The sequence below is a fragment of the Bos mutus genome, chromosome 24, assembly GCF_027580195.1.
Source record: "Bos mutus isolate GX-2022 chromosome 24, NWIPB_WYAK_1.1, whole genome shotgun sequence".
NCBI lineage: Eukaryota > Metazoa > Chordata > Mammalia > Artiodactyla > Bovidae > Bos > Bos mutus.
Genome location: NC_091640.1, coordinates 12,268,939 through 12,413,117, shown reverse-complemented (window position 1 = coordinate 12,413,117; position 144,179 = coordinate 12,268,939). Strand labels below are relative to the sequence as shown.

The 144,179-nt window shown below is 40.6% G+C and overlaps 1 long non-coding RNA gene across 1 annotated transcript; it reads right to left on the bottom strand.

Moving 5' to 3' along the window:
• Window positions 1-48,345: 48,345 nt before the first annotated feature.
• On the bottom strand, window positions 48,346-97,110 carry LOC138985353 (uncharacterized). The gene is made up of 3 exons (XR_011462427.1): window positions 97,049-97,110; window positions 71,894-71,973; window positions 48,346-48,459 (listed from the first exon to the last, which is right to left on the bottom strand). It is a non-coding gene; the product is annotated as an uncharacterized lncRNA (long non-coding RNA).
• Window positions 97,111-144,179: the final 47,069 nt, after the last annotated feature.

The window sequence follows — 144,179 nt, the reverse complement described above, 5'->3', positions numbered from 1 at the left end:
TATTGGGCTTTCCCTGAAAAAAAAAAAATGCTGTCAGGGAAGCAGTTTGCAGATCAAGTATAAAACAGAAACTAGGAGGCTATTATTAGCGATGGAGAAGGCAATGACTTGCTGGTTATATAAGTGAGAGGACTGGTAGCATTCTGGGAATGAGGAGAGAAATGGAAAATTGATCAGTAAGGAAGATCTGGGCTGTATTCTCATTATCTCTGTTTTTCCACCAAAAGAGAAAAAAAGAAAGAAAAAACCCACAAAAAAACCAGCCCAGAATTGTGCTCTGGCCATTCTGCCTGTCTTCTGTCATTTGAATCCAATCCACCAAAGAATCATATTTGAAACGTTTCAAGGTTGATTGTAAAATCCCAAGCTCAGGTCAGCGGACACAAGTGAGAAATAAGAAGTCCAGCACCTCTGTATGGAAATGTATTTATATCACACCCTGCTTTTGCTGTGTTACGGTTTATAAAATCACAGACAGCCCTTTCTCAAGTTTTTGTGTATTTCTTCACAGTTCATAACAATCTGAATATTGGTTACGATTTCTTTTCTAATTAGATTTTTTGGCGTGTGAAAATGCAGGACTGCTTTAGTTCTGGCCCAGGGTTTTGTTTTTGCTTTCCTCCACCATTTTTTTTTCTTCTTCTTTTGTTTATTTTTTATTCAGCAGTGCTTTGGTGCTTCTGTGGTCATTTTCTTACCCTTGGCCATGACATACTTAGTTAATTTCTGGCAGACTCTTGCCTAATGCTTGTCAAGTTCCATTTCTCTCTGTGTGTTTTCTTAGTATATAAAGCTCAACCATCACTCATTGTTTTTTGAAGATAATGTTGGTTGTGAGCCTGGAACGACTTGAATAAACTTGCAATAAATGACCCAATCCGAATGCAGAGAACAGCATGCACGGGCACAAGCGATAACCAGGGCATGCAGACAGTATCAGTAAAAGCTGTCAGCACCCCAGCAGAAGCACTGAGAACTGCCACAGGCAACTCCTCATAATAGAACTTTTGCGGGAAACGGTTTCTTTTCGGTGACATTGTCCCTAATAGCCTCCAAACACTCTCCCTCTGAAGGTAATCCACCTTCAATCAAAAATTGAAATTCTAAATGGGCAGATTGAAACACTTTTCAGCAAACCACTCAATTTTTAATCTCCTGAAAATTAAGGAACCAAATCTCCAGCTGGGAGAGATTCATAGCAGCAGCTTCCAAACAAGGTCATCTTCCCGTTCTCTTTCCTCAAACACGGTCCTGTGTGCTTGCTCATATAATTAAGGACAAAAGGATGCTAGGCGCCAGCTTCCCAGGTGGCTCCAGGTGGTAAAGAACCTGCCTGCCACCACAGGGTTGTAAGAGATGTGCGTTCTATCCCTGGGTTGGGAAGATCCCCTGGAGAAGGAAATGGCAACCCATTCTAGCATCCTTGCCTGGAAAATCTATGAATAGAGGAGCCTGGTGGGCTACAGTCCATGAGGATGCAAAGAGTTGGACATGACTGAAGCGACTTAGCACACATGGATGCTAGGTGAGTGGTACATGGAAATGAAGTCATATGTGTCATCTGATTGTACGGAAACGATAATAAGTGAAACCTGATAAAAATCCTAGGACTGTAACTTTGGTTCTACTGGTTTACCACTAGATATGACAGAGGAACCTAGGAATGAGTTGTTTTTATTCTGAGAAGTGCGCTTGCCTAGTTTTCCTAATCAGTCCAGCATTTTCTGGAGCGCATACAATGTCTTGAACTGGGAAAGTTCAAGAATTTGCTTCTAATAATTGTTTAAAAATTGTATATATATGTTTTAATCTTGAAATGTTTAGATGACTAGGGGAATAAAAATAAACTCTATCAAATAAGTAATAAATGGTACAGTTTGCTGTTGTGTTTTAATTGCTAAGCCGTGTCTGACTGTGACCCCAGGGACTGTAGCCCGCCAGATTCCTCTGTCCATGGAATTTTCCAGGCAAGAATACTGGAGTGGGTTGCCATTTCCTCCTCCAGGGGATCATCCCGATATAAGGATCAAATCTGCATTTCTTGCAACTCCTGCATTGGCAGGCAGATTCTTTACTACTGAGCCACCTGGGAAGCCAAATGGTACAGTTACTCAAAAATAAATGAAGTAAGTGATAGGATGCCCTGTTCCTGGCCTGTGAATCTAAGCAGAGACATGACTGAGCTCACCAGACTCCTGACCAATGAAAACCACAGGTTATAAATTTGTGTTGTTTTAAGCCACTGAGTTTGGGAGAATATGTTAAAGCAGCAACAATAAACTGATGCAATAGGCAGTCAGTGAGTAGTGTTTTCTGGCTGAGTTGGTGACCTGATCTGAGCTGGTCTGTTTCTGGGGTGGCTTGTGCACCTGTGACTCACTCACAGGGGACAGGATGTTCTAATGGGTCAGGCCTGACTTTGACCTATTAGATGTCTATTTCTGGAACCACATGGATGGAGGGTTGGGGAGGAATGATTTGTCAGAGCATGCTCAGAGCAACTTTATAGAGGAAAAGACGGTGAATGTTGGGCAGAAAAATAGCATATGATTCCCATGGGAGCACCAGGATTCATCTTGAGAACAGATGGGCAGCCTCCTGACCACTACAGTCAAAACCTCCATCTGTCCTATGGCTCAGGAAACACCAGAGTTGAGTTACAGTGAAGAATCCCCTGTGGATCAGAGAACCTAGGGTGTACCTTCTGCAGTTGAAGACCTTCACTGGGAGTGTGCATCACCATCTCCTCTGGAACTTGGTAAAAGTTCAGGTATCTAGAGCCTGCCCCAGGCTTAATACAGTATGTCTGGGTGTGAGGCCTGAGCACCTGTATTTTAAAATTATTTCACAGATGAATCTGATGCAAGCATTAGTCTGGAGTAGAGGGTGGGGTGGTAAACTTTTCCTGTGAAGGGGTCAAATAGTAAATATTTTAGGCTTTATGGGCTATGTGGTCTCTGTAGCAAAAACTCAGGCCTGTCATTATAGAGGGAAGGTAGCCACAGACAGTTTGCATACAAATGGATGTGCTGACCATGCTTCAATGAAGTTTTATTGGCAAAGGCAGATGGTGGGTTGGATTTGGCCCTGGGGCTGTAATTTGTGACTCCTGGTCTAGAGCATGAGGATCTATACAGAGAAGCAGACCCGGAGGGAAAGCAGAATGCCTAGGAAGTCAGAGGCTGGTAAGAGAGATCCCAGCACCTGGTTGGGTGGGACAAGAAGGATAAACCCATAATTTGCTCAGAGAAAAGAAAAATGCGCAATTAAAAGCACACATTTCTAAGAAAACACAAGTATACAGTTCACAGTCCTGTGCACTTGACCTTATATTTTCTTTCTCCAGTTAAATTCATGCTGCTGCTGTTGAAACTAAGTCATGTCCGACTCTTTCGTGACCCCATAGACTGTATCCCGCCAGGCTCCTCTGTTCATGGAAGATAACTTTACCGTAATTGATGGAGGTAATAGAGGTGCCCAAAAGTTTCTTTGTTACCCTTTGGTTCTTAGTTCTCCAGGCAAGAATACTGGAGTGGGTTGCAGGTTCCTTTTCCACAGGATCTTCGTGATCCAGGAATCAAACCCGTATCTCTTGCTCTGTAGGCGGATTCTTTACTACTGAACCACTTGGGAAGCCCAGTTAAATTCATAGTTTGGAGTTAAAAACCAAACCAAACAAAATGCTGCATTTAAAAATAAAAAGAAGTGAAACTTATCATTTGCAACACACATGGATGAACCTGGAGGACATAATGCTAAGTGAAATAAGCCAGACAGGGACAAATACGGCATGATTGCACTTACATGTGGCATTTAAAACAGTCAAACTCATAGAAACATAAAATACAGTAATGGATGCCGGGGGGGTTGGGGAAATTGGGAATTGTTTAATGAGTATAAAGTTAAACATTATACCCATGTTTAACTAGCGAGGCAAGATGAATCAATTCTAGAAACATAGCACCTACAGTAAACAACACAGCATCCAGGCATTTCGAAATTTAAGAGAGTAGACTTCTTGTGCTCTCACTGTAAAAAAAATAAAGAAAGAAAGAAACTTTGGAAGGTGAAAGGCACCTCTATTACTTTGATCCATCATGGTAAAGTTATCACAGGTGTTTGCATATGGACAAAATCATCCAATTGCATATATTAAATATATGCATTTATTTGCTTATCAACTATACTTAATAAAGTGGGTTAAAATTTAAAAATGAAATTATGTTGTCAGATTGTTTTAATCACTTATCTATACCTGGGTGTTCTTTGGAAGGAATGATGCTAAAGCTGAAACTCCAGTACTTTGGCCACCTCATGCGAAGAGTTGACTCATTGGAAAAGACTCTGATGCTGGGAGGGATTGGGGGCAGGAGGAGAAGGGGACGACAGAGGATGAGATGGCTGGATGGCATCACCGACTTGATGGACGTGAGTTTGAGTGAACTTCAGCAGTTGGTGATGGACAGGGAGGCCTGGAGTGCTGCGATTCATGGGGTTGCAAAGAGTCGGACACGACTGAGTGACTGAACTGAACTGAACTGATACCTGTTTTGTCCTTCACAAGTTTAGAGGAGTAAAAACTTGAACCAAGTGGATTTGAAAAAACTGAAGAATAAAGATAAAATTAGAGAAACAAAATATATTGTTTCTTTGTATTTGGAATTTAATATTCCAAGAAGAAAGAATTAAATGGTTACTTAAATTATCTGTTACAGCATGGAAGAATCACAAAGTCTATATAAGGTATAGACTTGTATGTCTTTATGACCCCATGGACTGTAGCCTACCAGACTCCCTTGTTTATGGAATTTTCCAGGCAAGAATACTGGAGTGGTTTGCCATTTTCTTCTCCAGGGGATCTTCCTGATCCAGGGATTGAACCCAGGTCTCCTGCACTGCAGGCAGATTCTTTACTGTCTGAGCCAACATGTAAGCTCAAAGGTATAGACTTAAATGTTAGAAAAATCGAACAGGTTTTAAGTAGGTTGCCACTGAAAACAGGTGTGGATTCTCTTTTATTTATTTTTTAAAAAATAATTAATTTATTTTAATTGGAGGCTAATTACTTTACAATATTGTAGTGGTTTTTGCCATACATTGACATGAATCAGCCATGGGTGTACATCTGTTCCCCATCCTGAACCCCTCTCCCACCTCCCTCCTATCCCATCCCTCAGGGCCATCTCAGTGCACCAGCCCTGAGCTCCCTGTCTCATGCATCAAACCTGGGATGGCGATCTATTTCACATATGGTAATATACATGTTTCAATGATATTCTCTCAAATCATCCCACCCTCGCTTTCTCCCATAGAATCCAAAAGTCTGTTCTTTACATCTGTATCTTTTGCTGTCTCTCATATAGGGCCATCATTACCAGCTTTCCAAATTCCATATATATACTGTATTGGTGTTTTTCTTTCTGACTTACTTCACTCTGTATAATAGGCTCCAGTTTCATCCACCTCATTAGAACTGATTCAAATGCATTCTTTTTAATGGCTGAGTAATATTCCATTATGTATGTGTACCACAGCTTTCTTATCCATTCATCTGCTGATGGACATCTAGGTTGCTTCCATGTCCTGGCTATTATAAACAGTGCTGCGATGGACATTGGGGTACACGTGTCTCTTTCCCTTCTGGTTTCCTCAGTGTGTATGCCCAGCAGTGGGATTGCTAGTTGTTTAAGGAATCTCCACACTGTTCTCCATAGTGGCTGTACTAGTTTGCATTCCCACCAACAGTGTAAGAGGGTTCCTTTTTCTCTACACCCTCTCCAGCATTTATTGTTTGTAGATTTTTTGATAGCAGCCATTCTGACTGGCAGGAGATGGTACCTCATTGTGGTTTTGATTTGCATTTCTCTAGTAATGAGTGATGTTGAGCATCTTTTCATGTGTTTGTTAGCCAACTGTATGTCTTCTTTGGAGAAATGTCTGTTTAGTTCTTTGGCCCATTTTTTGATTGGGTTGTTTATTTTTCTGGAATTGATCTGCAGGAGGAGCTGCTTGTATATTTTTGAGATTAATTCTTTGTCAATTGCTTCATTTGCTATTATTTTCTCCCATTCTGAAAGATGTCTTTTCACCTTGCTTATAGTGGATTCTCTTTTATTTAGAAGTTGTTGGTTAGTATTTGTGTCTTAATTTCATCATTCTAGGCCAGTGACCTTGGGCAAGTCACTTAACTTTAAATAATGATGATCTTAATGGTATGTATTATGGATAATGATTTTACCTACTCACAAGTGGGTTGTGAAAAACCAGAGACCATGTTTAAATAAAAATGTTTTGTAAATGGTAAAAAAAAAAATTCTAAAATATGGGTTGTTAAAATATGATAACTAAACTCTCTTAGATGTACTGGAACTGTTATCCTTGGAAGAGTTCTATTCTATTCTGGTAATTCTGGGATTCATTTATTTTCAGAAATGCATTTTTTTCTAAGCTTTGAAATGATGCTCACGCATATAAAACAATGTGCTGTAGCATTATCTGCATACTTAAAATGGGAATATTCTCACTTCACGATGAATGTGAGGGTGAGAAGCTAGCTCAAAATATTTATGGCATGTTTAAGGCTGATTAATCTTACAAATCTTGCAAACCTGATCCGTTTCACAGTTTCTAAGCTAAAATAGGATGTATGTTATTAAGCTATAAAGGTCCTGGAATGGAATTTTCTCAGGTTTTCATATTTGTATATGAACAAAAATAAGAAATGGCATTTTGCTGGCAGGACTTCAGCTTATACTTTGCTTTCTGTAAGCACTGGTGGGAACTGTACTTCGCACCAGAGTTGGGTCCGTATGTAGGTCAGTGGTTTAACATTTTCCCAAATAATTTGGACACGTTTCATGTTCAGTGTGGGGTTTTCAGTTTATAATTGGTAGAAGAGATTGTACTTTGCTTGGGTATAGAGATGAGGTGGGAAGAGTACATTAATAGATTCTGTGGAGTGGGTTTATAGCAGCTCATTCTGGTCTGGCCCCTGGATTCAAGATTCAGGCTGATCACAGGAGTGAGGGTCCAAGGCCGTTGGAATTGTATTTAGGAGAGGATCAAGATGCCTCTGACAAAAACAAGTGGAACTGTGGTACAAAATTGAGGAGATGGTTATTCCCATCACTTCTGAATGGGAAGGGCTCAGCTGTTTGATGAGTCTCTAGACACCAAGTGTAAACTATTGTAGAATATGGATCACGGGGAACCCCATGTGCTGCTGGTGAGAGCGTATTCCAGAGTAACCCTTTCTGTGCATGCATGCTCAGTCAGCCGTGTCTCACTCTTTGTGACCCTATGGACTGTAACCTGCCAGGCTCCTCTGTCCATGGGATTTCCCAGGCAAGAATACTGTGGGTTGCCTATGAGTTTCTGCTTTCTTCTCCAGGGGATCTTCTTGGGTCAGGGATCAAACCCACATCTCCTGCACTGGCAAGTGAATTTTTCCCACAGAATCACCAGTGCACCTCATGAATGTGCTACCTTACACACACAAAAAAGCAAAACTCAGGTATCAAGAAGATGGACTTGAGGTTGCTAATCAGCCAAATTTAAGATAGGAAGATTATCCTGGACTAACCAGGTAAGTCCAATATAATCATAAGGGTCCTTAAAAGTGGAAGAGGGGCAGAGTTTAGAATCAGAGGAGAGTGACTATGAAAGAATGGTCACGGAGATGCAACGCCACTGGTTTGGAGGGTGGAGAGTGGGGGCCATGAGCCAAGGAGTGCACACCGCCTCCAGAAGCTGGAAAATGCAAATGAATTCTTCTCTCAAACCTCAATGCAATCCTACATTCTTGATTTTTTTCCCAGTGAGACCTGTGTCAAACATCTAATTTACAAAACTGTAAGATAAGAAAATTGTGTTGTTCTAAGCCACTGAACTGTGGTCATCTGTTATGGTAGCAACAGAAACAAAGGTACTCTCTGTGTATTGTTATTATGCAATCATACACCTATATAATGATACACCCTCAAATTTAACCTGATTGCAGCTGTTGAGTGTCTTGTGTCTCTTTTTGTAGTGCCCACTGGGTTTTAAAAGCCATTGATTTTTGAACTCAAAAGAGAGGTTTCAGAGTTAACTATTTGAAAAATATAGAGTACTTATTAGTCATTCCAAAATGAGGGAAAAAGTCAATGCAAAATATTAATATTTCATGGAAAGAACAAACCTCAGGCTATTCTCAATAATTAGGAAAAAGTTCTAAAAAAGAATTAACTTTTTATTTTAAGTTAATATTAGAAAGTTTTAGTCAGCACTGTGTTAATTTTGTTCACGTTACATGGTAACCCAAACAAATTCTTTTTGGTCTTGATCGAGAAAGTTTTGGGAATAATGTTATTAGACAAATTTGTCAATAATAGCACTGATTGGTTATAAAGAAAGTTTTCTTTTTCCTTTAGTATGGAATGTCTGAAAGTAACAATGTAAGTTTTCCAAGAAATTGCTCACATTATGATTTTTTCCTAAATTATGTTGCTGTTCAGTTGCTAAGTTGTGTCTGACTCTGAGACCCCATGGTTTGCAGCAGGACAGGCTCCTTTGTCCTTCACGATCTCTCAAAGTTTGCTCAGATTCATGTCCATTGAGCTGATAATGCTATCCAACCATCTCATCCTCTGTTACCCCTTTCTCCTCCTGCCCTCAATTTTTCCCAGCATCAGGGTCTTTTCCAATGAATGGACTCTTTGCATCAGGTGGCCAAAGTATGGTCAGTCCTTCCAATGAATATTCAGGGTTGATTTCCTTTAGGATTGACTGGTTTGATTTCCTTGCAGTCCAAGGGACTCTCAAGAGTCTTCTCCAACACCACAAGTTGAAAGCCTCAATTCTTCGGCATTCATGTGTGTAAATATGTGATGAGAATTTCTGGCCAGTGAATGTGGCCTTATGAAGCATCTTACGTGACTGGAGAAGGCAATGGCACCCCACTCCAGTACTCTTGCCTGGCAAATCCCACGGATGGAGGAGCCTGGTAGGCTGTAGTCCATGGGGTCGCTAGGAGTTGGACACGACTGAGCATGTCCAACTGAGACTGAGCAACTTCATTTTCACTTTTCACTTTCATGCATTGGAGAAGGAAATGGCAACCCACTCCAGTGTTCTTGCCTGGAGAATCCCAGGGATGGGGGAGCCTGGTGGGCTGCCGTCTATGGGGTCGCACAGAGTTGGACACAACTGAAGCGACTTAGCAGCAGCAGCAGCAAGTGACTGGTACACATCCTAGGTTGAATGCTGAGGTACTGTGCCAACAAAATGACATAGATATGAGGGGTTTGAAGTGATCCACCCCCAAGCTCTGACAACTCTCTGAAGAGAAGCAACATGACATAACCAGTTAACATCAAAGAACAGACTTGAAGAGTCGCAACCAGGTGGGATTTCACAGGCAAACACAGGTTAACTGTCTTCTGCTGCTGTTGGAGTATCCATTAATGGATGAACCACTAGACAACATTGCTTAAATCTTTTGAGAGATTCAAAAATAGAACCTGATATTTAAGTAGAGTCATGCTTTAACACATGCTATGGGGGAATAGAGCAACTGAAGTGCTGAAAATTTTTCTGGCAGACTTGGACCTATTTTGAGAGGGGAGGTTTAAGTGCATGTGTGTTTATAATATTGAACGGCTGTTAAATTAATAATTAGTGACCCTCCTGCTGAAAACTTTTAGTTTTCATCTCTTTTAGAGATGCTTTCGGTTCAGCTTCACATATTAGCAAGTCAATTTGTATGCTTTTCAGATTTCTTAACAGAATGATTTTATCACACTGTGTTTCCAAGTTTTTTCTTCTTCAAAAATTATACCTACAACTTGCACAATGGAGAGCTGTGTATCTGGTGCAAAGGAATCCTAGCGCTCACATGGGTTCAATAATTCTGAGTATTCCTCAGTGTCGCATGTAATCCTTTGGAGTATTATTAGTGGTTAAGATGGCACCTAGATATTTAGCACCAGTCATTCAATTCAGGAAATGAAAATTCATGGATACTTTCAAACTAACTGGGTATCTTGTAAGGAGTTATACCAAATGGGTGTGGTGGTATTATATGGTAATATAAGAATTTTAACCATTGAGCCAAATTTCTATGTTGGTGTTACCGGTGGAAATCTATTGAAAGGGTTTTTGTGAGCGGAAGTATTGGGTATATTTACATATATTTGCATATATGCACCATTTATCCCAAGTTACTCCACACAGCTATATCTGTCTTCTGTTTTTAACATTGCAAGCAAATTGCACACAAAATATACTTATTTGTACAAATTACATACAAATATGTAACTTCATTTTTTGTGACTAATCTCGTCCTCAAGTTCCATTCTTGCTGAAAATGTCTGATCCTACCTACTACACAGGTTAACTGTCACAGCGATTGCAATTTCTCTTGTTTTAAAAGTTAATTATTTTGGATTCTTTACTCAGTTCTTCAAGGGCTTCCCCAATTGCTCAGCAGGTAAAGAATTTGCCTGCAATGCAAGAGACACAAGAGACATGGATTCAATCTCTGGGTGGGGAAGATCCCCTGGAGAAGGAAATGGCAACCCACTCCAATATTCTTGCCTGAAAAATCCCAGGGACTGAAGATCCTGGTGGGCAAAAGGCCAAAGGGTCACAAAGAGACAGACACAACTGAGTGACTAAGCATCACACATGCATTCGGTTCTTTCAGGTGTTTTCCTGTCTCTACTCTTCCCACAGTGCATCTGGTTGCAGAAGGAAGAACATATACAATATGATGGATGGGTGGAGGATGATGGGGAGTGGGCTGCCAGAGCGCCCAGAGCTGTTATCATTCCTAGTTGGCTTCACCCTCTCAGTCAGGGCCCTGCTGTTCTGTGCTGACTCACATCGCATCTGTCTCAGGTTAACTGCCTTTGGCTCCACGGCTGACCAAGGACTGCCATGTTGGATGCTATGGCCATGTGCCTCTGGGGAGGCAAGGGATCTTCCAGGCTCTGTCCTGAGTGTAATAAATATTTTACCCAGGGTCTATATCCACCCTCAAAGTATCTCTTTCAATCTCTCTTTTGTGATTCAGTTCAGAGGAGTTGGGGGAGAGAAGATGATAAAGTCTCACCTCGTGCCCTCTCCTCTTCCCTGCCCCCCATGCTCCAGCCCCAGAACCTATAGTGGCCAGAAGAAATTTCTCCCTGTGAGCTGTAGGCTTCCCTCATCTCCCCCTTGGCTGATATTCTTATGTCTTTTCACAAGGACTAAATGTAAAACTGGGCTTCCCAGGTGTCACGGTGGGTAAAGAATCTGCCTGCAATGCAAGAGACATGGGTTTGATACCCACTCTCCTAGAGGAGGAAATGGCAACCCACTCCAGTATTCTTGCCTGGAGAATCCCCAAGGACAGAGGAGCTTGGAGGGACTACAGTCCAGAGGGTTGCAGAGAGTCAGACATGACTGAAGCGATTGAATATATACACATGCAAACATAAAATTATGCTCAGATTTGTAAGTTTTGCTCATATTGTGAAAAATAGTTTTGGTTTTTTTTTTAGGGGTGGGCTTTTTATATAATATCTGCCTGCATACCTGCAACCAAGCCAGACTTTCAACTCACTGTCTCATAAAGGAAAACAAGGATGCCTAAGGAGTTCAAGGAGAACTAGGTCCCTTTGTTCTAAGCTGTCTCCAAAGATGTGAAGGATCTAAAGGGATCCAAATTTATGCTTCTTCTAACAGTTGGAAGGAAAAGAATGTCTCCATCCCTCTGGGCATATTCTACTTCTTGGAGTCAAAGTTGGGATTTTCTATATATAGTGGCCACAATGTGGCTGTTGGTTGGTGTGTTTTATTCGACTTTATTTTTACCTTCAACATCCTAGCAGAGAAGACAAAGAGTACTTTTTGCAAGGACCCGGTGAAGGGCAGATTGCTCCCTCTTGTGTGGTGAACCTCTGGTTTCCAGGACGCCAAGGTCACAGCTGGTTCCTGGATTCCTGGAACCTGGCTTGGACACGGGGCAGGTTGGCCCTTGTCGTGTGTGTCACTGGGAGAATCTGAGTCATAAGAAAGAGACCTGGAAGGATGCACTAGAGACAGGTTCACGGGAGGAAGAGAAGAAGGAAGTCAGAGCTGGGTCTTTCCCTGAGCTAGTTTGCAGATAGTGTTGCTGGGACTGGAGAGATGATGATCCAATGGGGTGGAAATGCTCTGAGAAATTAAGGGGAGAAACTTGGAGCAGATAGCTGTATCAGCTTACAAGACAAATTAATCATATCCGTCTTCATGACCACCAGAGGAAGGAATCCATGGGTTGAGTGCCTTGTGAAATATTGCCACTTCCCTTGGGAGTGCTGGAAATGAATTTCTCACCATTAGATGGATGAGCAGGCTTCCCTGGTAGCTCAGAGATAAAGAATCCGCCTGCAGTGCAGGAGTTGCAGGAGATACAGGTTCGATCCCTAGGTCCCTATGTTGGGAAAATTCCCTGGAGGAGGGCATGGCAACTCAAGTATTCTTGCCTGGAGAATCCCAAGGATGGAGGGCCTGGTGGTTACAGTCCATGGGGTCACAAAGAATTGGAAATGACTGATGGGACTGAGCATGCACATGTGCACAGATGGATGAGCACGGAAGACACCACCTATAAATAAGGGAGCACCAGACTCGCCCTTTACAGGAGGAGATGTTTCCCTGAGGTCTCTGAACTGCTAGGAAACCCACTGATTGTAGTAAGGGGTAAGTTTACCCTTGACATGGCTCACAAACTTGTGTACATGTGCCTTGGTGCATTTTTGTCTCAAGAGATATCCTGGTGCTTTCAGAAGATTCTCAACAGAGTCCCTGTTTCTAAACTACACAGGGCCATTACATTACAGAAAATGTTACACAAACAGGCAACTTCTAACTTAGTACATGAAAACTCTTTCCTGTTTCCCAGAAATTCCAATGAAGAAAGCAATGTCACTGCTCACAGAATTCATTTTCTAGTTTCATGAACCCCTTTAATGATAAAACTCAAGCAAAAATGTAATGCCCACTTCAAAGAGAAAAAACAACAAAAACAATCAGAAAAGAGGACAAAAGCCTGCCTTGGGCCTCCTGTGAACATGCTTGCAGGACCTTTTACTATTAATATAAATAAGTGAGGAATTAAGACAGCTTATTAAAAAGCAGAGACATCACTTTGCTGACAAAAGTTCATATAGTCAAAGCTATGGTTTTTCCAGTAGTCATGTATGGATGTAAGTATTGAACTATAAACAAGGCTGAGTACTGAAGAATTGATGCTTTCGAACTGTGATGTTGGAGAAGACTCTTGAGAGTCCCTTGAACAGCAAGGAAATCAAACAAGTCAGTCCTAAAGGAAATCAACCCTGAATATTCATTGTAAGGACTGATGCTGAAGCTGAAGCTCCAATACTTTGGCCACCTGATGTCAAGAACAGTCTCACTGGAAAAGACCTTGATGCTGGGAAAGATTGAGGATAGAAAAAGGAGGAAACAGAGGATGAGATGGTTGGATGGCATTACTGACTCGATGGACATGAGTTTGAGCAAACTCTGGGAGATGGTGAAGGACAGGGAGGCCTGGTGTGCTGCAGTCCATGGGGTCACTAAGAGTTGGACACGACTTAGCAATTGAACAACAAGCAATATCTTTAAGTCACTGGGATTCCTTACAGCGATGCAGCTTTGGAAAATTCATTTGTGAGTTGAGGAGCATGTGTGAGGACAAGCAGTAGCATACAATAAATAACCAACTGTAGAGGGCAAGTTTCTGTAAGGAATTAACGATTCGTCCTCAGGAGGCCTTTACTTACTATAAAAACCAGAGTGCCTTTTGCTATTATCAGGCTGATAGTTACAGGGAAATTGATTCCCTTCACAGAATTTCCTGATGGTCTCCATAAACCATTAGACGCTCCTGGCCTTCCCCTCCTTGTTTCAGTAGCTGCTCTGCACTGGTCAGCATCATGCTCTCGGCAGCAATTAGCGGTAATAAGTAGGAGCTCCCACAATTGATGGTGTAATTCGCCTGGACGGTGTGCAAGCAGCAGTTATGAAATGCTTCACCAAGCAGAGCTCTTTTCCTCAGTGCCTCCCTCCCATCAATTATCCAGGTAGCAGAGCCTAATGAAGGCACAAGGTGGGGGCTGTGGGGATAACAGGAGCGCAGATGCAGAGCTTGCTGTCCTGGTCAAAAGGACTAGACTTCACTTAGTATGATTGTTGTGAATCGTTTCTTCCACAGCCCTAACTGATGCTTCTTCTAAACCAATCTTGCAAAGGTTTTGAGGAACAGGGGGCGTCCAGAGGGAAGGAGGATTCTGTGCATTCCCTTTGCCTTACACCTGTCTTTCTGCAACAGTGTTTCTGATCTCTAGCACAGCCTTCTGATTCTTTTTTAGAATTTCCCATCTCTCTGCTTACATTGGGGGCTTCCCAGGTGGCTCAGTGGGAAAGAATCCACCTGCCAATGCAGGAGACGTAAGAGATGTGAGTTTGATCCCTGCGTCTAGAAGATTCCCTGGAGAAGGGAATGGCAATCCACTCCAGTATTCTTGCTTGAAATACTCCAAGGACAGAGGAACCTTGCAGGCTAAAGCCTAAAGGGTATCAAAGAGTTGGACACGGCTGAGTGACTGAGCGTGCATGCTGCTTACCCAATTATACCCATGTTGCCTAATTGTTGCCTACTTGGATCATGAGAGCTCCTAGCACATTAATCATAATCATTTTAAATTCCTGCTATGTTAATCTCGGCCCTTTGTGAGCCTGGTTCTGATGCTTGTTCAGTCTCTTCGAACTGTGTTTTTAGATTTTAGTATGCCTTGTGATGTGCTTTTGTGGTGAATTCCAGACAGGATGTGCTGGTCAAAAGGAACTCTGGTAAGTGTTGGTATATGGCATCGTTAACTACTTGTGGTCAGATTTTTCTCTGTTGAACAGCCTTTCCTAACTTTCTTCTGATCTGCCTCCCCATCTTTGTTCCATGGTTTGAGTACATCTAAGATTTGTTGCTCTACTCTGTCTTATAGGCTTAAGGGAACAGAATGAAATCCTTCAACTTTCCTATTTCCATTTTTCAACATCTCCCCATGTTGCATAGAATAGGAAAAGTGTAAGGCTGAATAAAAAATTAGATACAAAGTTCCTCAGAGTATTGTCAGAAGTTATAGTTGATTAAAATTTGAGAATATTACTTGTAAAAGATTGTCTACCCTATGGAGGGAAAGGCCCAGAATATGAATTCATAAATAAATAAAATGAATAATCCCATTTCCCATAAGAGAAAGATAAAAAATGTTTTTTTTTTCCCTTAAAAGAAGTCAAACTGCAAAGGAGGAGAGTAGGACCAATTGTGAATTTAAATGAATGCCCAAATATTGCAATTATAATTGCATTTCTTATAGAGTGAAATATTTCTTAAGGATTATAGATTAAATTTAATTTCAAACCTCTGTAAGGATAATTTATTAAGTAGAAGGTACCATTTTAAAAGGAATTACTTCAGTACATATATGTTTTTTCTCTTTTAGATTCTCATATTATGCACAAGTTGTTTCTGGACTGAACTTTCAGAAGAACCTAAACGCAAACTCTTTAAAAACAATGTGTAAAAATATGGTTTGGGAGACTGAGGCAGGAGAGTAGATAACACCAGTTACCAAGTTGAAATTTTAAGATTCTCAAGTGTAAGATAACATTTATAAACCAACTGAGAGTTAACATTAACAGCTCTTAATAGTAGCAGCTAAAGCTGAAACTCCAATACTTTGGCCATCTGATGCGAAGAACTGACTCATTGGAAAAGACCCTGATGCTGGGAAAGATTGAGGATAGGAGGAGAAGGGGGCGACAGAGGATGAGATGGTTGGATGGCATCACTGACTCGATGGACACGAGTCTGAGCAATCTCCAGGAGTTGGTGATGGACAGGGAGGCCTGTTGTGCTGCAGTCCATGGGGGTCACAAAGAGTCAGACATGACGGATTGACTGAACTAAATAGTATCAGCATGAGGGTGGAGCTGAGCATATTTACTCTTAATCAATGTTCAAAAATACAATTGTAAGGGATGGAATGCTATTTAGATGTAATGAAATGGAATAATAATTGGCAAAGTACTGGTACCTGTCCATTTACTTAACAGTAATCTACTTACCTCTAGAGCCATCTTCCTGTCTCAAAGTTTGAAGAAATTGTTCTAGAATTCATTTTGTTGAAACTCTGTAATATGAGTAATCGTTGCTGCTGTGGCTGTTTAGTCTCTAAGTCTTGTCCGACTCTTTGCAACCCCATGACATTAACCCGCCAGGCTTCTCCATCCATGGGATTTCCCAAGCAAGAATACTGGAGTGGATTGCCTTCTCCTTCTCCAGGGAATCTTCCCAACTCAGGGATCGAACCTGTGTCTCCTGCATTGCAGGCGGATTCTTTACCACTGAGCCACCAGTGAGCCCATATGAGTAATTATGTCTGTCAAAATTTGTGCATATTTTTCCTGTAATGAAACTTTTATTTCTGGGATTGAGAGCAAAAAGACTCGAACCTGTATGAACTGAGCATGATCTGCTATGAACCTCCTCACAAATAGACTACTTCTTGAATCCTAATTATCAGTTGGTTCGTTTGTGTGACTCTGTTGAACAACACGATGTTGACAGTACATGAGATAAATGACACTCTTAATTTTCAGAAAATCCGGGTGTTTGAACTTTACGTTACTAAAGAGTCAAATTGGGCTTTTTCTTTGTAATCATGTATCCCTGCATGCCTCTTCTAGATTCTAGATCTCAAGTCATTGAGTTTTTTTGTGCTTCTTCTTTTCAGCTCTGTTTTTGGGAAAATGCCACTGGTGTTCACTATTCTACTGCAATTTGGGGATGATTAATAATTCTGGGAAAGGAGATGTCAAAGCCCAGAGAGCAGGTTGGGAGCTTTCTCAAAGATCCTAGGATCGACAACAGAGAAGCATTTTTAATTAATTAATTAAATTTTTGCCACACTGTGTGGCATATGAGCTCTTAGTTTCCTAACCAGGGATCTAACCCTTGCAGTAGAAGGGTGGAGCCTTAACCACTGGACTACCAAAGAAGTCCTAAAGAAGTTTTAAATAAGGAAATTCTAAGGATAGCACAGTTTTATACCTCTGGATATTTTAAAAACTTCTTCTTTTGGAACTTCTTTGGGAAGAGGAATTGTTTTACCTAAGGGTAATATTTTACATATTTATTAGAAAGTAGTCTTCACTTACTGAAGTGACATGAAGTCTTAACTCACTTGCTTTTAACTTTGATAAATCATAGTTCTCTTTCCAGGGTTAACTCTCATGTAAACCATGTTGGGCCAAGTTGGTGAAATTCAGGAGGGAATTTTGATTTTGTTTTTGCCCTGAGTTCTTCTTACCATCAGGTTATGACCTCATGGGCTTCCCTGGAGGCTCAGAGGGTAAAAAATATGCCTGCAATGCAGGAGACCCAGGTTCAGTCCCTGGGTTGGGAAGATCTTCTGGTGAAGGGAATGGCTACCCACTGCAGTATTCTTGCCTGGAGAATTCCATGGACAGAGGAGCCTGGCAGGCTACAGTCCATGGGGTCACAAAGAGTTGGACATGACTGAGCGACTAATACTTCATTTCACTTGTGACCTCATAGACAGAAGATACATTAATGAAAGGTGTCTTGAAGTTTCTATGAGTTACCTTGTGGCTCTGGATTTGTTGCTCGTGGTTCTATTAAGTCATTTTACAAACACTTTGAGTTGCAATATGTTGGTCTCAAGTTCCAGATGAAAGTGAGCCTCAGAAAGTAAAATATGAAGTCAGAGGGCTATTTGATGGCTCCATCGGGCCTTGGACTCTGACCTGGAATTACCCAGTGTTCACCTCAGGCATGGCATGTCCTGTGTTTATGACCTTTCCCAACTCCTTTTTGTCAAAACTTCTGTCCAAGAAGCATTCCCTCAGGGTTAATTCTGCTGGTGGATAGTATGCTAAACTTTAGTATCATATTGAGGGCTGATCAGATCATCCACAACATTTTGGGATAATGTAATTGCATTTTAACATAGATATTCTTCAGGTAATTATCAATATAAATGAGTGGATCTGAGGCTTGATATTAGAGTCACCTGGCTAACTGGTGAGGAAGACATTTGGGAGGACAATTTGGGACAGTCAGTGCCCTTCAAATTGAAGTATGTGGTAGGGAGTCCTTTGGAAATTCAAGAGGACTGGTCTCAATAAGGGTGTTTCTACCCTTATGCATGAATATTATTCAGAAGATATACATAGGAACATCTGTCTCTTCCAGTACAATGTTACCATTTTGTCCCATTCCACTGGAATTAAAGGTGTGCTTATACCTCCTGTGTATTTGGATAACTAACCAAAATAATCCCATTATTTCACTTAGGGCTCCTGTCCCAGTGGCCTCAACACTTTCACTGGCCATACCAGGACTTTCAAGTGCAGAACACGTCACCGTGCATCTGGGTCTCTGGTCTCACCTGTAAGGTAAAGATGGTGGCATTCAATGGTCTTCATGTTTCCTTTCAGTTCTAATACTCAGTGTTTCAAAGTTTGCCTGGCTTCAACTGATTTATAATCCATCCCATTTCTGGGTGGTGGAATGAATGATCTCTGTGTGTAGATTCAAGATTGAGAAAATCTGATGCTAAGAACTTGAAACTCTCAGTTGCAGTAATCCTAGCTCATCTCTGACCTTGAAAAGCCATTCCTTGGGGGCCGTGAAACTCATTACTTGAAAGAGGTTGGCTGAAGCTCTAGTTTCTCTGCCTTTGGAAGAAATAAAGTTCTCTTGCCTCATTTCTAATCTTCTCTTCATGATAGCACCAGAAATCTTGCTTTCATTTACTCCTCAGAAAAGATCTTTCCTGTCTCCAAATATTCAGTCACTTCTGGGTCTGATGGATGAAGAATCAAGTTCTTGTGCCTTTTGCGCTTCCAGAGGTAGTAAATGTAGTTTACTGTGTCCACATGCCATAGATACAGGCACCAGCGGACAGAGAAGGAAGTGCGACATGAAGCACGGAGAGTTCATTCACTCTTTTTCATGATAATGTGTTTTTTACTGCCAAGGGTAATCTTAACGCCTCTTTCACTGGACTTTTTTTCTCTTCCCCAGATCTCTATTCTATATTTTAAGCTGTTATATATTCATATAAATCCTCAGTTTTTCTTTTTTGAGCTTAGTGCACTGAACACTTTTACTCATGCATAAAAGATGGCCTGAAAATTCCCATCCTGGCGGCATAAGTGTTTATTTAGAGGTGGTGCCTTCAAGAGAGACGCAGTTAGTTTTGCTATATGATTTGGTTCAGTTATTTTTCCTTCCATCATCTTTGTTTTTCAGGAATTAAAAAAGGAATTAAAGATATTACAGAAAGAGTCTTCCTTGGTAGTTAATTTTAGATATTTTGTGAATAAATGGAATATATGGGTTTTAAAAAGAAATAGAACTATGGGGTATGTATTGTATACAAATCATGTGTTATGAGAAAAATCATTGCAAAATTTATCTGAATAATGCTGAATGACTAATTTTAAATTCCATGCAATCTAGATATGAAACAAGCAATTTAATCACAATTTTCTATATTTTGATTTGGGATTCCTGTATAATCCTTTAGAGTAAAAATCAGTCATTTTAAATTATTTTTGTAAATTGCCTAGTTACATATGTGTGTGTGTTTGTGTGTGTGTATAGCAAAAGAGGAATATTTTTGCCTTATTTTGTAGCTTTAAAAGTTTTCATTTCTTTTATACTTCCAATGTTCTGATTTCTAAAGACAAGGTAAATAAATGAAGATGTTTTATATTAACATGATACATTTTAAAATATTTTTTGTTCAAAATATAAGACACTTTAAGCTGAAGCTTTGTTTCTTTAATAATGAATAATTTTTGAGTTACTATTAGGTGAAGTGAACATGTTAGTCAATCAGTTGTCTCATCTGACCCTTTCAGACCCCATGGATGTAGCCCACCAGGCTCCTCTGTCCATGGAATTCTCCAGGCAAGAATACTGGGGTGGGTAGTCATTCCCCTCTCCAGGGGATCTTTCCAACCCAGGGATTGAACCCTGGTCCCCTGCACTGCAGGCATTTTCTTTACAGTCTGAGCCACTAGAGAAGACCCTGTTAAGGTGGACACCATCCTTGGTGTATGTCATCATACACCATTGATGACTGAAGTATACCTTTAAAGACCAGACTAGAAGTTTCCCCTATAGAGTTCCTTTTATAGATGAAAATAAACATTCAGTTGTTTCCAACTGCAATTATATGATAACCTATATGTAGCTTTAATCAGATGAGCTTTCAGCATGGTTAGAAGTGAAGTGCTCAGGAAAGAGGCTGGGAAATGCCCACAGAAACCATGGGCTGACTCAGACCAGCTTATTTATAGCTTAGGAGGCTGAAACACTGCCTCTGGGGTTTACTTCATATAGCTCTGCCGATGTTTCACATTGGTAACCCCAGACCAAGCCAAGAGCCACAGTCACGCAAGATCTCACTGCGGGAAGAATGTGTATTTCCCATTCTGCCCCCAGACTGTCTCAAAAGGATAGGGTTTTTCCTTCCTGGTTTACAAGAATTAATATCCCAGTCCATACACACATGCACACACACAAAGCCAAATTATTAATGTGTCCCTTTTCTGTTTTCACTTATTTGTCAGGCCATATTCTTTTTACTTATATCTATTATTGAGAGGAAAAAAGTTTGAATGATTATTTTAGATGGTGCAAAAATCCCATTTTGACACCTGAAGATTACCTAGAGTAACTGAAAATCTTTCAAATGGACTGAAATATATATATCTTTCAAATATATATAGGCTCTTAAATTGGACCAAAAAAAAAAAATATATATATAGGCTTTTAAAGATATATATGGCACCCAACTCCAGTACTTTTGCCTGGAAAATCCCATGGACTGAGGAGCCTGGTAGGCTGCAGTCCATGAGGTCGCTAGAGTCGGACACGACTGAGCGTCTTCACTTTCACTTTTCACTTTCATGCATTGGAGAAGGAAATGGCAACCTACTCCAGTGTTCTTGCCTGTAGAATCCCAGGGGCGGGGGAGCATGGTGGGCTGCCGTTTATGGGGTTGCACAGAGTCAGACACGACTGAAGCGACTTAGCAGCAGTAGCAGCAGCAGCAAAGATATATATAATCTTTCAAATATATATAGGCTGTATATAGGCCCTTAAATTGGACCAAAATACGATAGTATCATACAAGCATATAGGTCCTATATAGACATTTCTGGTGCATTTAAGCATCTCAGTACAGAAAAAAGTATACAACATTTAGCAGAGATGTGCTTAACCTTGCAACAGACTTCTCAATGACTTTGAAGCTGTTGAAATAACTTTGGAAATTCCTGGTTTAGAAATAGAAGGATACACTATCATAGAGTCATCTGTCAATAGAAATCTAATATTGATCAGATACACTGTATTTTATAGAGACTGACAGCTTATAACAAAGCAATTCCATCAATTAATTTATATATAATCACAGGGATGCTGAGAGTAAGGATTTTCAAAAGTCTGTGGGTGTGCTAGACTGCGTATTATTATAGATGCTGCTGGGAGTAAATAGTCATGAGCTGAAAGATTCTTTTAGGCAAATGATTCACTGCCTGATGGATTCTTATGATCAGTGCTGTATTTTCGGTAGTGAAGTGTTACTTTCAATATGTCTCCTATAGCTTGAGACACACTTTAGCTCATTCTTTTCCTATACTTTGGAAAAGAAGCAGCCACAATAGCAGTTAATCATGATCTAGCTATAGACTTAATCAGGAAAAAAAAAAAAGTCCTCTCCTGATACAGTTTGCGCACAAACCTTTCAAAGCAGGCAGCCCAGAGTTGCCTACAGTGAATGATATCAGAATCCAATGCAATGTAGATGCAATAATTCTTTATTTCAGCACACCTATGCACCAGGTTAATATAGCTATCATTTGTCACAAACAGCTTTTGGAAAACTATTTGCAAGTTTCTCCCTTTAGCTAGAAACTTACTTGGCTAGAAGGAAAATTTCTGGGGAGGGTGAGGAGTAACTAATCTCCATTGTTCCTTCAGAAATGTGCTCACCCTGCATTCTCTTGCATTAAAATAGAAGAAAAGAGAGCTGAGTAATTCAGGTGATCTGCCTGGTCCTTAGGGGTTGGAAACCTATTAGAGAAGCCTTTACAGTTTTTCATAACTGCAGCCCTCTCAGGAGTTCTCCAGAGAGTTCCTTTTGACCATTGCTCCCCTCAATCTCCAGTCCCCACAACACACTTATAAAGTGATTTTTTTAATGTCCTTAAATTTCTCAGTCCTCATTTGTAATGCACTGATCAATGTGTTTTTGAAGAATTAATGCGATATTTTATTCCTAGGAGAAAATAGCCTAGTCAATTAAAGTAGTTAAAACAAAAACTTGTTAAAGAAATCTGGTTTGCTTTTCTGAATTAAGAACTGAACTTAGATGGTGCTGATGAACTGATTTTCAGGGCAGCAATCAAGACACACACAGAGAATAGAGTTGTGACTGCAGTGTGGGAATGGGAGGCTGGGGGAATTGAGAGAGTAGCAATGAAACCCATACATGACCGTATGTAAAACAGATAGCCAGCGGGAAGCTGTTGTGTGAGACAGGGAACTCAGCCCAGTGCTCTGGAACAACCTAGAGGGGTGGGATGGGGTAGGAGATCGGAGGGAGGTTCAAGAAGAAGGGGACATATATATATATATACCTATGGCTGGTTCACGCTGATGTATAGCAGAAAACAGCACAATATTGTAAAGCAATTATCCTCCAACTAAGAATAAATTTTTTAAAAAAGAACTGAACTTACAGTGCTATGGCATTTTTCAATATCTTATAATTTCTTGCCCATTTTCTAGTTCCTCTACTAGATTCTAAGTTCCATGAGGTAGTATATATCCTATTCATCTTGCATCTCTAGATGCATATAAAATTAGTTGATACTTATGCCTTTGTTAAATAATTGGAATAATAAATGGAACCAAGAAATAGGACACATGGGGAAAATATTGTGAGAGCATAATCCATAATTCTGTCCCTGATCTAGAAGCTTCTTGGAATTTGGACAACCAAATCTAAAATACGGAAAATTGCTCACTCAGATTAAGGATGACTTTTTTCCCTGAGCCAGGCTTATTTTTAAATTATTTTTAAATAGGCAATTATGCAAACAGTTCAACATGAAAAAAGACCTGAAAACAAGTCAAAGGTTGTTTTACTGCTACCTTCAACTTTACTTACAGCAATATTGCAAAACATTAATTCAATTAAAATGAATAAATTAAAAAAAATGAAGAGAGCCCCGTGGTGACCTCAGCCACTTATTTGTGTAGTTTCAACCCTTGCCTTATGAAATGTAAGCTTTGGGAACCCTCATTGTACAAGTTTTTGAAGGATAGATGGGGAATATTAAAAAAAAAAAACAAAACAAAACTAGACATCTGTTACAAATTTCAAACCATCTATCACTTTGGGATCTTATGTTGCAAAGATTGCCCTGATGACACCAAATCATAACTCCATCATGTTACTTCTGCTAGATTTTCTAGCCTCTTTCTTGTTAAGTGTTACATTAAAAAAAAGTTAATGCAAATTTTTTTCATCAGATATTTTATTTGAGAACTTCCCAAGCATTGTATGCTCAGTCTGATGTAATGATGTGAAATCTGTTATTCTGCAAAGATGCACACATGTGGTAGTGTGACTTACTTGAAAACACCATCATTTCATCTTTTTTTCCCCAAGGGAAAGGGAGAAATAACTGAATACTATATGCTAGATATTAAGGGTACTTCATGCCCGTAAAACTTGATGTTGTCCTGGAATAATACATCAGAATAGCAAGAAGGATGCTGTGCTCATCTCAGACATTAGGAGAAATTGCTGCTGAATAGAGATTTTGGGGATGTGTTGAAGGAGCCATTATGATAACTACTGTAAGTAGAGTCAATGTACCTGGACAGCAGTGTCGGGTTCCTGCCAAGTCCCTGCGAACCTTTGTAACTGGGATGAAGTAAGGGCAGATCGGAGGCATAGAGGACAGGTACAGGCACAGAGCTTCCAGATGGGCCAGGTCTGGGGGACAGCAGAGTTGAATAAAACTCTATGGCCCAGAGGCATTCATAGGTAGGGAGTGGGAGGAGAAAAGCATCTATATCGGTGTGTACATATGTCATGTAGATTTTCCAGCTTTTAGAAATCGGGCTTCTTTCAAAAACTCAACTTGATTCAGCTCCACTCAACTAACAGAAACTTCTCACGATACAGCACCCCTGGTTTTCTGATACACAATTCGAGGGGTGTGTGATCTCACCTCTCCTGAAGAACCAAACACTGATATGAACCAATGATTCCAACACAGTCAAGCAGGCTCTAACTGATGTGTGAGCAGAGGGCGGCGGAGGGTATCAACAAGTGAGAACTGGGACGTGCCGGTCCCTGCTGAGCAAAGCCGACATGGTGGTGATCACAGCGGGATTCACTGCTCCACACTAAGTCCTCTTTTTTAAAAAATTTAAGTTTATTTTTAATTGGAGGATAATTGCTTTACAATATTGTATTGGTTTCTGCCATACATCAACATGAACAAGCCATAGGAATACATATGTCCCTTCCCTCTTGAGCCTACCTCCCATCTCCCACCCCACACTAAGTTCTTCTGCACTTTGAGCTGGAGAAGCAAGGCTGAGGAAAGCAAGATGTACCCTGGAGGGGACACAGTCATACCCACCGAGCAGCCGAATAATCCGGTAAATGCTACAACTGCGGTAACCGCCACACTGTAAGCTTCGTGGCCATAGTTCCAGGAACATCCAGAGATGATTGGTAATGAAAATACCCACTAGGCTGTCAGCTACAGCAGACAGGACCTTCACTGGTTTGCTCAGTTTTGTGGCCAGTTTCCCACACAGTGCTTGCTGTTGCTGTTTAGTTGTTTAGTCACATCTGACTCTTGCGACTCCATGGACTGTAGCCTGGCAGGCTCCTCTGTCCCTAGGATGTCCCAGACAAGGATGCTGGATTGGGTTGCCATTTCCTTCTTCAGGGGACCTTCCTGACCCACTGATTGAAGCTTCTTCTCCTGCACTGTCAGGCGGATTCTTTACCACTGAGTCACCTGGGGAACCCCCACACAGTGCTAGGTTCACTATAAACTCAATATTTGCTGAATGTGTTAATGAGTGAAGGCTCCGTGGGGATACAAAAAGAACTACTGAATTATGCTGAGGTGTTTTATTTTTGACCAATATCAGCATCAGCATATATTTGGAAAAAAATATGAGTCACTTAAATTTTTTTCTTTTAACCACTAGGGAAATATAGCTGTCTTCTGCCTGATATTACTCCAATGTGTAATTGCTATATTCTTGAAGCTTAAAAAATTACATCCAATGGGAAAAAATATATATAAATACTGAAATAAGTTTTGTGTAAGAGATTATTAGAGCTCTTCCACAAAAAAATATGTATTTTGTAATTTTTTCCTTCTAAAGAAATTTTCTGCTTAACATATGATTGGTGTCTAGATGTAGATTTAAATCACTTGATATTCCCCAAATATTTTGAGTTTATCCCATTAGTAATAATGAGAGTTCAATGGTTGTAGAAGCCTATTCTCTAAATTCAGAATGTTCTCTTTTGAGGAGTTTTGATTAGATTTTAATAAGAATGGTGAATTAAACATGATTATTAAGAGACCCTTTATGTTGTACATTAATATGCCTCAAGATAGTCAGGTGTATTTTGAGTATTTTAAACATAGATAAAATTAGGGAGCAGATGTAGTCTCAACTCGGCTATTACCAAAACTGATGAATTTCTATTTACTGGTTTGAAAATACATTTCTTCATTGCTTACATACTTCATAATTATCAGCAGATGTGTTTTAATAAGAATGGATTATTTCAACCAGAGTAAATAATTCATTGAGTTATAAATGAAATATATATTCGGCAAGCCAAAGTGAAAAGATTAACAAATCTGGGTCCCTCCCAAACCCTGATGCTCCAAACTGTTTACAGATTGCCTCAACATTCAAATCTATAAACCATTTAGTGCTCGACAACTCCTGCTGAGGCAAAGCTTTGCTGATGCTGAGTAATAGATTGTTCAGCCACACAGGAAAATACATCAGAGTTAAGGAAAAAGGATGGTTTAGTTTGGTGTTAACAAAAATTCCCCTTCCCCTGATCTCATCTGTAGCCTTTAAACACTGCAAGCTCTTCCTTTTTAGTCCTGGGAAAGAACCTGGTCTGCCTTGAAGAATTATATCTGTAATACACAAGAGTTAAAGAGCTAAAAAATTCATGAAGGACAAAGAAATATTTGAAAATAAGAGCAACTCTTTACTAGAGACTATCACACTAAGTGAAGTAAGTCAGAAAGAGAAAGACAAATACCATATGATACCACTTATATGTAGAATCCAAAATATGGCACAAGTGATGCTAAGATGCTAAGTCGCTTCAGTCGTGTCTGACTCTGCGATCCCATAGACGGCAGCCCACCAGGCTCCGCCGTCCCTGGGATTCTCCAGGCAAGAACACTGGAGTGGGTTGCCATTTCCTTCTCCAATGCATGAAAGTGAAAACTGAAAGTGAAGTTGCTCAGTCGTGTCCGACTCTTAGCGACCCCATGGACTGCAGCCCACCAGGCTCCTCCGTCCATGGGATTTTCCAGGCAAGAGTACTGGAGTGGGATGCCATTGAACCTCTCTACAAAACAGAAACAGACTCACAGACATAAAGAAAAGACCTGTGGTTGCCAATGGGGAGTCGGTGGGGGAGGGATGGATTAGGAGTTGGGATTAGCAAATGCAAACTATTGAATTTATAATGGGTAAACAATAAATTCCTACTGCATAGCACAGGGAACTGTATCGATGTCCTGGGATAAACCATAATGGAAAAGAATATAAACGAGGAGTGGATATATGTATATAACTGAGTCACTTTGCTATACAACAGAAATTAGCATGACATTGTAAATCATCTATAATAAAAATTGTTAATAAAAAATAAGATAAACTTCTTTCTTGAGTTAAGATAATTCTGATATTTTTGATAGTGAAATATATTTGCCTTCGTTTAAATTTATAATACTTTAAATATCAAACCTGAACTTTGCAAATCTGATGGTTTGTGGGACGGTGCAGTTGATATTATGGATTATAAATGAAATTATATATTTCTTTCAGCAAATTTTACTTTAATCCTTGTACAATAACACTGCTTTACTATTTTACTTAATCGCATTTATAGTTCTGATTTTGGATTGGATAGATGTTGTGATTAATTCTCTTTCAAATATACCAACTACTGTCTGGTATGTAATTGAAAAGTAATACTGTTATATAAATAATTATAATATATAAATTTCAACACATGGTACATCATGTTCTAGCAGAGAGAACCAAATTGATTTAATGGTCAATTAAGTTGGTTGGGAGTGGGGGTGGTATAAACAAAATAGAAGGTGACAAATACTTGGTTTAGGTTATAAAGTCCAAATCAGGCTCAAGAATATAACTTTAGCTTTCTGATTCCTTGCATATGTCTCTATCCTTAAAGAATACTGACCACACAGTGAAAATGCCTTCTACTATCACATTCAAAAGCCTACATATTCACCAGTAGGTTAATGAGAGGAGCCCAGCTAGTGGTGTGAATGCAAAGGGAACAGGCTCACTGGTGCCCATTTTCACTGAATCAATGAAACAAGGAAATTTGGGGACTGCCCATTCCTTACCCATTAATCTGTTGTGTATGTGTTTTTTGCCTTTGTTCCCTGATGGCACAGCGGTAAAGAATCCACCTGCTAATGCAGGAGATGCAAGAGACACAGGTTTGATCTCTGGATTGGGAAGATCACCAGGAGTAGGAAATGGCAACCCACTCCAGTATTTTTGCCTGGAAAATCCCACGGAGAGAGGAGCCTGGTGGGCTATACAGTCCGTGGGCTCTCAAAGAGTCAGACATGACTGAGCACACATGCACGCACACACACACACACACACACACACACAAACGGTCCAGGGAAGTTGAGTCAAGCCAGTGTATAAAGTTTTCCTTATGGTGAATTTTGCTTTGTTCTGTGTATGAAGCAAAAGTGTGTTTCACCCACTTCAGGGAAGAATAGAAACAATAAGAAATGAGCAAACTCACCTTGTTCTATTTCTCTTACCATGATAACAAAGTAGATGTTTATAACTTGTTTTTTGTGTTTTTTTTTTTAATACTGCAATTGTTACTATGAAGAGTGAAAGTGTTAGTTGCTCAGTCATGTGTGACTCTCTGATACTCCCCTGGACTGTAGCCTGCCAGGCTCCTCTGTCTATGGAATTCTCCAGGCAAGAATACTTGAGTGGGTAGCCATTCCCTTCTCCAAGGGATGAAACCCAGGTCTCCTACATTGCAGGTGGATTCTTTACTGTCTGAACCACTAGGGAAGCCCAACTGCTATTATACTGTCATTTAATTTAGGGCCTCTGTGGCCTCTCACAGTTAGCAAATGAGATATCTTGGTTAATGAGCTAGCATAGTTGACATAAGTGGTGACATTCTTTCATCTTTCATTGTTGACTATTCTTCTAGAGGCTCTTTCACTGGTCTCTGCAACTACTGGGGCAGCCTCTTAACTCGTGTCCCTGTTCCCAGTCTTGATTTCCTCCAATTCCTTATCTTCAAAACATCCAGAGTGATTTTTAAGTGCAAGTTCAAAGTGACAGTGAAAGTGTTAGTCACTCAGTAATGTCTGACTCTTTGTGACCGAATGGACTGTAGCACACCAGGCTCCTCTATCCACTGGATTTTCTGGGCAAGAATACTGGAGTAGGTTGCCATTCCCTTCTCCAGGGGATCTTTCTGACCCAGGGATTGGACCCATGTCTCCTGCACTACAGGTGCTTTCCTTACCATCTGAGTGACCAGGGAAGTCATAAGTGCAAGTTCAGTTCAGTTCAGTTCAGTTTCTCAGTCGTGTCCGACTCTTTGCAGCCCCATGAATCACAGCACCCCAGGCCTCCCTGTCCATCACTAACTCCTGGAGTTCACTCAAACTCATGTCCATCAAGTCGGTGATGCCATCCAGCCATCTCATCCTCTGTTGTCCCCTTCTCCTCCTGCCCTCAATCTTTCCCAGCATCAGGGTCTTTTCCAATGAGTCAACTTTGCATGAGGTGGCCAAAGTATTGGAGTTTCAGCTTCAGCATCAGTCCTTCCAATGAACACCCAGGACTGATCTCCTTTAGGATGGACCAGTTGGATCTCCTTGCAGTCCAAGGGACTCTCAAGAGTCTTCTCCAACACCACAGTTCAAAAGCATCAATTCTTCAGCGCTCAGCTTTCTTCACAGTCCAACTCTTGCATCCATACGTGACCACTGGAAAAACCATAGCCTTGACTAGACAGACCTTTGTTGGCAAAGTAATGTCTCTGCTTTTCAGTATGCTATCTAGGTTGGTCATAACTTTCCTTCCAAGGAGTAAGCGTCTTTTAATTTCATGGCTGCAATCACCATCTGCAGTGATTTTAGAGCCCACAAAAATAAAGTCTGACACTGTTTCCACTGTTTCCCCATCTGTTTCCCATGAAGTGATGGGACCAGATGCTATGATCTTCGTTTTCTGAATGTCGAGCTTTAAGCCAACTTTTTCACTCTCCACTTTCACTTTCATCAAGAGGATTTTTAGCTCCTCTTCACTTTCTGCCATAAGGGTGGTGTCATCTGCATATCTGAGGTTATTGATATTTCTCCTGGCAATCTTGATTCCAGCTTGTACTTCTTCCAGCCCAGCGTTTCTCATGATGTACTCTGCATATAAGTTAAATAAGCAGGGTGACAATATACAGCCTTGACGAACTCCTTTTCCCATTTGGAACCAGTCTGTTGTTCCATGTCCAGTTCTAACTGTTGCTTCCTGACCTGTATACAGGTTTCTCCAGAGGCAGGTCAGGTGGTCTGGTATTCCCACCTCTTTCAGAATTTTCCACAGTTTATTGTGATCAACACAGTCAAAGGCTTTGGTATAGTCAATAAAGCAGAAATAGACGTTTTTTCTGGAACTCTCTTGCTTTTTCGATGATCCAGCATATGTTGGCAATTTGATCTCTGGTTCCTCTGCCTTTTCTAAAACCAGCTTGAACATCTGGAAGTTCACAGTTCACGTACTGCTGAAGCCTGGCTTGGAGGTCAGGGGCGGCAGCTGAGAGGAGCTACCACACATCCAAGGAGTGGCGGCTGTGTGGGCGCAGGAGGGCCAAAAGGAGCTACTCCATGTTCAAGGTCAGGAGGGGAGGCCGTGAGGAGATACCTCTCATCTAAGGTAAGGAGCAGCAACTGCATTTTGCTGGAGCAGCCATGAAGCGATACCCCACATCCAAGGTAAGAGAAACCCAAGTAAGACTGTAGGTGTTGTGAGAGGGCATCAGAGGGCAGACACACTGAAATCAAGGAACTAGCCAATCTGATCACACAGACCACAGCCTGGTCTAACTCAATGAAACTAAGCCATGCCGTGTGGGGCCACCGAAGACGGGAGGGTCATGGTGGAGAGGTCTGACAGAATGTGGTCCACTGGAGAAGGGAATGGCAAACGACTTCAGTATTCTTGCCCTGAGTACCCCATGAACAGTATGAAAAGTGCAAGTTAGATCACACCAAACCTCTGCTCAAAACCCGCCAATTGTTTCCACTGCACGTAAAAATATCTTGGTGAAACTGAAACCCCAATACTTTGGCCACCTGATGTGAAGAACTGACTCATTGGGAAAGACCTTGATACTGGGAAAGACTGAAGGCAGGAGAAGGGGACGACAGAAGATTAGACGGTTGGTTGGCATCGCCGACTCGATGGACATAAGTTTGAGCAAGCTCTGTGAGTTGGTGATGGACAGGAAAGCCTGGTATGCTGCAATCCACGGGATTGCAAAGAATTGGACATGACTGAGTAACTGAACTGAACTGACATTTCTTTCCAAGGCCTCTATATCCCTTTAAAACCCAACTGCTAGGTGGTCCCATTGCTCTCATTTGAGTCCACTCTATTCCACTAACAACCTCAGTCACATGGTCTTCTGAATATTCCTTCAACATGCAAATTTCTTCCTTATTCAAGTCTTTTGTACCATAGGACAACAGGGCTTTCTCTTGTTTGGGTTCATTCAGGTGGAAGGAGAGTGCAGATTAACAGCAAAATCCACTACGTTACACTCAGAGCTTGCTTTTTTCCAACTTTAATTATTATATGAGGAAGCCATTCCCAAAATTATTTTGTCCACTTAAATGAAATTGCTAGAGTCACTGGAGTTTTATGCCTTCAAGCGTTCACAACTTAATAATAGGAATGCTATTTGTATTTTTTTTATTTTTATTTTTTTTAAATTTTATTTAATTTTTAAACTTTACATAATTGTATTAGTTTTGCCAAATATCAAAATGAATCCACCACAGGTATACATGTGTTCCCCATCCTGAACCCTCCTCCCTCCTCCCTCCCCATACCCTCCCTCTGGGTCGTCCCAGTGCACTAGCCCCAAGCGTCCAGTATCGTGCATTGAACCTGGACTGGCATCTCGTTTCATACATGATATTTTACATGTTTCAATGCCATTCAATGCCATACAAAATACAACACTATTTGTATTTTTTTTTAATTCAAATTATTATTTCTATCATTTCCTCTATGCCTACCTCCACAGTGCTTTGGATTAGCTTTTGGAAATGAAGTCCATCAGAATTTCAGAAAAGGTACTCAATTTAGAGCCTTCATCTTTTATTTCATCAGCAGCAGTTGGCATGTGGTACCATGATACTGTAATTACCAACACGTTCAGGTTAAGAGTGAAATTCTTGGTTTGCAACCATTTTATTTCTCTCTGTCTCTTATGGTCTGTCTGTTTATCTATCAAACTATTTATTTATGTACTATCTACTTTAGTATCAAATAAATAACAACTGTTGTTCAGTCACTAAGTTGTGTCTGGCTGTTTGCGACCCCAGGGACTGTAGCCTGCCAGGCTCTCCTCTGTCCATGGGATTCTCCATGCAAGAGTACTGGAATGGATTGCCATTTCCTTCTCCATAGGATCTTCCTGACCCAGGGATGGAGCCTGCATCTCCTGCATTGGCAGGCAGATTCTTTACTGCTGAGCCACCAGGGTGGAGAAGGCAATGGCAACCCACTCCTGTACTCTTGCCTGGAAAATCCCATGGACTGAGGAGCCTGGTAGGCTGCAATCCATGGGGTCACAAAGAGTCAGACACGACTGAGTGACTTCACTTTCACTTTTCACTTTCATGCATTGGAGAAGGAAATGGCAACCCTTGCCTGGAGAATCCCAGAGACAGGGGAGCCTGGTGGGCTCCTGTCTGTGGGGTCACACAGAGTTGGACACAACTGAAGCGACTTAGCAGCAGCAGCATCAGAGCCACCAGGGAAGCCCTAGATAACAATAATCAAGTTTTTAGAACACAAAGTACATACTAAGGAGAAAAAAATAATTCCTTGGACTATGTCCTCATCAGTAAAGTTGATTACATATACGGCTTCATTTTCCACATTCAACAGAAGAAAACTGATGTTTGCCTGGTGCCAATCTCTTAGGAAGATCAGTCAACTCATTTGATAGCATCTGCGAAATGTTCTCAACACCCCAGCACAGGATGTTCTCCAAACACGATATATTATTTTAATCACCATTGCTATCTCTTCTCCACCTAGTAGAGCATACTGTTTGCCATCCATCTCACACTGATGTTGTAGGGATTAATGAGATAATATCTATAAGGTACTTAAAGCTCCTTGGAATCAGGGGGTTATGTATGTACAAGGGAATCTGATTATTATTAACCCAATACATTATGTTGCCACTTCACTCTCCCTTTGCATCAAGAATAAATGTAAATGATTTATCAAATTCACAGTGATACAGCAACATAACAGTAACTTGCTTTGGAAATTGGAGTGTGTGTGTGTGTGTGTGCGTGCGTGCGCATGCTTGAAATGTCATTTAAATCCAGTCTCTCGGGCAAACACATTTGCATTCTGAACTATTTTGGTTAAGCTTTAACTTAAGGAGATGTAATTAGAAGTTTCAGATCTCTGTTTATGAAGCTAAATGTTTTGAACCACACACTCCATTAGGAAGAAAATGTAATAAAGTGAGATGCAAAATTATTTTAGTAATCTTGTGGTAAGAGTTAATTTAAATGTTTTCAGTCAGTTTTACTAAATCTATTCACATGTTAGCAATAAAAGCCTGGGCGGATGTTTCATCAACCTTATCAATATTACCTTTCTCCCTTCTCATAAAACATTTCCTCTTTTAAAGATATTTAGTATTCTTCAAATTAAAACCTGGATTTTGAGTCAGAAACAGGATGTGGGGGTACTAGCATCAATCAGAAGCAACTTGTGTATAATGAAGAATTAGAGTTAAGTGCCATCATCGCTGTGCTTTGAGAAATACACAAGGAGGGTTCTGTGTAACAGACAAGAGCATTCTATCACAGCTTTCGTACCAGTGCACTCTGCCATCAGCCTCTGCCTCTCTGTCATTCTGTCTTTTAATCCCTCTGTTGTCTCCATCCACCCCTTTATCTATATCTCTTCTTTTTTGTTGGCTGCCCCATGTGCTTGAGAGATCTTAGTTCCCTGACCAGGGATTCAGTCCTGAGTGTTCATTGCAAGGACTGATGGTGAAGCTGAAACTCCAATACTCTGGCCACCTGATGTGAAGAACTGACTCGTTGAAAAAGATTCTGATGCTGGGAAAGATTGAGGGCAGGAGGAGAAGGGGACGACAGAGGATGAGATGGTTGGATGGCATCACCAACTCAATGGACATGGGTTTGAGCAGGCTCTGGGAGCTGGTGATGGACAGGGAAGCCTGGTATGCTGCAGTCCATGGCATGGCAAGAATTGGACATGACTGAGAGACTGAACTGAACCAATACTTTCTCTACTTTCTTAAATTATTTGGAACATAATAATTTAATATTTTCTTGAGAAGTCAGAATTGACATTTTGGATATTGATATTTTATTACTTGTGTAATATGTTGATACCTTCTCTTGACAGATGTAGGGCCTGTTTCCTGTTCACTAAATGGTCCCAGGCACCTGTACTTTTAAAGTTTGTACTTCTCTTACTGTCATGTTCAGACATGTTCCTAGAGGAAAGGGGTGGATCTATAGTTTTCTTTGCACACCTCTAAGTACAGAGACAGAGCTTGTCCAAATAAGTTGTAGATTTCTTTTGATGGTAAAATGTTTTTTAAAAGTAATGTTATCTGTTAATTCCATGTTTGAACAAAAGGGGAATGCTATTAAAATTAATATAAGTTAATAATTTCATATTACTTTTTCCTTGTATATAATTAAGCCTTCAGTGGCATGTTTTTCTTTTTAAATTTTTTTTTTAAACATTTTTGGCTGCACCTGAGGCATGTGAGGAGAAGGCAATGGCACCCCACTCCAGTACTCTTGCCTGGAAAATCCCATGGACAGAGGAGCCTGGTGGGCTGCAGTCCATGGGGTCGCTAAGAGTTGGACACGACTGAGCGACTTTACTTTCACTTTTCACTTTCATGCATTGGAGGAGGAAATGGCAACCCACTCCAGTGTTCTTGCCTGGAGAATCCCAGGGATGGGGGAGCCTGGTGGGCTGCCATCTATGGGGTCACACAGAGTTGGACGCGACTGAAGCAACTTAGCAGCAGCAGCAGCAGCAGAGGCATGTGAGATCTTATTTTCCTGACCAGGGGTTGAACGTGTGCCACCTATATTGGAAGTATGGAGTCCTACCCAAACACTTGACCGCTAGCGAAGACTTCTTCAGTGGCACGTTTTAATCCACAGCGTATTTGTATCAATGGAAAAACAATCTGAAGGAATACATTTGCAAGTTACAGGTAATCTGAGGAAACCTCTGCTACTGATGAGAAAGCTCATATTATTGCCTCAACTGTATTTGGCTGTTGAATCTCCTCCCATCTTGAGTCCCCTTTCACATGCTATCTGCAGCTATGGAGAAACACCAGGTGTGATATTGTCATATGGAGAAATTGCCAGGTTTGGCAAGGTCCCATTCAAACAAGGCTGCCATGCATTTTGATCTAGGGGAAAATGGGGGATTTTGGCTGGAAATAGGATGGATTTCTGGGAATTACAGCCTTTTAGCCCATCGTTTCCTTTGATTTCGCAGAAGAAAAATGTGTTCACTCAGGATGGCTTGATGTCCCCAGGGGAAATCTAAACTAACATACCTTCCCTTCTTCCCCATCTGCTTGCTCCTCCGGCTTCACAGGAATTAGGATGGGGGGGGCCCTGGGGACAGTCTGGTCTCAAGCTGAACACGGGTCTGTTTCCTCAAGGGGGCCCTGACCCTAAACATGTCAGATGTGATGGTGCTTTAACACGAGACTATGTTTCTTGGGATGTGAAGAGCCCTACAACAGTTCTCTAAGGAGATATTAGCTTGGGGATCAAATTTTGCTGATTACCCAGTGTTGGTCATCCAGATATCCAGCCTACGGGACTTGAGCATGTAAGGCTGATAGAGCCCCCTGCCGACACGCCGCAGTTCCCAGCAGAAGCAGGGCAGGTTCTGAAGGACTGCAGGAATGCAGGGCTCACTGCGTCAAATTCTGTTCACTCCTGCCATCCTTCCCCTTCCTCCACCAAATCCATTCCATCTTCTTTGTTTTCATTTTTAAAATACAGTTATGACGTAAGGGGTGTCAAGCAGAAATAACAGGAATTTGAACAAAGAAACATGACAAAAGCTGCCCAGGGACAAGTTTGCCTGAAATATAAATTGTTTGGGGGGCCTCTATCAGTTTTCCTGCTGCTCTCAAGCTGTCACTTTGGGTAATTTTCACTCTAGTCATAAGGAGTTTAGCTAAACAGCCAGCAACTAAGGATGAACGAAGCGGAGAATGAGAGAGGCAGGCGAGGTCCCTATGAGCTCTGAGCCCCTCCACACACAGGGAAGGGGTTCTGCAGCTCCCCTATGCGCACACATACACACACCCCGACACCACACACATGCACACACCACACATTCCTCCTCACACCACAGACACTTCACACACATACACACACATCACACACTTCTCCTCACACCACAGATACACACACACACAGTCATAGCACCATATACCACAGACACACACACACACACACAGACACATAATACACACATACACACACACCACACATTCCTCCTCACAACACACACACACACTACCACACCCCCATATACATTATACTCCTGTCATACCACAGATACACACACACACAACCACAGCCGCCCCCCACATATACACAAAGCACAGTTGCTCAGAATTCGCCTTTTCTTTCCTTAAGTACACAAAGTGATGAGACCCTTTCCAAGAGTTCTCAGCTGTGAGCAAAGAGAGAAATCAAAATCCTTTTCTCTACAGTTTTAGAGTCTGAGTTAAAAGAGATGGATGGTTTTCAGCTCTTCACCTAAATATCACCGCCCTCCCCTTCCCACCATCTTTCTCCACCTATTGGTCATCATTAGCGTGCGTTACCTTTGCCTGTGGGGCACAGTGGTGCCAAACTTCCTCCATTAATCAAGCAACAGATGGAGAATCAGGGTCCATGAATTTGGAGAGCTGGAAATCCTTTCTTTCTATCCCATGAGATGGATGTACATTACCCAGAGGCGAGGCTTATTGAGAGGTGATCTTGTACTAATAAGCTTTACAAATGGTGGCTCTTCTGGCATACGTGTGTGTGTGTGTGTGTGTAGTAAGGAGTATTTAAGCAGTTGAGCAGAATGTTGACTTTGTACTTCCAAAATTGTGTCTTAAATATAAGCTTTGCTTAGCATACCGTGTATTCTAATACCAGGGCTTAGCTAGCGAACATTCTTCTTCCCCTCGTGTATTTTTGAGGCTAACTTGGAGGCTGAACTGGGAGTGCCATCTTAATCCTTATGGAGACTTACAATGCGATAAACACCAAATGGAATTGTAGAAGTAAATGCTCAGGGATGGTTTCATTTGGTTTAACTCCTGGGAAGCAGGGGTGCAACATGTGTTTCTCTGGGTAGGAACAGACATCATGCAAGTACTCTTCAGTAAAGACAGCTGACTGAGTCTGAGTTCTTCAGAGAAACAGAGCCAATAAGATGTGTGTGTGTGTGCGTGTGTGTGTCTATATGTGTGTATACTAAGCTGCTTCAGTTGTGTCCAACTGTTTTTAACTGTATGGACTGTAGCTTGCCAGGCTCCTCATGTACATGGGATTCTCCAGACAGGAATACTGGAGTAGGTTGCCATGCCCTCCTCCATATATGTCTCTCTCTAAAGAGAGAGATTTATTTTAAGGAATTGTCTCACATGATCATGGGCTCTGTCAAGTCTGAAATCTATTGGGTGGCCCAGTAGGCTGGAAACCCAGCAGACAGCTGATTCTATGGCTCAAATCTGAAGGCCATCATGCTGAAGTCTCAGGAAAGAAGGCATGTTACAGTTCAAGTTTGAAGTCTATCTGGGGTAGAATTCCCTTTTGCTCAGGGAAGTCAGTTTTTTGCTCTAGTTTAGACCTTAAACTAACTGGGTGATATCCACTCAGATTATGAAGGGCTTTTCTCAAAGTCCACTGATTTAAACACCTATGTCATTCAAAATCAGCCTCACAGAAACATCTAGACTAAGTCTGACCATGATATGGGCACTGTGGCAGAGCCAAGTTGATGCCTAAAATCAGCCCACACTTACTCTGACCCACGTGATGGTGGGATCCATCAAGGTCATATTTCCTTCTTAAATCCACAGACTTTAGGTATACATCCAAATGGGTTTTACATGCATATATACACCCGTGTGTAACCATATCCTCTCATAAAGTTCTCCTGTGCCCCTTTCCAATTAATCCTTTCACTCCCGAACCTAACCACTTTCTAAACTTCATCCCTATGGATCAGTTTTGTTGACTCATGAACTTCATAGAAATAGGACTACATTTAGTTATTTGTGTGTCCTTCATTTCACTCAATATGTTTCTGGACTTATCCAAAGGGCTCTCATAACTTCGATCTTTTGATAACAACAATAATAAGAATATGGCGATGTCTTTGTCCTGGTTGCTATGAGTTTTGCTTTTGTTTCTTATTTTGTGTCTGCCTGTTCAACCAATTCTTTTCCCTGTCAATGCTGTTCTGTGTCTCCATACCCTATCAGATCAGATCAGATCAGTCGCTCAGTCCTGTCCGACTCTTTGCAACCCCATGAATCACAGCATGCCAGGCTTCCCTGTCCATCACCAACTCCCAGAGTTCACTGAGACTCACGTCCATTGAGTCAGTGATGTCATCCAGCCATCTCATCCTCTGTCGTCCCCTTCTCCTCTTGCCCCCAATCCCTCCCAGCATCAGAGTCTTTTCCAATGAGCCAGCTCTTCACATGAGGTGGCCAAAGTACTGGAGTTTCAGCTTTAGCATCATTCCTTCCAAAGAAATCCCAGGGCTGATCTCCTTCAGAATGGACTGGTTGGATCTCCTTGCAGTCCAAGGGACTCTCAAGAGTCTTCTCCAACACCACAGTTCAAAAGCATCAATTCTTCGGTGCTCAGCCTTCTTCACAGTCCAACTCTCACATCCATACATGACCACAGGAAAAACCATAGCCTTGACTAGACGAACCTTTGTTGGCAAAGTAATGTCTCTGCTTTTTAATATGCTGTCTAGGTTGGTCATAACTTTCCTTCCAAGGAGTAAGCGTCTTTTAATTTCATGGCTGCAGTAAGCATCTGCAGTGATTTTGGAGCCCACAAAAATAAAGTCTGACACTGTCTCCACTGTTTCCCCATCTATTTGCTATGAAGTGGTGGGACCGGATGCCATGATCTTAGTTTTCTGAATGTTCAGCTTGAAGCCAACTTTTTCACTCTCTACTTTCACTTTCATCAAGAGGCTTTTTAGTTCCTCTTCACTTTCTGCCATAAGGGTGGTGTCATCTGCATATCTGAGGTTATTGATATTTCTCCTGGCAATCTTGATTCCAGCTTGTGTTTCTTCCAGTCCAGCATTTCTCATGATGTACTCTGCATATAAGTTAAATAAACAGGGTGACAATATACAGCCTTGATGAACTCCTTTTCCTATTCGGAACCAGTCTGTTGTTCCATGTCCAGTTGTAACTGTTGCTTCCTGACCTGCATACAAATTTCTCAAGAGGCAGATCAGTGGTCTGGTATTCCCATCTCTTTCAGAATTTTCCACAGTTTATTGTGATCCACACAGTCAAAGGCTTTGGCATAGTCAATAAAGCAGAAGTAGATGTTTTTCTGGAACTCTCTTGCTTTTTCCATGATCCAGAAGATGTTGGCAATTTGATCTCTGGTTCCTCTGCCTTTTCTAAAACCAGCTTGAACATCAGGAAGTTCACGGTTCACATATTGCTTAAGCCTGGATTGGAGAATTTTGAGCATTACTTTACTAACGTGTGAGATGAGTGCAATTGTGTGGTAGTTTGAGCATTCTTTGGCATTGTCTTTCTTTGGGATTGGAATGAAAACCTACCTTTTCCAGTCCTGTGGCCACTGCTGAGTTTTCCAAATTTGCTGGCATATTGAGTGCAGCACTTTCACAGCATCATCTTCCAGGATTTGGAATAGCTCAACTGGAATTCTATCACCTCCACTAGCTTTGTTTGTAGTGATGCTTTCTAAGGCCCACTTGACTTCACATTCCAAGATGTCTGGCTCTAGTTCAGTGATCACACCATTGTGATTATCTTGGTGGTGAAGGTCTTTTTTGTACAGTTCTTCTGTGTATTCTTGCCATCTCTTCTTAATATCTTCTGCTTCTGTTAGGTCCATACCATTTCTCTCCTTTATCTAGCCCATCTTTGCATGAAATATTCCTTTGGTATCTCTGATTTTCTTGAAGAGATCCCTAGTCTTTTCCATTCTGTTGTTTTCCTCTATTGCTTTGCATTGATTGCTGAAGAAGGCTTTCTTATCTCTTCTTGCTATTCTTTGGAACTCTGCATTCAGATGTTTGTATCTTTCCTTTTCTCCTTTGCTTTTCACTTCTCTTCTTTTCACAGCTATTTGTAATGCCTCCCCAGACAGCCATTTTGCTTTTTTGCATTTCTTTTCCATGGGAATGGTCTTGATCCCTGTCTCCTGTACAATGTCACGAACCTCATTCCATAGTTCATCAGGCACTCTATCTATCAGATCTAGGCCCTTAAATCTATTTCTCACTTTCACTGTATAATCATAAGGGATTTAATTTAGGTCATACCTGAATGGTCTATTATTGCTATTTCTTTATTGCTAACTGCAAAAAAAATTAAAAAATAATCCCCTTCCATTTTGTGATCTGCAATCACTCCAAGTTGATGCTTTAAGTACATATCTTCAGTTGTTGCATTTAGTTGAAATGTTGAGGTGCTTTCCACCAGCTTTTAATTTACAGCTCTCAGTACCTAGGAATGTCCTCTTTTTTCAGAGCCCTCTTGGCTAGAGGTCTATCTGTTGTGTAGAACAACAGTAGGTGGAATTATATAGGTCACCACTTTGTTTGCCTGGGGGAAATGGCTTCTAGGTTGAGTACTTCCTAAAAAGCAACTCTACACTGGTGGAGAAGTCATTTGTTTTTTTAAAAGTGCTATTCTCTCCATGCACTAAAATCCAACATCTTTCTCATCGGTTTTAACCTTTGACTGCTGTCAGGTCCATTCTGGGGGGGCAACACACGCTTGGATGACTTGTAATCTTTCAGAAAAGCTACACTGGTGCTGGAGAAGGAGCTTGCAACCAGGTCTCTTCAGCCTGTGAGCTAACACTTCACTATTCATGTCAAGACTGATCAGATCTTGAGCTCACACCAGCATACGTCAGTGCAGGTTACAATTGTACCCTGACTCTGAAAAGTCCTAGTGACTGATGCTCCCTGGGGAGCCTCCTGATTTGCTTTGTGAGGACAGGTGAGAAAACCTGCTCATGCTTGCAACCACTGCACTAGAGAAGGACACCCCAAGGCTCACAAACACATATCTCACGGTGTATCGCTGCTTTGGTGGCCAGTCAAGAAGCAAAATGTAAAGTAATTCCCACAGAAGTCAGGATGATAGTCAAGGCTCATGTGTATTCAGATGCTCAGGGCCTTTGCTGGCAATTTTATGGATATTTCCTTGACTTTATCCGTATTTCCATATCCTCCCTTGTTTATGCTTTTGGAATTTACCCTGGGCTGAACTGTCAGAATAAATTCAGCAGGAAGACCAGCATTGTATCTTTAACATCAAAAAGGGACAATTTTTTAAGCCTTAAAGGTAAAGAATTTTAATGTACTAAGAGAAAACAAAGGTGATGAGGTTTGCAATACAAACTCAGGGTAAACACAGCTCCCCATTCCCACCTTTTGGAACAAAGCGGCATAGATGGCAGAGAAATTGACAACATGCTTGTAGTGTAAATATCATGACCATTTGAAAAGCCTTTCAAGAAATGCAGTGTGAGAGCCCCACCTGAGGGGAAATTCTGTTCTCTAAACAGTCTCTGATTCTTTTTGTTCTTCCTTCCCTCCTCCTTAATCCCTTTTCCCTTTCATCCTCCCCTCCTCTTCCTTTAGTCCTCACTTAACTTCTTTCAATAAATAGGTGGTTGTACCAAGCATCCTTCCAGCTATAGACGAGAATCACAGGAGATAAGACCGAGCCCTCATGGAACCTGCCTTTATCCCTCTTCTTTTTTCTCTTCTTTCTCTCCTGCCGATTGATATCTTGACACACCATTGGACTAAAACTAGAGTAGCCTAGCAGTCATAACGTGGTAGCACTCAGTTTCTGCTGACAACCACAGGGAAACCTTGTAAAAGAAGTCTGAGCCTGGGCTGGGAGCACAGAACAAAAGGCCACTGAAGCCCGTTGCTTACAACTACATCTTGTAGTGACAAGGAGTAAGGCAACGGGCTTTGCATCTCCACCAGGTCCCCATCTACCATGAGGGCCCTTGTTAGCTGGTGATTCCACTTCCTGGATGTCAGTGATGATATGCTAAAGCACCAGCAATGCCAGCCCAGTGGTAGCAATCGCTGTTTCTGAGCATGTCAGCTCAGAAGTGGAATCATGAAAAAGTTATAATAAGACACCGAAGCTGCCTGGCTCACTCTCAGATACCTTTTATGGCTTTTAATTATTTTATATATTTGCTTCCTAGATATCTTGAAATCCTTAATCAGAACCCCAGATGCTGCTGCACCAGCCCTCACTGTACCCTGAAGACCAGATTGAGATGAACTTTCATTGGTCCCAGGTACAAGTGAATCTGGGAACCTCCAAATTGGTTGGACTATTGCAAACTTTCACTGCGAAAATTTCAGTTTCTACACTGACCAAAAAAAAAATGACTTGGACTTACACACACTGAATATCAACCTTTCTTCTTGTCTTTCTAACTCCTGGCCCAGGTGTACATGCAGGTACTTCACTTATAAATGTAGACAAATAAAATTGGAATATTATCACATACTCCAAGTTTGATCTTTCTGTCTGTTCTTGCTTCATGTTTGACTTAACATGAAGAAATTCACAAATGCAGATAAATCTCTCTCTAAAAAGAAAAGAAAAGAAAACTGGTGAAGGCATCTAAAATTTTTTATTTTATAATGCTTTATATGCCTGGTGCCTACACAAGTTTGGGATGTACTGACACATGCCTCTTCTGTAGTTTATAGCAGAGGCTATTAATATAGTTGGCAAGATCTCACTTCCTTAGCACTGTTAAGAATATTTAAAATGTATAACACTTTTACTACAGTTTTATTAATAAGCTTAAATAATTAAATATAATTATATTAGTGGTTAGTATAAGATGCTGATAATACTTCACACCTTTTCTCCTCTGCCTGATTCTGGGAGTGTCATTGCTTCATTCATGTTAGCTGAGGATGTGGTGAAATTTTCCATTTGGGAATCTTCCCTGGCACTATTATGGAGAAATACAACTGAGGCTTTATTTCCTCCATTCCAGGACCCAAACTCTGTACCTGCTGGTCTTCTATAGGTTGCATCTGTGAACTATCTAAGAAAAATTGTACCAGACAGAGTTAAACAGGCAAAGAGGACTTTATTCAAGACTAGTGCAAGAGAGGAGAGAGTCTGAACTGGACTCCTTTGTAATCAAAGACAAATGAGAGGACTTTTAAATGCTGGGGTGAGCTAGTGGTAAAGTAATGGAGGACATTAATAGGGAGGTTAGTCAATGTGATTAGACTATCTATGTCCGTTAATTGGTACCCTGCAGACAGGGGTGGGGAGATAGGGGTTCTATCTTTCTTGATGATGCCATTTCAAACGAATGGCTCCCAGGGCCCTTGAGAAAGACATCCATGGGTTGCAGAGCTGGGAAGAGGCCTATAGAAGATCTATCTGCATTTCAAAGAGATAGAGAAAAAATCTGTAATTATGCATTTTCTAAAGTAAATGTTCTAAGGATAGAGAAGTCAAGGTCCTAAAGTCAGGCAGAGACCTTTATAAAATTTTCTTAAGCTGAAGGAAGCAGGCAGCTGTTTTGGTAAAGCTCTTGGTAAAGGGCTGTCTTTCAGCTCTTGGTCTACTTCATTAAATATTTGTTGGTTTTGTGAGCAAGGAATATAACTCTAGCTTCTCTTTTCCCTTGCCGTGGTCACATTCTCCTCTCTGATCATCACCTTCTGCCCTTCTTGCCCACTGCACTTTGAGTTTCCCTGGAAAATCACTTCACATTCTGCCAGTGCCCTCTCTAATGGTGCATTTGTTTATGAGCTTATACCTCACTTTCTTTCTAAAAGAGTGTGAAGGGGCTCAATCTCATTATCTCTAGCCTTTATGGTCTGAATTTAGCTTCTGGGTTCCTAGAGGACAAAGACCGTGTCATGACTGAGTTCCGATTTATACACATCAATGGGTCAGTAAGCATCGCTTTGCCCCCAGCAAAGAAGAGCTAGCTCAGTGACTCAGCGACAAGGCAGTTTGCATTAAAAATCAAAGAAAATGTGGATTTTTGTGCTGGTCTAAACTACAGATTGCAGAAGAGTCTGTTCCTTGGCATTTTCCTTAGTCTGAATATTCACTGTGCATATGTTAAATGTCAAGTAGAATTCACTCAAAATCTCAGCTCCAAAGAAAGCAAGAAATCAAGTGTCATTATCTACAGAAAGCAATGAAGGGGGAAGCCTACAATGGGGAGGAGACACTGGATGATTTGAAGTTTGAGGAAAGCAAGTGTCAATTTTGTAAGCAAAGAAAAAGCAAGCTCAAAGAGATTTAAGCCAATCTGAGAAGAACAAATAAAGAACCAGAGAGAAAAGAATCTTGAAATGGCGTAGGATGGAAGACTGTGCGGATATAAAGCTGAGTCAACTTTCCGGAAACCAGAGTGTCCTGTGACTTTCATCTCACAGGAAGCTGGAGGAAGCCAGAAATCTGCATTGCTTTGCAGTTCTAAGGAGCAGTCACTTGCCTAACTGGGGGTGAAAAGAAGGAAAAATAATGGGCAGAAGCTCACAAAGAAAGTCTACTAATAAAATATTTAGATAGTACTCAGGAGAGGAGAGCAGAAAAATATTGCTTGCAGCACTAAACTGTGCTGACCTTATTTTGCAGGAGTCCTGAGTTCTCAGGTAGGAGTTCAATGGCTGGGTTAATGGGAGGAAAAACATGTTGGCTTACAGTGCAGGTGTTTTGCAAAAACAGAGAAAATAACTTTTGACTTCTGAGTTGTGGCTGCTTTAACAAAATATCATGGATTGTGTGGCTTAAACAATAGAGGTGTTTTGTTTTTGTTTTTGTTTTGTAATAATGTAATGTCCCATCACTTCATGGCAAATAGATGGGAAAACAGTAAAAACAGTGGCAGACTATTTTTTTTGGCTCCAAAATCACTACAGATGTTGACTGTAGCCATGAAATTAAAAGACATTTGATTCCTTGGAAGAAAAGTTATGACCAACCTAGATAGCATATTAAAAAGCAGAGAACACATGTATACCTGTGGCAGATTCATTTTGATATATGGCAAAACAAATACAATATTGTAAAGTTAAATAAAATAAAATTAAAAAACAAGAAAAATAAATAAATAAAAAAATAAAAAGCAGAGACATTACTTTGCTAACAAAGGTCCATCTAGTCAAGGCCATGGTTTTTCCAGTAGTCTTGTATGGATGTGACAGTTGGACTATAAAGAAAGCTGAGCACTGAAGAATTGGTGCTTTTGAACTGTGGTGTTGGAGAAGACTCTTGAGAGTCCCTTGGACTGTAAGGAGATCCAACCAGTCCATCCTAAAGGAAATCAGTCCTGAATATTCATTGGAAGGATTGATGTTGAAGCTGAAACTCCAATACTTTGGCCACCTGATGCAAAGAATTGACTCATTTGAAAAGACCCTGATGCTGGGAAAGATTGAAGGTGGGAGGAGAAGGGGACGACAGAGGATGAGGTGGTTGGATGGCATCACCGACTCAATGGACATGAGTCTGAGTAAACTCTGGGAATTGGTGATAGACAGGGAGGTCTGGTGTGCTGCAGTCCATGGGGTTGCAAAGAGTTGGACATGACTGAGTGACTGAACTGAACCGAACTGAATGTAGTGTCCTAGAAGTTGGGAAATCTAAGATCAGGATACTGGCATGGTATCTGGGTTTCTTGGTGAGGGCCCTCTTTTTCATACGCAGATGGTTATGTTCTTACTGTGTATTTTTGTGGTGCAGAGAGACATTGTCTTTTCAGTGTGTCCCTTATAAAGGCACTAATCCCATCCAGAGGGCTCTGCCCTCATGACCTGATCATCTCCTAGTGCATGTGCGTGCTCAGTCACTTTAGTCACTTCCAGCTCTTTGCAACCCCATGGACTGTAACTTAGCAGGATTTTCTGTCTATGGGATTCTCCAGACAAGAATACTAGAGTGGGTTACCATGCCCTCTTCCAGGGCATCTTCCTGACCCAGGGATTGAACCCAGGTCTCATATGTCTCCTGCATTGGCAGGTAGGTCCTTTACCATTAGTGCTACCTGGGAAGCCCCTAATCTCCTCATAGAGCTCCCACCTCCATATATAATCACACTGGGAATTAGGGCTCCCACACATGAATTTTGGGGAAGGGAAGCAAACATTCAGTCTCTAGTACCTCGTAAAATAAACACAATGGGCTAAACCATTGAATTAGGTGTATTATTTGATTTTGGGCCCAGAATAGATCTTATTTTATCAGCAGTAAGTAATAATACAAATGTACTATGTGCTCAGTCGCTAAGCCATGGCCGATGCTTTTGCAACACCATGGAGTATAGCCCACCAGGCTCTTCTGTCCGTGGGATTTCCCAGGCAAGAATACCAGAGTGGGTTGCCATTTCCTTCTCCAGGGGATTTTTCTGATCCAGGGTTCGAACTCAGGTCTCCTGCTTGGCAGGTGGATTCTTTAATGTAGTTTCTTTTTAATGGGTGTTTTCTTTTTGTCCATCATTGATGGGAAAGGAGTTGGAGTGCTCAGTTTAGGTCATCCATCTGTCCAGTCATGAGTAACCATGAAACTAGAAGGCCCAAACCTTCTAGTTTCAGAGAAGCATGCAATCAGATATCCAATGATTCCATTTTATCAGTGATGCAGAAGGAACCAGGAAAGGTTAAGAGAATATCCGAAATTCAATTAGTATGTGACAGATCTAGATCAGATCCCAGAGCTTTTGATGCAGATTCCCAATCCAGTGGATTTGTTTGCTTTGCTTTTGTTTATTCCACAGTGCAGTTTGGGTTCTGTCACCTGCCTGCATGTCCCTCTAGCAAATTTATCTGGAATATTCAAAGAATGAGTAAATTCCTCACATTACTCTGATATTCTCTTTAGATGGGATGGTTTAATTTTTTTCTGAATATGGGTTCCATTGTGCTGAAACCTTTTCTACTGTTAGTCGTGCACTTCTCAGATATTCCTGCTAGTTTCATGTCTTTTCAGCCGCTTGCAGTTATAAAAGGAGTCTCTCTTGGCTATGAACATTTCAACTTTGATGGCTGAAAGCTTTCATCCTTTTCTGCAGAGGCCGGGCTTGCAGATCCACCTACAAGTTGTTTGGAGGTGGTGATGCGAGTTCTCTGGTTTCTTCTGGTCCCCTGGTTAGCATGAGGGGGAGAGGAAAGAGAGAAGGACTATGCTTATGGCTACACGGGATGAGTCATCTGTTCTCTCCTGGGTGAGCTGCCACAGCTCTACATTTATGTGACCAGCTCACCTCTTGGTTGATGAGGTTGGCATCCTCTTCCTCCTGCTTTTCTCATGCCGAGAGGCCATCCCATGGGTTCTTGATCCTGGGGTCTTCTTAGGCCCTTCAACTCTCTTGGAAGCTACTATAAGGTTTTGAAACCCAGCCTCCTGTCTTAGGTTTCCTCAGCCTAAGCTGAAAGCTTCCTCTGTACTTGTTCCTTCAGTCCTCCTAACTCTAAAAGTTCTTTCCTGACTCACTGAATGTCCAGATGGGTGCATGTACTCTTTTAGTTGCACGGCTTCCACTTTTTAGGCAAGAGAAAGGTCATTTGTTGCTAACCCAGTGGAACTGTTTGGGCATCTTCTCACCTTATACAACAGGAAGGAACATCTTTAGAGGGTGCTCTACAAACTTATGCTCACTCGCTCAAAAAACCCTCTTCTCAGTAGCCTCCGATGCTTTTACACCTGTGTTCCATCAGCCAGAGCCGGCAGTCCAGGGACAGAGCAGCAGACTGCAATGCCCACTTTGCTTAAAAGTGCATCTTTCAGAATCCCCTCTAATGAAATTGGAATTTGGAGTATTTAGCAACCACACCTTTTAGTCTCAACTGTTGTGTCAGTCAGTCAGTGTTAGTCACACTGTTGTGTCTGATTCTTTGAGACCCCAAGGACTGTAGCCCACCAGGCTCCTCTGTCCATGAGATTCTCCAGGCAAGAATACTGGAGTGGGTTGCCATTTCCTTCTCCAGGGGATCTTCCCAATCCAGGGGTTGAACCTGGGTCTCCCTCATTGCAGGCAGATTCTTTACTGTCTGAACCACCAGGGAACCCTCAACTGTTGTGTGGTTGACAATTATTGGAAATGTATTTTCTGTATATAGCCCCTGCATATATTAATTTGCCCTATTCAGGAAGTTTAGGTTTTTTTTTTTTTTTTTTCCTACTCTAATGACAATCTGTGTTTCCATGACCATCCCTCCATTCTGTATAAGAGCTAGAGTGTAACAAATTTTATATTGATGGATGCATCATTGCTGTAAAAACAAAACTTACTTTCTATTTTGCTAGTTTAGAGCATCAGTACCTGCATACTCCAAGATGTATTTCTGACAACCTGGACGAATTTCATAGTGAACTTTGAGGACTATAGATATGAACATTTCTTGTTTTTCTGCAAGAGATTGATTGACTGCTCCTAAAAATAGAACACAGGGGAGAGAAAATGTCAGAAGTCATCCAGAGAAGTCTCTTGCTTCCAAGTACTTAAATTTAGACCAGTTGCAGTTTAAACTTGTTGTTCATCTTTTTTTTTTTTTGGTATTCCTATATAATGGAGACCCCGCAATCATCTGTGTGTTGGTTCACTCAAGCATTTCTTCTAATATCTAATGTAAAGCTTCCCTTCTGTGAGGTAAGCTCATTCTTTTTGAGCTTTATCTTAGTTTGTGTTGTTGCCGTTCTTTGACATTTCTCCTAAACTTGATTTCAGTGGTGGATAAAAGTAATCATCTAAACTCCCCTCGGACCTAATATCATGCAGGCCTGACGCAAAATGGATCTTTTCCAGACAGCTTCTAAACCCTGTGGAAACTCAGGGAGAGTGACAGAGGGCTGATAGAGTGCCGGCTGTCTGATGCCCCCTACTCTCCCGCAGACCCATAGAAGGCAAAGCGAAAGCCTCTTTAAGAGAAAAACCAACATTGTCAATTAATGCAAGCATGTGGAATCTAGAAAAACAGTTCAGATGAACCTACTTGCAGGGCAGGAATAGAGATGTGCAGTAGAGAAGGGATGTGTGGACACAGGGTGGGGGGGAAGGGGAGGGTGGCGTGAATTGAGAGATTAGGTTTGGCATAAATACACTACCTTGTGTAAAGGTGCTCCCTAGTGGGAACCTGCTGTAAAGCACAAGAAGCTCACCTTGGTGCTCTGTGATGATCTAGAGGGGTGGGATGGGGGGGTGATGGGAGGGAGGTGCAAGAGGGAGGGGCTATATGTGCACATATACCTGACTCACTTTGTTGCACAGCAGAAACTAACACACCACTGTAAAGCAATTATACTCCAATTAAAAAAAAAGACAGAGATAAGAGGGAACCAAAAGGCAGAATGAGCAAACAAGAAGGAGATAGAACTGAAGATATCAAGTGTTTGCAAGGCTGGCCTCTCACAGGGACAGCAGCAGTTTTCCCCACCACCTGCAGAAAGTGGAGATGAGGCAGAACCTACCGGAACTTCACTAGCACCTCACTGCTCAGCCCCCATCCTACCCTGTTAAGTGATGTTCCCTAAGTTTCCTTTTCCAGAGGTGAGAAGAAGAGATACCCAGTCACAAGCAGCCAATCCATTGGCATTTTTCACTGCTAGTAAATCACTATGGATGATGACTGCAGCCATGAAATTAAAGGATGCTTGCTCCTTGGAGGAAAAGCTATGACAAACTTAGTATGTTAAAAAGTAGAGATGTTACTTTGCCGACAAAGGTCTGTCTAGTCAAAGATATGGTTTTTCCACTAGTCATGTATGGATGTGAGAGTTGGACCATAAAGAAGCCTGAGCACTGAAGAATTGATGCTTTTGAATTATGGTGCTGAAGAAGACTCTTGAGAGTCCCTTGAACTGCAAGGAGACCAAACCTAACCCTAAAGGAAATCGGCCTTGAATATTCAAGGACTGATGCTGAAGCTCCAAAACTTTGGTCACCTGATGTGAAGAGCTGACTCATTGGAAAGACCCTGATGCTGGGAAAGATGGAAGGCAGGAGGAGAAGGGGATGACAAGACATGAGTTTGAGCAAACTTTGGGAGATAGTAAAGGACAGAAAAGCCTGGCATGCTGCAGTTCATGGGGTTGCAAAGAGTCAGATAGGACTTAGCGATTGAACAAGTGTGGGCAATGAATAGATCACATCTGATTGAAGGAGGATAAAAGTAAAAGGCTGCAGAGAGGGAGATAAGTGGGTGATCTGTTGAATCTTGTCATGGAGAAGCAAGCTGAGCATATGTAGAGAAATATATGAGTACAATTTTAAAAACAGAGGTGTAAGGGGAATACTTTGACATGGAGCTATGAATGAGGTGAATTTACAAACTTACAGAACTAATTATTTTTGGTAGCCTTACCTAGTTTTCTAATTTTTAAAAGGGTCATTGATACTCTTATATTAAATTAATAGAAATTTTTAATGTATTTTTGATATCTTAATACAATGACCTAATTTTTATTTGGCAAGCTAAAAATCATTTATGTTAGCCCAACATGGAAGTGTGATTATATTTTCTTTTTTAATATTCATGTGTTCTTTTCTCTTTTTTCTTTCTTCCCTTGTTTTTTGTTCATGTGTGGCTTTCATTCTGCCAACGTTATTGCCTTGGGAGAAAGAAAGCTGGATATTAAGAATGATTGGCCATTCTTTAGTATTTGATAGTTTAGAATCACGTACACCTGATTAAAGAACTAATACAGTTTACTTGCCCCAAAGTTGTAATTTTATACCCCAAGAAGTTCCTTTTTTTGGGTAATAAAGGCATAAGAAGCTATAGTAAGGAACCCCTAGTGTGTTAAATTTTTATTATTTCTTGACAAGGCAAAATTACAACTCCTATTTCTATGGCACCAGAGAGAATTTAAGACCTCTATACCTACATTTTTAAAAGGTTAGGAAGAACTGTACACAGTTGACATTTCAGAGTATGATCAAAGTGTGGCTCAGTCTTTAACATGTACTTTAAACGTGTCAGATACACCATCCCCAGCTCACTGTAGCATAAAAACTTCCCTACAAACTACCTGACATTATCTGACCAAGTGATTTCACTGTTCAGTGTGTCCCACTTTCTGCTTGTCAAGCCACTCTATTTAGCATTATGCTTGCTAAGGAGGACCTATTTCACGCTGGTAACAGATTCTGTCTACACTTATCTTTCAAACAGCCCTATCATATTTTAGATATTTTAAGTGATTGCCATCACCCTTTCTTTGGTGGCCAAAAAGGAAGGCAACAACAAAACATGTACCATTTTGTGTCCTATTGTGTCTGTTCCGACTCTGTATTTGAAAATTCTGAGAATTCACTGTGAAGTTCACATTACTAACGTTGTGTTTTCATTCCAAAAATCAAGTTGTCAAAATGAAGGAGTTTTGGAATGATAGAAATGAATGCTATTAGGAAAAAAGATCACAAGTTCATGTGCGTTTTAAAAAACCGACCTAGCCCTGCCCACTCTGGATAAAATGCACTAAGATAGCTGTTTGAATTTAAGATATCAAGACGGCACAATGGACTGGGACTGCTCCGGACTTAGACTCTTAGCCAGATAATAGCAAATCCTGAGCATTCTTTTATGTACAGATTTCGGTCCTTTGGTGAAATGATGTTTCTTCAAAGCGGGAAAAAAAAGTTTGTTGTGAGAACACTGAGGCTCAAATGTCTTAGGTATTGCTTCTTTTTCAGGGTGGGGTTATTTTGCTTAAATTGCACCATTTCTGTAGTTTGTATTCTATTTTATTGTAAGCCAAATGATACCTTTCTTTGCAGGTGACAGACAGGCAGTGCAATTGAGGAAGCACCATTAAGGAAGGCGCTGTTTGTTGGAAAGAATCACTGAGGGACTGAGTGGAAAACCCAGAGCCTGTCAAAGTAACTAGGCATCACGGATGACATGGGGGCTCTACTGAGCTTCCTTCACTCTCATGTAGGAACCTGATGTTCAACTGCAAAGATTGTTCAGTGTATGAAAAAGGAAATTCAACTCAACATATATTTACTAAGAGGCTGTCCTGGAAATGCAGTCATAATCATTATGATGCTTTCCAGGTGGCTCAGTGGTAAAGAATTGGCCTGCCAATGCAGGAGACACAAGTTCGATCCCTGGGTCAGGAAGATCCCCTGGAAGAGGAAATGTCATCCCACCCCAGTATTCTTGCCTGGGAAATCCCATGGACAAGGGGGCCTGGTGGGCTACAGTCTATGTGGTCACAAAGAGTTAGGCATGACTGAGCAAGCAGCACCATCATTATGAACCAAAAAGAAAGTTTACTAAGCTGTAGACATTATCCATAGAGCTTAAAATTTAGCATATTTAGTATATTTTCCATATGCATGTACCACCATATGCTCATGAGAGATACACAAACAAAAATATACTAAACATCTGTCTTAGCATGGGTTAAGGATACTATTGGTGGGTGGCTTATAAGCAACAGAAATTTATTTCTCATGGTTCTCTAGGCAGAGAATCTGAGATCAGGGTGCCACATGGCTCGGTTTGTGGGAAGTCCTCTCTTGAGTCGTAGATGGTCATTTTCTCACTGTATCTTCCAGTGACGGAGAAGACATGAGAGACAAGGTCTCCTGCTTCTGGGAACTAACCACATTGGTAAAGAGTCTACCTTCTTGACATAATAGCCTCCCAGAGGCCCCATCTCCTGATATCATCATTCTTTTGAGGATTAAGATTTCAACACATGGATTTGGGAAAACACAAATCTTTATTTGGACACAACACGAACATTTAAAATGAAGAAGGCGCATTTCATTTTAGCTAGGAAGTGATCCCGAGCTTATCTTACTTCTTGTTCCCTGTTTCTAGCAGAGGCCTATGGAATGAGAAGATGGACTTCTACCTGTGAGTACAGAAAGCTCAAACTTCCCCTACTGGGCCACTAAGAATGATCATGAGAAAGCCTAATTTTTCTCATTTCTTGTTCTTCATACATTGGCTTTTAGGGGATACAAAGTCAGTATAACAACCTATGGTTCAATGTATACTGCATCTTGAAAGGCAGGGAACCAACCTTTAAACTTGTCTGCCCCTGAGTGAGCCCTGGGAAGCAGTTCCATTGCTACACAGACCAGTGTTTTCTCTGTGATGCAATGCATAGGAAAACCAAGGGATCATATGTCCATGTGTCCACTGTCTCTTCTTTGGCACAAGGTGGTCTGTTGGTCCCAGGATATATTATGCAGGAGCTGAAAGCAATAAATTGTGCAGTTTGTGAGCCCTCACGGAGGCACTGCAGACAGGGAAGAGAAACCCTAGCCAGAATCTGCATCAATCCAAGTAAGAATACTTCAGCATTGCTTGCAGGGTGAAATGACCTGTTGCAATCAATTTGCTACCAAGAAGCCAACTGAGAGCCTCAAGAGGTGACACCATGTTGAGGACTCAGAGTTCTCAGCTTCTGGCAGGTCAATTACTCTTCAACGGCGGAAGCTTTGGAGTGCAATCAAGGTCATCTTGACAGAACTCTGTATATCCTCCATGTCTTCCCCCACAACTGCTCCATCTCTGGCCCTCGCTCAGGCTCTGGAGTGGATAATATGGAGGCTGACTGATATCACAAATGGGTACTTTTGTGTATCTGGAGTTCAGTGTTCATCTCTGGCATATTCTCTCTGAGGGACACTGATCTGATACACAAAGATCCACACACTTTGCGCCCAGTCCCACTGGTCCATCCAAAGAAATCTTGCTCAGATGTCCTTGTCTTTGCTCTTATCCATGCCTGCTTAGTTGTTCAGTCGTGTTTGACTCTTTATGACCCTGATGAAGCCTGCCAGGCTCCTCTGTCCATGGGATTTTTTCAGGCAAGAATACTGGAGTGGGTTGCCATTTCCCCCTCCAGGAAATCTTCCCCACCCAGAGTTTGTACCCACATCTCGTGTGTCTCCTGCATTGCAGGCAGATTCATCAGGGAATACTGCTGTTACTACAATATTACAACATTGTTATCCAGAGCATTCTATAAAACTCAGCCCACAGGGCCAGTTTCTCCTTCCCAGAGTTTGTCAGGGTCAGCCCCCTTCCCATGCCCCAGGGGATTGGTCGTTTCACAACTGTCCATTTTCAATCTGCACCAGTATTCTAAGCTGGCCCATCCATGAGGTTCATATTTGTTTTTCTTTCTCAGGTTATTGGTAACACTCACGCTTCTTCCCATTTCCCACACTAGCCATACAAAGAAGCCAAGAAAAAGTGTCAATTCAAAACAGGCAGATGACACAGGGTCTGGGACATCGGTTTGTTTCTTTATTTATTTTTGTTTTCTGTCAAACCTGCTTGTTTTGAATCCAGAATTTTCTATGGTTTATGACATATGATGCATCTGTCCCACCTTGTGACATTTCCACCTCCTGACGAGCATCTCATTGACGTCCCATTCCTGTCTCACCGTGTGAGAGCCTAGTGACATGCTGAGGAGCAGTCTGGGAATGGTGAAGAGTTCTTTGCTGCAGAAGACATGAACTCGCTCTGCAATCCTAGAGCTCTGCACCATGACTCTTGGTTTGGGGGTCTTAACAGAAAGCCCACCTAGTGCTGTATTGGAGAAGGCAATGGCAACCCACTCCAGTACTCTTGCCTGGAAAATCCCATAGGTGGAGGAGCCTGGTAGGCTGCAGTCCATGGGGTTGCTAAGAGTCGGATACAACTGAACGACTTCACTTTCACTTTCCACTTTCATGCATTGGAGAAGGAAATGGCAACCCACTCCAGTGTTCCTGCCTGGAGAATCCCAGGGACGGGGGAGCCTGTGGGCTGCCGTCTATGGGGTCGCACAGAGTTGGACACAACTGAAGTGACTTAGCAGTAGCAGCAGTGCTGTATCTGCTACAGATTCCTGGTGAACCACAGAATCTCCCTGACATGTAACCCAAGCTGCAGGACAGTGTGTGCCACAGTCTGAAGCCATTGCAGAGACCTTTCTTGTTCTGAGTCCTGCTCAAATTTTGCAGCCTTCTAACTCCTCCAACAAATGAGTCAGGGCTCTGTCTCTAAATGTGGCAGATGTGGTCTTCAGAATCCAAAGATGTTTACCAAGAACGGCCCCTCTTTCTTAGTGATAGAAAGTATAAGGCTTATAAACTTCCCTGACCTTAGAGGGTGTCTGGCCATGTCCTTAGTCATGGGACCCCTCTAATCCTCAGTGATGGGGCAGACTCAGGAGTCTTTAAGGGTTCTCTGATGTACCTTCTAGCAAACACAGGCACCCAGAGTGGTTGTTCTGCATCCTGTTCACATGATGTAAAAAATGCCGTGGATCAGTGAGGTGCTCTGAAACACATGGGGCACTCAAGTTCCCTTTGGACTATATTTGATGGAAACCAAGACCGGCATCAATGATTTTAACTCAGAGAGTTTAACATAGGAATTGACCAATTAAATATAAAAAAAATTGCAAAAGCAAAATGAGAATATTGAATTAATATTGAGTAACTTCACCATGGACTCTGTCCTCTCTGGTGGGGAAAATAATAGAAGTTCTGGTATTAAAACTTAGAAGACTGAACTTCCCTGATGGTCCAGTGGTTAAGATTTCAAACTTCCAGCGAAAGGGGCATGGGTTTGATCCCTGGTCTGGGAACTAAGATCCCACATGCTGCACAGGGAGGCCAAAAAAAATTAAAATAAATAAATAAATCTAAAAAGATACCTAAAAAACTTAGAAGGTGAAGGTGGAACCATGATATAGGATGCTTGCCAGGTGGTGTGATGTCTCAGGTTCTCAGGGGCCCCCACAAAGCTGGGGCTCAGATCTCTAAGAAAGATGTTACTGGGCCAGTGATATCTCTGAAGCTGGTTCTAAGGAGGGAAAAAAGTCTGGAAATGAGCCACATGTTCTTCAAGGACAAAAGACCATTGTTAGAGTGGTGCTGGCAGAACAGGGGAAAATCCAGAAGAAGTAGGTTCCTTTTTCCTTGCCCAGCCGTCCAAACAAATCCAAGTCTGCCCAGTTCTCATAAATCCAGATGTAAAATCCCTGGCTGCTTTATAAACTAGATTTATACAAGTGCTCTACTGGCCCTGGAATAGGTGAGTACCCTGTTCATTCACGCTTTCATTAATTCCTTCTTTCTTTCTGAAGTTACAGTGCACTTGCTGCATGCTTCAAAAGCTAGTTGCTTTGTGCTGAGGACTCTGCAATACACATACTCCCTTCAGTGAAACCAGAGCAGCCAGAGTTAGATGGATAACAGGGTGGATAAAGTTATAACACAGGCCAAAAAGGAGGGTTTCAGTGAGAAGAGTGTTCAACAGTTTCATATACTAAAAAGAGTTATAAATCAGTGAGTTAATTGAGTAAAACCAAAACCTCTAAAATTACATATTTCTTTCCACTTGGAGAGACCTTCTTACTGTTCCCAAGGATATCAGACAGTTGTTGTTCAGTCACTAACTTGTGTCTGACTCTTTGCAGCCCCATGGACTGCGGCACGTCAGGCTTCCCTGTCCGCCTGAGTTTGCTCAAACGCATGTCCATTGAGTCTGTGATGCCATCAGATATTGTAGACACACTTTTAGTTGATAGGTTCTCACAGAAGAAGGAAAATAACTTTTTAAAGAGATACAATCAGCCTAAGAAATAAGAATGCAACTTGGAGCAGAATTCAGAGAAATTCTAATGGAGAGTCTACATAAAACACACAGTTTTCACTAATTATCTGTTTTAAACATAGTATCACGTAGGGAACTCTACTGAATGCACTGTGGTGACCAGACTGGGAAAGGAGTCCGAAAGGGAGGGGATATATGTAAAAATAGGCTGATTCACTTGGCTGTAGAGCAGAAACTAACACAAAATTGTAAAACAACTATATTCCAGTAAAAACTAACTAAAAAAACACACGCACAGACTATCAGTGAAGAAAAATGCAAAATAGCATGTGAATGCAGTTGAAAAATGAGTGCCTCTAGTCTGCAGTTAATTTAGTCATTCTGAGACTCCTAAGAGATATTACTTTGCTTATATAGTGTTTTGTTTCCTCTGCTTTGTTTGACTTATTGTTAATTTTTGATTTATTTTTACAATTATCTTAATTAAAACGTCTTTTACTTACCCCCCAGGATCAGGCAGAGTATAATTTGTAAAAACAAATAGGTATGCGTGTGTCCCACTATGGAGACCGGGCTCCTGGTGAGACGCAGGACGGAGCCCACTGATACAAAGAGAGCGGCCTGGAGGAGCCTGGAAGGGGTGGTTCAGAGTGAGAGAAGAGCCCCCAGGCCAGCCTCTCACCGGAGAAGGCTTTGGAGGATGTCCTTTATCTTAGACAAAACAGACTCTCTGAGGTTTTCCCTCAGTTGGTTGGGAAACTTCTGCTTCTGGGGACTCTATGCAGCGATCCCTTTGTTAGCTATTCTTGCTGCAGTTTGTCTTCCAGGACACACGAGGCACTCTCCCGAAGAACGTGGTCTTCACTTTGCAGAAGCAAAAGAGGCATCAAAATAAATATTCTCAGGGACTTCCTTGGTGGCCCAGTGGCTAAGACTCTGTGTTTCCAATGCAGGGGGCCTGGGTTCCAGCTCTGGTCAGGGAAATAGATCCCACATGCTGCAACTAAAGATTCAGCAGTTTGCAGCTAAAATTTTCAACCAAAAGATCCTGCATGCTGCAATGAAGAGCCCACATGCTGAAACTAAGACCCAGTGCAGCCAAATAAATAAATAAGTGTTAAAGATAAATAGAGGTCTCCCCTGCTGGCTCAGAGGTAAAGAATCTGCCTGCCAATGCAGGAGATTCAAGAGATGCGGATTTGGTCCCTGAGTTGGGAAGATCCCCTGGAGTAGGAAATGGTAACCTACTCCACTATTCTTGCCTGGAAAATTCCATTGACAGAGGAGCCTGGCCAACTACAGGTCATGGGGTCACAAAGAAAGAGTTGGACATGATTGAGAGACTGAGCACACATGTGCACAAATAAATAAATAAACAAACAAACAAACATTCTCACACTGACTCTTCATCACTGGGTTATTGAGGCCTTTTCACTTCTTATTTTGATGTAATTGATAACCTGTATAGTAAACTTGGGACTACTCATACCCTGAAATACTATAGACCACTTGTATCTGATTTGCAACATACAGTAAGCAGAATAAGGTAATGAAAGTTTTGATGATTTATCTTAAGGAGGAGTTGAATGTAAAGCTTTCTGACTTCCTCACGTTGGTCTGAAAATTAGGCATTTTCTTCAATGAATTGCCTTATTTTTTAAATGCTGCTAAAAAAAAAAAAAAAGTCAAGTTCAACATCGCACAGGAATGAATTCTTTGCTTATACTGATAGCTTTTAATAGGAACCATGTACCAAAGTATAAAATCTTTGATGTTGACATGTATTTTAATAGCAGCAGATAATTACTTTAAGACATTAAAGAAGGAATATAGGGGAAAGCCAATTTTCTTTGTAGTAGTTTTAGAGAAGAGGCAGTTATAAAAGTGGATTTCATGAAAAAGGATATTTGTGCCACTTGCTTCAATTATAACATGTAAGTGTAGAAAAACCTGGAGGACAAAAACACATACAAGCCCAAACCTTTCTGCAATCACTTGCTCTGATGTTCAATGAATACAACTATTGTACAACTTTTTAGACATTTTAAGGAGTGTTAAGCATACCCCTATTAGAAGTGCTTTTTTTGAGAAAGCATTGTTAATTGAAACCCAGATCCAACCTCTCCTTCAATGGCACTCAATGACTTTGAGGCTAGGTGGGGCTTCCCTGGTTTCAGAGATCTAAATAAAGTGGGCTGATTGCAGGTCCACATCTGGGACAGTCCATGGTCACCTCCACAATGTCTTCAAATTCTCAAGGAACTTTCTTAGGATCATCTCATGCTTAGCCTGCATACACTGTCTATGTTTTTTTTCCAACATTCCCAAGAGGTAATTCTTAGCCTCACCCCTGGTTTCCATATGTGTGTGCACGCTCAGTCTCTAAGTCTCTGTGATCAATGGACTGCAGCACACCAGGCTTCTCTGTGCATGGGCTGTCCCAGGCAAGAATACTGGAGTGGGTTGCCATTTCCTCTTCCAGGGGATCTTCCCTACCCAGGGATTGAACCTGCATCTCCTGAGTCTCCTGCATTGGCAGGAGGATTCTTTATCACTGAGCCACCTGAGGAGCCTGGTTTACACCCACCCACACACACACACACACTTAAAGCGTCTGGCAGCAATTGTTGATTAGATTTCACTTTTTTGAGGATTAGTGGAGTCACAGGGGGTTCATGCCACCTGATTTTTCCTCTTTTTTCCTCTATTCCTCTCCCATCTTTACTGTACTTTCTCTATCTCCTTCTGTCTGTTTCCAAAGGATGGGGGAAAAAAGAGGGAGAAAAGAAATCTCCATTTTAAACTGCATCAGCTGAGTTCTTTGCCCAAGACCTGGGGTCCAGGGAACTTCTATCTCTGCACTTTTACTAAACCCTTCCCACCAACTAAGGAGTTCTTCTCACTATAAGAAGTCTTCTACTCACTATGAGAGTATACAGATTTAGTATATAGAGAATACAGATTTACATCTCAAAAGTTTCTAGAACTCTGATTTCTTTAGTCCTCAAAATACCAGCTCCGATGGTGGGAAGCAGTGGGAGTTTCATATTTGAGATGACAAAAACCAGTTCAGAAAGTTAAGACTGGAGATTTCTTATCTGTAAGAGATAGGAGAGTGAGTCACTCTTGATTCTTTTCAGTCACATTTGGGAATGGTTACAAGTATGTTTAGCATTTTGACAATGAACAGTTTTGTACCATTATATTTATAAATATATAATACTTCCTGAGGATAAATTTTAAGAAGAGGAATTGCTAGGCCAACAGTACAATTTTTTTTTTTTTTTTGCTTAAAGCTTTGGCATATTTTGCCAAATTGCCCTCAGAAAACTCATACCAAGTTTTACTTTTTGTTGCACCTTCCCTAACAAGTACTAGGTACTGTATTTCGTTTTTCATGTTTGGCAGCTAATGGAAAAAAAAAACACATTTTATTTTTATATTTTTAGTTATTTTTAATTGCTGTGAGGTCAAATACCTTTTTATGTGGTTATGAGCTGACTTCATTTTTCTACTAGATTGATCATCTTATTGATTTTTTCAGAATATTATCTTTGTTTAGGAGACTGGCCGTCTAAATTTTGAATCCAGTAAGTGAAATATTGTTTCAATAATATAATGTATTCCTTGACAAGTAAGAGATACTCACGGAAATATTTGTGATACTCACAATTTTGAATCCAGTAAGTGAAATATTGTTTCAATAATATAATGTATTCCTTGACAAGTAAGAGATACTCACAAAAATATTTGCCTGAAAGATTCCAGCAAGAAATCTTTGACTGACTTCCCTTCTCCCCTTATGCCGCTTTTCTCTTGTATTCTTAAAGGTGTGTAATGAGAACCACGTACCTTGTATTATTTTCAGGATTAATAGACTCAGGGAGCAAAAGATGCAGCATTTGGAGCATGAAGAATTACTAACTAGCAACACCATTTTGAGGAATGCTTTCACATTCCCAATGCTTCATTGCTTCATTGAATAGTGAGCACAGAAACTCGGTTGGAGGCAGATGCTGTGCTCACACATATTACAAATGCAAACAGTTATCACCACAGTGAACAGAGAGGAATGAAACATACACACACACACACACACAAGGAAAATACACAAACTTGCTTCATGGGAAGAAATATTGCACGGAAGTTGAAAAACGATCTCGCTTTAAAAAGTGTTCTCTCCAGCTAGGGCCATGAGCACGGAGTCACTCCGCCGTGTCCAGTTCCATTCCAGCAAGAATACTGGAGCAGGTGACCATTTCCCCCTCCAGGGAGGAGGGCTTCCTGACCCAAGGATCCGTCCTGACCCAAAGATCAAACACAGGTCTCTAGCAGTTTCTGAATTGCAGGCAGATTCTCTACCACTGAGCCACCTTGGGAAGCCCCCATCTAGGGCCAGTAAACATAAGTACACTGGATGATGACATGAAAACTTAAAAAAGCAAAATAATCCTGGTGGTAGTCAGTGCTAGAGTCTGTAGGACTAATTCAACATGCAAAATATTATCCTGATGTAAATGTTAAGTCTAATTTAAAGAAAGACTATAATAAATATATAACATTTATTATAAATTTTGGTTCGAATGAAGATTTGTGCATTTTTCTGGGGAGAGGTTTCTGTATTATATTATAACAGATTCTCAAAAGGAACATGCACGCTGTTCCCTGTCCTAACCTTAATATTTTAACATTCTCCACCTTCTCTTTGAAGTGACCTTTCTTTCTTTTCTTTGTTCTTCTGATGTCAAAATAACATTCTTTCCAAAACTATTCTTTGGAAATACTTTCCAAAAACCCCACATTAAAATTACCTTGTTAATGAAATGATTTTTAATTCAGCCATCATAGTACTTGTTCTTCTGGATATAAGCAGAACTGTTTCTGCTTCTATTAACAACAGCAACGAAGTCACATTTCCTTAATCATTTTGCACGGTGGTCAAAGTGAGCCAGAGGCAATATTTTATTCCATCTCCCCAGCACCTTCCTAACCTTGTTTTGGATCCTCTGCATCCAAAGTTTAGGTGAAATGAAGTGAAAGTCTCTCAGTCGTGTCTGACTCTTTGCGACCCCATGGACTGTACAATCCATGGGATTCTCCAAGCCAGAATACTAGAGTGGGTAGCCTTTCCCTTCTCTAGGGCATCTTCCTGACCCAGAGATTGAACCCAGGTCTCCTGCATTGCAGGTGGATTCTTTATCAGCTGAGCCACAAGGGAAGCCAAGAATACTGGAGTGGGTAGCCTATGCCTTCTCCAGCAGATCTTCCTGACCCAGGAATTGAACCAGGGTCTCCTTCATTGCAGGCAGATTCTTTACCAACAGAGCTATCAGGGAAGCCCTGATAAAAACCTTTAGGTGCTGACAGCAATTCGTTTCCATACGTATGAATGACTAAAAAATCTAGCAGATGGATGGTTCTTGTCTTGTGACTGATGCTTCACTTTCTAGTTTTTGTTTGTTTGTTTTGTTTTGCTTTTCAGGAGTCTATGTTCTTATCCAGTGCATTCTGTGGCTGCATTCTGGGTTTTGACATTGCTCTCATCATTCCTCCCCAGACTTCATGCCATATCACCATTGGACACCTGAGAAACCTCTAGATGAGGTTCTCTGCATTGTCTTTATCATTCTTTGAATCCTAGAACTTCCAAAGTGAAGGCAGGTCGGATGACCATTTGAGTCTCTTCTCTCCACTAGAGTCACCAGTGAGCTGGAATTGCTAAGAGAGAACACTGCAGATTCGAGGTACAATTATTGTCCCATTTGCAGATGCATTCTGTGATATTTCCCTTCAAGTGAGCATGTATTCCAAGTCGATATTTCCTTGAAAAATTGAATATTCTATTTCAAGCATTTACAGATGGTCAAATGAATTATCATCATCCCTACTGTTTGGAAGGAACCTGTTATAGTCCTACTGGTTTATTATTAAGCCAGAAAAATGATGTAAACAAGCCTGAGTCTCCATCTTTGGGAACTGAAACTGACATCTTGGAATCATCTTGATTATAGAAGAAATGAAACCAATGGCTGGGTGATACCATTATGTCTTAATATATTTTTCAGTTCTGCTTGACCTGTAATATGTCAGTAAGAAAAATACATTGAATAAAAAAGGATAAAGTTGATATTTATTGCACTTTTCTATAGTAAAGAAATATTGTGAGAGGCCATAAAGAGATTTTCTTTTTCAGTGCTTTATGGTGATGATATTATTTTGTAGCAGGTAGGGCAAAAGATTCAGAGTTCAAATAGTTTTAAGCCTCTTCTGTTTATTGCTTTGGTGATCTCAGGCTTCTTAAAGATTCTAATCCTCAGTTTCCTCATCTTCACAGCAGGGGTTACTCCATCCTCTCAAAGTGTCATTTATGAGAAGGTAATGTTGACACATCGGGTTTTCCTGGTGGCTCAGTGGTAAAGACTCCACCTATCAATGCAGGAGACGCAGATCTGATCCCTGAGTCAGGAAGACTCCCTGGAGAAGGAAATGGCAACCCACTCCAGTATTCTTGCCTGGCGGGCTGCAGTCCATGGGGTCACAAAGAGTCAGACACGACTTATCATCCAAACAACAGCAAATGTTACAGTGTATGTGAAATAATTTTAGAAGACTAGAATAGTGTTTGCAACTGCCATTGAGGACAATTATAATCGACTTTTTTTTTGGTCTCCAGATACTAGTCTTTTCTGTCCGGGGTGATGTCGTGTACTTGGACAACAAATATTTGAAATGAATCAAAAAACTTGAGTTCAGGAGGTAAGGCTTTGGACAGCAACTGTTTCTCTACTGTTTCTGCCTTCCCAGCCAATAATTAATCCCCGTGCTGTGCTGAGGAGTCTTACTTGGGGAGGATTAACCTTCGACTTCACACCTCTGTGCTGCTTGGGAAATCAGATTCGCCACACTAAATGGAATCATCACAATGGCGATAGCCTTTTTTTTCCCAGGCTGTTTAATTTATTCTGCATAACTAGCCACTTTCTCCCTCAGGGGAAATTCATAAAAGATCTTGAGCCTCTGATCTTCCCTGTTAAAGGGGACAGAGCGAATAAGTCACGGACGAGCCTCCCAGTGGGGTTACATGAAGCTACACCTAGAGAAAACCCTGTTTGAGGATTATCAGAACACAGCATCTGTGCTTCGTGTTCCTAAACTCCAGTGAAGCATCATGAATCCCTTAAAATTTTTGTTTTGGTTTGAAATCTTGGTCTTTCTTGTTTTATTTTCCTTTCTTTCTTTTTTTTTTTTTTTCCATCCCTGGGCTGCCCGGGGTCACATCATGCTTTAAGAAAATAAAAAGGCTTCGTTAGTCAGGCAGTATCTGTAACAGATGTCAGTTCAAACTGAGCACCCTAAAGAGAAGCCAACTACACCTTTGGCAGCCAGAAATGAATACATCCTGAATCCAACAAGACAAACGTGTCCAAAGGGCTATTCTAACAGATTTGACTCCACATTGTAAAGTGCTTGAGTGAATGCGACAATAAAGGGTAGATGTATATTTCAACACCCTAGGAGTTCATTTCTGTCAATCAGTGGCTGGAATTTACTTTGCGGATATTACCTAAAGGTGTTTTTCAATCACTGGACATTTGGAAGCCTGGTTTGAAACATGCATTTAAATAGAAGCTGAATGTCTTAAAAGCTTTCTGACCATTTGAAGCTGTTATTCAGAAAATAACATTTCAAAGTAGTAGAGCAATGCCACTGGATTTTCAGAGGGGGAAGGGGAAGCCAAACAACACTGAGTGAACTGTTCCACTAATGTGTGTACCAAGGAAGCCACAGAACAGAAGCTGAAATTCTCCAACGCTCACTGTTTTGCATTCTACCACTGCTGCTGCTGCTAAGTTGCCTCAGTCGTGTCCGCCTCTGTGCCACCCCATAGACGGCAGCCCACCAGACTCCCCCATCCCTGGGATTCTCCAGGCAAGAAAACTGGAGTGGGTTGCCATTTCCTTCTCCAATGCATGAAAGTGAAAAGTGAAAGTGACCACTACGTGACAATTAATCGTGAAGGAATAGCATTAGGAAGGAAAGCTGTGCATCCGCTGTGATGGGGAAGCAGTAGTGATTATAGGAAGACCACACCAAGCTGGAGCATGGACAAATAAAACTACATGGATCTTGGGAGGATGATTTATTCCATGCATTGAGAGAGCCAGGCACTATATTAAGCATGGACTCATCAAATCTTGGGGGTGTCACTGGTGTCCAGCTAGCAAAGAACCCACAAGACAATGCAGGAGACACAAGAGAGGTGGGTTCAATCCCTGGGTTGGAAAGATCCCGGGGAAAAGGTAGTGGCAACATGCTCCAGTATTCTTGCCTGGAGAATCCCATGGGCAGAGGAGTCTGGCAGACTACAGTCCATAGAGTTGCAAAGAGTAGGACATGACTGAGCAACTGAGATTGCATGTATCCTAAACTCAACAAAGTTTAACACCAAGCCCCCAAAGAATTGAGCTTATCTACAGTAAAGTAATAGCTTGCCAGAATAAAATTAACACTCTTCAAAAGAATAAAACAAAATCCAGACTAAGCTCCATAGTACAACACCAGTTAAAAATTATGAAGAAACAAAAAAGAAAGCAATATAACTCATGGGTGGGGGAAGGAAGAGTAGTCAATACAAACAAACCAGACAAGATAGAAAAGTTGATAGTAGCTTGCCTGGAGAATCCCAGGGACGGGGGAGCCTGGTGGGCTGCCGTCTATGGGGTCGCACAGAGTTGGACGTGACTGAAGTGACTTAGCAGTAGCAGTAGCATACACAGACTTTAAAACACTTGTGTGAGTACTAAAATATGTCTAGGTCTAACAGTCTATGAAAAATGTTATATATATATTTATATAAAATTTCAGAAGAGTCCTTGCTTCAGTGAGATTCAGCAAATAATTTAGTGAGCCCTTTAGAAAGTGCTGAATACATTACCGGACACTAAGAATAATAAAATAAACACAAACAAAGTCATTTTCTGCCTTTATGCAATCTAGTAGGGATCAAAACTAAACATACAATTTTCACTGTGTGTTAAGAATGCTAGGATAGCATGAACACGCATTGCACTAAAGCAAAAGGAATCTGATTTGCTTGGAGGTAAAATAAAATCGGAAGAAGTGAAATAACCAAGATTTTTCTAGAAAACTACCCACAGATTCCTATATTCCATGCCTGTAGTTTGCCTTAAATATGTACTCCAAAATTCTTTCAGAGAGCTAAGCCCATCCCTTATCCATTAAATGGCAGTTTGAATGTACTATTTCTTAATGCAGAAAGTGAAAATCTCTCAGTCATGTCCAACTCTTTGCGACCCCATGGACTGTAGCCTGCCAGGCTTTTCTGTGCATGGAATTCTCCAGGCAAGAATATTGGAGTGGGTTGCCATTCCTTTCTCCAGGGGGATCTTTCCGACCCAGGGATCAAACCCAGGTCTCCCACATTGCAGGCAGATTCTTTACCATCTGAGCTACCAAGGAAGTGCTCTTAGTGCAAAAGGGATAGTGAAAAAATAACTAAATGTTAGAGCTGCATTCCAAGATTCTTACCTGAAGAAGCAGCCCATAAACTCTAAAGAGGATATGGCATAAACAATCATTAGTTAACCAGAAACAGAACATTGTAAACCACCTCTTTGAGACAGAAAATGTGAAATCAGTAGCATAAGTGTATCCATAAGTAGAAAATGATCTTTAATTAAAAGAAGGTTTTCAAGCTGCTATAAAAAACTATCACTGACTGGATGGCTTATAAACAAAAATTTCTCATCATTCTGGGGGTTGGGACGTCCCAGATCAAGGTGCTGGTAGATTCCGTATTTGGTGGGGGCTTACTTCCTGAACCTTAAAGAACCATCTTCTCACTGGGTTCTCAGACAGAGGGAGAGGAAGGAGCTCTCTGAGATTCTTAAGAGCATTAATCCCATTAATGAGAGCTCTATCCTCATGACCCAATCAGCTCCCCAAAACCCCACCTCCAAATACCACCAAATTGGGGAATAGATTTCAACATATGAAATTTGGAGAGGGGTGGGGAAAATTATAAGTCTATCATAGAAACTCTGAAGGAATCACTAAACTAAAGGAATAGTCTAAACTATTTCGTTTGTTCAGGTAAGGCTTTGTAAATTGTCTTCTCTGAGCTGATGAGAAAGCTAAAGGATATAGAATATTTATGACCCAAGGCACTGAACAAATTGCCCATTCCCTGATTAATCAGTTTGAGGCAAAGATAACAAATAAGATTAAATTTGTGGGTGTTCTGTCATTTATCACAAGTTACAAAACTTCTCAGTTGAGGTTTTTTAATTTAATGGAAGGAGTTAGGGATCTTGGCTTCAAATTATTTGATTTTTATTTTTCAGTCTAGAAAATAACTCTTTAAAAATTATCTTTATACAGACTTAAAGTGCTATGGAAATTTTAAAAAATGTTATGAAAGTATAACATGATTTAGGGACATGTAAAACTTCTGTTAATTTAAATTAAAATAATTTAAAACTTCTAGTAATAATAGACGTGATAAAACGTCTGTCACAGGAGATAGTGATAGCTATTGTTAATCAGTTACAGGAGTGAATCAACATGCAAGGTCATTTGCTTTTTTCCCTCTTTTTAAATTTTACTTGTTTACTGAAGTAGAGTTAACCACAAGATTATATTAGTTTCTAGTGTAAAACATAGTGATTTGATATTTTTATAGATTTCCCCTTCTTTGTCCTATTACATACAGAACAAGTTCCTTTGTTTCACGTACTATCTGACCTCCACAAGCTTCTGATATATGAGATTGCAGCATGATTTTTGGGTTTTGCTCTGCAGTGGATTAAGCAAAGTTTTGTTCCAGAAACCCATATCCTGATTCCCTGCAAAGGATCCTGTGAACTGTGGAATTTTACCCTCTGGAGTCCTAGGATGATTTTACAGTTGCAGTACTTAACGTGAAGGGATAGGGGCGCCTCATCTAGAAAAACATTTTAGCACAGGTTTTATTTGTTTTTTTCCTACTCTCTTCCATGCAACACTTGCTGAAACACCTCTGCTCCACAAAATTTTCCTTTCTTTGCCCTGTACATTATTGTGTGCACTGCTTGGGCAGGTAATCTTATAGTAATTTGTTTTTTCTCCTCCCTCCCCAGAAAGACTGTCTTCAGAGACTTATTTTGGCCTTCTGCTGACTTCTTTAATGAAATAATTATAGATATGCAAGTGGCAGAAAGAAAAAAATCTGCTGGGCTTCCCTAGTGGCTCAGTGGTAAAGAATTCACCTGCCAATGCAGGGGACATGGGTTCGATCCCTTGTCCAGGAAGATCCCACATGTCAGGGGGCAACTAAGCCCATGCGCTGCAGCTACTCTGTGTGTGCTCTAGAGCCCGTGCTTTGCAACAAGAGAAGCCACCGCAGTGGGAACCCTGTGCCCCCCACTCACCGCAACCAGAGAAATGTCCTCACAGCAACAAAGACCCAGCACAGCCAAAAATAAATACATTAAAAAAAATAATCTGCCCATGAAGCCGCGGGACCAGGGTCTGCATTTTCCCTTTTGAGTTGTACTAACTGTAAACAGCCCTTTCAATGAATGCTCCCGCACGAGCTTCTCTAAGGAGAAGCAGTTTGTAAGTAGGCAGGAACGATGGACACGATCTTATTTCTATTATCTTGGGTCTTCATCAGCTTTGTCTGCCAGCAATGGCTAAAAACCAAACCTCCAAAGGGTTTAAATACTCAGAAGAAAAGAAAAAAAAGAAAATGGAGAAAGCACTATATTGATGATATATGTTCTCCAGTGTTTGCCTCATGCACTCTTCTTTAGAGTGGTAAAAATATTACCTGGTATAAATGTTCACCCATCTTTTGCCCCCAGACTTCTGTACTTAGAATAAGGTAAGTTAGCATGAGTACCGCCCCCTTCTGAAAAAGTCTTAACAGACTTGCCAAACGGTGTCTAAAATTAATTTTTACTGGAGTTTAGTTGCTTTACAGTGTTGTATTAGTTTCTGCTGTACAACAAAGTGAATCAGCCTTGTGTATATATAAATATGTGTCCTCTTTTTTGGATTCTCTCCCCATTTATGTCACCACAGATTACTGAATAGTGTTCTCTGAGCTATACTGTAAATTTCGTTGTTGTTGTTCAGTTATCTGACTCGTTGTGACCCCAGGGACTGCAGTGCACCAGGCTTTCCTGTCCTTCACTATCTTCCTGAGTTTGCTCAAACTCATGTCCATCAAGTTGGTGATACCATCCAACCATCTCATCCTCTGTTGTCCCTTCTCCTCTTGCCTTCAATCTTTTCCAGCATCAGGGTCTTTTCCAAAGAGTTGGCTCTTCATATCAGGTGTCCAAAGATTCTCACAAGTTATCTCTTTTATATTTAGTAGCGTATCTATGTCAATCCCAGTCTCGCGGTTCATCCTACCCCCAACTTTTCCCCCTTGTTGTCCATATGTGTTTTCTCTATATCTGTGTCTCTATACCATTTTTCTATATTCTACATATATGTGCTAATGTGCAGTATTTGCTTTTTCTTTCTGACTTGCTTCACCCTGTGTGACAGTCTCCAGGTCCATCCATGTCTCTACCAATGACCCAATTTAGTTCCTTTTTATGGCATCTTAAGACCCCAGGCGATTACTGATTTTAAAACAAGTGAAAATCACACATGCCATGAAAATAGATGCTATGGAAAAACAAAGCACTGTGAGAACTAATGACCCCAGAGCTTGCAGGTCTCCAGTATCCTCTATATCAGGTCAATTAATACGGAGGGGAGGATTGCACTGCAGGAACTGCCGCTGAATCTTCACAAATGAGCAGGAGGAAGCAGGCTCACCATGCTCACCTCCCCTCCCAGCGCTGACGCCAGCTCATTCACCATGCAGGCCAGGCAGCTGGTGTCAGAAGCATGGCTTTGTAAACATCTCTACTTTCTAAAAGAGAACATAATTCTGCTCCCCTGCTGTATTTCTTCACTTATAGCTGTCTGAATTGAAAAGGCAGATGTTTTATTTGGGGAATTGACTGCAAGGGTGATTGCTTTCAGGTGAAACAGTTAATAAATTAAAATTTAGGGAGCAGAGAAATCTACTTAGGGAGGAAAACTCTACCCTAAATGTGGGGAGAAAGAGCTCCACTTGTTGTTCTTGGAAAAGATCTGTGGATAATTACATAATTAGGAGAGGAGGAGGGCGGTGAAACAGTATCGATTAGCTGTCTAAAATTTGCCCTATTGCTAAACCTGAAGCCAGACATTTTGTTACTGAAATAAAACTTGTTGTACAAGGTTGGGGCCCCATGCAAAGGCAAGTACTATAGGCTGTGCATTGTACTTCACAGTGGCCCCAACCCCTGGGACCTCAGCTTCTTTTAAACAAAGTCTCTTTTATTTGAAAGCTTCTCTGCCTTAATCTTACCTCCCACCCCAGTCCCCTCAGCATCTTCCCCTTACCCTTTATAGAAAAAACATCCTCAAGAATAATCTTGACCCACCATTCGAGGCTTCATCCCCCACTTACTTTTTTACCCACTCCAACTTCACTTCTGTCTCTGCCATTTCACTGGATGCTCTTGCGGGAAAGCCCAGTGACCCTCCTCCCATAGAGCCTCTGAGCATCCTTCAGCCTTCACACCCTGAGACTGTGACAGAATCCCTCCTGACCACTCCCCCTTCCTGAAAACCCATCTTTCCCTGGTTTCCCAGAGCCCACATCTTGCCAGTGATGCCCCCATGTCTCTTATTCTCTCTGCATTCCAGCAACATGCTCAGAGTAGTTCTGAATAAATATTTGCTCCATAAATAAGAAATGGAGAGAGTGAGCAAAAGAAAGATTGAATTAACCTCTAAAGGGAATATGAGAGAGGGGGCCATGATCCATAGACAATTGTTTTGGAATGAAACTTTGGACACTGTGTCTGGATACCACCCACCCCTCACATTCACAGAACCCGGGGTAAGGGTACCAACAAAAGCCTCAGACCCGTAGATCTTTCATCATTTCATCAACAGCTTGGGCTTGTACCAGGAGAGGACTTGCAAGCCTGCCAGGGCACCAGGGCTGGTGTACAATGTCAAGTTTCTTCCACCCTTTCAGCCCACCTCTGCTGGCAGCTGCCCCAAGGACACCCCTCCGACCAAGGGTGAGGAGACAGCATCTGATTACACCCCTGGAGGGAGAGGCAAGAAAGAGGCCTGGGCAGGCTATGGAAGCCAGTTTGGGGATTTTGGGACAGGAATTTTGAGGACTGGAGCAAGATCTAAAGAAGAAGAATTGAGCAGGTTCTGGAGGAAAAGTCCGTTATCCTGCTAGGAGAATGTGTTAGGAAAAACCAGCAAAGGGGTCCCCTAATATGTCCGAAGCAAGGACCCAGGAGGGACGTGTGGGACTGGTCTCTACCATCTTTCGGCATTTTTACTGAGGAGGCTCCCCTTTAGCTGAACTTAGGAAACATCAGAATTGGGTTTAGAAACATAGAAAAGGTTCTTTTTCATCTGTCATGAGGGTGTGTATCTTAAAGACTCAGAGGTGCTCTGGAGGGCCCATGGTCTCTCTCAACTATGCCCTGGGTTTATATACATTTTATACTTTATATAATATTTTATATATCTTATATACATACATGCTCAATCTCTCAGTCGTGTCTGAGTCTTTGTGACCCCATGGACTATATATAGCCTGCCAGACTCTTCTGTCCATGGAGTTTTCCAGGCAAGAATACGGGAGTGGGTTGCATTTCCTACTCCAGGGGATCTTCCCAACCCAGGGTTTGAACCCACATCTCCTGCATCTTCTGCATTGGTGGGTGGATTCTTCACCACTGAGCCACCTGGGATGTTCTCTCACCCCATCCTGCCTCATATTTACACCCAAACTGTTCCCTCAAGATGGCTTCTACCAGAGTTTCTGGGTCCAAGTGTGTCCACTAAGCAAGCAGTCCAAGACAAAGGGGGCAGTGTTTGCCTTAGGCCAGCTGGGCCCCAGGAAAGGGTTACTCTGGGAATTCTGGGCAGAGAATATATATCCTATATATACTCTATTCCTATTCTTTTTAGTTGCTTCTCTGACTTTTTTTTCTCTGACTTTTTTTACATTATATCTTAAAATAAAATAATAGATGATGGGCAGAAGGAAGATACCAGACAACATTCAAGCAATATTGTTTTTACGCCCTGCTTGGAGGCTGTTCAGGGCCAAATGAAGGAAATTTTACAAGCAAAGGTTGTGGAAAAGAGATGGAGAACTTAATCAGACAGAGGTTTAATTAAAAACTAATGAAGTGAGGAAACTGGGCTTACCCAAGATGAAAATTATTTCATTGTCCGTTAGCCTGTTTGTTCATTATCTGAGCTGGTATTTTCAACTTACTCATATGCATCTAGAGAAAAATAATACTTTATTTAGCAAAATTAATCATGTATACTACCAACCTGCATCTATTTACACACGTACATTCATTCATTTCACATTACAGAATGGCAAAAATTGGGAAAGTTGTGAATGTTGTGTGTAATTTGATGCTGCTAATTATGAATATTTATGATGAAAATGCAAGAAAACGTCCATGTGTTAGACTTGAAAGAATCTGTGGACTTTGAAAATTATTCCTTTTGGGCATGGAAAAATGCAAAAACTCATGAAATTGCAGTCACTCTTTCTCCTTCTCTTCTCATCTCCAGCCACACAACCCTTGAATTATATGCCATTCTGGCCCTTAAATATATCAAGCACTTCTACACATCTGTGCTTCTGCACATGCTAGTCTATTTATCCTTAGACATTCCTTCTCCCTTCATCATTGAATAAGATTGTGCTCATTCTTCAAAGTATAGATCAAATGCACCTCACTTGGGAAGTCTCCCCGCCCCCCCCACCTCCCATTCCACCATCAGAATCAATCATTTCCTGTTGTTGCCACAGAGTATGATCTAACTTATGTTACTGGCTTCAAGTACCATTTGTGTTACTAGCTGAGTGATTTTGGCTAAATTTTGGTCCCTTAGTTTTGTCATTGGTAAATTGGGGGCAGTGATAAGTTATACCTCATGACGTCCTTCTGAGGTTTAAATTAACTATGAAAGAAAAATCGACGAAGGGTTTTGAAACAATATCCAGGATAATGTAAATGCCCATGAAATGCTAGCTGTTATTATAATATGCTTTTATTATAGCATATCACATAAATAGTTACAACATCTATTTGTCTATTCATTAGCTTATTGGAACTTTGCCTTTTTATTTCCAGTTCCTCAATGTTTATCACAAACTGAGCTTTCAACAAATTTTGTTGAATTGCAATACAGAAACCCTAAACTTCCTTAGACTAAATGTCTAGGCAGTGAGTTTCTTTGTATGAGTCAGCTACTGCATAAAGAAAGCACAAGTAGATGATTTTACCAAAATTGTAAAAATGTTTACAACTCAAAGGCCTGAGAAAATGGCTGATTTAACAGTTTTGATTATACAATAATTGTATTAAAGACAAAGTAGTAACGTATAACTCCCTAGTCAATGACGGATTGACAATGGCTCTGAATTATACACTATTTTACATTAATTGATATTGCATTTTTTCCACAAACATTTCTAGAAAACTGACTCAGGAAGGCACAGAGTCATTTGTTAATGGACAGTTTGTTATCTTGCAATAACAGACTGAAGACGTGAATGCCCCATATGGAGGTCTTTCTGGGTCAATTCAGTTCAATTCAGTCGCTCAGTCATGTGCCGACTCTTTGCGACCCCATGAATCGCAGCACGCCAGGCCTCCCTGTCCATCACTATCTCCCGGAGTTCACTCAAACTCACGTCCATTGGGTCGGTGATGCCATCCAGCCATCTCATCCTCTGTTGTTCCCTTTTCCTCCTGCCCCCAATCCCTCCCAGCATCAGAGTCTTTTCCAATGAGTCAACTCTTCTCATGAGGTGGCCAAAGTACTGAAGTTTCAGCTTTAGCATCATTCCTTCCAAAGAACACCCAGGGCTGATCTCCTTTAGAATGGACTGGTTGGATCTCCTTGCAGTCCAAGGGACTCTTAGCAATGGGTAATTTGAGTACCAGATATCTTGGTTCTATGGAAGCTATGCTCCATGTTAAGAAAGAGTACAAAATGCTTAGCTATACATGTAATACTTATATGCAAAACAATAATTGTATATAGCAGGGCAAGTGGCAAGGTTGTCCCTGTGTTTTAGTGGAAGAATAGAAGAGGACCTCGACCAGAATTTTCGCCAGCAGGCAGGAAAGGAATCAGGAAATTAAGCCACAGCATCATGAAAAAAATACATTGCATCATAAGCACAATTCCACTATCCCCCAAGATGCTTCCATGTTATGCCTGGTCCAAAACGTGTTGCTGATGAAGGAGTCTGCTGAGCACCATGCTTCCTCTCCCTCCCCACCCAGACACCAGTATTGTTGTTCAGTCACTCAGTTTAGTATCCAATTCTTGGAATGCATGCCAGCCTTCCCTGTCCTTTTCCAACTCCTGGAGCTTGCTCAAACTCATGTCCATCAAGTCAGTGATGCCATCCAACCATCTCATCCTCTGTCGCTCCCTTCTCTTCCTGCCTTCAATCTTTCCTGGCATCAGGGTCTTTTCCAGTGAATCAGCTCTTCATATCAGGTGCCCAAGTACTGGAGCTTCAGCTTCAGCATCAGTCCTTCCAATGAATATTCAGGGTCGATTTCCTTTAGGATTGACTGGTTTGATCTCCTTGCTGTCCAAGGGACTCTCGAGAGTCTTCTCCAGCACCACAATTCAAAAGCATCAGTTAGTTGGTGCTTGGCCTTCTTCATAGTCCAAGTCTCATGTATCTACATGGTGTATCACAAAAAAAGAGGAGCATTCCATGTTTTGTTTTCAATGAAAAGTCACTGAAACCTGTATCTGCTGCAGTGATGGTGTTTGCTTCTTCAGTCGGGGAAAGCTCTGGGTTAACAGAAATTTGTACACTGGTATCTGTCTATGGTATGAAATCAGAGGCTTCTTTGTGGAGGTCATTTACTTACTGGAAAACTGGAAACTAACTAAATATCCTACAATATAGAATTGATCCATTGGTGGCGGTTAGTTGCTAAGTCATGTTCAACTCTTACAATCCCATGGACTGTAGCCTGCCAGGCTCCTCTGTCCATGGGATTCTCCAGGCGAGAATACTGGAGTGGATTGCCATTTCCTTCTCCAGAGGATCTTCCCGACAGGGATCAAACCCAGGTCTCCTGCATTGCAGTCAGAATCTAGTTGATCTGTAATATATATATATATATATATATATATATATATATATATAAACTATATATAAACTAGGATCTATACAGAAAAAGATTGTACAAGCATTAAATATGAATATATATGTTTATTATCATGGAAAGGCGTTTAAAATGTTAGGTGAGAGAAAATCAGTTGTCGATTGAAAAATGCTACAGAATTTATGGTCTATACGTATTTTATAGGAAAAGCTTGGAAATATATACAACAGAAGCCAATAATTGTTATCTCTAGGTAAAAGGATTTTAGGTAACTTTTTCTATTTGCTCGTCTGCATTTTCTCAACTTTTCTATTGGTGTATTATTTCTGTAATGAAAAAATATGATAAGTATGTAGCATACCAACAAAAAGAAAAGTGTAATTCATTTAATATTTTATTACATAACCTGGATATAGACACAATTTAAACTGTGGGTATTTTTAAGTTCCTTTTTCTCCACTTTTCATTCACAACTCACCCCTCCCCCCGCCACATCCACTATGTAAGGGAAACACTATACTAGATTAAGCACACTAAATGAGCAGATGTGGATGAAAATTCTGCAATAAATTCCATGTGCGGAAGCGATGGAGCAAATCTACAATGGTGTATGGGCCAATTCAAGACTCAATTAACAGAAAATTTGCAATCTGGTCAAAATAAATGTTCAAATAAAATGGTAATAAGCCTTACACTGTCTCGTAACTAAAAATGAAATTTCATAAAAGAGAAGGAATGTTTCAAAATTTCAACTTTCCTTCCAACTCTCAGTAGGGCCAGAGAATAATTTTAATGACCACACACAGCTGATATTTGATAGATAAATTTAATCATGCCCCTAACTCTGTCATGAAAGGAAGTGGTACATCTGTGGCCCTGGGTCTAGTGAGCTGATGGAAATCAGGCTTCAATCCACTCACTCATTGTTAATCACTCACCCAGCATACATTGAAAGCCTCTGATGGGCACAGTACCATTTTACAGTCCGGAGGAGGATTAAAATCACGACCATGGTCATTATCATCAAGGAATTTTGAAAGAATCTGAAATTCACACATGCAACAGTTAAGTGGCAATGGAGAAGTATATGTTCTTATACATCCAGACAACTGGTGCAGACACGTAGCAAATGGCTTATGGAGATGTGCAGGGAAAAGGAACTCTTACTGAGAACAGACTTGCGGACACAGCGGGAGAAGTAGAGGTATGACAAATTGAGAGAGTAGCGCTGGTATATATACACTGCCGTGTGTAAAATAGATAGCTAGGGGAAGCTGCTGTGCAGCATGGGGAGTTCAGCTTAGTGCTCCATGGTGACTTACAGGAGTGGAATGGGAGGAGTGGAAGGGAAGCTCACGAAGGAGGGGGAATGCATTTACTTGTAGCTGACTCATACTAACATTTTCTGTCTAAATTCTTTTTTAATCAGAAGTTTTTCTTTAATTAGATCCACTTTTTAAAGTAGTATTATCTTAATCAGAAACAGATGGTTGTATAAATTCATACTCTTCTTTGTTAACAATTAAAAAAAATCTTTTCTTAATATGAAAAAGCAAAAGCAACTAATAGTTAAACTTCAAAAATTAATTTCAAACAACTGGAAATTATAAAAAGGCATGCTTTTTTTTCCCCCTTGATAACATCATTAAGCAAACTGTGATATTAAAATACCTTGGTCAAGGGTTTACTTATGCCACAAGGCTATCTCGTGTTACATCCCAAAGAACCAAAAAGAGAATAATTACACATGGACAGATTATATAGGTGAGAATATTATGTGCTATATTTGTAAATTATTTCTTGATTCTGTAAAAATGCATGGGAGTGGAGCTTCAAATTTAATGCAGACAAAGTTTGAATCTTCTCTTGGACTGTTGGATTGAGAGGTAGGAAAAAGGTATGTAGGGATAAAAAGTAATGTAAATAGCTGACTTAGAGATAAAATATTTACTGTGTTATGCTTTATTTATTCATTAAAAATATTTATTGGAAGTTTGCCATGACTATGGAACTCCTCCAGTGTTGCTGATGCTTCTTTGGTGCCCTATATACAACTTTATTATTCTATTTGTCACATTATGGCATTTATTTCTCTCCCTCACCAATCTCAGAGAAGGCAATGGCACCCCACTCCAGTATTCTTGCCTAGAAAATCCCATGGGCAGAGCCTGGAAGGCTGCAGTCCATGGGGTCGCCAAAAGTCAGACACGACTGAGCAACTTCACTTTCACTTTTCACTTTCATGCATTGGAGAAGGAAATAGCAACCCACTCCAGTGTTCTTGCCTGGAGAATCCCAGGGAAGGCAGAGCCTGTGGGCTGCCGTCTATGGGGTTGCACAGAGTCAGACACCACTGAAGCAACTTAGCAGCAGCAGCTCACCAATCTATACATTCTTGGAGGTCCTATGATACCCTCTACCCCAGTGAAATGCTCAGTATATAGTAGGAGTTGAAGGATTTATTCAACAAATTAGGTAAGAGACTATAGAAAGTACATTTCATTGGGCTATAAAATTAAATCTTCAAAATAGTGTATATAATATGTTTCTGAATCAAGACATTGGAGGAGAGACCTTTAAATATTTTTAGAGAACATCAAGTGATTAAGTCAACATATACAAGCTACTCTTATGTATTTGTTAAGTATATTCACCAGATTGTTTTCATATTAGCATTTCCATGTGGAAGTTGCAGGAGAGAATTAAAAATACAGAATTGTGTTTTCATTAAATTTTTCTTAATCTAGTGCATATTTGGTAATATTTTGATTTTATAACCATCAGTGCGATGAGATGGTTAGATGTCATCACCGACTCAATGCACAGGAGTTTGAGTAGGCTCCAGAAGTTGGTGATGGACAGGGAAGCCTGGCATGCTGAAGTCCATGGGGTCGCAAACAGTCAGACATGACTGAGTGACTGAACTGAACTGAATCATCAAAAAGACACATTAAGCATTCACGTATTTGTATTCATTTTATAAACATATTACATACAAACACACATATATGTGTCTTAAATTTTTTTTTCCATTCGCAAAGCCATTTTCACATTCTTTAAGGAAGGATCATTCTATAGATCACCAGAGAAAGAAAACATACTCCTTTTACCATGTTAGTTCCTTTTAAATGATTGAATTGCATCGATGGTAAGAAGAAGTTGTTTCTGGGATACTGTCCAAAACAGACCCAGTTACCTTTTAACTTATCACCTTTTAAGGGGCTTGCCAAAAAGGATGCTGGCTTTTGACAGAATAGCACTCTCAGATTTCTTAATCCCAACCTCTACAAAAATTTATTGCTTCAAGTTTTTGCTTATTTTTCTTTTTTTTTTTTTTTTATTCTTAATTTTATTTTTAAAAAAAAAATCACATGCTCCCCATCCTGAACCCTCCTCCCTCCCAACCTCCCCATACCATCCCCCTGGGCCCTCCCAGCGCACCAGCCCCAAGCATCCAGCATCGTGCACTGAACCTGGACTGGCATCTCGTTTCATACATGACATTTCACATGTTTCAATGACATTCTCCCAAATCTTCCCACCCTCTCCCACAGAGTCCATAAGACTGTTCTATACATCAGTGTCTCTTTTGCTGTCTCGTACACAGGGTTATCGTTACCATCTTTCTAAATTCCATAAACATGCGTTAGTATACTGTATTTATGTTTTTCCTTCTGGCTTACTTCACTCTGTATAATAGTCTCCAGTTTCATCCACCTCATTAGAACTGATTCAAATGTATTCTTTTTAATGGCTGAGTAATACTCCATTGTGTATATGTACCACAGCTTTCTTATCCATTCATCTGCTGATGGACATCTAGGTTGCTTCCATGTCCTGGCTGTTATAAACAGTGCTGCGATGAACATTGGGGTACACGTGTCTCTTTCCCTTCTGGTTTCCTCAGTGTGTATGCCCAGCAGTGGGATTGCTGGATCATAAGGCAGTTCTATTTCCAGGTTTTTAAGGAATCTCCACACTGTTCTCCATAGTGGCTGTACCAATTTGCATTCCCACCAACAGTGTAAGAGGGTTCCCTTTTCTCCACACCCTCTCCAGCATTTATTATTTGTAGACTTTTGGATCGCAGCCATTCTGACTGGTGTGAAATGGTACCTCATAGTGGTTTTGATTTGCATTTCTCTGATAAAGAGTGATGTTGAACATCTTTTCAAGTGTTTGTTAGCCATCTGTATGTCTTCTTTGGAGAAATGTCTATTTAGATCTTTGGCCCATTTTTTGATTGGGTCATTTATTTTTCTGGAGTTGAGCTGTAGGAGTTGCTTGTATATTTTTGAGATTAGTTGTTTGTCGGTTACTTCATTTGCTATTATTTTCTCCCATTCTGAAGGCTGTCTTTTCACCTTACTAATAGTTTCCTTTGATGTGCAGAAGCTTTTAAGTTTAATTAGGTCCCATTTGTTTATTTTTGCTTTTATTTCCAATATTCTGGGAGGTGGGTCATAGAGGATCCTGCTGTGATGTATGTCAGAGAGTGTTTTGCCTATGTTCTCCTCTAGGAGTTTTATAGTTTCTGGTCTTATGTTGAGATCTTTAATCCATTTTGAGTTTATTTTTGTATATGGTGTTAGAAAGTGTTCTAGTTTCATTCTTTTACAAGTGGTTGACCAGATTTCCCAGCACCACTTGTTAAAGAGATTGTCTTTAATCCACTGTATATTCTTGCCTCCTTTGTCAAAGATAAGGTGTCCATATGTGCGTGGATTTATCTCTGGGCTTTCTATTTTGTTCCATTGATCTATATTTCTGTCTTTGTGCCAGTACCATACTGTCTTGATAACTGTGGCTTTGTAGTAGAGCCTGAAGTCAGGTAGGTTGATTCCTCCAGTTCCATTTTTTTCTTTCTCAAGATCGCTTTGGCTATTCGAGGTTTTTGTATTTCCATACGAATTGTGAAATTATTTGTTCTAGCTCTGTGAAGAATACTGTTGGTAGCTTGATAGGGATTGCATTGAATCTATAAATTGCTTTGGGTAGTATACTCATTTTCACTATATTGATTCTTCCAATCCATGAACATGGTATATTTCTCCATCTATTAGTGTCCTCTTTGATTTCTTTCACCAGTGTTTTATAGTTTTCTATATATAGGTCTTTAGTTTCTTTAGGTAGATATATTCCTAAGTATTTTATTCTCTTCGTTGCAATGGTGAATGGAATTGTTTCCTTAATTTCTCTTTCTGTTTTCTCATTATTAGTGTATAGGAATGCAAGGGATTTCTGTGTGTTGATTTTATATCCTGCAACTTTACTATAATCATTGATTAGTTCTAGTAATTTTCTGGTGGAGTCTTTAGGGTTTTCTATGTAGAGGATCATGTCATCTGCAAATAGTGAGAGTTTTACTTCTTCTTTTCCAATTTGGATTCCTTTTATTTCTTTTTCTGCTCTGATTGCTGTAGCCAAAACTTCCAAAACTATGTTGAATAGTAATGGTGAAAGTGGGCACCCTTGTTTTGTTCCTGACTTTAGAGGAAATGCTTTCAATTTTTCACCATTGAGGATAATGTTTGCTGTGGGTTTTGTCATATATAGCTTTTATTATGTTGAGGTATGTTCCTTCTATTCCTGCTTTCTGGAGAGTTTTTATCATAAATGGGTGTTGAATTTTGTCAAAGGCTTTCTCTGCATCTATTGAGATAATCATATGATTTTTGTTTTTCAATTTGTTAATGTGGTGTATTACATTGATTGATTTATGGATATTGAAGAATCCTTGCATCCCTGGGATAAAGCCCACTTGGTCATGGTGTATGATCTTTTAATGTGTTGTTGGATTCTGATTGCTAGAATTTTGTTTAGGATTTTTGCATCTATGTTCATCAGTGATATTGGCCAATAGTTTTCTTTTTTTGTGGCATCTTTGTCAGGTTTTGGTATTAGGGTGATGGTGGCCTCATAGAATGAGTTTGGAAGTTTACCTTCCTCTGCAATTTTCTGGAAGAGTTTGAGCAGGATAGGTGTTAGCTCTTCTCTAAATTTTTGGTAGAATTCAGCTGTGAAGCCGTCTGGACCTGGGCTTTTGTTTGCTGGAAGATTTTTGATTACAGTTTCAATTTCCATGCTTGTGATGGGTCTGTTAAGGCTTTCTATTTCTTCCTGGTCGAGTTTTGGAAAGTTGTACTTTTCTAAGAATTTGTCCATTTCTTCCTCGTTGTCCATTTTATTGGCATATAATTGTTGATAATAGTCTCTTATGATCCTTTGTATTTCTATGTTGTCTGTTGTGATCTCTCCACTGTCATTTCTAATTTTATTGATTTGATTTTTCTCCCTTTGTTTCTTGATGAGTCTGGCTAATGGTTTGTCAATTTTATTTATCCTTTCAAAGAACCAGCTTTTGGCTTTGTTGATTTTTGCTATGGTCTCTTTTGTTTCTTTTGCATTTATTTCTGCTCTAATTTTTAAGATTTCTTTCCTTCTACTAACCCTGGGGTTCTTCATTTCTTCCTTTTCTAGTTGTTTGAGGTGTATAGTTAGGTTATTTATTTGACTTTTTTCTTGTTTCTTGAGGTATGCCTGTATTGCTATGAACTTTCCCCTTAGGACTGCTTTTACTGTGTCCCACAGGTTTTGGGTTGTTGTGTTTTCATTTTCATCCGTTTCTATGCAAATTTTGATTTCTTTTTTTGATTTCTTCTGTGATTTGTTTGTTATTCAGCAGCGTGTTGTTCAGCCTCCATATGTTGGAATTTTTAATAGTTTTCTCCTGTAATTGAGATCTAATCTTACTGCATTGTGGTCAGAAAAGATGCTTGGAATGATTTCTATTTTTTTGAATTTACCAAGGCTAGCTTTATGGCCCAGGATGTGATCTATCCTGGAGAAGGTTCCATGTGCACTTGAGAAAAAGGTGAAATTCATTGTTTTGGGATGAAATGTCCTATAGATATCAATTAGGTCTAACTGGTCTATTGTATCGTTTAAAGTTTGTGTTTCCTTATTAATTTTCTGTTTAGTTGATCTATCCATAGGTGTGAGTGGGGTATTAAAGTCTCCCACTATTATTGTGTTATTGTTAATTTCTCCTTTCATACTTGTTAGCATTTGTCTTACATACTGTGGTGCTCCTGTGTTGGGTGCATATATATTTATAATTGTTATATCTTCTTCTTGGATTGATCCTTTGATCATTATGTAGTGACCTTCTTTGTCTCTTTTCACAGCCTTTGTTTTAAAGTCTATTTTATCTGATATGAGTATTGCTACTCCTGCTTTCTTTTGGTCCCTATTTGCATGGAAAATCTTTTTCCAGCCCTTCACTTTCAGTCTGTATGTGTCCCCTGTTTTGAGGTGGGTCTCCTGTAGACAACATATGTAGGGGTCTTGTTTTTGTATCCATTCAGCCAGTCTTTGTCTTTTTGGTTGGGGCATTCAACCCATTTACGCTTAAGGTAATTACTGATAAGTATGATCCCGTTGCCATTTACTTTATTGTTTGGGGTTCAAATTTATACACCATTTTTGTGTTTCCTGTCTAGAGAATATCCTTTAGTATTTGTTGTAGAGCTGGTTTGGTGGTGCAGAATTCTCTCAGCTTTTGCTTATCTGAGAAGCTTTTGATTTCTCCTTCATACTTGAATGAAATCCTTGCTGGGTACAATAATCTGGGCTGTAGGTTATTTTCTTTCATCATTTTAAGTATGTCTTGCCATTCCCTCCTGGCTTGAAGAGTTTCTATTGAAAGATCAGCTGTTATCCTTATGGGAATTCCCTTGTGTGTTATTTGTTGTTTTTCCCTTGCTGCTTTTAATATTTGTTCTTTGTGTTTGATCTTTGTTAATTTGAGTAATATGTGTCTTGGGGTGTTTCGCCTTGGGTTTATCCTGTTTGGGATTCTCTGGGTTTCTTGGACTTGGGTGATTATTTCCTTCCCTGTTTAGGAAGTTTTCAACTATTATCTCCTCAAGTATTTTCTCATGGTCTTTCTTTTTGTCTTCTTCTTCTGGAACCCCTATGATTCAATGTTGTAGCGTTTAATATTGTCCTGGAGGTCTCTGAGATTGTCCTCATTTCTTTTAATTCGTTTTTCTTTTATTCTCTCTGATTCATTTATTTCTACCATTCTATCTTCTAATTCACTAATCCTATCTTCTGCCTCTGTTATTCTACTATTTGTTGCCTCCAGAGTGTTTTTAATTTCATTTATTGCATTATTCATTGTATATTGACTCTTTTTATTTCTTCTAGGTCCTTGTTAAACCTTTCTTGCATCTTCTCAATCCTTGTCTCCAAGCTATTTATCTGTGATTCCATTTTAATTTCTAGATTTTGGATCAATTTCACTATCATTATTCGAATTCTTTATCAGGTAGATTCCCTATCTCTTCCTTTTTGTTTGGTTTGGTGGACATTTATCCTGTTCCTTTATCTGCTGGCTATTCCTCTGTCTCTTCATCTTGTTTAAATTGCTGAGTATGGGGTGTCCTTTCTGTATTCTGGCAGTTTGTGGAGTTCTCTTTATTGTGTCTATTCCTCACTGTGTGTGGGTTTGTACAGGTGGCTTGTCAAGGTTTCCTGGTTAGGGAAGCTTGTGTCAGTGTTCTGATGGGTGGAACTGTATTTCTTCTCTTTGTTCAGTCGCGCTGTGGGGGGGAGGGAGGAGGGATGCTGCAAGCAAATAACACTGGCGTCGCCGCAGTGCCTCAGCCACACTGGGTCTGCCCGCTCACTGCGCGTGTAGCCTCCTGCCCACACTGCTCGGGCTCTAGGTTGTTCCGGGGAACAATCCAAGGCTGGCCCTGGGTTGCATGTACCTCCCAGGTCCAAGCCGCTCAGGTTCAGGCACTGGATAGTCCTCAGAGGCGCAGACTCAGTTGGGCCTGAGTATTGTGCTGCTCTTCCCAGGTCCGAGCAGCTCAAGTGATGAGGTGTTTGGCGGCGCCAATGCTGCGACTTATCGCCTCCCGCCACTCGGTTATCTGGGCGCAAAACCGCGCACCTTCTTAGGCAGATGTTAACCGTCCAGACCCCAAGAAGTTTTAGTTAGCAAAGAAGCCTGCTTACAGTTTTATAGATAATGTCTCTCTGGGGCTGCGATTGCCCCCTTCCGGCTCTGGCTGCCTATCACCGGAGGGGGGAAGGTCTGCAGCCGGCTATCTCTGTTCAATTCTTTGTTCCGCACGGGGCCTGGCGGTCTTAGGTTGGGGCTGGCTTTTCGCGTAGTAGATATCCCACAGTCTGGTTTGTTAGCCCAAATTATTTCGCTCAGATAGTGCTCAGGTATTCAGGCCAGATTCTTACTCTAAGCGATGCAGCCACGCTGCGCCTCCCTGCCCAGCCCCCGCTTGTTAATGGCGCCTGCAGGCGCCTGCGCTGCTTCTCCACTGGGGAGTTACCGTAGGACTCGCAATCTTCGAGTTTTAATTGTTTATTTATTTTTTCTTCCTGTTACGCTTGCCCTCTGTGCTTCCAAAGCTCGGCACAGATTCGCAGTGAGAAGGTTTCCTGGTGTTTGAAACTTCTCTCTTTTTAAGACTCCCTTCCGGGACGGAGCTCCGTCCCTCCCTCTTTGTCTCTTTTTTTGTCTTTTATATTTTTTCCTACCTCCTTTCAAGAGTTGGATTGCTTTTCTGGGTGCCTGATGTCCTCTGCCGGCATTCAGAAGTTGTTTTGTGGAACTTACTCGACGTTTAAATGCTCTTTTGATGAATTTGTGGGGGAGAAAGTGTTCTCCCTGTCCTACTCCTCCGCCATCTTCGCTTATTTTTCTTTTACTTTAAGCATTTTACCTGCGTATAGCCTTCCATGGGGCGGGGGTGGGGGGGCAGTATTTGACTTCTATGGTCAAGAAAATTACATTTTCTTACATTAAATCTTGGCTATAGCAATTTGAGTAAACAAATTCATTTCCCAGCAGATCAGAAGAAGAGCATGAATCACAACTATAAACACTTGAGCCTAAGCCACTGGCTCTTACTATTATTTTTTTAAAATTCGGATTCAACACGGTTACGGAAAATACAAACCCAACTCCTTAGTATCAAACTTATCAGTGTTAGATGGAGTTCATTGTATTGATAATAAAAGTGCCCTTGTGAGTAGGTATGCAGGGTTAGTTCAGCACAGTTCTGACAAGAAGTCTTGCTTGGCATCCCAGCAAACACAAAACAACCCCAACAAAGGAGGCAAACATCATTTTCCATCAGCCCACCCTAAACGAAGGCAAGAAAGCAAGCTGAAAATTGGTAGAAGAGTTGATTTCACTACATGTTTATGTTAATAGGGTATTTGACTTTTGAATGCTTCATAAACCTTGTTATGCTCCATGCTATCTGAGGGAGTAAAACAGCTGGAACTCTGCCAGAAGGCTTAATTGGAATCAGCTTAGCAGGGGCTGACAAGGTTTCCCAGTGTTTAGTTTCGAACTTATTATAAAAATGCAAAATTATGTGCCATTTATTTTCTATTCCTCTTTGGTTTATGCCTGTAAAGGTAAGACTCAGCTGAGTTAGGAAATAAACTCATTTTTCCCTTGTCTGCCCCAGGCTCGTGCATTGAATCCTCCAGCACGGAGACCGTCCCTTCTAATTACCCATGGCCTCCCTTCAGCTGCAACAGAGAGTGTCACAGAGGTCTCCCTCCTCATGCGTTTTCATTATTGGCTAAATGATCACTCAGACGACCAACCCATGGTCAAGCTCCTGAGCTGTGTGGTCAATCTGTCCACAATGTGGAGAGCAGGGCCACAGAAATGTGGTCAAAAATGGTCCTGGGGCGCTCTTAGGATTCTCTTTCTGAAGACTCACACTTGATGTTTAGTCGCTAAATCATGTCTCACTCTTTTGTAAGTCCATGGGCTGCAGCCCGCCAGGCTCCTCTGTCCATGGGATTTTCCAGGAAAGAATACCGGAATGGATTGTCATTCCCTTCTCCAGAGGATCTTCCCGGCCAAGGGACAGAACCCTCATCTTCTGCATTGGCAGGCGGGTTCTTTCCCACTGAGCCACCAGGAAGCCCTAAGGTCACACTTGGTATTGGTCAAATACCACAAATAGGCTCTCAATTTTATCTCACATCATGAGAAATAGATGATTATTATGCTTTCTGCCAAGTGTTAAGGAATTGAGTGCTTATTATTTTGTTTTATAGTTGGGCTTCTCAGGTTTGATCAGCCCTAATATTTCAGCCTGTCTACATGGCTTATTATACTCTTCTCTGACGTTGAAAAAAAGTTTCTTAAAAAATATTAAATGCCTACTACGTACCAGCCAATGTGTTGGATGATGATACTGACTCAGGTATGAAACATAATACTTAGTCTTGAGATTATTCCAGTGTTGAGATTATTCCAGAAATTGGAACATATAACTTGGAATCAGTGATGAGTGAATACTGATTCAAGATGTCTGGATCACAGGTTCAAAGATAGCCTACCCCAGCTATTTACTAAAAGGAAAACAACTCACCCTAGGTGTTTTCAGGTTGCACACAAGAGAATCTTGGAAGTCACAACCCCATCCTAACAACAAGTAGAAAGGTGAAAAGCCATATGCAGAGCCCCCACACAGATGTGATGAGGCTGGGGAATGTGGGAACCTATAGGTATTCAGGGAGCACAAGATAACGCTCACATCAGAGCATAGGTGCTGCTGTTTATAAGGGTCCGTATTACAGACATTATACACAGGCAATGAAACTGTGCTTTAATTTATACTCTGCCTTTTACTTTTTTGCATTTTCTGCTTTACATAATGCATATTTGGTACTTTGCAATAACAAAAATGTTCATTTTGATTCTAAACCAAAAACAAATGTTGCTGAGGGCACAGCGTGGCAGTCCTCTGTGTCACATTAGGGCTTAATGAAAGCAATAAGGAAGAGAAGGGCATGGAGGGAATTGAAGTACAGTGGACACCGGGGCTGGAGGAGATTGGCCAGAGAGGGGAATGTGAAAGCCAGTTGTGAAAAAAAAATTTAAGAGAAAGCAGCTAGTTTTCAGGATTCCTAAATGCCATGGCAAGGCAGAAGCGGGGATTGGAGGCAGCTTTGGAGTCTGTTGTATCAGTTCAACCAGATGCATCTTGACTCCTGAGAGAAGTCAACAGTGGTAAATACAAACACGGTTCATAAGAATTAAGAAATACAGACCAAAAGATCATGGGGGTGGGGAATTCCCTGGTGATCCAGTGGTTAGGAATCTGCTTTCACTGCTGGGGGCTGGGGTTCAATCCCTGGTCAAGCAAATAAGATCTACAAGCTGCATGGCACAGCCAGAGAAGAAGAGGAGGAAAATGGTGGCCATACAAATGGGGATGCAGAGATGGACAGAGAATATATTTTGTAGAAGATAAAATGTACGGAGCTGTATCCTAAAGAAGCAAGCCTATAAGGAAAGCTGCAATCACCTCATTGATGTTATGGAACATATATATGTATCATGTATGTCACCTATTTTAAGGGGTAAGTTGTGTGATCCTACAAAGTGCTATATGTTTAAGAGAAAAAGGTAGATAGGCAACGTGGAAGGTGAGTTGGTCTTCAGGTTGGTAATACCTGCATATGAAAGAGGGCGATGTAAATGTCTTTTGAATTTATAATGCCAGATTCGAAGCCGATTCTTCTCTTGGTGGCCTCCAAAAGAGTGGCTTCCTGTGTCATACCCAAGGTAGGAGCTGTGGAAAGATGTGGGCAACCTAAACTTGAGGTGAAGGCCCTGCCTGCATGCAAGAAGATGGACCCCATTGTCCAGTTCAGGGCAAAGTCTACTTGATTCTGAAATTGGCATCTGTGGATTCTTACATAAACCTATTCACATTGCTTGAATACATGAATGTCTGTGTAGTCTTTAATAATGCAATAGACCTTGAACATCTGTGAGGGGGTGTACCACACTCAGGACAATATCGTTGGCATTTGGCAATTAAGAGAGACTTGGTCATATTTCCAGAAGAGTTTCAAAAGATTAACAGGTTGGAAGCTACCCCGATGGGTTGGCTGAGGAGTAAAGAAGAGGAGAGGATGAAGGAAGCCAGTGTACACAGTTCTTTTAAGAGGCTTGGCTTCAGAGGGAATAAGAGAGATATTCATTAAAAGAATGTACAAGTGTATGCTCCTGTATACATATAAAGATGATTAAAAGGCTTCTGCATCAGGTATGTATTTCTTACTTTCCCTTTAAATACTTTTAAACAACTTTTAAACAATAAACAGTTGTTTTTATTGTTCCTTGTAGATTTTTGTAGCTATAAAATATGTAGATTTTCCTTCAATCAGTGGAAGCTAACCTAAGGCTACAAATACTTTGCAAACCAAGGCAAGACCAAGAGAGCTCTTGGTTAAGGTATAAGTTTTAATTATTTAAAAATTAAAATAAAACAAATTAAAATTCATTTTTTAATGCTTAAATTTATTCTTTAATTATTTTTAACATGTATTTTATGAAGCAATAACACAGTTGGAGGGCAGCAGGAAGTAAAGGGTCTGCCAGTCATAGCATTTTCTCCTGTTTTCTCAGAAGTTTGTTTCCGGCCCCAAATTCTGCACTTGAGTCAATAAGGGCAGAACTGTATCTAACTCTGAAAACCTTCTTTATTTTATTTTATATTTTTGGCCACACCACACAGCTTGTGGGATCTTAGATCCCCAACCAGGGATCAAACCCGTGCCCCCCTGCATTGGAAATGTGGAGTCCTAACCACTGGACTGCCAGGGAAGATCCTACAAACCTTCATTAGAAGGTAGTTTACTAGCCCACAATCATAACTTGAACATTGCATCATAAGAAATTCACCTTCATTCCTAATGCCTTCCAGGGCATTCCTTCTAACAACATAGTCATGTTTCTTAGAGAGCTCCTATTAAAGACATTTCCCCCATCTCATTATATATCCTGTGAACTTAAGCTCCCCTTCTAGGTTAGCCTTCTGAATATTTTACCATCTCCAGCCAAAAGGAAATGGCAACCCACTCCAGTGTTCTTGCCTGGAGAATCCCAGGGACAGGGGAGCCTGGTGGGCTGCTGTCTATGGAGTCGCACAAAGTCGGACACGACTGAAGTGACTTAGCAGCAGCAGCCAAAAAAAAAAAAAATTGCAATTTTCCTTACAACACCCAGCCTTTAGATGTTTGGATTTGGGTTAACTCTTTAAGCATATACTCCTCTACTCATCCCTCTCTGTTATCGCATCCTCTAGTTTCATATTCTGCAGGAAGTTCTAAGATCAGATGATAAGCTGACTGAGGATGATGCATGTCTAGGCAAGTAATAAAATGCAAGATCTCCTGATTTCAGCCACTGTGTGCTTACGGTACTTACAACCAGACTTAGACGAATGATTAAACTACATCAACAGTACATGGAAAAACTGTACAGTAAATATGAGGAATAATTCAACTGTCAAGAAAGGAGAGTAACAGCAGAAACGAACACAATGCTGTGAAGCAACTGTACTCCAATAAAACATTAATAATAAAAAAAGAATGGATAGTACATGGCGGGATGGGGGCGCACCTTCAAATTATTCTGACCATAGGAATCAAGAGAAGGAAACAAACAGAGAATCTAAAAGCAGAGAAATAAGAAGATTATGCTCTTCTTCCCGCGAAACACTATTGTGTTGTTTGTGCCCTTTTAAAGAGCATCAGCTAAAGGCCTCCTTACTGAGACCTTTGCCTGACATTGCCATTAAAGAAATGGATTATAAAAGAGCGGAAAACACCAGCCCTGGAGGTTCTCTGAAAATACTGGTCAGGGGGGATAGGAATTGGAAAGCAAAGAGTGTTCGTGCTGAATTTATCTTCTCTGGTGCAAAGGCTTTTCTGCCTCCTCTCCTGCTCAAGCCCATGGGTGGAAGCAATGAAATTCACTGACATAACTGGGCCAGTTGCTTTTTATTTCAAGTACGCTGTGAGGAATACTTGAAAGCAATCATCTGTGCTCAGTAATTGGCTGATAAAGCTCAATATCCTCAGCAATTACAGTCCCTGTTCATTCAGGAAATCCGCCATACATCATTTGAAAGCAGGGCAAAATTGTAAATTATTACAATACGAACCTGCGTAAAGCTAGTAGAACATACTGTTCCAGTGTGAGGAACACAGATTTCAACATCACATGGAAACTCTAGTCAGGGGAAACACAGGTCATGACGGTTTTTCAGAAGTGGAGGAGGAGAGTGGTCCAGGAAGGAGGAATGGGTGCGATGAACCTGGCTGATGCCCAAAGCAAATTCCCTGGCAGGGACGTTCACCCAGGAAGGAGTTTTCAGGGTGTTAGGATGAGATTTATGAAAAGAACAAACCACAACAGATACCCATTTTGAAAGACAGTAGGAGGGCATTAGCCTGAACGTGCCCATTGAGTACAGGACGGGGAAGCACAAACAACCAAACCGTTAAGTGAGTAGGTGCCTTCTAAGAAGAGGTCACAGCATGTGTGGCCATGAGAGACAATGTGAATGAGAAGCACATAATTTCTAATCCAGACCTAGTAATGCAGACTATTTTGAGCTGGGTAGCATGTAGTTGGGGCTTCCCAGGTGGCAGAGTGGTAAAGAATCCACCTGCCAATGCAGGAGATGCAAGAAAAGTGAGTTTGATCCCTGGATCAGGAAGATCCCCTGGAGGAGGAAATGTCAACCCACTCCAGTAGCTCCAGTATTCTTGCCTGGAAAATTCCCTGGACAGAGGACTCTGGCAGGCTACAGTCCGTGGGGTCACAAAGAGTTGGCCACATCTGAGCAACTGAGCATACATACAGCATCTTGTTAAACTCAATTTTTCATTTTACAAGTCAAATATCTAAGGCATGAGAAGCTAAGAGACTTGTTCAAGGTAACACCATAAGCAGGTGGCAGAGCTGAAATTAAAACTGATGTCTTTTGATATAAGATTCTGCTTCTTTCCCATATGTATGCAGACTTACCTCTCATTTTTTCCCCTAGGTACTAGTTGGAATTGTTATTCAGGAAATATTTACTCATTCATGTTGTTGGTCATCAGGCATGCTTTATAGGTCAACATTTCCTAAGTTCCTCCTCTACTTCATTTCTAGGACTCTCCCATCAGTGATCCCGTCAAGGATCCCTACATGTTAAGATATTGTAAGCATTATTTTGTCCCTGAATCACCCATCTGGTCTTTGTATAAGCACAGCCATTGGGTATCAGCTATTTAGAGTCAGTCTCACTAACTCTATCACTGTATTGGCCCATAGAAGACAGACACCATGGAGATGCCTGTATTCCCTCATTGACATATTTCTCAATGAATTGATAAAGCAAGGGTAGTTTGGACCTTCTAGAAATAGGGTGTATTTTTGCATGTGTGTGCGCATGTGTGTTTAAGTTTGCAGGGGTGATTTGGCATGGTATATCTACTCCTACTTTTCTATTTCCCCAACCATTGGATTCTATCCTCTATGTTATGTCAGGGATGATCTGGCATCAGACCCTAACTAAATTCTCCAGTATTCTTGCCTGGAGAATCCCATGGACAGAGGAGCCTGGTGAGCTATAGTCCATGGGGTCACAAAGAGTTGGACACGACTGAAGAGACTAAAGCATGCATTCTGTCTCCCGTACCAGATGGAAGCTTTTTGAGTCCTGGGATTATGTATGATTCAATTGTGAATCAGTTCCTGGCAGATGGAAAACACTAAATAACTGTTGATTGAATAATGAAATCAAAGAGGTCTACTGAGTTTTAAGTGCTTTGGCAAATATCCACTGCTTATTATTCTCAAAATGTATAAGTGTCTTCCTTCATACGGTCTGTGATAGCTCTCAGTAATCTCCCTCTTTCTGCCTCTCTCTTTGACACAGGTCACTGATCTATGGTGTGGTATAGAGACATTTATAGTCCACTGCAGCTATGACTGAAAGAAAATAACTCGCAGGATGGGTTCAATTTTGGGAAAAAAGCTGTCCCCAAGTGGGAAGACATTATTGACTAGTATGTTCTATTTTGGAGTGTCGGGCCACCCTGCTGACTTCAGCAACATGAGCTTTGCTTCTCAGGGCTCCTGTGGTATGTGTGCTGTGATGATGTAGGTCATGGTCAGCCATCATGGACCCGGCTGGCATTTGAATTCTCCTTGGAGCTCAAGGGCCATCATTTTCACAGCCTCACTTGTAGTCTCCACCGAGTACATAACAGTGCAAGAATTTCATGAGGGTGAGTGCTTCTAACCATCTGTGAAGCATTTGTGAAGAGTATCTGGGGGCCTTCTGCCTTCCGCAGGTGATGGGGTCTCACTGCAGGGAGGTGTGGGTTCTGTCAAATAGTGATGAATGTCAGCAAATGAATTCTGAGACACTATGGAGAAATGAGGGCTTCCCTGGTGGCTCATCTGGTAAAGAATCCGCCTGCAGTGCAGGAGACCTGGGTTTCACCCTTGGGTTGGGAAGATCCCCTGGAGGAGGGCATGGCAACCCACTCCAGTATTCTTGCCTGGAGAATCCCATGGACAGAGGAGCCTGGTGGTCTACAGTCCTTCAGGATGCAAAGAGTTGGACTCAATGGAGCAACTAACACTTTCATTTTCATGGAGAAACAAAATCTTTAAGAAAGAGCCAAGAGGTATCTTAGAAGGAAATCACTCAGGTCAAATATAAGGGATAAGACAGGATTAAGAAGAGAAAAATGGATGCCAAACCTGGACGCCATCCCCAGCCCTGTTCTTTCTTACTCATCTGCCAACAGGAAATGAGGACAAAAACAGACACAGCCGGCTCTTCCCCACCCGCCTCACCCCACACCCCATGTATCCATGGAGGCAGAGTGCACACAGAAGGGTGGGCTGCTGTCATCATTTTGTATCAGGGACTCGGCACTGGGGATTTTGGCTTTTGATATCCACTGGGGCTCCTGGAATCAATCTCCCTGGCATACTTAGAGATGACTGTACTTTCACATCTCCCTTGTATCAAGTGGTAGTCTTGATATACAGCTCCTGCTTGAGTTTCCTGAACCATACAGCAAATTCCTGTTGGCTATCTATTTTACACATGTTAATGTAAGTTTCCATGTTAGGCTTTCCATACATCTCACCCTCTCCTCCCCTCTTCCTATGTCTATAAGTTTATTCTCTATGTCTGTTGCTCCATTGTTGCCCTGCAAATAAATTCTTCAGTACCATTTTTCTAGATTCCACATATATGCATTAGAATATGATATTTACCAATTTAGAGGGGTGGGATGGGGGGTTTGGGAGGGAGGTTCAAAAGGGAGAGGAAATGTATACCTATGGCTGATTCATGTTGAGGTTTGACAGAAAACAACAAAATTCTGTAAAGCAGTTATCCTTCAATAAAAAATAAATTAATAATAATAAAAAAAGAGGTAGTCTTGAGATGGTTTTCTGGCTGAAGAGATGTGAGACAATGTCTTTGAAAAGTTTCTAGGAAATACTTATTTTCTCCCTGACCAAAAGGAAGCATCTCTGGCTGTTGACTTGCCAGCCTCCTTCACCCATCCCTTTCTCCATTTCTTGTTTTCAGATGTGGTTGTGTTGCTTGGAGCTGCAGCAGCCATTGTCATCTCGTGAGGTAGCAAGTATAAAGAATAAAGGAAACACTGAAGATGATAAGCTAGGAGGCTGTGAAAAACCTGGGTGGTTAACTTCAGGAACAGTAGCTTAAACTGTGGGAATTACTCATCTACACTTACATGGTGTCTGTATCTATTTCTTTTAAATTAAAAAAAAATCAGTAAATATAGTATGCCACATGCTCTTCTTATAGGATCTCGGCAAAACATTCAACTTTCTGGGACTGCAGTTCCTCTAACTTTATTAAAAGATGATAACAAACCTCTTGTTCTTCACAAATATAAAAAAATAAGATAAGCAAGTAAAAATGCTAGATAAATGTAAAAGCTATCTTCCCAAGGGAATTAAATGTATTCTATATGAATATACTGATTTGGGAACACAAGATTTCTTTATTGATATTATAGAATGTCATTCACATTTAGAAAGCAGGGACTCATGATACATTAATTAATATACTATTTCTTTCTACACTTTGCAATCTTTAACAAATTATTAATAGTTAACCTTTCTGTTTCCTCAATGGTCAAATTAGATATGTAATGCTTTTCCTACCTATGTCATGGGGTTGTTTTGAAGACTGAAGATGGCAAAAAATTTGGAAACAAAAATATGGTGATATGTAAATGTATATTATTAATATATCATTAGAGATATTTATGCATGAGACTAGAATACCCCTGTGGTCATGCTCAGTCACTCAGTCATGTCTGACTCTTTGCAACCATTTGGACTATAGCCTGCCAGGCTCTTCTGTCTATGGGATTTTTCAGGCAAGAATATTGGATTGGGTTGCCATTTCCTCCTTTAAGGTATCTTTCCAACTCAGGGATTGAATTCATTGTGTCCTGCATTGCAGGCAGATCCTTTATCCAATGAGTCATCGGGGTAACACAGAATGCCCCTGCTGCTACTGCTGCTGCTGCGTCGCTTCAGTCGTGTTCGACTCCGTGCGACCCCATAAACGACAGCCCACCAGGCTTCCGGTCCCTGGGATTCTCCAGGCAAGAACACTGGAGTGGGTTGCCATTTCCTTCTCCAATGCATGAAAGTGAAAAGTGAAAGTGAAGTCGCTCAGTCGTGTCCGACTCCTAGCAGCCTACCAGGCTCCTCCGTCCATGGGATTTTCTAGGCAAAAGTACTGGAGTGGGGTGCCATTGCCTTATGTCTAATACAGAGTTTAAATACTTAAGAATTCATTAGTATTAACTTGTCCCCCTGAAAGGAATTCTTGTTTACCAGGGATTTCTTTTTGTGTATATATTTTCAAATATGTATTCTCAGGCAGATGAGTCAATTCAGTTCAGTTCAGTTGCTCAGTCATGTTCGACTCTTTGTGACCACATGGACCACAGCACACCAAGCCTCCCTGTCCATCACCAACTCCAAGAGTTTACCCAAACTCATGTCCATTGAGTTGGTGATGCCATCCAACCATCTCATCCTCTGTCGTCCTTCTCCTCCTGCCCTCAATCCTTCCCAGCATCAGGGTCTAGATGAGAGAGTAGGATTATTTTAAATTTCAAAATATTCCATCATTTAAACAGACTATAGATGCAAATAGATGGGGAAACAGTGGAAACAGTGTCAGACTTTATTTTTCTGGGCTCCAAAATCACTGCAGATGGTGACTGCAGCCCTGAAATTAAAAGACACTTACTCGTTGGAAGAAAAGTTACGACTAACCTAGATAGCATATTCAAAAGCAGAGACATTACCAACAAAGGTCCATCTAGTCAAGGCTATGGTTTTTCCAGTGGTCACGTATGGATGTGAGAGTTGGACTGTGAAGAAAGCTTAGTGCCAAAGAATTGATGCTTTTGAACTGCGGTGTTGGAGAAGACTCTTGAGAGTCCCTTGGACTGCAAGGAGATCCAACCAGTCCATCCTAAAGGAGATCAGTCTTGGGTGTTCATTGGAAGAACTGATGTTGTAGCTGAAACTCCAATAAAATTTGGCCACCTCATGTAAAGAGTTGACTCATTGGAAAAGACCCTGATGCTGGGAAAGATTGAGGGCAGGAGGAGAAGGGGATGACAGAGGATGAGATGGTTGGATGGCATCACCGACTCAATGGACATGGGTTTGGGTGGACTCCGGGAGCTGGTGATGGACAGGGAGGCTTGGCGTGCTGCGATTCATGGGGTCGCAAAGAGTCAGACACGACTGAGCAACTGAACTGAACTGAACTGAACTGATATATTATTTATAAAGTAGCAATTATATTTACTTTAAAATTAGCACTGAGTGATAGAGTGGCACAAGGAATCTTAGGGAAATTTGAGAGAATACATATAAGAATACAGAAAACTAGAGAGATACTGAACAGAATAAAACCTAACAGTAATTTTTCTTATGAATTTATCTTTGTCATAACAATTTGCAAAAGGAAGTTAGATTGTTTGTCCTGAAAAATGTTTTTAATATATGTATCCAGAAATTAAATACTTAAATGCTATTTTATGTGGGAAAGTTAACAATTTTCCTGAGGCTAGAATGAGAGAAACAAAAAAATATATATATATATATCAGTGTATGTGTGTATGTACGCATCTATCTAAGCATTCTGATGTTTACAGATAAGTTTCTGTTCTCAAAGATCGTGGCGTTTTTTATGAAATGGATTAGATAATTAGATTTCCAAATGTTTGGTTGGATTAGAAGTCTAGGTGACCTTCTCAAGTCTGCTGGACCATTTCGTAGAGCACTATGGCGTACAGACTATTTCCTCAATGTGAGTGTGATCCTGTTTAATGGGTAATGTTATATCCATGGCCCAGTGCTTTGTGATCCTTTCATATAATTGGTGTTGCTTTCGGTGTGGGCTGACAATGTTCTACAAGAGAGCTGAAGCTCCCTCCAGCACTGTCCTTTCCAGATACAGGTGTCTCTCCAGATTTAGCTGTCCTTTCTTCCAACAGAGCTGACAGCCCTTGCTCTGTTGATAAATGTTATTTTTAAATTGTCCCTTGCTTTCTGTTACAAGTTTTGATAAGGTCTTGACCACTAGGACAATTCCTGGATGCTGCTGCCTATCTGTATTCCTATCAGATGACTTCTGGTAAAGTCTCTACTTTTTTTATTACCTACCTTTCTGCTTTACACTCAGCAAGCTTTGTCATTGGTAGGAACAAGAAGTCAGACTAGGTTGAGAACATTTATCTTCTCCAAAATCTAATGAAACTTAATCCCTACAATATTATTATTCCCATTGTTATAAGGACTGCCGGAAAATGACTATAGTTTATACATTAGAACTCAGACTTTCCTTTTGACGCCAGTGAGCTCATGGTACAGGACTGTTGCCCTCTACTGAGGAAAAAAGATCAGGAAAAATGCACCTGACCCTTTTCTGCTGTGATCTGGGTCATTAAGCCAAGGTACTATCATTCACTCTTCCTAAATGGTCTTGTTGTTTTGGATGACTATACTCAGCTTCCTGATTCCAGCCCCCAAATAGACAGGGTTCAGAGCTGAAACACAGGTGCAGTGAGCAGTCATCAGACACTCTCACAACTGAAGCACAGTGTCCTTCCTTTGTCCTGAGCCTTCCCCTGAGGCAGACACACAGGTCAAGCAGGGTTCAAACCACACAGAACAACTTGCTGCTCTGGTTTAAGCCCTCCCCGATTTAAAGTGGGAAATGCTGCTTTGAAGCCTCATTCTTGTACATTTTCCAAACTTTCTTACCTTTATTTATCATTCCTATCCACTTTAACCACAGGAAGTCTTGGCTGAACATAAGAGAACCTGAGGAGGAGGAGAGCAGATTAAATGTTAGTGTAAATGTTGAGTTTGGCATGTTTTAAAGTCTATTACTCTCACTGCATTGTGGGGGATTATCCCCGACAGCTTCCATAAGTGCCAAAGGGAATTATACATGTACAGCCCATCAATGTTAATGGGTGAATAAACCTTACAGTTTGTTAAGCAATGTAAAATCTATTAGAGAAGGGTGAACGGGTTAATGTGTGTGTTCAGTTCTGAATTTACCTGAATCAAACTTCTTAATGGACTACTTATTTTATGTTTTCTGCCAATCAATAATTAAGTTTCAGTGTATGCACCCTTAAGCAAAGCAAATTACTTATCAGTGGTGTTTGGGAATTGACATAAAATAGTCTGTCCAACCAAAGAAGTGTCTCTGCTGCCATCATCACAACAATTCCCAGTAGTATGGATAGAATTCTGTTTATTAATAGAACTGAAAAGTAACCCTGGGACAAAGCCAGCTTTAGATGCGCAGTATTAATTTTACAACTGATGGCAGTTTGTATAAGAAGCAACTACTAGGCCACATGTTAGTGATTATTGCTGCTAATTTTGTGGTTTATGGAGCTTAGTTTTAATTTTTATATTCTACCAATGAAGCATATTAGATATTCATATAAGTTGTTTTGCAATAGACTTATTAACAAGGCAGACATAATTTCTTTGGCAATAATCTATTTGTGTCTGAAAAGAAAACTGTGATCAAGATTTTTTAAATCTAAAAAAAAAAGTCTTTCTTTTCTCTATCAATGGCAATACCAGTGAGCTCATGGTACAGGACTGTTGCCCTCTACTGAGGAAAAAAGATCAGGAAAAATGCACCTGACCCTTTTCTGCTGTGATCTGGGTCATTAAGCCAAGGTACTATCATTCACTCTTCCTAAATGGTCTTGTTGTTTTGGATGACTATACTCAGCTTCCTGATTCCAGCCCCCAAATAGACAGGGTTCAGAGCTGAAACACAGGTGCAGTGAGCAGTCATCAGACACTCTCACAACTGAAGGAGATACATTTCTATAACGTACATGCAATTTATTAATAATTTCCAACATTTGTGCTATTTTGCCACTATTACATCATTCTAATTTAAGAGCACTGGCCATGTTTCCATGTCTAGTTGTAAAAGACTATAACATGATTGAGACAACTTTCCTTTGAGGAAATTAGCTTTTGACTAAAATGTGCTACTACCATTTTTAATACAAACTTTCTTAAGAGCTTTGGATATTAATAGGTGAGATTAAAACTGACTTTGTCTAAAAGGAAATTGCTCCAGCGTTGATATAATTTTCTCAAAGAGTGCAAGACATACAGAAAACAAATGGAACATTTCTTTTTATGTGATGAATGGGTCTTGGTTTAAGCTTCGTTTCTATTAGCCAAAAGCGTCCCTAAGGCAAGAGGAGTGAGATTCCTCGCTTCTCCCTGCTCCTCTGGAAATTCACCCAGGAACAAAGAAAAGAACTAGAAATGGAAACAAAAAACTGTATTCTATGAACCTTGGAGACCTTTGTAACCCCAATTCACAGTAAGGGAATAGAGACAACTGATGATGAAGAAATAGTAAATGACTCTCTGGGGTACAGTGAGATCAAACCTAAATGTCTACAGAGGGAAATACTGTCAGTTTACTCCATGGGATGCTGAAAAGACTCAGGAATTAGAGGTCCAAGTATTATAGGATGGAGAAGGAGGACAGGGCTGAAAACAAGGAGACTGTTCCAGGGCTGATCTAAGAAACATGTGGTTCCCCTTGAGGCTACCCTCACTACCTCATTAGGCATCATCTCCTTTGTACCCCCACAGCTAAATGTTCTTTTTTTTTGGATTATAGAGAGTCCAGAAAAACAACACAGAAAAGAGAAGAAATAAACACTTTAAGCACATAATACAGGAACATTTCTTAGAACTGATCAATGTTCATTTTTTGATAATAAGAGCTCTCTGAATGCCAGCAAAATGAGTAGAAATAGAAATACACAAACACTCCTCATAAAATTTCAGAATACACAAAAAAGAAACAACGGTGCTCAAAAACGTTCCATGTGGTCATGAGAGCCAACCACATTCCTGATCACAGGAGGAGGAAGACTTAGGACAGGAGTCAGGGAGGTGTGAGCTGCACCAGTACCATGGCCAACTTTGTCCCTAATTTGTGATTTTATATTTATGAGAAGCTTCATCTTACTGAATTGCTGGCATTTTGGAATGATGGCATTTGCCCAAGGCCTCTGATTTGGATACTCATTGCATGAAGGAGTTTATCTCCATGACCAATATTAAAGAACAAACAAAGGCCACGATTATATAGATCCGACAATCAGATAAGGAAAAATAAAGATAAAACATCCTAAAATGTTAGGCTACTCCTTAGTGGTTTTGCTTCATCAGTCGGGACAAGTAGGTTGAGAGATGTCTGAAATGGGGCTCAGACTAGAGAATCCAGGGAGAGAGACAGTCAACAACAGATCAGTTTCCTGGCTCTGAGGTCAGTGACTCCAGGATAGATTTTCCAATTCTCACTGATTATTAACCTCTCTAAAGTTTTCCCAAATACATTTCTAAAATGAGGCCTTTGGGTTCAGCCCTTCCCATTCCTTCTTCTACAGAAGGAAGAGCAAACTATTCTTGGCTTCCTCCTCACTCTCTTCTTTCCCTTTCTCTTCTCTAATCCATCCCATCAGGAGCTCACAACTCCACACTAGTTTTTTACAATTTTTATTGAAGCATAGTTGATTTTCAATGTCGTGTTAGTTTCCGGTGTACAGCAAATTGAGTCAGCTATGTGTATACACATAACCACTCTTTTTCAGACTCTTTTCCCAGATAGGTCATTACAGAGTATTAAATACAGTTCCCTCTGCTGGACAGTAGGCCCTTATTACTTATCTATTTTATGTATAGTACTGTGTGTATGTTAACCCCGATCACTGAAACTGCTCTTAACAAGGTCAGAAATCATATTCAGTTTTTCATCAGCGTTTTCTTTCCTGCCGTTTCTTATTTGAAATATGCTTTTCTCCTTGGACAGTGAAGCTACACGCTCCTTGTCAGTCCTTTTCCCTCGCTGGCTGCTCCATCTTGATCACATTTTTGGCTCTTTTTAATCTACCAGGCCGTGATGGAGAAGCCCTGCATTCCATCCTACGCATCTTCTCTTCTCCCTGCATACTTTTCTCAGGCTCATCCAGTCTCAGGGCTTTAAAGTCAAGCTCTATACTCTGACTCTCCAAGTTCATCCCAATCATTTCCTTTTGGCTCAAGCTTGAACTTGTACAGCCAAGCAGTCACAGACACCTCCGCTGGACAGTTGAACAAGCCTGGCACAGCTAAACTTGCATGAGGTTAAGCACTACAGTCTCTCACTTGCATCACTGTAAAAGCTCACCGTGGTCACCCGCCTTCATTTTTGCCTCTATGAGTCTATTTTGCATTTGGCAGCTGAAATCATAGCCTAGAGCATGAACCTTCTCTGCTTTGATATTCCTTTGTCCTGCCACTGCAGTCCATACAGAGTCCAAATTCTTTCCCATAATCTCAGTGTCCTGGTCCTGATTTCCTCCTAGATTTCACCTCCAATCACCTCCCTTGACCACACTCCAGCCAACTCACTTTCATTCTGATCCACCAAGCTCACTAAAAAGACAACTCTGTTTCCTGTGCAACTCACAGCACTTCTGACACCAAATTTGTGGGCTTTTCATACCAAGAAATGCTTTTATTTTTATTGGCGTATATTTGTTTGACAATGTTCTGTTAGTTTCGGCAGAACAACAAAGTGAACCAGCTATACGTGTACATATATCCCCTTCCTCCTGAGCCTCCCCCTGCCTCCTGATTCCCCCCGTCTAGGTCATCACGGAGCACCGAGCTGAGCTCCGCGTGTTCTACAGCAGGCTGCCACCAGCTATCTACTTTACACACGGTGGTGTATATAAGTCAGTGCTCCTCTCCCAATTTGTCCCATCCTCCCCTTCTGCCACTGTGTCTACTTGTCCATTCTCTACATCAGCGTCTCTATTCCTACAGTGCAAATAGGTTCATCTGCACCTTTTTTTTCTAGATTCCATATACATGTGTTAATATATGATGTTTCACACCAAGCAATTGTTACATTAACTACCTGGAGTAAGCACAGACTCTACAAAATTTAAAGGCTGAGTCCCACAAGACTGTCCCCACTTGAGACACCAATGACAAATTCAGGGCCTCCCTAATTCTCACTGACCAGCTATAAGTTGGTGGTTCCCACAACTCCCGCCTTGGGTTTCATAATTTGCTAAAGTGGGTCCTTGAACTCAAGGAAGCACTTCACTAGGGATTATGGGTTAATTATTAAGATACAACCTAGGGGCGGCCAACTAGAAATGATGCATGGGGCAAGTATACAGAGAGGAAGGTAAAGATTCTCTGCCATTCACTTTCTCCCACCCTGTCCATTTATATCAATGCAAATATGCGACTAGGCATCAGGATGGCATGAGGGATGTCAAGGATATTAGCCATGTGCAGTGTAGCTGAGATGCTGTGAATGCATAAATTGACATCATGCAGTGTGACTTAAAACTATGCACTGTTTCCAGTCACTCTGCTATTCTTACTTTTGTTCACGGACCCTGCTCTATGGGTTATTATTCTTCCTTCTGCTCTACATGTTTTCTACTCTGCAGGCCCCCAAATCAAGTCTTCTTCTATTTGAGTCTCAGTGAGACACAGCTAGGTTTCCGATTAAAACAAACAAACAAAAAACTACATCGCTGTTAATGATGCAGCTTCCCTTATAACCCCAATTGTTACTTGTTTTCCTCGCACCAAGACTCTCTTTTCCTCAGTGTTTTAACTGGTTCCATTTCAGACTGTGGATCCTGCTTTGTTTTCTTTTCTCAGACTTCTCAATTTATCCAGGCTCTAGCTGCCCCTTCCTTTGCTCATGCAAATGTCTCCTCATATACCCTCAGGAATTCACACTGAATATCTGGATGTTAAATCAATCCATCAACTTTCATTACAGCATTAAAAAAAATCTTTAAAAACATTTAGGAAAAAAATCTACACAAAAAAATACAATATTGATAGTTTTGTAGTCTAAAGATGAGATTGTGGATAATTTCAATTTTTTTGCAAATATTTAAAATATTTTTCCCTCGAAGGAAGTTTTTATAGCAATCATGGGTTTCACCACTTGGGAGAAGAAGCATAACATCCAGACCCTTTATGAGCAGGTACATAAATATACCTGCTTTGAGCATGTTACATAAATGGTAATAACTTATTGAAAACTAATTCTGTCTAATACAATATTAGGTATTTTGATGGTGGTGTTTGATTGGTCAACAACTCTGTAAAGTTGTACTAATATTTCCATTTAACGGAAGAAGAAAATGAAATGAGAAAGATTATATAATTTAACAAATATCACCTAACTAGGAAGGGGAAGGGAGAAGGAAATGGCAACCCACTCCAGTACTCTTGCCTGGAGAATCTCAGGGACAGAAGAGCCTGGTGGGCTGCTGTCTATGGGGTTGCACAGGGTCAGACATGACTGAAGTGACTTAGCACAGCAGCAGCAGCAGGAAGGGGAAGAGCCAGGATTCAAATCAAGCTCCATCAGTCCCCAAAGTCCATTTATTTCCACTTAAGTTTTAAGGAAGTACAGTATTTACACTGACTATGTAATGTATATATAATGTGTTCAATGAATATTTAATAGATAAATGCAGTTAAATTTACTCTCCCTGGTATAAAAATATGATAAACATTCTGTAATTATCAGTTCATCTTTTAATTCTTCTGTTCAATAGTTTATCAATTGTTTCTGTCATAAACAAGAGAAAATATTTGCAAATTATATGATCGACAAGGGATTAATCTCTAAAATATACAAACAGCTCATATAGCTCAACAGTAAAAAAACAACCCAAGCAAAAAAACAAAAATGGTCAGATCATCTAAACAGACATGTCTCCAAAGATTTACAGGTGGCCAGGAAGTGTATGAAAAGATGCCCAACATCACTAATTATTAGAGAAATGCAAATCAAAACTACAATGAGGTATCATTTCACACTAGTCAGAATGGCCATCATCAAAAAGTCTACAAATCATAAATGCTGGAGAGGGTGTGGAGAAAAGGGAAACTTCCTGTCGTTGGCAGGAATGTCACTGTGCAGTCACGGTGGAGAACAGTATGGAGTTTCCTTAAAAAAACTGAAAGTAAAGCTACCATATGATCCTGCAATTCCACTCTTCAGCATACATCTGGAGAAAATCATAATTTGAATATATACATGCACCCCAGTGTTCACTGCAGCACTATTTACAATAACCAAGACGTGGGAGCAACCTAAATGTCCATTGACAGAGGAAAGGATAAAAACGATGGTATATAGATACAATTGGAATATTTCTCAGCCATAGAAAGAATTGATTAATGCCATTTGCAGCAACATGGATGGATTTAGAGATGATCATACTAAGTAAAGTAAGCCAGACAAAGATAAATATCATATGATATCACTTATATGTGAAATCTTAAAAATAAAAAAGATATAGATGAACTTATTTACAACAAAACAGAAACAGATCCACAGACATAGAAAGCAAACTTATGGTTATCAAAGGGAAAATGGAGAAGGGATAAATTAGGAGTTTGGGATTAACATATATACATAACTACATACAAAACAGGTAACCAACAAGGACCTACCATATAGCACAGGGAACTATACTTAATATTTTGTAATAACTTATAAGGGAAGCAATCCAAAAAAAAGATATATATGCATGTATAACTGAACCACTTTGCTATGTAGCTGACTAATACAGCATTGTAAATCAATTATACATCAATAAAAATCAATTAAAAGGACAGGACAGAAAAAGAAATGCTTTCTCTCACAAGGGGTGCAAACCTCCTATTCTGTGAATCTTGAATCCTGTACATGAGCTTCCATCCTGAACCACGGTGGAGTCTCCTTTGTTCCCCATGGTAACCTCTCCCCCCAACTCCCCCCCACAAACTGTACCTATGCTACTGTTTTCCCATGCTAAATACTCCTGCCTGGAGACTTATCAAATTCCTAAATTCTGCCACACCTCAACTAGAATGAATTTGACCTTGAAGGCTCCGCTGTTTTCATCGCCCTGGTTCTTACTGGTATCTCCTATTTCTGAAATCCTACCATATTTATCTGTGTGTGCTGCCTTCCTGGAAACTCAAAAAGTGGTTCGTCTTGTTATTCTTCTTTTTGTGTATGAGAGTATTTTACCCTTAACAACTGTGAGAGTGTTATTCACTTGTTGGTATCTCAGGGACCAGCCACTTAAAGGATGCTAAATAAGAGTTAAGAGACTTGGACAGTGCTGAGCAGCTCTGGAAACAGAACACTGAAGCAGGCGGAGTAGGCCAGCAAAGCTTTCATGTTATTTCTTTTCTTTTTTGCAATCCGAACAGACGATGACGCACATTATATTTCTTTGTGTCTTCAGGATACCAGCATGCTGCCTGGAAAATAGCAAGTAATCAATAATATTCATTGAATTTAACTCAATTAAGGACACTTTTGTGGAGAAGGTGAATTTCCAGAGCCATCTGACTAATACAAGAGAAGCCTTGATAGGCTCTTAGGAAAAGAATGACATTCTGAGTGCATGATTCCTTCCTGTTAATAGCATGTTTTTAAAAAGAAGGAAGAGAGGGTGGAGGGAACAAGGTAGAAGCAAGTGCCTGGATGAAAAACCAAATAACACAAATTTTAAATTGCCACACAGAGAGTTATAGAAACGGTCTGCTTCTGCAATGATATAGTCATATCATTTTGATTTTTGCCTTTAGAACAATCTTGCTGGGTGCCTCAATTTACATTTTCATCTTAAGAAATTTCAAATGGAAATATTGTATCCTATGAGCTAAGAGATAAAAATTTGAGATGTATTGCAAAGAAAAGGCATTGTTTTATTCAGATAAGTAGGAATCATAATTCTTTAGATAGCACCAACTCTACACTATAAGAAAGCAGGAAAAATCAAACTTGAGATTTCTAGTTTTATACTTTTTTTTTTTTTTTTGGCTGAAGACAGCCTTATAATTGCTCAGCTAGGTTTTATGCAGTAAAGGAGAAAATCGATTATTTTTAAATTATTTCAGAAGTTTCTCATAGAAGTCATCAGGAAACAAATGCTAGTACAAGCATAATTTTACTGAGATTGAAAATATAGTCAGAACACAACTGTTTCAATGCAGTTAAAGGAAATCTTGAACAGGAAGAGTAAGCAAAACGAGAGCAAGCAAAGGCATTAAACGTATCTTAGAAAGTCTGGAAATATGATCATGCACACAATAAGTTATACCAGAATCATAGAACATTGCAATTGAAAAGGACCCCAGAGATAAACACCAAGACCCACATGTGGGAAGGATTTGACCAGGATCAAAACCAGCTTTATGGGGCTGGAATCAAAAAGAAAGGAGCTTAGAACAATTTTGTGGGAGTTCAGAACCACAAATTTTAGTGTTTATAATGCCTGATAATGAATGCAAAGAGACAATTTCTTTTATAATAGGTTTCTTCCATCTCTGTGAGATAAGCAGATTAAGACAAAGGATATATACTACAATATGAACTTCTTGAGGTCAGAGGTTGCATAGTGTCTCTTTCTGCATCTCCATCCCCCTAAATATAAGGCCCAAGGCATGTCAAGAGTACCTGGATCCAGTAATCAATGACTGCTTATAACATTAATTATCTTAATTATAGGGTATACATATATGTATAAATGAAAGTGAAAGTTGCTCAGTTGGGTCCTACTCTTTGTGATTATGGACTGTATAGTCCATGGAATTCTCCAGGCCAGGATACTGGAGTGGGTAGCCGTCGTTCCCTTCTTCCCAACCCAGGATTGAACCTAAGTCTCCCGCATTGCAGGCAGGTTCTTTACCAGCTGAGCCACAAGGGAAGCCTATAAAAATGGATAAACTGTTGCTATCATGGGTTACATTGGTTTAGTCACTAAGAGTCATGTCCAACTCTTGTGACTCCATGGACTGTAGCCTGCCAGGTTCCTTTGTCCATGGAATTCTCCAGGCAAGAATACTGGAGTGGGTGGCCATTTCCTTCTCCAGGGGATCTTCCTGACCCAGTGATCAAACCCATGTCTCCTGAATTGCAGGTGGATTCTTTACCACTGAGCAACCTGGGAAGTCCTCGGTTACACTAGGTACCCCTCAAAAAGATATGTTGATGTCTTCATGCTCAGACCTCAGAATGTGACCTTATCTGGAAATACAGTTGTTGCAGCTGTAATTACTTAAGATGAGGTCATAGTGGGCTTGTCTGGTGGCTCAGCTAGTAGAAAGAATCTGTCTGCAAGGAAGGAGACCACCTGCAATGCAGGAGACCCCGGATCGGAAAGCACCCAGGAGAAGGAAATGGTGACCCACTCCAGTATTCTTGCTTAGGAAATCCTCACTACAGCCCATGTGGTTTAGGGTGCTCTTAAAAAAAAAAAAAAAATATATATATATATATATTTTTTTTTTTACCTGGCTGTGTCAGGCCTCAGGTGCTACATCCCAGGGCTTCTCTGTGTCCTGTGGGATCTTTCACTGAGGGTCTCTAGTTGTGGCAAACAGACTTAGCTGCCCTGGGGCATGTGGGATCTTAGGTCCCTGACCAGGGATCGAACCTATGTCCCTTGAATTGTAAAGAGGATTCTTAACCACTGGACTACCAGGATGGAAGTCCCAAGGATGCTCTTATTTTATCATATAACTAATAAAGAAACTGAATCCCCCAGGAAAAGCAACATGCTTAGGGTCACAGTGGCTGAGTCAGGAAGCAAACACAGGCAGTCTGACGGCAGAACTCATGGTGGCAGGATATTACACAATGCCTGCTTGCTAAGTGAAATTCGTGCTTGGACGTGTAGCATTGCTCTACAGTGCATGGGAACATGTAAAATAATGTATTTCTTCTGATCATATTTTAAATAAAACAACAAAACCTCTTGCAACAGGTTTTATGACCACCATTTGCCTCTTCCACTTTTCATCAGTTACTAATCAGATGATCAATTCTCACCCAGTTATAATACAGTACTTTGCATCTAATGATTTTTTAAACCGTTATGTGTAGAACCAAGGAAACTAACTTCAGCACTTTGAGCAGCTGTGCACCTCTAAAAAAAGGCTATTTCTTTTTTCCTTAAAAGTCCCCTGCAAGAATCTAGCAAGTAAAATAAAGACACCCAGGACAACTTACTGCAATTGAGTTTTCGTTTGGAAGTAATAAATATGTAGGTGAGCTTTTGGAGATCTCCGTATCTTCAATTGAGATGTCTGTTCACGAGCATCCCAACTGGGGAGACTGGGTCAACCACTTGGCCAGGAATCCCTACCTCCCACCCCATATGATATGTAAGAAATTTGCCAGTAATTTTGAAGGTATAAGAAATTTTCTGTCTGATCACTCCCTCTAGACCCAGGGAAGCGGTCTGCGTCGCGGGAGCACCCGTTTCTGAGTTGTGATCCTCAGGTTAGAGCTGAAGGGAAGAAAGCAGCCATAAAACAATCTTCACTGGTAAAGTGGCTCCCTGTCATTACCCAGTTAAGTGGAGAGATGCTCTGATGAGCTGGCCGAGCATTACATGAGCAGCTGGGGAGCACGACCAGAGCAGCTTCTGGTGTCCTTTTAAAACATCAAAGGGCGAGCTACTGCCGGAGCACTTAGCCCCTATTGCTCATATTTAAACATGTTAAAATCTAACTACTGTTGAGGCCGTAGGAGTCTTAAGCCTTGAAACGAAATAATTCTTCGCAGTGCAGAGGGATGGCCTTTTAGGGAAAGGTTGAAAGAGAAAGTTAAGCTCCACTTGGCAAAGGTCAAGCCGTTTAGAGCTTTGTCAGGTGCAGACGGCCTTGCAGGTGTGACGTCCTCGGGCAGCAGTAAGGTCACAAGGCTTGTGCATTTCACCTGAGTGGAAGGTCGCTTGCTTCTTGATGGGAGCATGGTGACAGCTGATGTCTGTTTATGTGTAAATACAGACTGCGGTCAGCAGTGGGGCTTATTAATTAGAGAACGTATAAGCCGACACAGAGACCAAAATCATCTAACAGAAATACAAATGTCAATGACATTCTTCCACATGGAGAGGCCACATCATCTGGAATTTGGCTGGCTAGCTGGGGACCTTAGGCAACTCTGTTGGCTTCACGGGGACCTGTTTTTCTCAATATACAGAATGAGGAAGTGGTACATTTAGATTCCTGGCCTCTTTGATTTTGTGAAATTGTGGCACAAAATCGAAGGCCACACAGCAGAGAGGAAGGAAGTGGTCACTGGCGTCAACAGAACTGTCATGAAATTTTAGCTTAAAGGCTAACTCAGTGACATTGGGTATGCCACTTAAACTCTAATCTCTAGTTTCCTCATTCATAAAATAAAGGTATTTATACTGACTGCAGATCTGTTAGAAAATTAACAGAAATAGTGAACAAAAGCAATCAACTTATACCTGCTGATAAATGGTACCTGTGATTACATTTATCACACCCTGTAGACCCAGAGATGAAACCCATTGCAGAAGAATCAGTCTCTGAGCTGCAAGCCTCAGGAACGTCAGAACATTTAAAAACATTTTTTTAAGTGTGGTTTAGATGAGCTTCTAACATAAAGCCTGGCTGACTCCTGGTTTCCATAAAGAGGTAGATATTGAAAGAATGCAGGAGAAAGAGAAGGAATGAATGAATGCTAGCTCCATACAGTGTCTGGATCGATCACCTGGATCTGTCTGGAACTGACCATTCATGCAAACCTTCCCAGCAGCAGTCATGCTCTGGTGCGATAAATGGGATGTAATTATTCATTAAAACATCCTCTTAAAAATTAGGGTACTCTTTCAACAAGGAACATTTTGCATTCAGATATTCTACTAACACCCTCTGTCTAACATGTTCCTCATAATGTATTCCTTTAAAATTATGACCCCACTTTAAAGTGGAGCAAAGTGAGACTTAGAGTAATTAAATTTTTCCTGAGGTCATTTAGTTGCTACTGCTGCTGCTGCTAAGTCGCTTCAGTTCAGTTCAGTTCAGTTCAGTCCCTCAGTCACGTGTAACTCTTTGCAATCCCATGAATCACAGCACGCCAGGCTTCCCTGTCCATCACCAACTCCTGGAGCTCACTCAGACTCACGTCCATCGAGTCAGTGATGCCATCCAGCCATCTCATCCTCTGTCGTCCCCTTCTCCTCTTGCCCCCAATCCCTCCCAGCATCAGAGTCTTTTCCAATGAGTCAACTCTTTGCATGAGGTGGCCAAAGTACTGGAGTTTCAGCTTTAGCACCATTCCTTCCAAAGAAATCCCAGGCTGATCTCCTTCAGAATGGACTGGTTGGATCTCCTTGCAGTCCAAGGCACTCTCGTCATGTCCAATTCTGTGTGACCCCATAGACTGCAGCCCACCAGGCTCCCCCGTCCCTGGGATTCTCCAGGCAAGAACACTGGAGTGGGTTGCCATTTCCTTCTCCAATGCATGAAAGTGAAAAGTGAAAAGTGAAAGTGAAGGCTCTCAGTTGTGTCGCTCTAAGCGACCCCATGGACTGCAGCCTACCAGGGATTTTCAGGGCAAGAGTACTTGACTGGGGTGCCATTGCCTTCTCCAAAGGTCATTCAGCTAAGAACTAGTAAAACCAGGATTTAAACCTTATATTTCTGATGCTAAAGCCTCTGATGCTGACCCCTGGATTATATTGCCTAAAGTGTAATCTCAAGGTGTTCTCATATTAGTAGGAGAATGAAGACATGTGCACACATATACAGGAGGGGAAAACACTTAAGGACTATGAGAGCACAGAGGAGAGATGGCTCCACCAGGTAGATTAGCAGACAGTCTTCATATGTTTGCTGATCTTTGGGCTTGTCTTCGAGTGACAGGACAACTTTTTATAGTGAAAAAATGGAAGGGGAGAGGACTTTAAGCAAGTAAAATATAAGAAATGGCATAAAGAAACAATGTAAGAAGTGGCATAAAGAAACATACATAATTCTTTATGCCATTTCTTATATTTTATTTGCTTAAAGTCCTCTCCCCTTCAGACAGTAAAGAATCTGCCTGCAACAAAGCAGATGCGGGTTCAATGCCTGGGTTAGGAAGATCCCCGGGAGAAGGGAATGGCCACCCACTCCAGTATTCTTGCCTGGAAAATTCCAAGGACAGAGGAGCCTGGAGGGCTGTAGTCCATGGGGTCACAAAGAGTCAAATATGACTGAGTGACTTACATACACACATGGCTTAGGTTTGGGGATAAAATGGTCTAGTGGTCAAGAACAAAGACATTATTGGGCTCTCAGACTCTCTGACCCCAAAGAACCTGAGTTAAGTAAGACTCTTGGCTGCCAGTGAAGGCAGGTCCCATCCTTAGGAAGGCATGGTCAGCTGTGGAGCCTCATGGACCTCCGGAAGACATGGCTTGAAGACTAACAGGTTGTTTGTGCTCCTTTCTATATATTGAAATCATTTCTCCCTATTAAAGATGCACTTTCTCAGAAACCTGGTGATCTTAACTACCAGAAACACCCACATTTAACATCTCACTTTTTCAAACACAAGTGAAATACTTAGGAGATAATGTCTCTCCAAAAAACTTGTGGATAAAGAATAACAGTCCCCTAGCTTAGGGGAAATATTCATCTCTAAATCAGTGAACTCTAGGCAGGACAGCATGGTCTGGTAAGAGCAGAACTCTTTGGTCAGGCTCTTGTCTGTGGCTGGAGGGCATGATCATAGCTAATTAATATGGAATCTCTTTCAGTAAGGATGCAACATTCAACATCATCTTCTTCTGGGATGGTGACATCATCATCACTGGTTTTACATCTGTGGCTTGTATAAAATAAAAGTCATGACATAAGAGAAAAATAAGGATTCCAAAATAAAAGGGAAGCCCCTTTTCACATTAAGTAAAGCTTATATGGGCAAGTCTCTTGTAAAGACAGACCCTTAGGAGATGTTTATGGTACAGTGTGTGATTCAGACTATGTTATTGATTACTTCAGACTTCCCTGGTGGCTCAGTGGCAAAAAATCTGCCTGCAATGCAGGAGACATGGGTTTGATCCCTGGGTCAAGAAGAGCCCCTGGTGAAGGAAATGGCAACCCCGTCCAATATTCTTGCCTGGGAAATCCCATGGACAGAGGAGCCTGGTGGGTTACAGTTCATGGGGGTCACAAAAGAGTTGGGAATGACTTAGCGACTGAAACGACAACTGACTAAGTCATCTACCTTCTTCATTCCAGTTCAACTGGTGCTTTTATGATTCAGGTCATGAGAGTCCAGGCCCAGAGGAGATTTTAACAGAAAGACAATGCCTGCAATGGCTACCAAAAGGATGATGTACCTATCAGGAAATGGAGCCTTTGGGAGGTGATTGGATCACGAGAGTGGGACCCTTGTGAATGGGATTAGTGACCTTGTAAAAGAGACCCCAGAGAAATCCCTCACCCCTTCTACCATATGTGGATACAGTGAGAGGACACCATCTATGAACCAGGAAGAAAGCCTTCCCCAGACACCCAATCAGCAACACTGTGACCTTGGATTTCCCAGTCTCTGTAACTGTGAGAAATACATTTCTGTTGTTGATAAGCCAAGTCTATAGTGTTCTGTTATAGCAGCCCAAACCAGGACAGTGCCTCTCCTGCTTCTGTAAATTAGGCTTTTCTGAATCACTGTCCTATGAGCAATAGAAACAAGTACCTGCTAGTAAGGTGATCAACCATCCCAGTTTCCCCAGGGCTGTACTGATAATTGGATTGAGAGTCCCACCTCCCAGGAAGTTCCTCAATCCCAGGCAAACTAGGCTGGTTGGTCACCTTACTCTACTCTGGCTGCATATGAGGCTAAGAAAGCAAGTGTCATTATCCTTAGAGTAGACGGTTTCTTGCAACACAGCAGAGGTGCTCAACTGTGCCATACTTCCAGGAAACAATGACAATTTTAGTCAGCTTCTCACTAAATTACTAACTGGAGCTTAAGGTATCAGAAAAAAAAAAAAGTCATTCTGTATTTACTGTGTGCATGCATGTGTGCATGCTAAGTTGCTTCAGTCGTGTCTGACTCTTTGTGATCTCAGGGACTATAGCCCTCCAGGCTCCTCTGTCCATGGGATTCTCCAGGCAAGAGTACTGGAGTGAGGTGCCATGCCCTCCTCCAGGGGATCTTCCCAACTCGGGGATCTTCCCAACTCAGGGATCAAACTGGCATCTCTTTTGTCTCCTGCATTGGCAGGCAGAATTTTTTTTACCATCAGCGCCACCTGGGAAGCCCCTGTGATATTTAGTAAGCATCTTTATTTTTACTTTTGGTCAATACAGATAACATCCACTTGATCACACTGGCTGGTCCATGGGTGGTCATGATATTCAAGCCAGGATGATCACAGACTCTGGGTTCTCCAGTCTGGATTGGATATCCAATTGTTTTGGGCTGCAACTGAGTCTCTTACTTTGCCTCCAACAAGGAAGAGACTAGAAACTTCTTAACACGGAAACTGAATGAGTTCATTCTATGCAGAGGAACAGAATCAAGGATAGAGAGACAGCAAGAGATAAAGAGGAGAGCAAGAAAGGGAGGGGAAAACAGACAACATCCTGTGAGTCCCTGAAAGGAGCCTCCCCATACCCACCCTGGCCTCCTATTATCATGTTAAGAGTTCTAATAAAGTCTTTTTTCTTAAGCTAATGTGGGTTGACTTTCTTGCCTTACAACCAAACAAATCCTTATTTGAAGGATTTATACTCTTCCAAGGTTTCATGCTTGTATCTGGGAAGGCTGGTAAAGACACAAAGGCTGGTTGCAGATACATGCTGCCTGAGAGTGTAGTTGAGGGAAAATAATTAGAATTGCTACAGTTTTGGATGTCTGAACGGCAGGCTCACTGCACACAAAACTATCACTTGCTTTAAATTATGCATGTGTGTTGGCTTATTACTTCTAGATTTAATTTATTCCCAATTAAGTTGTCTGTTCACCAGCCTAACTGTTATATATTCCACTTTCTAAACACCTCTATTTGCTTGTTTCTCCATATCTCATATAAAAGCATCCAGTCCTATGCGTAATTCTTAGGCTCATTTACCCCAGTACATCTTCCATTAGTGTTTGCTGAGCAGGTATAACATCTATAATTAATTGTTTTACTTATTTTGAGTCCAAAATGCCAATAATTTAATATCTCTCTTTTGCTGTCTAAATCCTCAAGCCTCTATCTTTGAGGACTCTCTTTTCTTAAGATGTGCATTAAAAATAAAAGAATACTATTTTCCTGGGATGATATAAATGGTTAGTTAAAAACTAAGGAAAAGAAAAAAAAAAACAGGAAAACATAGTAAAGTTGGTAACAAAATCTTGCAATGTTTATATTGCTTAGTTATTTTAAAACAGCTTCCAATAAGATTTCCAGGTACAGTCTGCAGAGTACACAACACATCAGCAGATAGTCAAGCATAGATTTTGTGTAAGATAAACAATGCCCATCAGGATTCTGGTCCATGGGAAGAAGCTTACCATCACTGTTAGCAGGCACACCCAGCGGAGCAAGTGTGAGCTGTGGTACATATAAGTGCTCCTGGTTGGACAGCCTAGCTTTGCAGATCATCTTTCTCCTGACTTAGGTCTCAAGTCCCATAATGTGGGCTATTTTTTTTCTCTCCCTTTTTTTGGCCGCACCATGTGGCATATGAGATCTTAGTTCCCTGACCAGGGATCAAAACCATGTCCCCTGTACTGGGAGTGCAGAATCAATCACTGGACCATCAGGGAAGTCCCAAATGTTGGCTATTCTTAATTCAAGTCACTGATGATCAGACAGAAGGGGTATAGAAAAGGGATAAGAAATTCAAGACCTGGTTGTCTCCCCTGGAATTCAAAGAAGCCCCCTTTTCAGCTTCTGCTCCATTCCTAGAACTTGAAGATAAAGTTTAAGGTAGACATGCAGCTGTCACCCCTGCAAAGCGCTTAGCGTGCTTAAGCCCCCAGAGTCAGTAGCACATTTTTTTTTTCCTCCTTAGGGGGCACATGTATATATGAATTTGATAAATATTATATGTATATTGCATTAGTGAGGTATCAGCAGTTCTTTTATGTATTTTCAAGTAGACTTTATTTTTAGGGCAGTTTTAGGTTTTATAGCAAAACTGAACGGAAAGTATAATGATTTTCCTTATATCTTCTAGCCTCACATAGGCATAGTTTGCCCCATTATCAACATCCTACACCTGAGTGGGGTATTTGTCATATTTGATGAACTTACACCGTCTTTATCACCCAGAGGCTATAGTTAACATTAGGGTTTAATCTTGGTGCTGTACATTCTGTGGGTTTGAATAAATGTACCCACCATTATGGGCTTCCCAGGTGGCTCAGTGGTAAAGAATCCGTGGAAGAACCCGCAGGACGTGGGTTTGATCACTGGGTTGGGAAGATCCCCTGCAGAAGGAAATGGCAACCCACTCCAGTATTCTTGCCTGGGAAATCCCTTGGACAGAGGAGCCTAGTGGGCTGCAGTCCATGAGATCTCAAAGAGTTGAACACGACTTAGCAACTAAATGACAACAAGCCATCATAATATCAGAGTGGTTTCACTGCCCTAAAAATTTGGGGTTCCATCTTATCATCCTTCCCTTCCTACTAGTCCATGACAACCACTGATTTTTTACTTTCTCTATAGCTTTGCCTTTTCCACAAAGTAACATAGTTGGCATCATACAGTATGTAGTCTTCTCAAATAGGTTTCTTTCACTTAGTAATAGCATTTAAATTTCTTTCATGACTTTGTTGTTGTTCAGTCACTCAGTCATTTTTGACTCTTTGTGACCCCATGGACTGCAGCATGCCAAACTTCCCTGTCTTTCACTGTCTCCTGGAGTTTGCTCAAAATCCTGTCTATTGAGTTGATGATGGCATCCAACCATCTCATCCTGTTTCCCCTTCTCCTCCTGCCCTCAATCTTTCCCAGCATCAGGATCTTTTCCAATGAGTTGGCTCTTCACATCAGGTGGCCAAAATATTGGAGTTTCAGCTTCAGCATCAGTCCTTCCAGTGAATATTTAGGGTTGATTTCCTTTAGGATTGACTGGTTTGATCTACTTGCTGTCAAATCATGACCTAATATATCATGACTTGATAGTACATTTCTTTATAGCACTGAATAATATTCCATTGCCTAGAGATAGCTCAGTTTATTTACTTATTTGCCTACTGACTGAGGGACATCTTGGTTGCTTCCAAGTTTGGACACTTACAAACAGAGCTGCTATAAAGATCTGTGTACAGGTTTTTTTGCGTGGATATAAAATTCAATTCTTTTGGGTAAATACCAAAAACATGATTGCTAGATTGTATGTTAAGAAAATATTAAATTTTGTAAGAAACTATCAGACTGTTTTCTAAAGTGGCTGTACATTTCATTGCATTTCCACCAGCAATGAATTATTTATAATTTGTTATAACTTTAATTTGTTCACTCCATTGGGTCTTCCTTAGATCTAAAAACTTGATGTCTCATCCTGCTTACATCCAACATCAAGTGAAAATCAAACCCTCTGCCTTCATTTCCTCCTATCACTGCCAAACTGCTTTAAAGAAAAATCTGTATGTGTTTTTTCCTTTCCTGCTTACTACCTTGCAAACCAACATCTATCTGGGAATTTCTTTCTCTATCAAAGAAGAAAATAATATAAAGCAATGATATTGAAGGTACCAATTATAACAGATTACTAGTTCTCACTCTGTTACAATTCCCTTCTGCCTTGGACATTATTGAGCTCCCGTCCGTGGAAATTCTCTTTTGCCTTGAGGACACTATTTTTCTGACCCTCCTTTATACCTTGATCTTCTCCCTTTTTTCAGCCTATAAAATATTTGTTCAATCGCTAAGTCATGTCTGACTCTTCGATCCCATGGACTGAAGCACGCCAAGTTGTCCTGCACTATCTCCCAGCTGTAAAATATAATTCCCTTTAATATTTTTCTTTATATTGACAGTATTGTTTGTATTTGTTATTATATGTTTCAATTATTGCAAGTGGCTCAGATGGTAAAGCATCTGCCTACAATGCAGGAGACCTGGGTTCGATCCCTGGGTTGGGAACATCCTCTGGAGAAGAAAATGGCAATCCACTCCAGTACTCTTGCCTGGAAAATCCCATGGATAGAGCAGCATGGTAGGCTACAGTCCATGGGGTCGCAAAGAATCGGACAAGACTGAGTGACTTCACTTGGTCTTGGTCTTGTGGACTAACCCAAACACATTTATCTCCAGATCTAGCCATCCACCAAATTCCAGTTTTACTTCTCAGATTAAACACTCAGATGGGCCCCCAGATATAAGACTTAGTGCCCCCAAATGAATGGACACTTTTTTCTCCTAAATCTCATTTACTCCGTGCCTTTTATTTCTACAGAAGCTACCATCACCATCATTTCCACTCCATCTCAACCCTCCAGGAAGCTGGGCATGGAAATCAACATTACTTTTTTTTTTTCTTTTGATCCCATAGATTGAATCAGTTACCAAGTTAAGTCATGTATGCTGCCACATACTCTTTTTTACTCTCTTCCCTTTCAAATGCTTCTGGTTCTTTATTTCTCATCTGGACTTCGGCAAGCAGCCTTCCATTCAGTGATTCACAAGTGCGAGTCTTGGCAGAATGTGGGGGCAGAAACAAGGCACATCCTGTTAAAGAGCTGTGGAGATATTAGCCGGCAAAAGCAGGCATGTGTGCTGGGCTTATCAGGCGTTTTATGAGTCTTGACCTTGAAAATGACACATGTGATGTTCTCCTACATCTAGATCTAACTCACACACTACAGGGGGAAGACAAAATGATCCACATGGAAGAAGAACAATTTAGATTTTCTGTTTATACTTATCCTGTTATCAAAAAAGAAAAAAAAAAAAAAGAAGAGGGAAGCTCAGTGCTCTCTGATGACCTAGAGGGGTAGATGGGGGAAGGGTGGGAGGGAGGTTCAAGAGGGAGGGAATGTATGTAAACATACAGCTGATTCACTTTGTTGTACAGCAGAAACTAACACAACATTGCGAAGTAATTATACTCCAATTTTTTAAAAATCCAAAGAATAGGGAACATAAGAGTTACTAGTATCTAATGTATGTCTCTCCACTGCCCCTTTCCCTTCCCACTGGGGGTAGTCTCACCTGTTACCTGGCAAGGTGAACAGTGGTTCTGACTTTTTTAGCAGGGCAGTGCTTTATATTTCAATTTAGGCATACCTCGATAATGAATTCACAGATTATTTAATCTAGCTTTAACTAAATGTACCCTCACAAAATAAAATGCTTAAAACTGCCACTAACGTTCAGGAGGTAATATGAGTAATATTAAGCACAAGCTAACAAAAAACATGGCAGAACTGACCTTTCCATTCCTAAATCAATTCTGTCACTTATATTACGACAGCACATAATTAAAATCTAGCCAGATAGGACATGAAATAAGTAAAGTACTCCAAATTAACAAGAAGACTTTTGGAATTTGGCTATATTTCCACTTTAGTTGAGGACAAAACCTCCATTCAGTGTATATTGTGCCTTGAGGTACTAGCTAAAGATAGTTTGTAGCTGTCATGATCAGTAAGATACAAAAAAAAAAAAAAGCCTAAATAGCATGATTAGTTACATAAATATACATGTGCATGTGTGTGTGGGTGTACAGGGAGAGTGAAGGCTTCCTTGGTGACTCAGACGGTAAAGAATCTGCCTGCAATGCAGAAGACCTGGGTTTGATTCCTGGGTCGGGAAGATCCCCTGGAGAAGGAAACTGCAACCCACCCAGTATTCTTGCCTGGAGAATCCCAAGACCAGAGGAGCCTGGTGGGCTATAGTTCATGGGGTCACAAGGAGTCTGACATAACGGAGCACTAACATACATCAAAAGTTTGTAAATGTGTATCTGAAATATTGTTCATTTCAGCTTTTAAATGACTATTTTTTTTAATACATTACAGCATAAATGAAATAAAGATATGAAAGTTTAAACTTTTTACTGAAAATATATATGAAGCAAAAAGTCTGGGGACAAATCTTCACCAGCTAAGACATGGAAACTTGCCACAAGTAAGCAAATTCATCACTTAGGTTAGCACCTGTATTTAAAATTTATTTTGTGTTACATTTAGAATGGAGCGATTTTTCTTAAATAGTATTTATCTTTTTGGTAAAAACAAGTAACTCATTTAAAAAGTTTTAATATATTAAAAGAAAAACAGGAAGATATTATCCTTCTCAAATTGAGGCATGAATCATGTGGGAAACATTAACCAGACAGTATTTTTTTTTTCTGGCCATGCCATGTGGCTTGTGGGATCTTGGTTCCCCAATCAGGGATTGAATCCCCTGGTCCATGAGAGTGAAAATGATGAGTCCAAACCACTGGACCACCAGTGGCTTTCCCAATGAACAGTATTCTTAATCAGATCAGATCAGATCAGATCAGTCGCTCAGTCGTGTCCGACTCTTTGTGACCCCATGAATCGCAGCATGCCAGGCCTCCCTGTCCATCACCAGCTCCCAGAGTTCACTCAGACTCACATCCATTGAGTCAGTGATGCCATCCAGCCATCTCATCCTCTGTCGTCCCCTTCTCCTCTTGCCCCCAATCCCTCCCAGCATCAGAGTCTTTTCCAATGAGTCAACTCTTCTCATGAGGTGGCCAAAGTACTGGAGTTTCAGCTTTAGCATCATTCCTTCCAAAGAAATCCCAGGGCTGATCTCCTTCAGAATGGACTGGTTGGATCTCCTTGCAGTCCAAGGGACTCTCAAGAGTCTTCTCCAACACTACAGTTCAAAAGCATCAATTCTTCAGCATTCAGCCTTCTTCACAGTCCAACTCTCACATCCATACATGACCACAGGAAAAACTATAGCCTTGACTAGACGAACTTTTGTTGGCAAAGTAATGTCTCTGCTCTTGAATATGCTATCTAGGTTGGTCATAACTTTCCTTCCAAGGAGTAAGCGTCTTTTAATTTCATGGCTGCAGTCACCATCTGCAGTGATTTGGGAGCCCCCCAAAATAAAGTCTGACACTGTTTCCACTGTTTCCCCATCTATTTCCCATGAAGTGATGGGACCAGATGCTATGATCTTAGTTTTCTGAATGTTGAGCTTTAAGCCAACTTTTTCACTCTCCACTTTCACTCTCATCAAGAGGCTTTGTAGTTCCTCTTCACTTTCTGCCATAAGGGTGGTGTCATCTGCATATCTGAGGTTATTGATATTTCTCCCGGCGATCTTGATTCCAGCTTGTGCTTCTTCTGGCCCAGCGTTTTCTCATGATGTACTCTGCGTATCAGTTAAATAAACAGGGTGACAATATACAGCCTTGACATACTCCTTTTCCTATTTGGAACCAATCTGTTGTTCCATGTCCAGTATTCTTAATAGATGCTATTTTTTTTACCTTTGGTCTGCAGTTTTCTTCCACTAATCACTGTTTCATGTATTTGTGTGTGCTTTCATTGTATAAAATTTCAGGCACATATTAGTCACTTAGCATTTTAGCATTAGAGAAAACGGAATACAAAAAATCAAAACAGTAAAAACCTGGGATTCTAAATCTGAATTGAAAATATCAGTATGAACTGATACCACATTTTCTCTTTAAAAATGTTTGTATTTCCCAGCTCTGCCCTAGAAACAATGACACATCGAGGAGCAGTGAGTATCCCCATGGTCTAGACTGTGGTCTCTAAATTCTCTGGAAAAGCTACTGATTTTAGATAGTCAGAAGAGAAAGGATTAAATGATCCTAGAACATCTTACTGTACCAAACAAACAAACGAACCTTATGAAAGACAAAATCAGAAGGATTCCTGGGCCAACACAACAACAATGTTATTATCTATACTCAAATTGGTAGATGATACTTCAAAAAATCTCTTTGATGACTTGGAGGATCTGGAGGATCTGAGAAAACTAACTTAATTTTCAAAACTCATAAACAAAAGGAAATCATCAAGAAATAATTTGATCTTACTGTATGTACTATACCACAGAGTAATGCAAAACTTTTTGATGAGTTTTTTTTTTTTTAATAGAAAGGCCAGCTATTAGAATATTAATGGAAAAATGGATCCAAGCAATGATCAACAAGCTACAAAGCTAGTGGGGATTTTTATAATTCATAAATCAAGCTGACAATTCTAAACCAACTGATTAATCTTAACAAAAGACAGCTAGATGCTCTATACCTTTTGATGCTATTCAACAGGAAGCACACACCACCACCTATTGAGCGTTCTTCCTAAGACAAGCAAGATAACCTTCAACAACATCAATCAAAGGCAATAAGCAAAACCTAGAATGTTGAAAACTCTAAAGGACAAATATTGCACTTTCTTCAGCCAACAAATTTTAAGAACAAAAACAAAAAAAGAGTAACAGAAACTTTTTAGATTAAAAACTTGAGAGGCATATCAATCAAATGTTTTCTGGCTCAAACAAAAAACTCCAAACAAAACCCAAACCAAATACAATTATGAGAAAGATGGGGAATTTTGACCATTGCTTTGATAATGTTGTTCAGTCACTCAGTTGTGCCTGACTCTTTATAACCCTATGGACTACAGCACACCAGGCTCTCTGTCCTTCACCATCTCCTGGAACTACTCAAACTCATTCCCATTGAGTTGATGATGCCATCCAACCATCTCATCCTCTGTGAACCCCTTCTCCTCCTGCCTTCAATCTTTCCAGCATCAGAGTCTTTTCCAATAAACCTGCTTTTCACATCAGGTGGCCAAAGTACTGGAGCTTCAGCTTCAGCCATCAGTCCCGCCAATGAGTATTCATAGATGATTTCCTTCAGGATTGACTGATTAGATATCTCCTTGCAGTCCAAGGGACTCTTAGGAGTCTTCTCCAGCACCACAATTATAAGCATATTCTTTGATAATGTTAAGAAATAATTAATGGTGTGTGTCTTATAATGGTAATGTGCATATTATAAATAAGTTAATGTTGGTACTTAAACTTTCTGGAATCTCAGTTCTGTTTCCTATTGTCTCCTTTTGCTCGTAGGTGGCTTTTCTTTGTTGTTCTGTTCTTTGAGTGAAAGATAAGCCTTCAGTTCTCCAGGCTTTCTAGACATGTGTCTAAATCATCTGCTTGTAGGGGTTGTTCTTGATTGGGTAAATGGGGGTTAATTCAGCTTCCAACTATTTTTGGCTCCTGTGGATTTCCCTTACATGCTTGCAACCTGTTATTTCAGAGAAAGTTTGTTACATTTTATTCAACATGTATAGGTATTCTGCAGTAGAAAAGTTTGCTGGTTATCTAATAATCTGAAACCCTGCTGAAATGTCCAATGGTGTTCTTCTTTACTTCTTAACTAGGGCCATCTGGTGATATCTGGGGAGTTTGACATACCCTGTAAATGTTTCAGTTAACCTACATTATAGGTTACTACAAAATCAAAAATATATATTAAGTTTCTCAAAATCCAGGATAATGTCATTTATAAGTTAATGTCTGTAGCACTGATTTAGTTGTTTGGAAAATCGTTGACAAATTTTTTTCTTGAAAAATATGTGTAATATGATAACAATTTTACATGGGACTGCCATTTGAAAAAGAATCTTTCACATGAAATGCATGGTTTTTGTATTGATGCATTATTGACACATTCCTTTTCCTCCTTTTACTTTGCTTATTGAAGAATGGTTTATTTGATGGTTAATTCTAGCCCACAGAGTCACTGTTAATTTAGATTGTTTATTTTTGTCCATTTCTAAACTATTTGCACTGGAAATCTGGTTGAAGCAATCTTGTAATTCTAAACTTCTTATGAAATATAGAACAATTATCATTGTATTCAAATAATGAAAGAAACAACGCAAGCGCTTCATTAATATCAGCTTGTGATTCTTGGTTTTCTGAACGGAACCATGAAAGGGTTTTGTGGATTTGTAAAACACCCTACAAATGTGGTTTTTCTAATTCCAGTATGGAGCACAGTGACTGACATGTAGGAGGAATGCAGCAAGCTTCATTGAGTGAATGACAGCTTTGAGTCTACAATTAGCTTTAAAAATGCTTCCAAATAATTTACCATCAGTTTATATGGAATATAACTGTAGTTATATTTTACTGTAGTAAAATTGCTATTATCAGATCCTTCCTTGAGAACTGGTGTCCCTTAAAGCCAAGCAAAGAGGGCAGCTCCAGCCATGGGACGCATGACACTGTTTGCAGATCCAAAGGGTGGACGTGGGAAGGCTGGGCGGGCTGGACTCCCGTGGACCTCGGTGTGTCTCCTGGTCCTGGTCAATGAAGCCCCACCGTGGTCTGGTTCCTACTCATGGAACACACCTCTTCTGCATTCCAGGAGTGGGCTTGAGCCTGTCCTGTCAGTGTGGAGTGAGTAGCCAAGCTTGGGCTTGCTCAGGGATTTGCAGGGTTCTGGGGTAACTCAGGGTGAGGAGCCCGCTGGCTGCGTTCCTGCCGCTTACCTTCAACATCGCTGGAGTGTGAGGAGCCCTGAGCCGCTGGTGCTCTGAGGTTCCCATGCTGAACCGGGCCCAAAGCCAGCGAGAGCCCATCCACACAGATCCTATAGCCAGGGATGCACAGCGACCAAGAGACAATAGTTAGTCCGCGAGGGAGCTAGTAATCAGTCAGAGCAGATTAACTGGGGAAGAAAGACAGACCTGCTTTTCATGTTAATGACTTCAATTCTGAAGAACAAAAGAGGAATACAAAGTGCTGTTTATTGCAAGATTATTTTTCTAAATGGATCATTTTTTCTGTGTATCTCTTGCCTTTGTTTCTTAAGCTTTTTTTAGAGAGATAATTGCATATGACATCTTTGTCATATGTGAATCTGCAAGGAGATCACACAGACACACACAAACACACATACACACACACCTTCAACACCATCCTGCAGCACAATCATGTCTTATCTTAAGGAAGCACATTACATCATCATAGAGATGACAGAGGAGAGGAAATTAATTCAATTCTGTGGATCAGAAGAATAAAGGGATGGACTTGCCTAGTAGTCCAGTGGTTAAGAATCCCCCTGCCAATGCAGGGGACACAGGTCCATCCCTTGTCTGGGAAGATGCCACATTCTGCAGAGCAAGTCAGCCCATGTGCCTAGAGCCTGTGCTCGGAAACAAGAGGAGCCACCCACTGCAATGAAAAGCCCAGGTACCTTAACAAGGGAGCAGCCCCTGCTCACTGTGGCTAGTGAAAATTTGCACACAGCAACGAAGACCCAGTGCAACCAACATAATAACTAAATAAAAAGAAGAAGAAAGGGATAATGAAAAAAAATATTTTCTTTTTTTGGTCCGACGAGGAAAATACAGACTGCCAAAAGTATCTTTTAAAATTAGGAGCATGGAGAAGAGTGGGTGATGCAGATGGTAGTCTAAGACTCAGCAAAGGAGTCGTTCCCCTAGGGTTCTCCAGAAAACCGTCTTTAAGCTCCTTGCTGCTCATCTGTGGAAGCAGGAGTGGGGCAGTCGTCTACCAGCAAAAATATTCATCTCATTTAACACTAGTGCATGTGTATTGTTATACTAGAAGGACAGACCTGTGTGATACAGGTGAGAGGCACAGTTAACCCTCACTGACAGAGCTGAATAAAGCAGAACACTATGAAACCACTGATAAAACCATTTGAGATATGCTTTGTTTTCCTCTAAGGGTTTCCTGACAGTTCAGTTGGTAAAGAATCTGCTTGCGATGCAGGAGACACTGGTTCAATTCCTGGGTCAGGAAAATCCACTGGAGAAGGGTTAGACTATCCATTCCAGTATTCTTGGGCTTCCCTTGTGGCTCAGCTGATAAAGAATCCACCTGCAATAAGGGAGACCTAAGGTTCTATCCCTGGGTTGGGAAGATCCCCTGGAGAAGGGAAAGGCCACCCACTCAAGTATTCTGGCCTAGAGATAGGGTCGCAAAGAGGCAGACATGACTGAGAGACTTTCACTTCCACTTGTTTTCCTCTAGAACATTTCCTCCTGCTGTCCATTCCCACTGAACACAATCACAACTGTCTGTGGATTATAATTATTGCAGAGACCTTCAGTCCAACATAGTTATCTGCAAACACTTTCCTGTTCTGGAATGCCTAGAACATACTGTGAGTAAAGCTTCAAGCAGTGAGCATTCATTATTATCCAAACATTCTAAGCTGTATCTCATAGCTCAAATGGAGTTTTAGAGTCAAATTAATTTGCTGGTCCTTTCTGTTTTCTTCACTCTTAGAAAACCAAATGTTAAACAAATAGCACATGGCTGAGAAAAAATAAGTGTGCAGTTCCTGAGACAGGTGATGCTCTGAAGAAGTGGGTTGATTGTTGAGGTGGGAAGTGAGGGGAGGAGGTGGTGGGAAGCGTAAGAAATAACAGCTATTTCATCTTGACCCTTTGGGTCAATGTCCAATGGCCAGAACCAGAAAGTCTGTGGTTTGGACTTTGTAGGTCCTCATAGCAATAATTGGCACTTGCAGAATTTATCATGCATTGGACAAAGTTCTCATAATAACTCCTTTGATCCCATGGGGGTTGCTAGGCTATTTTTGTACCTATTTTACAGATGAGGAAACTGAGGCTTAGAGAGTCTAAATATCTTGTCCATCACTAAATAGCTACTAAGTATGAGAATCAGGATTTGAATCCTGGAGTCTGGTTCCAAGATATATGCCCTTATCCACCACTGTGGACTACATTTGTGGTGATCAGGACCATGTGACTTAAGACCATAGGTTCTTGATCTGAATTCCAGTTGGGTGAACTCTAGCCTTTAATAGCACCTGTGGCTTGATGGTGGCGGTCTAGTCGCCAACTTGTGTTTGATTCTTGCAACCCTATGGGCTGCAGACTGCCAGGCTCCTCTGTCCATGGGATCTCTCAGGCGGGAATACTGGAGTGGGTTGCCATTTCCTCCTCCAGGGGATCTTCCTGACCCAGGGATTGAACTCACACCTCCTACCTTGCAGGAGGATTCCTTACCACTGAGCCACCAGGGAAGCCCTTCACCTGGGGCTTACATTATGCCAGCTTCTAGTCCCAGGTTCAGTTCAGTTCAATTCAGTCACTCAGTCCTGTCCGACTCTTTGCGACCCCATGAATCGCAGCATGCCAGGCCTCCCTGTCCATCACCAACTCCTGGAGTTCACTCAAACTCATGTCCATCGAGTCGGTGATGCCATCCAGCCATCTCATCCTTTGTCATCCCCCTTTCCTCCTGCCCCCAATCCCTCCCAGCATCAGAGTCTTTTCCAATGAGTCAACTCTTCTCATGAGGTGGCCAAAGTACTGGAGCTTCAGCTTTAGCATCATTCCCTCCAAAGAACACCCAGGGCTGATCTCCTTCAGAATGGACTGGTTGGATCTCCTTGCAGTCCAAGGGACTCTCAAGAGTCTTCTCCAACACCACAGTTCAAAAGCATCAATTCTTCGGCGCTCAGCTTTCTTCACAGTCCAACTCTCACATCCATACATGACCACTGGAAAAACCATAGCCTTGACTAGACAGACCTTTGTTGGCAAAGTAATGTCTCTGCTTTTCAATATGCTATCTAGGTTGGTCGTAACTTTTCTTCCAAGGATTAAGAGTCTTTTAATTTCATGGCTGCAGTCACCATCTGTAATGATTTTGGAGCCCAGAAAAATAAAGTCTGATACTGTTTCCACTGTTTCTCCATCTATTTCCCATGAAGTGATGGGACCAGATGCCATGATCTTCGTTTTCTGAATGTTGAGCTTTAAGCCAACTTTTTCACTCTCCTCTTTCACTCTCATCAAGAAGCTTTTTAGTTCCTCTTCACTTTCTGCCATAAGGGTGGTGTCATCTGCATATCTAAAGTTATTGATATTTCTCCCGGCAATCTTGATTCCAGCTTGTGCTTCTTCCAGCCCAGCGTTTCTCATGATGTACTCTGCATATAAGTTAAATAAGCAGGGTGACAATATACAGCCTTTACGTACTCCTTTTCCTATTTGGAACCAGTCTGTTGTTCCATATCCAGTTCTAACTGTTGCTTTAAGTAAGTGTAAATGTTAGTCGTTCAGTCACGCCCGACTCTTTGCGACCCCGTGGACTGCAGCCCACCAGGCTCCTCTGTCCATGAGGTTTTCCAGACAAGGATACTGGAGTGGGTTGCCATTTCCTTCTCCAGGGGATCTTCCCAACCCAGAGATCAAACCGGGTCTCCTGCACTGCAGGCAGATCCTTTACCGACTGAGCTACAAGGGAAGCCCAATACACAGAATTTTCATATGTCTTGAATGAACTCCGATCTACTAACTTTCCATGCATCTGCATGTTACTGGCTGTGTCCTCTACTCAAATGCAGACCCACTGGGCTGTTTCCTCACCTAAGACCCCCAGAGCCCTACAGGGCACCTAGCCTAGTGTGGACTCTTCGAAAAGACTGAAGGTATGTAGGACATCGGTATCACTGCTGACTGCTTAACTTCCCCAGTGAAGGGTTTTGTGTTCCAAATGTCTAGAGAGGAGCCTAATTTTGGAACTTCACTTTAAACTGACTCTTTTGAAGTTTCTTATTGAAAAGCTTCTCCGTTTCCAGCTCGTTTTCGGCAGAGAGGATACAAAGAGGAAGGCATGGAGACAGAAAGCTCAGTTCCCCCCTTGACTGACGTTCCTGCTGAAAATGCTAATAAGCCAGCACTGGGACTCCAGTCCTTGGTACATTTCCTGAATTGGTTTGAAAGGAGTGGACTGACCCTTGTAAATGAGTTTAACTTGCTTTTTCACATGGATAGAAACTGTCAGTTTTCTGTCATCTAAGCTGCCCTGGGTAGCTTCATGTTCCATGTGTCGGGAGACACGGTTTTCTAAAATTTCTGATTTCATAAAACCTTAGGAGGGACCTTTTCCTTTCCTAAGAAACATGCCACTGTGATGGACACTAAACCAGGCTCCTTCTTCTCCTCTTTACCTTTAGCTCATTGCCAAGGTCCCTGTCATCTCCTTGCTTCTTTTTAAATGTCTTTAATTTCTTCGAGAAATGGGAAGGCTGAGCCTGCTTTTCCATCTGCATTTGTCACTGTGCAGAGAAGAACTCAGGAGAGGTTTCTTGGGCTGAGGGACAGTAACCTTCAAATCTGTTGAAAAACTGCCTTAGGAAACCTATGTGAAGGCAAAAATGTCACGAGAAGCAGGTTACGGCTCCGGGGTCGGGGTGACATCAAATGGGGGAGCTCTGACCCTCTGATCTCCTTTCATCTGTCTCAGCCTGTTACTGTGATTAGCAATTTCCTCTTCCTGAGGCTCAGGCCTGACCCTGTAGAAGGTTCCAGAAGCCTAGACCTGGAGACATTACTTGTGACACCCAGAACCACAGGTCAAAGCTCATAGAATCTTTTTCTGTCCCATTCTCAGTTTTGCGAAGACACCATGAAGGCACAACATACACAAGGCTGCCAAGAACAAAAGCTATTTCCTCCGTCTCTCCTCTGTTTTCTACCCTTTGGTTTAAAAGAAATATTATCTGATTACTAACAAAGAGTGCCTTCTCTTTAATGCACCCCACACATTGCACATGTGAAGGGACCCTACAATTTCAGGCAAGAAAAAGAGAATTGATGCTTTCAGGCATAAGGGCCAATAATTACAGTGATTTTCTATTCCTTGGATCTCTGATTGCCAATATCTTCAGATGGCTTCAAATGTCATTTTGCAGCTTCAGATATAGCTTCAGTGTTGCTGTCTAACATTCCAGTAAGTATTGACAATTTGTCTTTGAATGGATGACAGTGTTAGAGCTTTATTCAAGTGGAAGAAAACAGGAGCCGTTTTACACTGGCTTTCTAGAAAGAGAGGAATATTCCAGGCAAACAGCTTTGGTTATAGGGTCATGTGCACTGGAGAGAGGCAGTTGTCCACGGTGGATCAACAGCAGACAGCACTGTTTCCTTGGAAGGACTTGTGTATAAAGGTCCAGAAGCAATTACACTATGCAGGTATTTATCCCCTTTAAAAATTTAGGAGAAAATGAGAAACGACATCACTAATAAGGAACGTCACATGTGCATGCTAAGTCGCTTCAGTTGTGTCTGACTCTTTTGTGACCTCCATGGACTGTAATCCGCCAGGCTCTTCTGTACATGGGATTCTCCAGGCAAGAAAACTAGAATGGGTTGTCATTTCCTTCTTCAGGGGTATCTTCCCGACCCAGGGATTGAACCCTGGTTTCCTGCATTGCAGGCGGAGTCTTTTCCACTGAGACACTGGGGAAGCCTCGAGGAATGTTAGAGGAAACAGCGGAGCAACTGCAAATGCTATAAACTGCCCTCAGTCTCTTCAAGGACTTCTCTGCTACTGCCCACACGGAGACTGAGGGTGACTGCAGGTTTACAACCACAGACCTGCTTGTTGGGTTGACCCTATCCCATTCACCAGATAGTCAAGCCCCTTAAATGCTTTCCACTCAAAATTCTCTGGTTGGTTGATGTGGTTTGAGTGAAGAAACACTGGCCTATTCTGTTTTTAATACTCAAGGTGCAACCCTAAACCTACATAAATGTACTGTGAATATTTTATGATGAGTTATATTGCCTCACCTTGGCAGTGAATTTTCCAGATAATATTGCCAAATGTCATGACAATTTTGATGCTAATGTTAACTGGCCTTTTGGTAAATTATTTTGGGAAACACAATTGTTAACATCCCTTGGTAATAGTCTCTATTTCTTTTATTTATTTTTTTCCTCAACAGCTTTCACTTGTAGAGTCCCTGAATCCAAAGAAACTCAATCTTTCCCTATTTGTGGATATTATATTTTAACCCTGATTTGTGATTTTATGGCAAAATGACTTCTCACTAGCAAATGCTAATGACTTTACAGTATAGAAGTCCTTAACAACCCTGTTTTGATTTTTATCATATTTCTCTACCTGCCCATTCCCCTGCCCCCACCCTCATCCACGAAGAGTCCCTTTCTGTTGTTTCCGCGCATGTGCATGATGCCAGGCTTCCCTGGTGGCTCAGACAGTAAAGAATATGCCTGTAATGCAGGAGACCTGGGTTCAATCCTCAGGTTGGGAAGATCCCTTGGAGAAGGGAATGGCAACCACTCCAGTATTCTTGTCTGGAGAATTCCATATTCAGAGGAGCCTGGTGGGCTACAGTCCATGGGGTCACAAACAGTCAGACACTACTGAGTGAGTAACTACTACTACTACTAAAGCCTATCATTTGCTCCTCCTGCTTATTCTTCAACCAAGTTTTAATCCTCTGTTTGTGACAGCATAATCATTTCCACAGGAACCAATTATAAAGTTCCAAGACAAGGATTAGACTTCAGGTGGCCAATAAGCAACAAGGAGCTGATGAATTCTGAAGCAGGGTGGGGAGTGGGGCGGGTCCGGGAGGAGGGGGGGGAGTGCCATTTATATGCAAATCTTTAAAGTGGTGAAGGAGAGTGGGGAAACACTGGAGAAAAAGAACTAAATCATAAACAGCATTGTCTTAGACCTGAAAAGGCTTTTTTTTTCCCCCTTATTTTAGAAATTCAGTGGGCTTTTGCTGCAGCTGCAAATTGATTTGATCTTTCTTTCTTTCCTTCTTTTTTCTTGCTTCATTCATTCATTTTTAGTTTCAGAGGATTAGACTTGCAATACTAAATATGGCTGTTAAAGGAGGGGTGCTTAGGATGTCTATGTCCTTTTGAATGTACTCTGTGGGGAGGGATGAAGAGAGGATCTGCTTAGTGATTGTCTCTACTTCTAAAACAACCTTCAACTGCCACATGTTTGTGTTTTTAAGAATGCTTTTCTCGTAGTTTATTTCTAATCACATAGCATTGTGATCAGAAAAGATGCCTGATACAATTTCAGTTTTCTTAAATTTACCAAGGCTTGCCTTATGGCCCAGCATGTGGTCAATCCTGGAGAATACTTTGTGTGCACTTGAGAAAAGTGTGTACTCTGATGCTTTGGGGTGGAATACTCAATAAATATCAATTAATTCCAACTCCTCTAAAGTGTCATTTTAGGCCTGAGTTTCCTAATTAATTCTCTGTCCAGATGGTCTATCCATTGATGAAAGTGAGGTATTAAAGAAAGTGAAAGTGAAGTCTCTCAGTCGTGTCCGACTCTTTGCAACCCCATGGACTGTAGCCTATCAGGCTCCTCCATCCATGGGATTTTCCAGGCAAGAGTGCTGGAGTGGATTGCCATTTCCTTCTCCAGGGGATCTTCCCAACCCAGAATCGAACCCAGGTCTCCTGCATTGCAGGCAGATGCTTTACCGTCTGAGCCACCAGGGAAGCCCTGAGGTAATAAAGTTCCCCACTATTATTGTATTACTGTGATTTCCCTCTTTATGTTTGTTAGTATTTGTCTTACATATTGAGGTGCTCCTATGTTGGATGTATATATATTTATAATTGTTATATCTTCTTCTTGGATCGAACCCTTGATCATTATGTAGTATCCTTCTTTGCCCCTTATAACAGTCTTTGTTTTAAAATCTATTTTGTCTGATATGAATGTTGTTACTCTAGATTTCTTATGAATCCCATTTGCATGAAATGCCTTCAGAGGGACTGTCCAGGCTTCATTCTGAATGTAGGGGCACTATGGCCACACCACCCTGAACACACGCAATCTCATCTAAATATACGGGCAGAATGTTACAGTGAGATATCTGGGGCCTTTCTGGTTCAACTTAAAGTAGCAAGACACAAGTGGAACCTTTGTGAGTTTCCAATTTGGGGAGGAATATTCTATAAATATCAATTAACTCACTTAATTAAGAACTGTGGTGTTGGAGAAGACTCTTGAGAGTCCCTTGGACTGCAAGGAGATCCAACCAGTCAATCTTAAAGGAGATCAGTCATAGGTGTTCATTGGAAGGACTGATGCTGAAGCTGAAACTCCAATACTTTGACCACCTGATGTGAAGAACTGACTTATTGGAAAATACCCTCATTCTGAGAAAGATTGAAGGCATGAGGAGAAGGGGATGACAGAGGATGAGATGGTTGGATGGCATCACTGACTCAATGGACATGAGTTTGAGTAAATTCCAGCAGTTGGTGATGGACAGGGAGGCCTGGTGTGCTGTAGCCTATGGGGTCACAGAGTCAGACACGACTGAGTGACTGAACTAAACTGAACATCTAAAGTGTTGTTTAAGGCCTAAGTTTCCTTATTAATTTTCTGTCTGGATGGTCTATCCAGAAACTATCCAGAGACTATCTGAAAGGTTACCAATAATTCTTTAAGGATAAGAACTTTTTCTTATTAATTTATACATTCTCAGATTCTAATATAGTAACTGACATGTGGTAGGCACTCAGTACATTAAACAGATATGTAGTAAGCACCTACTAATATCCCTGGTGATGGGGAATTCAGCACAAACCAAGATGGTGGTCTTGTCCTCATGAAGCTGATGTTACAATGAAGAGGCAGAAATTAGCCAATGTGATTTAACATGTAATCAAATAATTAGTACAATTTCGATAATTATAGCTATAAGTAGTATAACGAAAAACTCTAGTCGGGGACTTTCTTGGTGGTCCAGTGGTTAAGACTCTGCACTTCCATGGAAGGGGACATAGGTTCGACCCCTGGTCGCGGAACTAAGATCCCACGTGCTGCATGGCGTGGCCAAAATATATATAAAAATTAAGTTATGGTGAATAAATTTCCTTTTCTTAAAAAAAAAAACAAAAAACAGAGAGAAAAGTGGGGGAGGACACAGGTAGACTGGAGTTTTGGTTTATTGAAAGTCTCAACTCCGGGTCTTAGGGGCTTGCTTACAAAATGTGTTGTTCAGCATTAATGAAACCAAAGGTCCTTTCTTGTGCCATCATTTTCTGATTCCTTGATGCAGTGGAGGAATGAAGTTGGTTTGTGCTTCTGGGAGATTTTCAGTCATTTTTAATCACTACAATCATCCAAAAGGCTGTTACAGGAGCCTTGGAAATATTCTTAATTTTCATCAATCAGAAGTGTCAGTGTTAGTTGCTCAGTTGTGTCCAACCCTGTGACTCCATGGACTGTAGCCCACCAGGCTCCTCTGTCTATGGATTTCTCCAGGCAGGAATACTGGAGTGGGCTGCCATTTCCTTCTCCAGGGGATCTTCCCGACCCAGGGGTCTTACCCAGGTCTCCTACATTTCAGGGGGATTCTTTACCATCTGAGCCACCAAGGAAGCCAAACACAGCAAGCAAACACAGATGGGTGATTTTATTTTAATCATCTTCTTTCTGTCTTTGTCCACTTAACTTAAAAAAGCAAATAACAGAAAGGGTGAAAAGGAACATGGAAAATAGGACAAAATGCACTATTTCTGTTGACACTACCAGTAGTGGTGGTTTTCCCAAGGGTAAGAGAAAAGCAAAAGTGCCTGAGACCAAAACTGGTATGCAGAACATACCAAGACATCCTAAAATCAATTTTTAAAGAAAATTCAAATCAATTAATAATAAAGATGCTGAGCCTCATTAATAATCATAGAAATGATAACTGCAAAAACAATGAATGATCTGCTTATAAACATAAAATTTTAAAAATCTGACCGTCATGAAGGTCATTGAGGAAATATAGAAATTAAACAATTTTGGAGGTTGGGGGAGATTTACACAACTGCTTTCAAGAATTCTCTAGTTCTCAGAGACTATGGTTGTACATCGTGTATTCCCTTCTAGGAATAACTCTGAGAAATCCTTACACACTGCACACATGGAAACGACTCCCAAAGCTCACTGTGGCATTGTTGGCATTGCTAGTATAACAGAAATCTGAAGTCATCAACAATCCCAGTAACAGAATAATCACATCAGATCAGATCAGATCAGATCAGTCACTCAGTCGTGTCCGACTCTTTGCGACCCCATGAATCGCAGCACGCCAGGCCTCCCTATCCATCACAATCTCCCGGAGTTCACTCAAATTCACATCCATCGAGTCGGTGTTGCCATCAGCCATCTCATCCTCTATCATCCCCTTCCCCTCTTGCCCCCAATCCCTCCTAGCATCAGAGTCTTTTCCAATGAGTCAACTCTTCTCATGAGGCGGCCAAAGTACTGGAGTTTCAACTTTAGCATCATTCCTTCCAAAGAACACCCAGGGGTTATCTCCTTTAGAATGGACTGGTTGGATCTCCTTGCAGTCCAAGGAACTCTCAAGAGTCCTCTCCAACACCTCAGTTCAAAAGCATCAGTTCTTCGGCACTCAGCTTTCTTCACAGTCCAACTCTCACATCCATACATGACCACAGGAAAAACCATATCCTTGACTAGACAGACCTTTGTTGGCAAAGTAATGTCTCTGCTTTTCAATATGCTATCTAGGTTGGTCGTAACTTTTCTTCCAAGGAGTAAACGTCTTAATTTCATGGCTGCAATCACCATCTGCAGTGATTTTGGAGCCCCCAGAAATGAAGTCTGATACTGTTTCCACTGTTTCCCCATCTATTTGCCATGAAGCGATGGGACCAGATGCCATGATCTTTGTTTTCTGAATATTGAGCTTTAAGCCAACTTTTTCACTCTCCACTTTCACTTTCATCAAGAGGCTTTTTAGTTCCTCTTCACTTTCTGCCATAAGGGTGGTGTCATCTGCATATCTGAGGTTATTGATATTTATCCTGGCAATCTTGATTCCAGCTTATGCTTCTTCCAGCCCAGCGTTTCTCATGATGTACTCTGCCTATAAGTTAAATAAACAGGGTGACAATATACAGCCTTGACGTACTCCTTTTCCTATTTGGAACCAGTCTGTTGTTCGATGTCCAGTTCTAACTGTTGCTTCCTGACCTGCATATAGGTTTCTCAAGAGGCAGGTCAGGTGGTCTGGTATTCCCATCTCTTTCAGAATTTTCCACAGTTTATTGTGATCCACATAGTCAAAGGCTTTGGCATAGTCAGTAAAGCAGAAATAGATGTTTTTCTGGAACTCTCTTGCTTTTTTGATGATCCAGCAGTAAGGAGAAGCAGGTGCACTTTGCTGAAGCAGCCATGAAGAGATACCCCACATCCAAGGTAAGAGAAACACAAGTAAGATGTTAGGTGTTGCAAGAGGGCATCAGAGGGCAGACACACCGAAACAGAATAGTCATCCTAATCTTGGTGTTTTTATAACATGAAACACCGTCCAGCATTTAAGTGAACTTTGCAGATAAATCTAAAAAGTACATAATTTTAAGCAAAACAAAACCCCTAAACATTTAATTTACAAAGTGATACATAAAGAATCACACAAGTTATGTAAAGTTTTAAAACATCCAAAATAATTACATATACTTGTATCTCTTTCACACACACATGAACCATGGAAGCTAAAATCAGGAACTGGATTATAGGAGGCAAGGGGTGGGAACTGGTAAGCACACAGAGGGCTTCATCTCTATCTGAATGTGTGATTTTCTTGAAATATAAAAGCAAATATGGGACAGTGCCAAGATTTAATGAAGATGGATTGTAAGCACTTGGGTACTTCTTTTATTTGTCTGTACTTGTGTGGCCACCTGATGCAAAGAGCCAACTCATTGGAAAAGACCCTGATTCTAGGAAGACTGAAGGCAAAAGGAAAAGTTGGTGGCAGAGAATAAGATAGATAGTGCCACTGACTCAATGGACATGAACTTGAGCAAATTCCAGGAGACAGTTAAGCACAGCAGAGCCTGGCATGCTGCAGTCCATAGGGTCACAAACAGTCAAACAGGACTCAGCAATGGAACAAAAATTTTCAGAATGCTTGAAGTGTTTCACAATGAAAAAGGAGAAAAGATCCCATTTCTCTGTGTTATTTGGTACCCATCGCTGCTGGAGAGCCTTCTCAAGCCTTCAGCACTCCATCTGCACAGAGTGTGGTATGAGGTACCCCCAGCTTGGAGCAGGGATCTCCCATTGTTGGGGGCAGAGCCTCCCACCTACTTCTATTTAGAACAAATTATCATTTGGGGATAAAGCAACTGGAAGCCTGAAGCCTTTTTTTTAATCCTACAAATCCTTCCAGGGACCCTGCATGCCAACCCAGTTGCAGGTGAAACATCTTTAGGCTAAAGACTGGGTTCAAAATCAAGGAAAGGGCTGGGAACGGCTCTTCTAAGAAACTCGTGGTGAAATGAAAACAAGAGAGTATTAACCTGAGTTGGAGACAAAAACATTTTGTTTTGAGAAAAGACTTGATATTATTTGTAGGCAAAAATAACAGTAATTGCAAGCAAAGCTCCATCTGTCAGAAGCATATTTCATTAATGGGTTAACAAGGAAATTGCCTGGAAATTTTTCTTGCCAATAAGAATTTAAATTAGAATATTTGCAGAGAAATAAGTGAGGCCATTTTTTATCTTTGAAGGGGACTGAGAGACTTCTATAAGAAAAATAACTAATTTGGTCACTCTTCAGTCTAATAAATGTTGAATTATATAAGTAAATTCCAGTAAAAATAACATAAATTCAAACCCAACATTTTCATTGAAATTAATTTGAGGCAAATATCTGCTTGGACAGCTGGCTTAGAACCGAATAAACATTTACTTCAGTGTCACGAACACACTGGGTTCTATTTATTAATAGTTAACTCTTTGATGAGACATTGAGAAACAAGAGGTCCCTTGTGTGGACCAGAAGTGCTATAGCACCGTGCGGACTGCAGAGGGCACTCTAGGGAGCAGTTAAGAGAGTGATGGCAGCCATGGATGACAAGGTGCAGATATAAAACTCAACCCATAGTTTTATTTGAAATTAGTTCCTTAGAGAAGATGACATTTCTGCTTTAATTATTTCAGCATCTTAATGAAGAGGTATAGTGAGTGTCACAGAAGTGGGGCCCACATAACGTACAAATAGCTAAAAGAGAAACATGCTATGGTTACTAGGCTTTTTCTCCAAATGATGACCCAGGTGGCGCTAGTGGTAAAGAACACGCCTGCCAATGCAGGAGACATGAGATACGGGTTCCATCTCTGGGCTGGAAAGATCCCCTTGAGGAGGAAATGGCAACCCACTCCACTATTCTTGCCGGGAGGGTCCCACGGACACAGGAGTCTTGCGGGCTAAGGTCCATGGGGTTGTAAAGAGTTGGAGGCAACTGAAGTGACTTAGCATGCACTACACGGATACAATTTTTAGGATCTTATTTGGGAAAATATTTGTCTAACTGCACCTATTACTTTAGCACAGTATAGACAATTATTGGAGAAGGCAATGGCACCCCACTCCAGTACTCTTGCCTGGAGAATCCCATGGACAGAGGAGCCTGGTAGGCTGCAGTCCATGGGGTTGATAGGAGTCGGAAACGACTGAGCGACTTCACTTTCACTTTTCACTTTCATGCATTGGAGAAGGAAATGGCAACCCACTCCAGTGTTCTTGCCTGGAGAATCCCAGGGACGGGGGAGCCTGGTGGGCTGCCGTCTATGGGGTCGCACAGAGTCGGACATGACTGAAGCGACTTAGCAGCAGCAGCAGCAGCCAATTATTGGGCTTCCAGAGTGGTTCAGCGCCTGCCAAGCTGGTGACGCAAGAGGCATGGGTTCAATCCCTGGGTGGGGAAGATCCCCTGGAGGTGAAAATGGCGGTCCACTCCAGTATTCTTGGTGGGAAAATCCCGTGAAGAGAGGAGCCTGGCAGGCTACAGACCGTGGGGTCTCAAAAAGTCAGACATGACTTAGTGACTATCCCACCACCACCACAACAATAACTAACAACTATTGAAATAATAATAGCTCAAAAGTAAATTGTTCCAAACCTGGCGGTATCAGGGGAGGGAACAAACCCAGCACCTGTCAGGAAATGAGCAGGTTGCTTTGCTTAACTCTTTATGGCAATTTTATAAGTACTATTTTTTCTTTCTATTTAAAAGTTGAGAAAACAGGTATGGATGGTCAGTTTATTGCTTAGCATCACACAGATGACAAATGATGGAGCTGAGAGTGGGAGTCAGGACGAAGCCATGGACCTTGTTCTTACTCTCTTACTTTTTTATTGTTTGCTTGGTATAATGTTCAGAATACATGTATCCTTTTTTTTTTTTTTTAATCTTTGCCATAATTGTTGACTATGATCTTTGGCTATAGTACAAATTTGAATTATCGTTTTTTCAAAAATGCTGTTTATCTTTTATAAAAAAACGATAATTCAAATTTGTACTATAGACAAAGATCATAGTCAACAATTATGGCCAAAGATTAAAAAAAAAAAAATTTTATAGAGACAACTGACCATATTCTTAACCAACAATGGGTCGTAACCTACTTAACTATGGAAGCATCCAGAAAGGGTAGTGAAAAGATTTTCTAGGCACAAGAAGCAGTGTGAGTGAAAATAAAGGCCATGAGAGAATCTGTAGCATGGTGGGAAGTAGAGACAATTCTATATGACTAAATCATGAAGCCTGGAGTGAAATAATTATGGTTTCTTGTTTCTTCTGTCTTAATGACCATGCAGGAAAAAAAAAAAAGACTTGAGATGTTTCCTTGAGCAACGGAATGGAACGGAATAGAACAGAACATAACAGAATAGATGGGAACAAAACAGATAATTATAGCCGCAGGCTTTCTCTTATCTCTAAGGAGTGTCCTGACTTTGCCTAGTTGGAATTTCCTCTTCCTCTGGCTTCATTATGGACAGCCTGTAATAAGGGCATTGAGAACTGTCAGAAGAATAGGCAGATCCTGGAAGGTGGGCAGAGGAACAACGAGGAGGGTTTGGAAAGTTTGAGAAGCGGGCTTCAGGCCTGAGAAGAAGAATGTGGGGAAGTCCCAACTGTCCACCTGAGATGGGCAGTAACAGGGCTGGGCTTGTTAATGAGGCTTTACTGTATATCATTCATGTCTCCCTTGTCCACCCAGTCATTTTTCCTGTAAGATTACAGAAAAATCACTGTATCTTCTCTTCTCCTAGGCTACTTTAACAAGGAATAAAACTTGTACATATTTAAATTAATAAACTCTTTCACATATTTAAAATGTATATAAAAACATATACATTGTTTTTGCATACATTTTAAATTATTAGGAGTGGTTGTTTACAAATCTATTTTCTACTTTTCCCCAAGAAATACAAGTATTCTTTATTACTCTGATGATATCCATTAGGGAGTCAAGTTCTTTATCAGAAATGATTCTAAAAAGTTTATAATAATTTTAGCAAATGATTTTTAATTTATCTTCAAAGTTGATTAAAAGAAATGTATCCAAGTAGTCAAAATACTTTGTACATTAAAACCTAAAAGAGAAGGAAAGACATTCCCCTGCCTATAGATATAAATACTAATCCACATATTTGAGCTCAACTATGCCTCAATGCACTAAAAATTGCAGATACCATGTAGAATTGCATTCAAAGCTTTTAATCACTTTCTCAACATCAATACATTTTCAAAGAAACTGGCTTGGGATAAAAAAATCAAACATGGGAAAGTCATTGAATTTCAATCAGCAATTCATTACACAAAGTTCAAATGTGGAAGCAATTACCACTAAGTTTTCTTAGAATTGAGTTTTATCAGACAAATACAAATGATTATAAACAGTCTTAAGCCATCTTATGGCCTTTAAAGAAACCCAACTCCTGTCAAAAATGTACACATTCCGTTGACTGTTATTCCACCTGTGAATTTTCTAAAGGAAATATTCCTCCCTGTTCTCAGACACAATCCTTTAACTACTTGTCAATTCTGCTTCTTTTTATTTTAAAGAGAAAGTGTGATTTCTCAGCTTCACGTATGTTTAAGTTCATCTCAGTGGCATTCCTGTGAAATTCAATAACTACCTTAATTCAATGTGTGCACACCTATTTGCACAGAATCTGAAAAGAATCGGGATGAAAAATCTGAGCTGGGAATGGATAGCATTAGTTTCAAGCAGAAACCTATACATTTTTAACTGTACATAAAAATGTGTTCCTAAATTCTGAGAGCAGCTGCAGTTTTGAAATTACTTCTGGATAAAAATATGTAGAAGTGGAAACGTTTATTTGTACCCGTTTTGTAAGATTCCACATATAAGTGACATTATGTGATATTTGTCTTTCTCTGATTGACTTCACTCAGTATGTCAATTTTTAGGTTCATCCATGTTGCTACAAATGGCTTCTTTCATTCCTCCTACGGCTGAAGAGTATTCCATTGTGTACCACATCTTTTTGTCCATTACTCTGTTGATGGACATTTAGGTTACTGCTATGTCCTGGCTATTGTAAATAGTGCTGCTCAACACTCTGTAATGACCTTTATAGGAAAAAAATCTAAAAAGTGTGAATATATGAATATGTATAACTGATTCACTTTGCTGTACACCTGAAACTAATACATTGCAAATCAACTATGCTCCAAATTAAAAAAAAAAAAAAAAAAACATAAAAATATGTAGAAGTTGAAAAGAAGGCAAAAAGGACAGGTGGCATATATTTTAAGTGTTGCATAGAGGTGAATGCTGTCCAAGAATTAAACTGTCTAGACAGTTTAACCAGCTCTTTAATCTTGACAAAAGGCCCCAGGTGTAGTGTAGCTCAACGTTAAAGTAGAGATACAAATAATTTGTCTGATGGACCAGATAAGCACAAAGTTTATGGCCCTTTGGGACATGTACCAGTTTTGTATCTAATTCAAGAATCTTACCATCTCATAAATAACCCAGCTTCTAAAATGCTCTCTGAATCAGTCATAACATTTCCTTGTCTTTCTATTAATTAATGAGTTAAGTAGAATCTCTTACATGTGGTCATATTATATTTGTGCAAGAGATAGGATTTTATCTTTTGGAAAATTTTAATTTCAGTGTCACTGAAACAACCAGAATCAATGATAAAGATAATGATCCAAGTAAGACTTTCTATAGAAAAGAATGTTTAAAATTGGATGGAAATTAAGGGGAATAAAAGGCCCATTTCATATTGAAAACAATAGAATTGGAATATTAATATGGAATATGGAAACAAGAGAATTTGTCTGATCTGAATTTTACCACAAATGAAAGTTTTGTTTCCATCCATCATTTAATTATTCCAGAATGTCTTATTTCTTTAAAAGGAAGATATCTAATACATGTAGCTATACATTTCAAAGAAATAGAAAAAATGAAATAATTTTGGTCATAATAGAGCCACATGCATGAAAAGCTAAACATTATATAAAATGGGATTTAATGGGTGATAAAGTAAAATGGTAAAACATAAAGAAGCAATACTATGCTTCAAAGCTAGTAATAATTTGTTGGGTGCTGTCTAAATGCCAAAAGATGTAAAAACAAAATGATGTGATTGACAAGGGCTTAATTTACAAAATATATAAGCAGGTCATGCAACTCAATGAAAACATAACAATGACAAAAAACCCAAACAACCCAATCAAAAAATGGGCAGAAGACCTAAGTAGACATTTCTCCAAAGAAGACATACAGATGGCCAATAGGCACATGAAAAGATGCTTAATATGCCTAATTATTAGAGAAATTTAAATTAATTTCACAATGAGGTATCACCTCCAACCAGTCAGAACGGACATCATTAAAAAGTTTACAAATAACAAATGATGGAGAGGGTGTGGAGAAAAGGGAATCTGCCTACAATGTTGGTGGGAATGTAATTTGGTGCAGCTACTATGGAAAATAGAATGCAGGTTCCTTAAAAAACTGAAAATAGAGTTAACCACATGATTCAGCAATCCCTGGGCATATATTTGGAAAAGACAAAAACTCTAGTTTGAAAAGATATATTAACCCTAATGTTCGTAGTAACACTATTTACAATAGCCAAGACCTGGAAACAACTTAATATCCATTGACAGATAAATGGATAATGACAAGGTAGTATATATGCACAATGGAATACTATTCAGCCATGAAAGAGAATGAAATAATGCCATTTGCAGCAACATGAATGGATCTAGAGATTATCATACTAAGTGAAGTAAGTCAGAAAGAGAGACAAATACCATATGATATCACCAATGTGAGGAATCGAAAATATGACACAAATGAATCTATTTATGAAACAGCAACAGAGTCACAGACATAGAGAAGAGACTTGTGATTGCCAAGGGAAGAAGTGGAGGAGCGATGGAGTGGAAGGTTGGGATTAGCAGATATTCTTTCCCATTATGGTTTGTTACAGGATAGTGAATATAGTTTCCTGTGCTATAGAATAGGACCTTGGTGTTTATCTCTACATAATAGTATGTATATGTATTCTATGCATAATATTTTGCATTCTGTACATAATAGTTTGCATTTGCATTGCACATAGTAGGTATTAATTAAATGTTTAGTGAATAATGAACAGAAATTCTTCCTTGAGAAGACCTGAGTTTTGCTATGTCCATCTGATAGCGTGATAGATCTTGATTCTTTGAAATTATGAAACACCAAACTGTAGCAAAAGGAATGGCTACTGAGTTTAAATATGGGCCAGTCTGTTTTATGATTGAGGAATGCTTCTGAAAAATTCTTATCAGTATGAAGGAAACTTTAGTTTTGGCAGGATATAGATTGGACTAAAGCAGACAGAGCAAAATAAAACAAACAACAACAACAAAACCCACTGTGTTTTCTTTTCCTCTAACTCAATACATACTGGATCACCAGCTATCATCAGACTGGCAAGATAACTGCAATTCTGCCATGTACCAGCAAGACTAATTTCTCTGAATCGCTGTCTCTTACACTATGATGTAGAGATAACAAAGTTTGCTTTCACCTCTAGAGACTTCCTTGGTGGATCAGGTGGTAAAGAATCTACCCACTGATGCAAGGAATGCAGGTTCTGTCTCCAGGTTCCGGAAGATCCCACATCCTGAGGGTCAGTTAAGCCGATGATTCACAACTACTGAGCCCACATGCCCCAGAGCCCCTGCTCCACAATGAGAGAAGCCATCACAGGAAGAAGCCTGGGCAATGCAATGAAGAGCAACCTCTGTTTGCCACAACTGGAGAAAGCCTGTGTGCAGCAATGAAGACTCAGTGCAGCCAAAAAGAAACACACTGAACAACAACAACAAAAACTTCCTTTAAAGTGATTTAATATATTTGAGTGAATATAAAGAAGCATCTAGTAGGTACCGGGAATGTAAGCAGTCCTTAATAAATTACATTTACAAATTCTATAAAGAGATAAGGCACCTAATAGATAAGAATAAATAAGAAAGTGGAGATCATGAGTGGTTTTGAGATTTTTCAAAAGAAATATTAAGATGATATAAAACCCCAACAATAATTGGAACACAGGCTTCCTATCGCTGAGGCCTTTGATGCTTTATTATTTTCTCGATGTGCAGGAAGTTATTGCTGGATATACACTCATATTTTTCACCTTTATTTGTTCAAATGTGTCAGGATGTCAGGAGATGGATTTTGACTATCAAATTGAAGTGAAAGTTCAATACTTTTATTATTATAATTGTACTTTATTCTGTATATTAAAAACATATTTGTAAAAATAGAATAATTACATGTTTGCTTGACTCATAAAAAGCAGGGTCAAAGCAGACCATTAAGTATTTTCAGTCAAATATTAACATTATATCAAAAGCTATGACAAAAAGGAGATTTCTATTTAAAGCAACAAGCGATTTTTTTCATCAGTGTTTGTTCTATGTAGAAACCTAAAAGTGGATGGTATAGATTTTAGACACTCAGTAAAAGGTAGGTATAAATGGAAATATTTTAAAACTTAAAGATTTCAAAAACAAAAAAGGAACTTGGGTTATGTCTAAAAAATAAATAATACATATAACAGAAAGAAAGTGAAAACTGTACAAAAGCAGCCCAAGGCACTTTGTCTAAAGTAAAAGACTTCATTTTTAAATATATAAAAATACACTTTTTTTCCTTTGCTTTTGGTTCTGGGATTTTTTAATGTGTACTTTCTTACCAGTTGCAAAATCTCCCCACATATCATTATCATCATCTTCATCATCACCATCATCAAGTCCCTTGATGAAAATCAAGTATATATTGCAAAATTTTACAAGTATGTACCTCAGTGTATTTCGCTGGGGGTGGATATCAGTTTATAGCTACTGTATGTCGAGACACAAAGTAGCAATAAGCTGGCTGAAGTGAAGAAATGAATCTGTCTCCATGATCACAGGTAAAACATGAACAATAGTAGATCTCAGAAATATTTAAAGAACTTCATGAGTTTTGCAAACCATCTCATGTGGATCATGGTGTTTTGTCTCCCAATCACCACAAAATTATTTTTAAAATGTTGACAGTTTCAAAAATTCTTTAGCAAGAAAACATATTTTAAATCTGTTATTTTGTAAAATAGCAAGAGAATGACTTTTCTGGAAAGTGCCCATAAACAATTGAAATTCACTCCCAATTAAGGGCAGGAAAAAGTATCAGTACTTTTATCAGGGAGCCAAGGGTTTTCTGATATTGCTGACTTAGGGATTGCTACTACAAGTGATTAACATACCACTTTGGACAGACCATATGCTAAAGCTATGTGAAATCTGCACATGGGCATGGGATGGAAAATGGAAAGAAGTCTATGCTTAGAGTGGGAGGAGACAGAGGTTCACATTGGCCATGTCTGTGTAATGCCTGTTAAGTACTTGAAGTTCAAGGAGACTGTTCCGCTTACCAGAAGGGCAACGTATGCTTTGCTCTGAGTCTACCTTTTGCTTCAATTTTTCTAAGCTGAAGGAAATAGAGACTAGAAATTTCCTAAGTTGGACAAAAAAGATAAACTGTTATCAGTGCTATCAGCAATTTAAAAAAGACAAAGAAAGAGTTAAAGAATGTGTATGAATAGCCTTCTCTTCTTGATTTCTTATTCAGAGTAGTGGGTAAGACTGAATTAAGTTGTTAGAACAGATTTGACTAGATAAAATAGAAAGATTTGAGATTTCTGGTCTCCTATGCTATTCTTGATTGATTTAGACGGTACGGCATTTGTAAGGTTAACTTCTCAATCTGTTCATTCATTTAAAAATATGTGTTATAGGGTTATAACACTTGTAGGCTTCTGTTCCAGAGTTTTAGGAATACAGCAGGGAATGAAATAGGCAAAAAATCCTGCCCTCATGAACT